Consider the following 118486-nt stretch of genomic DNA (forward strand, 5'->3'; position numbering starts at 1 on the left):
AAAACCTAAAACCTTACAGTTAAGGAATAAGTGACACCATTCTGTGGGTAAAATTTACTTTTAAGCAGCTTTTCAAACAAACTTTACCAGGCTTCATTTTCATATGTGAGACTGAAACCTCCCCAAGGCAAAATAAACAACTCAGCAAACTCATTAGCTGTAATGATTATGAAGATAAGAGATATGATAAGCTTCAGGGTAGGAAAGCGACAGTCACCCAAACAGGAGTGCTGTATGCCAACAAACCTACAGAGAGCGCTGCTGCTCTATTGTGGAGTGTGCAGGGACAAACGCCACTGCTTTGGTAAAACAAATAAAATTTAATTGTTTACACTATGTGTGTATGCGTGCACGTGTGGAGGAAACCCAAAGCCTCAAAAACATGCATGCAAGTGTGCAAACATGTGCATCATTTCTTGCGCGTGTGTGTGTATGGTGGAGGGAAAGAGAGTAGGAGAGATCCAGATCAGTTTTCCCTTGCTAAAGTTAGCTGCAAATATGAGAGAATCCATAAACAGAAAGGTGATCAAGGTCGTCACGGCAACCTGAGCCCCGCACCAACCTCCCAAACCCCCAACCATGCACGTCTGGTACAGTAGAGTACATAATGTAAAGCGTCATCAAAACAAACGACAAGATGCAACTGACAGTAAATGGATACATCGGTGCACCACAAGCCTGCTGTTTAAGCGTGTCTGCACTCACGTGTGTGCAGCTGTGTGTGTTGTTGAGTGTACATACTGGTGTCTGAGCAAGCATTAATAGGGGGTCTGTGTATGTGTACACAGAGAACTTTCCAGTGTTAATAACTCCTGATGTTTGAGTGAAAACTACTCAGGCTTGACCAGTTTTGATTGGACAGTTGTGTGTGCGCTCACAGAGCTGATGCGGCTCTGGGACGGGTCTTCAAAACAATCAAAAATGTCAAAACAGGGTAACTCATAAGCCCCTGGCATTGTGGTGATTTTTACATTTTTTTTACAGAGTTAAATGAACACTGCTGATTTTGCTGTGTGTGTTTTTAGCTCTCAGTCAGCAGGCGATAGACTATGATTCATCAGACCGTTGGCGTGATAGGAGGCTAATGGACCCCGTACAAAGCCTGCATATATGACTCAAACGGCAGCCCTTTAACAGATGAGCCGTCTGTCACCGAGCTCCCTGCTCCAGATAGCACAACCAGTACAGGTCAGAGAGGCAGGAAAAGCAAGTGCGACTCTCAGGAAACCTGTCTGGTGAAATTGCAGGCATTATACTGTACCTCATCTGACCGTGAAATGTTCTGGAGACAACAAAACACACAAATACACACACCCATATAGTTTACCGATCTTCCAAGCATGGCTTCTGAGGTCAAACAGGTATCAACAGATACAGGAGCTATCTTGATCGGCAAGTTTTCGTTTTGTTTTTTTGTTTTTTGTTTTTTATCATGAGCACTAAACTACATAGGTGACAAAATATTATAAATGCGTGCCAATTCTTTGATGGATAACACCACCAGCCAGATTAAGATGTTTAAACAGTTCAGGTCAATCAGGTCAAATTTCTTTCTTTCTTGCTCCTTGCTTGCTTACTTGCTTGCTTACTTGCCCTCCCTCTTTCTTTAATGGGGATGATGCAATTTAACAGTTTCGGTTGCTAATTTCACACTTGTCTCTAGTTAGGCTTTCACATCTACAGTTTCATGAAATCACAAAATGTTGCAGCTATGAAACTGTAATAGATTAAAACATAACAACATATAAATACTAATACTAGTACACTAGTCCAGAAAAAAGAAAAAGCAAAGGAAGTCAACAATTATTGGATAAAGGTGAGTGCATTTGGTTTGCTTTCAGCCAGCATCTAAAATAATGAGGAGAAAAAAAAATAGAAAAAATATTTGAAATCTTGAAGCAACTTTAATTCAGTTGGTAACATGTTCCAAAGTTGACAGCCATTCATGGACAAATATGATTGTCCAACTTTACAGTAGTTCTTCAAAATCTATTTCTGCTCTATTCTATGTTATTCTGTCGTTCTATTTTAGTTTATCAGAGCATACTCGTGTCTATTGTTTTCCAAAATGTCACAGCAAAGGTAAAGCAGTGCTCCTTCAAAGTCAAGTGTACAAATATGTAAGACTGACTGAGCCTGTCCTTTTCCTTGTCGATAACAAACACCCAGTGAAACACTGCACAGCAACACACTTTTCTTCAGCTCCACAACTGTTGACACTAATTGTGAAGCGGCAGGGAGCTTTGCCCTGAGGTGTGTGTGTGTGGGGGGTTACACTTGGCTGTTTGTGCTGCAGACAGGAGCGGGGAGAAGAATACAGGTTTATCAGGTGTGACTCAGAACTATAAACACATTTTTGCCAGAAGCATCCAATTTTAGACAATCAGTGCACACGCAAGCTTGTCAAAAACGTACTGTATCATGTGTGGTCGCAACGTGACATGGGTTATTTACCTGGGAATCTGTCGAGGATGATTTGCTAGTTTTTAATCAGCACATAGACCTTTCTCTCGTCACCTTCAAAGTGACAACAAAGAGACAGGCATTTGCTCAAATACAGATAGATCCTAGTTTTCAGCCCAATCGTCAACTATTGCTACGAGTAAAGGTGAATGCTTTTCTTAATTTTTCTGCGAGCAGTGAAATGCCTTTAACTCCCAGCAGAGTGTGTGGTTCCAAGCCTGAAAAAGAGAAGGAAAGAAATAAGGGGAAAAAAGGATAAGGAATGTCATCTAAATTCCTTCTTCCTGTTTCTGGGCAATAGGACAGCCCCGTTGCCCCGGTATGGAAGCAAAAGAGTAAAGAAAATTTGTCTCAGGAGCAAACTTTACACCACAGAAAGAGAGAGAGTGAAAGAGAGAGAAATGTTTAGAGGTGGGAGGATAAAAGCAGGAAAGGGGAGGAGGGGGCGTTTAATTTTGTAAATCACAATCATGGGTACAACTAATCTCTGTGAGAGAAGAGGTGTGTAGGTGTGTGAGTGGGAGAGAGAAAGAGTACACTGTATATGGGTGAAAGATGCTGTGTTATGTGTGTGTGTGTGTGTGTGTGTGTGTGTGTGTGTGTGTGATGATGAGAGAGAGAGCATGGTAATAAGGCAAGCCAGCAGAAGAAAAAAGCAGGAGTAAAAGCACACACACTGACGTGCAGGGGGGAGGGACCTGTGAGTGTGTGGGTGTCACTGAAGGGGCGGGGCTTGCCCACTGCGATTGACAGATCACAGCGGTGGAGGCGGGGCTTAATAGTGCAGACAGAGAAGCACGTGGCCAGGCCCGTCTGCACGAGGGAGCAGCAACAAAGACCAGCCAGTCTGGGGAACAGAACAGAACACAGGACATCTGCTGCACACACGCGCGCACACACACACACACACACACACACACACACACACACACACTTTCTCTCTCTCTCTCTCTCTCTCTCTAGCACAAACACACACACATACTCACATGCAGGGGCTCACATTTGTCCACTGCATGCACAAATGCAGTCATATGTCGCCTGCATACACACAAAGACATACCTGTAATCATATTATTATATCATTGCTGTGTAAGTTATTTTATTTTACAAGCAACAGCGATACATTATTACATGCATTCCTTCCTGGTCTCCTCCTGACGTTCCACAGTCCAGAATCACACTCACACACACAAACACACCGTGTTTATCCAACAAACAGCCAGATAGCCATGTAGGGTGAGGTTTGTGTGTATATGAAGGAGGGAGGAGAAAGAAAGAGGAGAGGAGTAGACAGAGGGTGACTTGGTAAGTTAGGGGATTCCTCCCCGTGCAAGAAAAAAAAAAAAAAAAACAAGAAATACATTCATGGGAGGAAGCAGCAGAAGCAGCAGAAGCAGTCTTGGTGCAGTCGCTTGTGAACAGTAAGGGAATGAATGGTCAGTAGGTGCTGAATCAGCACATTGCATTAATTTGTTTCTGTTTCTCTTTTTTTCCCTTTATCATCTTTCTCGGTTTATCGATTTATCTCTCGAGTTTCTTAATGATTATCTCAGCTATGGTTCCTTCCTTCAGTCTCTTGTTGTGTCAAAAAATAGCAAACAATATTCAGCAGAAGTGGAACTGAAAATAACAAGGACTTGCAACAAATCTGTCTTTGATCACCCCATAATCATACACACATGGTCTGTTCAGGGAATGTCATTTCTCTCTACCTGTGTTAGTGCACAACCACGCAAACGCACACACACACACACACACACACACACACACACACACACACACACACACACACGCACACTACTGCCTGTTTTGTGTGGTGCTGCACATGAACTTGAGTGTGGCCAGTTTGAGAGCAGGGCGGGGATCAAGTTTAGAAGCAATGGTGTTAGTCAGGCTCAGAGCAGAGCTTATCAAGCCTGCACACAGCTTATGTAAATGGATAAGCTGCCATTTCCACCAGCCTCTTTATCAACAGTGTCTAACCACACCGACGCCAGACACAGGCAAGCTGTGCCTCTGTGTGTGTGTGTGTGTGTGTGTGTGTGTTTGTCTGTGTGTGCTGGCTGGCCAAAATCTGCCTAGTAACTACGAACAGGCTGTTCCAGATTCACACATAAGTTATTCTCACACCCCCTCGCATCCCCAAACACACACATACACAGGCAAACGACAAAACAGTGGCCGCAAATTATATGTTTCCGTTGTCATGGCAACACTGACAGTCCCGCACTAGCAGTCCCTCACGTGTAGCTGTCATGGCCGTGGAGAGGAATAACACCCCCTCCTGACAGAGCCACTACTACACACACTCACATACACACTCTCAATTTTACAAAAGCCTACAAACACACATACACACACACACACACACATACACACACACACACACACACACACACACACACACACAGTGCACACACACACACACACACACACACAGTGCACAAGCTGAACCATGACCAAGTGGAGAAGGAGGAGGGGGATGTGCAAGGATATGCGACACCTCCCACTCTGTCTCTCTCACTCTCCTTAGCTGCCCCCTCCCCACACTCAGCTGAAACCCATGAACCTTCACATACTGAAGACATACATTTCACACACAAACACACACACACATACACACACAGGCACACACACACACACACACACACACACACACACAGCCCTTATTTTCTCCCCTGTACTAACACAACAGTCACACACGTACCTAAAGCTTTCCCCTTGCTTTCTTTATTTGTGCATGAAAAGCTCTTGAGCTCCATGTTTGTGCAAAAGGGGAACGGATTACAACTGTTTATGAGAAAAATGGAGACAGATTTGCATAAACACACCACATGATCAGTTTTCACAATCACTACTCACATTTGACTAAATGTCCTGCGAGCCCCTGTGTATAAAAAAAAAAATCCAAGATGTGATTGTCACTCTGTCAGTGGGTGTCAATATTTCACCATGTAGTGTTCTTTACAGCATCATGCATTTATTTGATTACATTATTTGATTACATTGTTACTGTAATCAGAGGATTTTGTTCCTGGTCTTGAAAGCACCTCCCCTGATACACTGTATGTAAATTGTATGCAAATGAACTCTGTTATCAAGCAAGACTGTGTCAGACACCTAGGAAGAAAAAAGGAGGACAGGACATTATTGTCATGAGATACTGGCGCTGGGACTCGTGTCAAGAGGTTTTTTTAATGACTCGGCATGTAAAATATCAAACAGCTCGGTGGAAACGATCGACATGCACATGCTGCTCTGGCCCTTGTGACAATAATGACTGCTTCTGTTTATTCACGCCACATGATATCAGAGACATACAGCATGTAAATGACTCAGATAATCACAGACTGGCCTGCAGTAACTGTGACTAACACAGTTATCAGAGGTCAGCAAACTGACCAGAGCTGATCAAGATTCATCTTTATCAAGCAGACATTCACAGCCTCAGTGCAGATTAATAACTGCTTGCCAGGGCTCCTGGACTGCATGCATGTTAGTTAGGTTGTTTGTTTGTTAGTATGTTTCAACCTCTTTTCTTCTTTTCTTGTATTTTCTGAGCATTCATGACTGTCTAACTTTTTTTTTAACTTGTTGTTGTTCTCTTTGTAGCAGAGCAGCACTGAAGATTAATTTTGCTGTGGGATAATAAACTGCATCGTACCTCACAGTATCATACTGCATCATTTCGTCTTGTATTGTATCATAATGTATCGAATAACTCAGGAAGTTTCAGTCTTGTCTATATTTTGGATCCACTACGTTGACTGGCATTAAGCCACAGACCTCAGTTTGAAGTGATTTTTCCCTGGGGATCCTGCTATGAAAAGATATTTTAGTTTATATTAAGTATTAAATTGTTTAGATGTCATGCTTGACATTGACATTGACAACATTGACAAAAAAAAGGTTCAGAGTGACAACACTAAAGCATATTGTTAAAGTAATCCCCAGAAGTTTTTGGAACGTAACAATTTCTGTGAATTCACTTGCAGTAAAATTATGCTATTCCACATTTTGTAAAGGAGCCACTGGAAGCCCCTGAGAGACCCTTGGGAGTCCCTGGAGCCCATTTTGAAAACCACTCAGTATCACTCATTCTTGGTAACAAAAGAGACCTAATGTTTTCAATGGTCAGGTTCCCAACCTGGAAAGATCTGATAAATAGAGTGAGTCATTCTCATACTATAAAAGGAATTAGGGGTACACTGATTAATTGGCCTGAGATGTAACTGTAATGTAGTTTTTGGTTAAAAACTAGAATAAATACATGTGTCTGAAGGAGAAATTTGTTGATGTTTCCACTGTATTTTAAAATAGAGATCAGGGAGGTAATTATGTCCTGTTTAACTTCCCAACACTTATTCTAAATAATAGCTTAGTACATAATTGACTCTACAAATGTCAAGATTTATTTTAAAATCAAAGCAAGTATTTAAATAAAAATAAGATAATTTATTTCCTAATCATTTGAATAGAGCATTTTGGGCCAATCACCACTACTGATGAAAATAACAAAGTTTAAATAAAAAAAAAAAAAAAAAAAAAAAAAAAAAAAACTTAAAACATTAGTCTGTAGCCCTGCCATCACCCCGGTGAGCATACTCACTTTTGAGGTACTTTTTGTGTAGACTGTTAATTATATTTTACTTGAGAAAATCTGAATTGGATGGGATCAGTTTTGGCAGGTCAGGCTTAAAGAAAAATCAGCAATCAGAATCAAGAAAAGAGGAAATCAGCACATCCATAAACAGACAGAAACCTGCACTTTGGACTTGGTTTTGGTTTGATATCAGACAAACTGGGTACAAACTCAGTGCAGGAAAACAAGCTGCACACCTTTGTTTTGGGCTGTACACAGCAGTGACTTGCCCTTTGTTGTCATCCCAGTCAAAGACATGTCGCCAATCCTGTTGATATGTAGCGAGGGAGGTGCTGAGGTGAGCCTCCTATATTGTGTTCATAGGCGTGTCCATGTGTTTCTTATATTGTGCACTATGTGTAGTATCTATAGCTCAAACACACACACTCTTTCTCTTGCTCTCACCTTTCTCTCCCACCCTCATCTATCTCTTTGTTTCATTGTTTGTGTGTTTACAGACAACACAACTTCTAAATTACAATGAAACCAATATTATCTGTCTGAATAAACATCCGTGTGTGTGTATGTGTGTGTGTGTGTTCATGTGACTTTATTCCCCTATGAAAGTTGGGGGAAGCCCATCGGTAAAACAGAAGCACCTACTCTTAGTTTCATTTATAATCTCGAGATTAACACTGGTTTGTACAGGAGGAAACAGACTGTCCCGTGCTAGCTTTTTCACCTTCCACGAAACCACTGATTGATGACATGTTCCCTCAAACACACACACACACACACACACACTACATACTAACCCGGTGTTTGTTTTCAGTTCAGCATGTGCTCCAGTGCTTGGGGATGTGTGTGACGTTATATTGACATGATGGAGGAATACGTTGGGGCTTGTTTGGCCCCGTAGGACAAACACAGCTAGGGCACACGCTGGCCTTACTACTGAATGGAAGAAACATGTTTTCACATTTCACACATGCCTGGATAGTCGAAAACGGCCGGCTCCAGGTGTCAAAACAAGTGGGCAAAGTTAATACTAAAGAATCAAATTCCATGTGATTTAATTTTAGGATTTCCAAATTTGGGCTTCCACCAGAAACACTATGTTTATCACATCTGTTTACATGTGAAAATGAGCGGTGGCAGCCATGAATTTCACAATCATATTTAATCTGCCTCTCAAGTGTACGTGGAAATATTCTACTGGAGTAGCTGGACGCGAGTACTAGAGTTGCTGTCACCACCCCTGAAACATGTTTACTCTCTCTCAGTGTCAACACGAGTGTGTGTGTGCGTGCGTGTGCGTGTATGTGTGTGTGTGTGTGTGTTTCTGTAAAGGGTGGTTGCAGTGGTGTCAGCCTCCGCACACCACTCAACAGATGGCCTGTATGACTTTCCAGGTATGAAATTAATATGCCTCTTGTTTTGTCCCCCCAACAGAAAAAAATAACAAGGTGTTGGCTGTCAAGTGAAGTGGTGTTACTTCTTTTATACAGTCTATAATTTCACTATACAGAATAAACCCCTCTCTTGGGTGGCTTTTTTCAAGTGTCAAGACGCATTTTCTCACATTACATACTTTTTTTTTTCCATTTTCAGTCATGTCAGCATTGTTGTCCACTACTCATTTAGGTGGATTACTCAATAAAATGTTGGTGTCCAGTGTAGGAGGATGACGACTGGATGTGTAATAACGCAAACCTAGACGACGCGCATGCGCAGAGGCGACTCCCCCCTCCCCTGCTCACAGTACTGTACATTGTAGGACAGGCGCTCGGGGGCTCCGCGGGCAGCCAATGGCGACACGTTGATTTCCCCGTGACATCATCCGCCACTCCTCTTACTAAAGAAGGAAACAAACATCAAGCCAAAGGAAAGAGAGACGGAGAGAGAGAGAAAGAGAGAGAGAGCGAGCGAGCGAGCGAGCGAGGGGCAGACAGGCGAGGAGGAGAAATATATCTACCTATCTATCCTTCCCAGCCTCAGACGGAGGACAACGCAATACAACACAGCGAGGAGGAAAAAGGACATTTACCTCGACCGTTTTCTGCTGTAAAAAACGTCCACTTTTTTGCTGTCATCTCGCGAGAATCTACATCGTTTTTAGCAGGTGAGGATCTTGGAAAAAACGGTTATTTTTTTCAAAATAATTCACGGATAGTTATGACTTGATGCCCCTTTGTCGACAAAGAAAACGGCTGTTTCCTTTTTGTTTTGTTGAACCGAGTTGACGGTCGGTGCTGGCGACCTTTAACGGTGGATTTTAAAGGTCATGTGGTGTGTGTGCGATTGTTTGTGTGATAAACAAGGCCGTTTTTTTGCTTGGTTGAAGTTGTTCGCACCAGCACCATCTCCTCCTCCTCCTGGCTGAAAATATCACAAGCCCTCGAACGTGACTGGTCTGTGTTGAGGGGAAAAACAAGGGAGGGAGCCAGCTAGTGGCTGCTATCTCTTGTTTTCCTTTTGCCCCAAGCTGGGGGGATGGGGATCCAAAGCTAGCTAATTCCTGTCTAGAAATAGAGAATTCATAAGCCGAATGAGCCAGTTGACCGAGGGAGTTGTATTGAAATGAATGTGGTGTTTAGATAAATGTTAAATTGAGTGTATTGGTCGTACCGTCGTCTGGTGTTTGCTAGTTTCTGCCTTGGGAGAAAGGAAGGCTTTGTCTTAGGGAAATGTAACACCCAACTAAGTCGGGTTTAAGTACCCAAGTGCGGTTAAATATGGTTGTTTTTCGTTGAAATCGTCTCGCAATGTGTGTGTGTTGTTTTTAAACATAAAAGGTGGCGAAAATGGGGGAGCCATGAAGCAGTGTCTAAACAGGAAGCAGAGAGATTGCAGACAAAGGAAGAAACAAAGGGAGCAGAAACCAGTGTCTACATATAGACTATCCATCTAGTAGCTAGATATTTTTTTCCCCAAAGAGAGCATCAGTCTTCCCATCTGTCTAGTTTGACGATTTGTTACATCGTGTCCTTTTTAGGGTGAGGAATTTACTGCTTGCAATCATGTTGCAGTGGGCTTACAATGCTGTGTCCTTAAGTGTGACTCAGTAGTTTTGAGCCCCCTGGTCTGAAATATGAGCCAAGATTGCGCCTACATGAACACTGTGTTTTCTTTTGTTGGCCAGAAATGAAGACTTACCACGTTCGCTTTTTTTTATATTATTATTTATTTATTGTATTAACAAAAATTACTTGTCGATCGTCTATAATTAAAACAGCATAATGTCGAACAAGACAAGTTTTGTGATACATTGGTCTCGACGATAATGACTATGATTATTCACATGTTATTGCCATGATTAAAAAATAATAATAATAATAATAATAATAATAATGAAAGGAACCTTGTGGTTAATGTTTATGTGATCATGAGTTTATCCACCCTGTGCTGGAAACCCCCCAACTTGCCCTGTTAGTTGTACTGAGACTACCGAAGAGGAGCAATGGTTTATGATATTAGCCTACTGCCAGTTTATAATGTGTTTTTATTCATATATGTACATCTGATAGGGAGGATGAACTCTTTTCAGCAGATGAATCTAGGTCTTAAACTGAGTGTGTTTACTCTCCACTCTACCTGGTCGTTGGTCATGAGGAGTCTTGATCAAGGTTAGGGACATGCAGTACATGCTGTGCTGTTTGATTGACAGGTGGCCTCAAACATGACAGCTGAGCCACTCTGTCCATTGTTCCATTGTGTCATGAAGACAAGCAGCAGCCACGGCTAATCTGTTAGCTGCCGTAGGCCTCACTGTGCTCTTTGTTATCACAAATATGTCTCTTGTTGGTCTTGTTGTTCACTGCGACGATCCAGGCTTTATTTGGCTGGTTAACGCTCCCCTCGGGAACTGTTTACTTCCCAGGATGAGCTTTTCCAGGAACAGAAAGAGGTGGCATGATGAGGTGTTAAGGTCTGTGGCTGTTATCTGGCAGGCTTGATCAAGTCATACGAACATGTGACTGTGCTACATTTGTAACGAGACTTTCATTTTGTTTGTGGGTTTGAAGACCGTATTGATGATCAGAAGAAAAGAAAATAACACATGAGCTGTGCTGCAGCATTACCAATCTCTAGCTCAATCCCCCTGTCTTGCATTTCTCAGCAGTCAGCAGTCAAACACGTGATACAATGGGAGCGACAGGCTTTGTGGGCTTTTCCAAGGAAACCCTTTGTTGACACGCCTGTGGTAGCATGCAGGGGTAGAGAAAGAGCGAGAGGGAGGAAAGAGGGGGTCTCGAGATTTAACAGCACTTGTTTGTCTGTTGGTGAGGTCAGGACACCTCGAGTGAGCTGACAGGACGTTCTCGAAAAAGTGCCAGCCTCTCCTGGAACATTAGGCTCGCCTGGTTTTTACTGCCCTGTTTTTGTCCGTGACCAGAATACAGACTAGTAGCTTCACACCGAGGCAGGCAAGCAGCTGCCTTGCTACAGCACAACAGGGTCAAGGGTTGTTTACAGAGGAAATATGATACTGGTGGCTTTGTGTGGTGGTTGTCGGTGGCTGTGTGGATTTACGATTGGTATATGTTGATCAAATGATTTGTGTATCAGACAAAAGAATAGGGGGGCTGGATTCTTCTTACCCAGCTAATCTTGGCCTTCCTGTCTGTCTCTCTGCCTGTTCGTTCATCCATTAGGGTGTTTTTGAACTATTGCCTCAAAGACAGTTTCTCCCATTACACAACTTCCTGCTCCTGCTGTATTGTATTGCAATACAGCAGGGCTATAACGTCATATCTGTGTCACGTTTACCCAACTGACGCCCAGATGCTCTCGTCTTCCGGGCATGTGTGTTAAGTGTGTGGGAGAAGTGACTCGGTAAGTTTTGAATTTCCTTGTGTGGTAAGACCAGAGAGGCAGGATTATTTCTGAAACCACTTTGCTCTGACAGCTCTGACTGAAACTTGTTGGCTCTCTGTTCATCTTCACCCGCTATCTTGCCTGTGTTCTGCCAAGAACAGAGTGTTTTTTTGTTTTTTTTTCTACAGTTTTGTTTTCTTTTGTGGTTGAGAAAGTCAGTGATTCAGTTTAGCTAAGCATTGCATGTGAACAGTTCCCTTGTGTGAGGAAACAACTAATTGATAAGGGAGTGTTGCTGCGAGGAGTCATTCATACTGATATTCATAACACAAAATGAGGATACATGAGTCATCATAAGGTTTGGAGTTGGGAAATGTTGAAGGTAGAGGTCTGTTGATCCTTAAATGGGCTTGGGATTTTTCTTCCTTCACACATGTAACATAATTTTCAGAAGTTATAATGAAATGGGAAAATGTGTTTGTTTCAAAATGAGATGATAAGACGAGCTATGCCAACTGCTCTGAGAGCGGTGAGAAGGGGGTAGGCGAGGGGGGCTCGGCAGTGAATAAAGTTGTGGGACAGAACATAGTCCAGCCTCTGCCAAGGTGCTGAACAGAACAGAGCAAGTGTTGTTTGTTCTCTGGATTTCCTGTGGAGAAGTGTCCTCATTCATTACTGTAGTCGGACTAAAGCAGACAGGCAGGCAGCTCTTCTCGCATTTTCATACCACCATGCTCCTGTTATCTGTCCATCAACCCTAGTGATACTGCAACAGGTTTTATGGCAATTTCCTGGTGGGTGAATGCTTCCTGTGATGGCAGATATGCGAGCTTTGTATCAGTTATCTTACACATGCAGGTCTCTGTGCATAAATGCATACACACACACACTGCCTCGTTCTCTGTCTAATAAGCATTCTCTCCCTGTCGCTCTCTCATTGTGTTAGCAATGGCCCAAGAGACGAACCAGAGCCCGGTGCCCATGCTTTGTGCCACAGGCTGCGGTTTCTATGGCAACCCAAGAACCAATGGCATGTGTTCTGTCTGCTACAAGGAACACCTGACACGGCAGCAGAGCAGCGACCGCATGAGCCCTCTGAGCCCTATGGGTAAGACAACACACACACACCCACAGAAATGAAGAGGTGATGAAGTATGTTTTGTTTTGTTTTGTTTTTTTTATCTTCCACACACATTCACAATTAAATTCTGTGCTTAAAACACTGATGGAATCTCAATTTTAGTAGAATATTTTCCCCTTTAATCACTATTTTCTTGACTCCTTTCTTTGTCTTTCTCACTCTAAAAACATAGCATATGTTAAGAAGGTAGAAGTCTCGAACCTTAGAGTACAATTTATAGCTGTCCAAATCGAGTTCAAAAGCCTTGAGGTTATCCTGTAAAGAAATAAATCCAGCACAACCCATATGTTTGGAGCTTGAGGTAAGGAGAGACAAGGAAATACAGACATTGTTTTGAAGTGAAGCCGATCCCAGTCCAGTCAGTGTATTTTCCCAGCTCTCGTTCCTCTGCCCTCCCTCTCTGTTTTTCCACTCCCTGTAATGAAAGACAGCTGTTTTCTTCATGACAGTGTACAAGGTTGAGGGGGGTGTTCACTCCTCAAGAAACTTCTGAGGTCAAACATCGAGTTTGTGCCAAAAACTGGCAACCTGTTCGAACTTGTTTTTCTAAGAAGACATGACAGTCCCAGTGCAGTCAAACAGATTACAAATGGAAGATAGATTGTGTTGTTGGTACAAAGATTTGAAATTGTTTTTGGAGATTTACAGATCCCCCCCAAAAAAGTTTTCAGATTTGGAGAAGGCATGGATCATGCAATTGAGTTTCTTTATACTGAATTATATCATCAGCATGTTCTCATTAATTAATTCACCTGTGATATATTATTAGCAGTTTGTTGTGTTTTAACAGCGGTTTCCAATGAGAGTCTTGTCTTGGCATTGTGTTATTCCTCATGTAATCATCTGCATTGTCTTCTTCACCCAGGCTCAGCTGCTAGTCCTACCTCAGAGGCATCGGCCATCCAGAGACTAGAAGCCAGTTTAGCCAAGGTTGATGCCTCCCCTGCCTCTTCGCCAGACATGTCTAGGTCAGTACTCAGTGAGGCAGCAAACTGTTCTTTTCTTTTATGTTCAAATATATGTGAATCGGTACATTTTTCTCCAACTTACCTGTGCCTCTCCCTCCTTTGTGAACCTGCAGAACTGTTCAAGGTGCTCTTCCTGTGACTCAACAAATGACAGAGATGAGCATTTCCAGAGAGGACAAACCAGAACCCCTAGAGCCTGGTATAACACCCTCCCTCTCTCTTACAATAACCAACAGGCACGCAGACATAAGCTTGGCAGGCATTTTACACTCACTCAAAGAGCAAACACACACACACACAGGTGACTGCTCACACAAAGCCTTTTTTTGCACACACTGTCTTATGTGACCCTCTTCAACCATAGTTTATTTCAGTCCACCGTTGCATGCCTCAGACCCAACTGTTGGTTTACTTACACCCTTCAAGTCACAGAGGCAGTCTAAAAATAAGCCCATTTAAAAATACCTCCGCACCAGAGGGCATTCTCAGATTTGATGCAGCTTGCCAAAGCTTTCTCAGGCGAGCACACTGTCTCCTGCCAAGTGCAGGGGGTTTATCTAAGAGGGGACCATTTAGAGATAAGGGATATATTTTCAGCCAAATACAGTAATGTAATTCTGGATGTTAACCTATTACTATATATGTTATGTGGGTAATTATGGGAAGAGTTTTACGTAATCTTGCATGCCAGCGTGTTTGCATCTCCTTACAGATCTATAAAAAAATCATATTATTTACTTGATGTGCAAATAAAAGAAACCAAATAACAGAAATTGAACATAACTAATTAGGGTAATTTTCTTCCTGTTCTCTTGTATTTGTAGTTGTAAGCCAGCCTACTGCTTCTAGCTCCAGCCCTGTAGCTTCTTCCAGCACTGAGGAGAACAAGGGGGATACCCCCAAACCTAAGAAGAACAGGTGCTTCATGTGCCGCAAGAGGGTGGGCCTTACAGGTGAGCATGGGGTCATGAAACGGGGTGCTGATGATTATCATGTTGTAAATTGTTTTTCTGTTTGCAAGAGATGGAAGAATAAAAGGTTTTGTTTTACCACCTGTTTCTTGAAGTTGTTCTTAGATTCAACATCTGACCCCTGACCGTTGTGCTTTCAGGGTTCGACTGTCGCTGTGGCAACCTGTTCTGTGGCCTCCACCGGTACTCTGACAAGCACAACTGTCCCTACGACTACAAGGCCGAGGCCGCCGCCAAGATCCGCAAAGAAAACCCTGTGGTGGTGGCTGACAAGATCCAGAGAATATAAAGCTAACGAAATAACAGTGGCAGGAGCAATGATGACAAGACCTTTGACAAAGACTGGAGAATGAGTGCGAAACTTTGAAATGAACACTGGCATGAGTGGTTTAAGTAAAGGATTGCAAGGACTCGATTTTCAAAATCACAACCTCGAGAAAATAATGGAGAAGAAGAAAAAAAATGATCCTGTCTGAGGAAGATGCATGAATGATCACTTTTCTCCTTTTTTGATTAATTCATTAGTTTGGTTTATTCTTTTTTTTCTGTGGTGTGACTTTGCCGCTGTTCAGTCCTTTTTTTCTTTTTCTTTTTCTTTTTTTTTTTTAAGAATTATGTATTGTCTTATTAAGAGCAGCCCAGGGTAACTGTCCAGGATATGCTGTGTTCCTCTCTCACCTAAACCAGGCGCCATTTTGTGCCAAACCATAGGCAGCCATCTTACTTAGACCGTGTCACATGTCAGACACTGGCAGGTCTGTCCATGCATTCAGATTACACAGTAACAGTCCACATGAGTTGTGGCCCCTCAGCCTATAAACCTGCTGTTCTGTGTTCTGTTAGTATTTGAGTCAGTCGACATTTGGAGAACCGTACAACTGTGCCCCACCGCGCACAAGGGGCTTTGTCAATTTGTCTCTGTCCTTCCTAGCTTTACCTACCTCACAGCTGCTGTGTCAAGCTTCGTCGTCTTCCTTCTTACTTTCTTCTCATCTTGTTGGAACTTTGCAGAACTTTGCAGCTAGTCTGCCTCAGAAACTATCTGAACAGCATGCATATGTTGACTTTGATCATTTTGGTTGCAATGAGGTCGTTTCCGTTAAAGATCGGAGGTATTGCAGAAAACAGGGACAAAGTATTTCTCCACTTTTCACTGAATATAAACACCTAGGATGGACATTTCTTGGTGAAGGAGGTCCCAAACTGGTCTGAGCTCAGATTGTAATCCCAGAGGCTCGGATGGGGTGGCTGTGTACGCTGATGCTGGAGCAGTTTCCAGGGTGAGGCCTGGGAGGAGGGTGGTACCCCTCCCCCCCACAGGCAGGTCCTTTATGTGGGTTTACAATACAGTATGGGGGCATGAATGAATGGGATAAATGCATGGGTTACTCTTCAACTGCAGTAGTTTGTAAGGAATAGCTAAATGAATTTGGCATCACTCGACTAGTGTTTTGGTCATTTTTCTGTTGAAATTAAGTTTTATTTTGTTTCTTTTCTCTCTTCCATTGCTATAGTACTGATGTTAGCACATGTATTCAGTGCATTTGTGGAGTTAGGGTATGTGAACCACGCTATGTATTACTTTTTTTGTATGCGCTAACAGGAAGTTTGTGTGAGCACAGAATGTGTGTGTGGGTATGTTGTTCCCCAACCCTTTTGTCTGTGGAGCTACCCGGTTTATCAGCACATGTTTACAGAACTACAGGAGCATGCCAGAGCTAGATTTATGAAAAATAATAGATACCAGGATTAGATGTAACTTCTCATCTCTCTAACAGCTATTGGTCTGTGTGTCTGCTATAGAGCACTGTAGAGAAGTGTGCGTGTATTTGTGTGTGCGTGCATGTGCACGTACCTGTGAGAAGTGTGTTTTCATGGCTGCCTGACACATTGAAACACATGTATGTTTGTGACTTGTGTTTAACCCGTTTTCTCCCCTGTAAGGATGTGAGTTTTTCATTTAAAAAAAAAAAGAAAAACAACTGTATGTATCCGTTTTGAGTTTTCCTTTCTGAATCTTAGTTATATGCAAATTTGTACAAAAAAAGAAAAAACGACAACAAACTGTGTTGATATTTATGTATTACATATAATCTTGCTATCCAGCATTACAACAGAATTGTATCATGTAAATAAAACTATGTACAGAGAGACATTACAAGGCCTGGTCATGTTTAGACTTTCACGGCTTCAAGGTGGGCTCATATCTCACTGTTTTTGTACGAGTTTATGCACTGTAAGTGTTTTTGACTGTATCTATCTGCTTTCATTATCCATTTTTATGTCATCGAAATATTACCTTGTCTAATTAAGTTGTCATAGGCTTCAATTTTACGTCAAAATATGCCTGAAATGCATAGGAAAGCATTGGTTGATAATGCCATGCTGACAGGTGAGGTCTCTTTTGAGTCACAGAGGTGGGCCATTGTACCTTAACAGTTCATGTGACAGAAAAAGAGGACTCTTTGTCACTGGATTAATTATATAAGCCCGTGTTAGCACATCAGCACAAGATGGTGTTGTAGACGTGAACTGTCTGTGGTATTAATTTCCGCCCAGACACATGTAGTCCAGGAGCCAGATTCAAAAGCCCCACCATTACCCTTTAAGTCTCTACCTAGGCTAACCTGGCCTCTTTTGCCTCGTCATGTTAATTCAGGCTGCTGGCAGCACATAAACCCCTGCTCATGAGACTTGTGTCCAAACTTTGTCTGGGACACAGAGGAAGTATTAGTCCCAGAACCCGGCAAGAGACGATGCCTAGCTCGCTTTCCTCTATATCTAGGCCAAGGCGAGGGGTGAAGATTTGTGTCGCACATACAGGACACACTGTGTGTGCTTTCAGAGACAGTGTGTTTTCTCACACTCCTGTTGGGAGCTCTGGGGGCAGAGTGTGTCGGCAGATGGCGTCACACCGACAGCTGCTCAGACAGCTGAGGTGTGTTGGTGCAGGGTTTCTGTGACAGAAAGCTGCAGAGGCACTGTCATCTGGACACAAGTCTACAGCTGAAGGCAGCACTTAGACAGATGCAATGTGATAAAATGGCCCTTTGTGGCACAGATCTACCTGTTGTAATGGGTTTGTGAACATGTACAAAACCCATCATTTTTCCCAGACACAGATAGATTCGAGAAACTCATCTCTTTATGAGTTTCAGTGAGAATTTATTAGAATATGACACATTTATTTCTGACCATAATGTGACCATAATGTGCTCTGAGCCAGACCCAGCAGAAGGAGGACAGAGGCGTGCACTTCCTCACTAATATGGTGACAGATGAGAGGAGGATAAACACATTCAAAATATGACCTGGAACAACAGCAGTGCAGAATGAGTGCATCCCACTCATTCTGTGTGTGTGTGTGTGTGCGCACATATATGCATGAATTTGGAGTTTAAGATTTGGGCTCATACACACACACCAATATCGCTTCCCACCCCTACCTATAATTTGTTCCTCTGATTGGGGTGTATATCCAATTTGTCTGTGTCACCTTCCCTTTGGGTCTCTCACTCACACACACACACAAACACACACACTGCTTAGTGGATGTAAGACATCAGAGTGACGGATAACGACAGATGTCGTAGCCAGATGTACAAATATCAGCTGAGGGGGTGAAAGTGAGCTGAGGCCGCAGACAGAAAACAGACCTGCACACACGCACATTCGCATCTCTCAAGGAATCCGTCACATCCACATCTCCCATACGTCCCTGCTCTGCTTGCTCTAATAACCTAATTTCTTAAGGTAAAAACATCCTTACTTCCTTTCTTCCCTCAGCACTTTATTTTCCTTATCCTTGCACCGACCTATCCTCATAGGGCATATGTGATCTACTCATTAACACTTATGATGTTGCAGTTATTGTATTTTATTCAAAAGGTTACCAGATAATAGAGCCGCTCTTTTTCATACATTTAAGTTGTCACTAAAATCTGGGATGCTTCAGTGCCTCATAAATAAAATGCCATCTGGCTCATAATAGAGGACAGTGCCCATACTTTTAAGTATCACGTGCTTCTGTTCCACCATCGAGCTTTTAGCCTCTATACTCTTCTGGACAGAATGACACAGATATTTTAGCTGTGTAGATCTGGGCATGAACAAGAGTGAATGTAATCTGGGCCAGGTTAAAATGACCCTATTCTATAATCACTTACAGATTCCCCTTTTTTTTTTTTTTTTTTTTAAAGAGAATCTTGAACTTTTTTCAGCCTAAGACACACATAAAGGTGAATAAGCATTGTCCTGGGAAACAGGCTCATTAAAAAAAAAAAAAAAAAACAGAGTGGGGCTGTGAGAATGTGGAGGACTTGAGGAAAATGTGGCTTGCACGAGGAACAGGACAGAACAGGCAGTGGGACTGCACTGTAGCCTAGATGAATGAACAAGTGGAGCTACGGAGGAAAGTTTATGTGTGTATGTGCATGTGAGAGAGAGAGAGAGAGAGAGAGAGAGAGAGAGAGAGAGAGAGACCCTCTACAATGAGGGAAAGGCTGACACAGCCGACAGAGGGGGAGAGAGAGTGAGAGAGAGAGTTTAGTTCAGTAGCCAGGAGGAGTGGTTGAGATTAGGGAGGGGTGACCTGGGGTGGCGTCACTAAGCTTTCCCAGAGTGTAACCAGATTAGACCAGTCTGAGCCCAGGCCCGACAATGACGACTCACAGCGGTCAACACACTGACTACTCACGCACACACACTCGGATACACAAATAAACACACGGACTGCTACAAAAGCAAAGCAGAGTTTTGACTGAGATCTGCCTCAAGGATGAGTGCTTATTGTGCTCTCAAATGTCCTCAGCACTGCTGGTAGGAGAGGGTAATGTGATCTTTGTGCAAGAACACAGCAAGGTCTGGAGGCAGGGTGATCGCCTCCGGGTTAGCAGGAAGTGTCAGGAGTCATCTAGAAAGCCGCCTCTGACTCATGGATTACAGGACTGGTGGCGTCATGGGCACTCAGAGGGAGAGAGAGAAACAAAGAGGGAGAGAGAGACAGAGAGAGAGAGAGGGAGAAAGAGGCAGAGAGAGACAAAGAAAGAGAGACAGAGAGAGATCAGGTGAATGAGTTCAGTATAGATGAGAGTGAATGACAATAAGCAATACAGCAAAACATCTCTGAATAAAGGATTATAAGGTCGGGCCGCGACACTCCTGTGGAATGAAGGTGCTTACAGGAATGAAATGAGATCACTAACCGCACTGGTGATAGATCACGCAGTGAGATACGGCATCAGTGAGAGAATGCTATGCATCATGACCTGGTTTGTGTTTCTAAATCTGGGCCCCGCCTATTGAGGGCAAGTACAAGCGCACACAGACACCAAGGATGAGATGTGACAAAGCATTTAAGGGAACTGGAGGATCAGGGCATCTGAGGATAACCGGACACCGTGCACAAACAATGTCACATTGCGGGGAAGTGTGAGGATTGTGCAGGCATATACACAGAAAGAAATGAACATAATAAACAGCAACAAGGACAACTAGAAAAGAGGAAATAGGCAAAAAGGAGAAAAAATCCTATACTTTATGAGAGGTTTCAGCAGTCATTTATACATTTCAGCAGTAAAACAGAGCCATTTCAGTGTGAACATGACCTACAACCACAAACCTGACTTCATTTCAAAGTGGTTTTATTAAAAAATATATTCCAGCTAACTTGAGGCATACAATAATGATGATGCCCCCCTCCAATAATGATAATAAAAAAAAGTCAGTAAGACACTGTTGCCAAGATTACTGATTGAAGGCACAATATTGCATGTTTTTAATCATATACTGTACATTGAACTTTTTTATATATAAGAACTTCAAAAGATGTCTTGCACAGTAAACAGGCAAGTAAACAGACTTGCTCACAGTGTGAAAAAGTGAGAAAGATCAATCTGTGTCAATAGGGCAGGTAAGGCTTTTACTTACACAAGAATCAAAATAAATACAACTGGAGTCATAACATTTTAGAATGATATAACTTAGACAATAAAAATATACATACTATTTTAATTCAGTGAATTAATGCAGTCTTTAAAGTGCACAATCTTTAAAGTGTATTTTCAAATTAATCATTCAAAGCACATATTTTGATATTAGGCACAGCCGGTTTAACACTGAATGATGAAAGGTAGAAAACATTTTCTTTGGGAATGTCTATCCCATGTGAAGAATGGGATTTTTCTCAATATGATGGGGCAGAAAGTGGTGTGTGACAATCAAAGTCATCTTGAAAACCACAGGTGATGTATTGTAAGAAAGAAGGGAAGACTGAAGGACACACTCTCGCATTCATATCCGGTCTGACATCAGAAACTTCATAGAGTTGTTGAGTCATCTTCCTGAGGCTGCTTAAAGTGATAACATGTCGCCTCCTGTTGGCCAAACTCATTAAAGTCCTCTCACAGAGGCTAAAACCACACTCACAAGTTCAATTGTCAAGATGTGCTGTGCTGTAAGTGCAGAGGTTGCTGTGAGTCTCTGTGCTCTTGTGCCTGTGTTTCTGCTCTACTGGACGTCCTCCCGTCCCCTCCTCACTACTGCCAGACAAGCTCGACTACTCTGAGCGCCTGGAAACGCGCAAAATCGCGTTGGGTGATTTCCCAACAGCCGGCCAAATCCACATGCTTGATTTGTTTGCAAGACTGCACCAAATGTTTAACCGTGTCCATGGTTACGTTGGTGCGGGACAGGACGAGGTGCTGTACGCGTCTGAGCGGCCGGGCGGGGACGTGTGAGGAATTCGCAGCGCGGTGTGGGTTCAGAGAAAGGTTCCAGGCCATTGTGTTTTTTAAAACCAAGTCCAGAGGGCAAGGCAGGGCGACCAGCGACACTTTCTCCAGTAAGAGAGAACCAGCCAGGAGACACCACAGCACCCTCGTCAGGGACACCCAGGACATGACGGGCTTCATCTGGCTGTGGTCGTAGGAGAAACTACAGACAGACAAGACAAAAGCAACACAGACAGAATGATGAATTACAAGAGACAAATTAATTTATTGGCCATTTAGCTCATGGTGTTGGAATCTATCCTCTGGCTGACCTCTCAGACAGGAGGATAAAAACCTGCATTTCACAGAGCAGGAGTGCAGACTTGGATGCAGTCTGATGCCCAAATAGAATGTCTTCAGCTATGAGAAATGATCACTCTTTCTTTCTTATACATTTCCAAGATATAAGATATCCAACGAACAGGAGAGATGCAACTAGGGCATGTGTTCATATGTTGTTGTTTTGTTGCAGCATTATTCAAACAAGCTGAGAGAAATTATATGGGTAGTGAGAAAAATCTCACATCTCTATTGCCTATTTGTTACAAGTGTAAAACAGTGAAAAATATGCCAAGAAACTGTCATATGCAACATATGATTTTTTTTTAAAATGCCGAGAGCAATGTTTGAAAAAAAAAAAAAAAAAAACTAAACAAAAAACAAAGAGAAGATGAATGCTAACGTTATTTTCAAAATGGAGCAGTAGGGCCTAATAGTTGTGCACAATAAAAACAGGAACTGTGAGTCTCTGTTGGGGATTCCCAACCAAAAGTGACCTGCTGAGTCACTGGGTTTTATGTTCATGTTCACCTACACTGCACAGTGTGAGGACAGGCCTCTTCTCCCTTAGTTTTCCCTTAGATGTTCATGTAGGGAGATTCTGTATTTAGGTGATCTTAATCCATTAAACATAACGGTTCCCTGCAACGTGAGTTATTAGGGATGGGAGAAATAAATTCAGTCACAAATCTCAATTTTGTTGTTTGACAATTTTTATATTGCCCCGCTGACTCTGAGTCAATTCTTAGTCCTTACATTAGGAATATTGCTGTTTTATTCAAGGTGGTAAAAACCTTGCAGCTTAGTGAGCAACTGATGGTGCTGTGACCTATCCAAACAAACATTCACTTCAGGCATCACCACAGGAATTAAAAGACTGGAAGAAAAAACACAGCACCTGGCTGACAGAAGAAAATCATGCTGCACCTTCACACTTGAAATCAAAACTCCAAAGGAACTCTGGACTTAACAATTTATAAGGATGAGTTAGATGTACAGTTGCATAGAGTTCTTCAGTTTGCAAACTATGCCATGGAAAAGTCAAGTACAGCTTGACTTTTCCATGGGTAAAAACTGAGTTTTTTGTTTTGCTGGCTTCCAATAAATATTAAAACCTCAAAGTACATTTGACTAATGTGTTCATGGTAATTGTATGGTATTAGCCAGTAAGATTAGTATGATTATAAGCCAGTTGTGGTGGTTAGGGCATCTAGTCAGGATGCCTCCTGGGTGCCTCTCTGTGGAGGCGTTCCACGCACATCCGACTGGGAGGAGACCCCAGGGCAGACCCAGAAAATACTGGGGGACTATGGTGACTATCTTGGGATCCCCCAGGAGGAGCTGGTGGATGTGGCCGGGGAAAGGGACGTCTGGGCTGCCCTCCTCAGCCTGCTAAAACCACAACCCAGTGCTGAACAAGTGGCAGAAAATGGCAGGGTGGATGAAGTAGATTCAGCTGTTTTCCACAGTCCAATGTTTTGTTTTGTTTTGTTTTTTCCAAAATTCTAAAATTACACAATATTGCAAAATTGGTTCACAATAACTACTTACTCATGGCAATACAGATCAAATTGGTAACCAAGGATCATGAATTTTATTATATTTGGGTGTCCCTGCAGATTCCCATTCTTACCAGTAATGCTACTAAAACACACCATGTGACCACGCTCTAATACTAAAGATATACCTCACTGATCCCTGTAGGGAAGCTGTCACCCACCATGTTGTTGTCCGAGGTCAGGCTTATGAGCAGAGCAGCACTCCTGGACATGCTAGGGATTCAGTGTCTTGCTCAAGGACACATCAGAAGGGTGAATGCTTGCTGGTACGGGGGTTGGATCACAGATCAATCTCCCTGTTCACTAAAACATAGTGCTGGCCAGGAACTGAGCACCTCAACTTCCTGTTCTTTCCATTTCCACTGCCTTGCTTGGTAAACAGTTTAGGAGATTTGTTATTAATGTGTTTACAAGGCACTGCCGAGCAACGGCAAAAACATAATACAGTCTGTAATGCTTTCACTGATAAAAAAGCTTATGAATCTTTGATGCTGGACTTACTTGAGTGTGAGAGAGCAGAGGTTAGGCAGAAATGGATAGTTCCTATCATCCTCTTCCTGAAGATCCTGAACATAAAGAGGAGTGGTGGGAGGATCTGCACAGATGAGCAGGTGCTTGAGTCTGGGACAGGCCCTGATGACCTCCAGTAGGGGACTGTCGGGACTGGTTTTCACCCCCTCCAGGGTGAGAGAGAGCAGGGAGGAGCCCACGAGTTGCAGGGCAGGGAGGAGATCCACCAGAGGTCTAGAGTAACGTATTGAGAGGCTCTGCAGCTGGCCTGACCAGCTCTGCAGGCCTTCAGCTAACAGGGACACCTGGCTTCTTCCTCCAGTGTCTTCATCTTCATCAAAGTCGAGAGACAGGGAATGGATATCTGGACACAACTGGACTACAGTCTCCAGGGAGGCAAAAGATAAGCCCTGGACATTCCTCAGACGCAGAATCGGGCTTTCGTCACCTGGCCCTGACGCCAACCTGTCTTTCTCTGCTATCCCTCTTCCCCAGTTCCTCCTTTCCTCTCCCGGTCTCAAAAGATAACCCGGCTCTTCATCTCTGCTTGCATCATCATCACTCTCGCTCTCATACTGCTCCCACAGTACCCCCTCCTCCTCATCTTCTTCTTCTTCATCTGCTGCTCCTGCCTCCATCTTCCTCCCACTCTCTGTCCCCTGCCTCAGCCTCCACACTTCCTCCAGCTTCGACACTGATTCTCTGACAGTGAACGCATCTGTTTGGCTGAATTCTCTGCGGTGGATGATGCAAAAGGCCTGAGCAAGTCCCGCCATTGCCACACTCTCCAGGCAGGGCAAGGAGAGCAGGAGGTAGGCTGCAGCTGCTGCAGGGTCTCCCTTTTCCTCCCCGAATCCAATATCCAGGGCCAAGAGACTTTTGAGGGGGAGTGGAGGGTGGTGTTTGGGGGAGGAGGAGGAGGAGGAGGAGGAGGAGGAGGAGGAGGAGGAGGACGGTTGAGAACAGGACAGAGAAACAGAGGAATGACATGCAGAACTGCTGAGAAAAGATAAACCAGATGGACCGTCAGAGCATGAGGAGAAAGCACCACCCGCAAGAGGAAGCAGTGCTGCAGGGGAAAGGAGGTGACAGTGAGACACGACCAGGTGGCGTAGAGAAGGGCAGTAGTAGGCAAGTGTCTTGATCACCCGTGTGTCACAGAGGGTGCCAGCCAGGGAGAGGGAGCGCAGGGTGGGCAGACAGCTGAACATGGAAGACTGGACCTGGGCTGACAGCTGCTGGGCTCCAGACAGGTCCAAACTATACAGACACTGGCATGAAAAGTTAGAAATAAAGATATTATTAAGGGTTATAGGCTGGTTAAAAAAAAAAAAAAATCCTCAATGCATTTGCAAATGGTATCTATTTTCACATCTAGTAAAGGTTAATTTACACCGACCTAAGTAATTTATGTTAGAAAATTATTTGGGGTGTTTTCTCATCTGTCATGTACCATTAAACTATACTCTAACAAAACAAAGATTTAACACCCTCAGTCACTGAAATGCCCCCCTCCAGAGACCTCATGACTTCAGCCATTTTCAAAACCCCTCCTGAATCTCAAAAAGTGATGTGTGATCAAAGATGGTTGATAAAAACAAAGACGGTGGCCTCTAGATGTAGTTCCTGACACGACTACATCATAAGAATCATCAGGCAGGAAAGCCATAATCTCACATGGAGGTCTGGCTTTGCAAAATTAGAAATCTCAGAGAGCAGACAAAGCATACTGGTGGAGATATTTTCTGTAAGAAATATCTACACACAATACAAGCCGGATTTTCCAAAAGCTGAAGGTCTTGTACTCAGCAAAAATCACTTACTCCAATGAACTCTTTCTGGAATAGTTTTGAAAGTCACTGAAGTCCCAATGTGTTTTATTACAAACAAATAAAACACAACCTTTATGCAGGATTTTTCCTGGGGAAAAGTCACACTCGAAGGAGTTTGGAATAGCAATCGTTAAAGCTTTCCTAACTGGATAAAAGTTTAATCTCCACAGTACAGTGTCAATTATTAGCAGAGAGTTTCAAAATGAGCATTTGTTTATGTAAAAGGGTTGTGGATTATTGATTTAATTTAAACTTCAACCCGATGATGAATTTGATTTTGAATTTCAACCTCATAAAACCTGGACTAGATCTAGAAAAGTCCAGGTAAAGTTAAATCTGCTAACTTGAACCTAATTTGAACCTTTACTTCAGGGCATTTTAGGCTTAATCTGTCCAGGAAACCAACCTTTAGAGTATGTACACACAGCCTTGAGTTCATCACTCTTTCAAGAAGCCAGATAGAAGAATAAAGGTTTTGCATTCTCCCCTGATGCAGTAACCTCCCAAACTGTGACCAACACTGACTTAGTTATACTAACTACATGCATGAACAAAATTAAGACCTGGATTTCTCTCTCTAAATGAGATACTGATCATATCAATCACCATAGCAAAAAGCAAAAAAACCCTGGTTGCAAGACACAACAAGCTGTTTCCCTCCTGTCTGACCTGGCACCGTGCGGCGATGAGGGTGCAGATTGCGGAGGTGGCCAGGCCAGGACAGCTTCCAAAAGAGAGGCTGCGGAGCTGGGGAACCAACAGGAGGTGCAGGGCCGCTCGGGACAACTGCTTTCTGGAGCACAGCAGACATGTCAGCTCCTCGACCAGCTCACCCGCTGGAGGGAGGGAGAGAAGAGACAGAGAGACAAACTGCTGCATGATAAATAGTCACAAGTCATGAATCACTGTCTAAAGCAAGCTGGGAGTGTGACTTGTGGGAAGTGAGGCTGTAAAGAGCAAGCAGTGGGTGTATCTGTTCAGTTTTGTATTCTAGCTGACATGCACTGGGCATAGCCACTATTCAGTTGTGAAAGCTTGTCAAATGTTGGGTTAATGTTACATTTTTCTACTGCATTTTTTAATAAAGAGCACAGGAAACAAATCATTTCACAGCAATTAAAAATGACATATTTTCAAGTCACCAAGCTTTACCTGTTGCAAGTTGCTAGCAGCCACTGAAAAATTCATAAATGCCAATATTACTTTGCGTTCACATCTCAGGCATTGTGGTTAAACTGGTTAGGAAACTACAAGTACCAATACTGGTGAAGGTATCAGTGCTGGTACGAGGCCAAAATGAAGGTTTCAGGCTTTTGACACAAGACTAATATCTAATGCGAAAAGTCATCGTGAGTAACCTGTCGGAAATAAAAGCAAACTGATTGCTTTTCTGCATTTTTGGCACACAGTTCAACATTTGTTATCAGTCAACAACATAAAATCTGCATTCAGTGCACCCCTGCTCAACAACACATTGTTGTGGGGATCAGATATGTGGCAGTCTCTCTAACCATGATGTCAAACGGGGGCAGACAAGGTGAATTTGTTTTTGTAATTATTTCTAGATGGTTCACCGTTTGAAGCCATGTATCGGTGCACATTAGTGTGAAAACCATGACTAGACACAACAGCCTCTCAGACTCACAAAGGACATTGAAAGGTCCCATGATGTGCCTGAAGTGGTACTGGTCCAAGTACTTCTCAGCGTAGTCCTTCACCCAGAATCCCTTCATGTTGTCAGCCAGGTTCAGGAGACACAGGCGGGTCAGGGAGAGAACAGAGCCATCTTCATCACGCTGGTTCCTCCTCCTCCCCGTCGTCATTTTCCTCTGCCTGGACCCAGACTTCATGCCGGGTGAGGCCCGAAACAAGGGCATTGCTGGTTGGCTGTTGGATCAATGTTGAATGGGGTTTAATGGTGTAAATGTCTCCGTGCGTGTGTGTTTCTTTTATTGCCCTGGTATTTGAATAACTATAGGCTAAAAGGGAAGTGCCAAGAGAGAGAGAGAGAGAGAGAGGGGGTATGCACTTACTATACATATATGACAAATATCTTTAAATACAGTCATTTAAAAAAGGTTGCAATGTTTATATGGTTCCCTCTTCACTTATATACGTTTTTAACTGTTATGCATATATCTATATAACAATATATAATATACTCGGTGTCCACTTTATCAGGTCCACCTGTACAGTCTAATGCAGTTCAATGCAATGGCTCTGTCATAAATTCTACCTTTTAAGATTGAAAGAAAGTTTATAATGTTTAGTTTGTGCTGACATTGTGGAGAATGTGTAAATGTAATTATGTGTTTGTTACCGAGGTTGTAGTTTGCAGAGGTCTTGTATTGGACTACATTATATTGAGACGTGTTTCTAATTTTTTTGTCCTCCCTATTTATAGACATGAGGAGGAACAAAATAGTGGAAAGACCTGTCAATAAAATGGAGTCCAGTACAACAGCAGCACTAACTATGAGCTCAATGCCAAACAGAGAACTGAATGAACATCTGTATTACTGTGAGAAAAAGAGAACCTGAGCATTATAGGCAGCAGAAAAGGAAAATCAGATAGATCAGATAGATAGACACTTCCTTGGGTGATGTAAATGAGAGAAAGGGAGAGAAAGAGTGAGTCAGAGTGTAAAAATGAGGTCCTCCCTGTTGGCTTTCTTTCCAGTCAAATAATCAGACATTATTTTGCACCTTGGGGTAAAAGAGTAAAACCAGTTAGCTGACATGTCCCTGTGGGACATGAGTCCATCAGTCCTGGGTTTGAGGTCAGGTCCCAGGTCCCAGGTTGGCATTACAGGTGACAGTGAACACAGCCTGCCTGTCCAGTCAGACAGAGCAAAACTGACAGCACTTCCTACGTCCAGTAATGAAAAACAGAAACAACTTACCTGTCTGTAACCTTCGCTCACAGTAATTCCCGTATTTAAAAATGCACCCAAAATGTGTGGGGTCTTTTAAAAAAAAAAAAAATCCCCTTGCTTTGATGGGGAAAAATGGCTTCCCTGTGACTCCCGACAACTCCAAGCAGCACTTCCTGAAGAGCGACTTGAGCACAGAACCTGACTAGATAGACGGGACACTGTACCTCCCCTGCTGCAGTGTACTGTGGCTTTATGAAAATGAAAGCTGTGTATTTTAATAATACTGGGTATGTAAAAGCCAAAATTAGCAATAGCTATCAAATGTGTGCAGCACATCAGTTTCATGCTCTGTACTGGGTTTATGTAGAACTGCATCTTCCCCATCAAATAAAATGAAATATCATTGCAATGTAATTCGGCACAGGTAACATGATTTCCACAGCCTTTTGTTTAATGCTCCAAAACCAACACTGATCTCCTTTACCATTATCAAGCATTGTATGGCAGCCACTGTCAGCGTCCAGGACACATGACTGGGGATTTCAACAGGAATGACCGATCTGTCTCTTCCAGTTCTATGATCTGGTCGCTGAGGGCGTGCCGGGAACAACATAGAGCTATATTCAAAGCGACTGTTTATTTTTAAACGTTATTACGTTCATTATTCTAATTCCCGATGTTTGCTTTAATCGGGGGTTGCTTTGTGCACACAAATGATGCCATCAAACAAATAATAATCTGTCAAGATGATTAAACTTTAGACATTCAGACTTGAGGACACAGTTCTGTTAATATAAAATACACTGTCGCCCTCTAGTGGCTATTGTTATCGTGCACTTGGCCCGCTGTTTGAGGTGGACCGGAGGATTTGAATTAGTGTTTCATCAAATACTGCTGTACCAGCTGTCGTGGAAATTCAACAAATGCTGAGACTCAGTTGTCTTTCTGTGGTTAGCTATTTGGAGCTCAGTAAGGAGCAGCATCCACATGCACACACTGGTTAGTAAGAAGGAAAGGCAGTTTTATACATGGTGAAACAGAGCTGGTTATTGTCTTTTGTCTTTTTGCACAGCATCTTGCACAGACAATAGGATGCAGTGACCATGGAGCAAACAGACACTTCTCAGTTTGTTGCTACTTTGCAGGTGAAAAGGCAGAGCACATGATGTGTTTCACTCAGTTCATGAGACATTATAGAGGTTATAACAGGTTATTAGTACATTTCCACCACACCAACTACAAACATAGTAGTTGTGTGCTGTCATAACTTGATGGAAGTCCATCTGTTACTAATGGACACATTTTATGTTGTACAGCTACTTCTGACTTCCCAAAACCCCACAACATCAACCTGAGGGTCCTTAATGTGTGTGTGGAGCAGCTGGCAGGAGTGCTCCAGCATCTTTTTGACCACTCCCTGAAGCTGAAGCAGGTGTCTAAGACCTGGAAGACATCCTGCATGGTCTCCATGTCCATAAAGTGACATCCCGGCACTCTCAGCGACCTAAGGCCCATGGTGTGCCTCTGCCTGGATCCACTGCAGTTTGCATACCAGGCTGACATCAGTGTGGAGGATGCCATCATTTACCTGCTTCACAGAGCTTACACACATTTGGAAAAGCTACAAAGCACTGTAAGGAAAAATGGCAAGCTGGTGAGGAAGGCAAGATCTGTGGATGGTATGGAACTGGCCAGTGTGGAGGAAGTGACAGAGAGGAGGATGAGAAGAAAGCTGAAAGCTATCATGGATGACCCCTCTCCTCCCAATGCAGCTCAGGAGCGTTCAGCCAAAGCACTAAAGTGCCTCAAAGCACTCAGTGGACTCTCTTGTGCCCTCAGCCATCATATTCCTCAAAGGACTCAGTGCCTCCCACTCCCACAGACATTGAACATGTATAAGATACTGTATGTGTGTGTGTATAACAGCATCAGAGTCCCGATCTGCTTCACCATGTAAACGACAAAGGTGAGGATGTGTTTCCCTGAGCAGCCAACTCTGAGTCTTTTCCACCCAGTGCTGGGCATCAGGGGCCACCGCATGGACTCCAACTCTGCTACTAAGTCATAAGATGCTGTGCCTCAGAAGCAGGACTTACAAATAAGTCAACATAAACCTGTCAAGAGGATAGAGCCGTCTGTATATGCACACAGATCTATTGTATTGTATTTATTATTCCTATTTTATCTTGTATAGGTATTTATGGATTCATTCTTTGATGTTACATGCTCTTGTGCTGATGTGTCAGTCTGAATTCCCCTAAAGGTATATCTTATCTTACTGGCAGTTATAAGGCCATTATTAGATTGGACTGTGTATGTGTACGTGTGTGTGTGCGTGTGTGTGTGTGTGTGTGTGTATAAATGAATGGGTGAAAGCAGTTTATATCAAATACAATTCTGTAGGAAGGTTGAGTGAGCAATAATTGATAAGTGAAAAGATAATTTTGTCATAAATAAGACATGTTGGTTGTATCTCGCACAGACACACCTTAGATTAATTCACCTTAGAAAGAACTGTAGCACATTACACTGAAAACCTCATGCAGTACAGTGAGATTTCTTTATTAAATGACATTATGGGGAACACACTAAATATCTTAGTAACGTGAGGAGCCTAACAGTCGTGTCATGTGTTGGTATGGGTGAATGAAGGAGATCTTGCATACTGTTACACTGAATACTGTCACCCTCTAGTGGACATTGTCACACTCCGATTATTTGGAGAGAGGCAGCTGTTTTTGACAGCCGGACACGACAAAAGCTGTCCTCATGTCTGTCCTGTGCCACCTCAGCCCCTCAGCTGTCAGAGACACATGGAGCAGAGGATCTTTTCAGAGCTGCAGGAGCAGGTCTGTGTGCAGGAGAGTGGATGTGATGGATCAACAGCAGCTGGTGCTATCTGAGTTTTTGGAAGGAATGAGGACAGCAGGGCAGTGTATTTGGGTGGGGAAAACACATTACTCAACTGCAGGTGGTGTGATGCAACCTTCTTATCTTTCACCTACACTCATTTACCTGCAGTTGCACCATAAAAGAACAGAACAGCTGAGCGCTGAGCAGTAAACAAACACACACACACACACACAGACAAGGACATAAATGTTGCATGAATTCTTTATTGTAATCTCCCTTAACACATGCACCAGTTACTGTAGCGTCCTTAGCACAGGTTAAAGACTACTTAAGGCTAGTTTTTAAAGTGAACTCCCATGCATACACCCTAATTTACTGGATTGCCTTATAGTGGGCAATCAGTTTGTTGTCCCTTACTTTTTAATCAAACAAAGACATTAAACATTATTCTCTTTGTCACAACCATAACACATAAGGCTTTAACATATAAGGCTTGCAATAGTATAGTACATATGTCTAAAATAAGCACATTCAACAGATAATATATATAGTTACGGTGTAGCTTTTTAAAATATGAGGATGTGAAAGAGGAGACATTTCAGTCAAAGTTATGAACCTGAGAGACATCAGTGATTGTAAGTTTGTGAATACTGTGAGTTAAATTGTAAGATATTGAGCGATGGGCCATCTAACGTTCAACTGAATCACCTCAATTTTTTTCCCCACCAAAGGTGATTTAAATATTAGAGAAATGCCCAAAGACATGCTCATTTTTGCTGATACAACATGCACAGTTGCAACTGGAGCTGGAAGATTTTTCTCCAGGATGATGGATACACAGCATTTGTTAAGAGCCACAGCTGCTTGTTTTGTGTGTTTACTATTACCACTGTTATAATGCTCAGCATGTGCTAGTTAGTACTACTTCAAATAGAAGTAGGCCTACAGACTCACACATCCTTGCAAATCTCACTCACACATCTGCCTTAAGCATTGACATTCAGTGAGTAAGTCAATTATGTTATATTATCATTTTTTTTTTTTTTACCATACTGAGAATGTTTGCAATTTTTAAGTAGCCTATGCTTACAAATGTATTGACTTAATGTTATGACAGAAGTAAGTACTCACATGCTTTTGTAATTTCAAACAATTCCACAAAGGCTCCCCTGCCATTTTAAGGGAGTGCACAGTGTAAACAAATGGAATGAGCTACGAGTACGTTTGAACTCCACTGATTTTAATGCATTTTATTAGTACTTGAGCATGAAAGATGCATCATTAAGCCCCTTTAGATTTAATCAGGTCGGGAGCTGTGACCACACTGAGCGTTTCTCTTTTTATTCAAAAGCATCCAGCAGCACTTGGCTCCCTCTGTTCCTGTACCCTCCTTTTAGTACCGAGCTCTTTAAGCTTATCAAAGTGCTGCTCTGAGCTCCGCCAGCCTCTTGCTGTGAGCTTCAAGTCCTGAGTGGACACTTAACTATAAGGAGAATTGCCCATCTTGAGTGGGTTTACTTAATCAAGTACTGAATGTGATGAAAGTATAATGAAAGCCAATGGAATCGCTTGACTACAACATATCTTAAAATATATCACTTCTCAACCTGGGGTCTGGGGACCCCCAGGGGTCTTTAAGAGGGTTCCAGGGGGTCCCCAGAAAAATGAAGAATATTTTAATTTTACTATTATTTTATTGACTGGAAGTCAGAGAATTTATAAGAATAACTATTCTGTTCACACGTGTCAGGCTCTTCACTGTTAATGTGCTAATTTACAGTACAGACAGTTATGGAATAACTAAATCTTATTAGATGGGGATCCCTGAGACTGTCGTACCAAATACAAGTCTATAGCCTCATGTGCATCAATTTGGGGGTTCTTGATACTAAAATAGTTGAAAACCAAAAGAGGCTGTACCTTGTATTTTGAAATGAGCTTGAAATGAGTCTCTAGACTGTTTAAGAGCATCTAAACTGGCTGAGTAAATAGTACAAAATTATAAAAGTTTAACACGAGTTCAAGAACTAAAGTAAAATGAGAATCAGAAACTTAGAAAAAAATAACAGGCAGTAAGTTACTCTAAAAGTTTTATCGCATGAATGTGTTTTTTAGCACAAAAAGGATAAGCATGTAGCCTGGTGGTAGCGGTTTGTCTGGAATAACTAATAGTTGCTGTTTGAGAGTGCTCACTAAATCCCACTTCACAAGCACTTTAATTGCACATTTAGACTTTTGACCCTTGTCTTGTGTGAGCCTCGTGAAAGTCATAAATAGCATATCACCTCCCACAGTAGAACACATGACCTCTCTACTTTTGTAGATTAGACATCTAAACATTCATGGTGCTAATTAATTTCCTACTTATTCATCTGAGCTTCAAAAGAGAATAGTGCATTTCTGACAGCAATAGAGCATTCCGCCAGTAGGCCTACTCTTATATTAAACAGATGTTTAAGATATGTAGCTCTAAAATCTCTCCTTGCTGAATCATACAAAAGGTCAGCATTTTGGCTGGGCAAACGTTGTTTCGTGGAGGAGAGGCCGACAAGGCAACAGGATTTACTCAAATGGTACCACCTTCCTCCCGGCCACATACACCTCCACAATGTTTCGGTCATCACCTGCATTAGAAGAAGGAGCAGTGGGATAAAGAGTTAATGAAAATTAAAACCTGTTATGGTCAGTGGTTCATGATAATGTGATAATGTGAGTTTAAGTGAGCAGCTGAGAAAGAGACACTCACCCAAATTCAAAAACTTCTCCAAAAGAATCTGAAATTAAGATGATGGCAAATGAGACAGTCACAATGTTATTTAAGTCAGTGTTAGATGTTGTGCATATCTGTTCTTGTAAATGTGTGTGCTGTGGATTCAGACAATGCCCCATCACACACCTTTGGCTCGTCAACCTGGACGAGGTCGATGGGTCCCTCAGGCGCAGCAACATTCACCCTCAGGGCATCAAAGTCTTTGCCCACTTCAAAGTTCCCAGTGTGGTCATCCATGGAAAGTGCTAAAGACAGAAGAGACAGCCCAAGAGAAATGTTGCTTTTTGCTGCATTCTTGTAAAATAACATCAGTCGTTATTAGACTCGTGCATCGCCTCGGGAAATTCATCACATTTTATACTTAATGCATTTAGCTCACAAGCTTGTCATGAATGACTTAGAGGGAGTGGGAAATGACTCAGTGTCAGGCTCAAGAACATTTAAACAGGATGCTTGCCTGCTAATGAACACTCGAACTTGTGAAACAGTGACAGTTATTGTAAGGACAATAACAGGAAAAGTTACATAAAAAAACTGCCTCAATTTGCAGCAGAATTTGCAGCAACTTTTATGCTGTAGAGTGACGAGCTGGTCTTGTGTCCCACCTTGGCTGCCTCCCAGTGTGGCCAGCCTGAAAACCTCCTCGAAGCTGAGCGTGCAGTAGTCCGGCTCCTGGATGGTCAAGACCTTTGATGTGTCCAGGGTTCTCCTCACAGCGTCCAGCATGGAGGCAGAGTAGCCCCCTGCCACGTCTGACACAGGACCACACACAGGGACCACAGGGGAGACATTAACATGCACTCTTGCATGCAGTTGAGCATACACACAGGTAGGGCTGGACAATATGGACATTATCACATATCATGATATTTTTGACCAAATACCTCATTATCAATACCATGACAATAAAAAAGGAACTGTGAGATTTTTCATAAAGTCATTATTAATATGGATATGTTGACCAAACAGGTAGAGGCAAACAGCAGAACAGCTAGCACAGTCTAATAAGTTCAGAAAACTGGCTCTTTTTATTGTAATGCAGCTTTTTAAACCAGGAAAAGACAGCCTCTATGCCATTATGTCAGATCTTGAAATTAGTATATCCAAAACCCTATAAAAAAATCTGGTCTTGTATCACAATATCAATATAAAATCCATATATTGCCCAGCCCTATACACAGGTGCAGGATTATGCAGGCATTTGCAGCATTTGTACACAGCTACAATTTTCAAAATTTTGCTCAATATCAAATATCAAATATGTGTACATGTGAATAAAACATGAATTAATTCACGTGAATTAACATGTTGCTCTGTCTGTTCCCACCTGTTCCCAGGCCCAGCTTCACTTTATGGTTCAGAACATTACGGACGTTCAACATCCCACTGCACAGCCTGGAGGGAGAGAGAGAGAGAGAGAGAGAGAGAGAGAGAGAGAGAGAGAGAGAGAGAAAGAAAGACAGAGAGAGAAACAACATAGGGGTGTAAAGATGGCCCAACACACAGTGGCAGATATATTTTTCCATAGATTATAGATCTTTGTATTTAGGGCTTTAAAATTATATACTACATTAAAGAATTGTACTATTATTCAAATGTTTGGCATGACAGAAATAAAGAATGATCTATCTATCTATCTATCTATCTATCTATCTATCTAGCATATAAGCAACAATCATTTACATAGCAGAATTGATGAAACCCAACAACAGGAAAAAAAGGAAAAGGCACACAGTAGCAGGCCATGGCAGGTCTACATACTTCATAAAGCCGTGCCTGATTGGTAATACCAGCTTTAGATTGTCAGGACATGAAAAGAAAGACTCACAAGAAAGGGGAAAAAAACAGAAAATACGGCTCTGTCCAGCAGGTGAGGGGACAAAATTGTCAAACAGGTAACTTGGACAAGAAGACGTAAAACACCGATGATGCATGAAAACATGATTCAGCAAAGTAACGAAGTCAAGTCTAAAAAAAAAGGACAATTACATAGGCAGCACATCTTGGCACAAACTATTGTTGGTGTTTTTCATTAAGATGAGTCATGTGTCTAGTTTTACCTGTTATTTGATTGGGGGTGGTGACATAATTGATATAAGTTATATAATTACTCAGTTTTTCTTTTATTGCCAAGCGTACAAACTAAAACCGAAAGTCCAACTGTTCATTCAGTTCAGTCAAACTGCACTGAAGTGCGGAGGTAACTTGTTTTTCTTAATGTTTTGTGAAGGATAATTGCCCGTGACTTTAAGGCATTCCTTTACATTTTATTTTTAAATATTTTATTATTTACAGTGATTTACTGAAAACGAACAATAATTCAACAAAACTGATGTTTGATAACTGAAGTCCACAAATCCTGAGTGAGTCAATATTCAGAGTAATTCATAGGTCATATTGTGATTAATCTATCAGCATTTCAGAGTGAAATCTGTGTGATCTGTGAATAAGCTTTGTGTCGTGTTAGAAACTAAATCCAGACGGGTACAGACCCCTGAGCCCAAAACTCCTTACACTGTTTATTTCTCTGTACTATAAAACAGATTACACCTACGGGCAGCATCTGTCCGCTGGCAAAACTGCTCCAGACAGACAAACTAATAGCCACACACACACACACACACACACACACACACACACACACACACACACAGCAAACTGTTGAGCGATCTATACGTTCAAACAGGCAGCAGATGAAGAGCGAGTCTGCCCTTTTCTTAGGTTCTTGAGACTTACGAGATGTTGGAGTTGGGACAGTGAGACAGTGAGGCTCCTGTCTCTCTGAACAGAGCCAGCTCTTCATCAGTGAGGTGGCAGCCATGGGCCATCACTGTCTGTGAATCATCATCATCATCATCATCATCATCATCATCATCATCATCATTGTCATCATCATGAACAACATTATCAACCATGCTCACCTTGCAGGCATGGGTGTGCAGGTGCGTGCATGGAAGTGTGGATGCTTTCATTCAAGCACAACAAGTGTGTGTAAGTGTGATCTAACCTTGTCGGTCAGCAGGTTGTGTTTGAGGTAGACGTCTGTGTAGGACTCCGAGTCGGGAAACAGCTTCTTGACTACGTTCACCTCCTCAATGGTCTCACTGATGTGGCTCTGCGGAAAACAAACACCGGCTCACTTCATGGCTCTGAGATTCCCACAGGGGATCCCTCAGTGCATAAATCAGAAAAAGGCATTTAATGTTTGTGATCAGATAGAGATTTCTGGGAACAGTGCAGTAGGAATAAATACAGCATTGAAGTGTGGCAGGGTATTCGGTGTGTTTTAAAGATTTCCATATATAGCTTTCCTTGTAAACATATTTACATTTTTTTTAAACATCTTGACAAAACACAGTGTGGCCTAATAAACATGATGAATGTTTTGTCTACCTTGGAAAGCCTTATTTTGGAATATTTTGAAAGTTTCATTGTTTTCATTGTAATATGTCACTCTGGTGCCCATGGCGTGCCAGAGGAACATGTTACATAAACAAAAACAGGAACCCAGTGTTCCCAGCATGCACTGAAGCACCATCAGGAACCTTTTAGTTGATAAATGCCATCGAAACGCCGTGCTGCCAAACTCCTCTTTACTTTTCCGTGGCTAAGCTTTCTAAAAACGGTGGGTTTGTGGGCGTATACATATTTCATTGTTCCAAAACCCCATGGGTGCAACGCTATACGATCTCCATGGCAACAGTCCCCTGTGTACACTACCAGGTTTGGTTTCTACAGTGAACTAACCTGAATGTGCAAGTTGTTGTTCTTGGCGATTGCTCCCAGTTGTTCCAGCAAGTCTGCTGAGCAGGACAGAGCGAAGCGAGGCGTCACCACTGGCTTCACAAGCGGGTACTGCCGGGAGCCAATCAGGGGACAGAAGGGAAACGAGAAACTTTGTAAAATAAAGCAAAACACGGCAGACCTGCCTTGGACTGCCACAACTTTTGAACTGTCCTAATTGACCGTTATGATCGTATTTCTGTGTTCATTGCACAAAATTAAAAAAAAAAAAAAAAAAAAACAGCTTTCAAAAAGCAACATTTTTGATAATAAGTTTGTACAGCTTTGACATTTCAAATCAAAAGAACATTTTGTCTGCTTGTCACTGTGTGGCAAATTGGTACAGGCTTAAAACCAAAAATCTTACCTTCTTCTTCAAGAGCTCTGCAATGAACCTGTGAGGGTACAAAATTAAAAGAACAATTATAAACCAGTCCCACACATCAAACACTGTAGGAAAAATACAGACAGCAATCAAAGCTTCTGCTAAAACTGACAACAATTTGCTTATCAAGAGTCTGCCTGCAGGCATTTAGGCTGGAAAGACACCGAGTCCACTGAAGGGTCTCGATGCAGAAAAAGGACATGCACCATTCTCTTTTATGAGAGGCAAAGATGTGTCCTCTGCAATGTGCATATTTCAAGAGGAAATTTGTACAGGCAGAGTTAGAAGTGAAGCTAGACTAACAGTAAAGTAAAAAAAAAATGTCTTTCTTCGCTGTCTAGGCCATTTTAAAAGGGGAAGGAGCTCTACAGTCAAGTAAGCTTTTTGGGGCTTTCTGAAAATTAATAGACCTTTAATTACAGGGCTAGATCAATTTTATAAAACCACAGCAACCACAGCATGTTTCAGCATGCACCTTCTTCATGGAAGAAAGGAAACGCCAAGGACTGTGGGGATAATAAGATGAGCACAAGTGCACACAAGTGTGTTCATACCTGTGTGTTTACACCTTTTTTTGAGTTACCACTGATTTCAGTGCCATTTCACTACATCAGCCACAAACACACAATATAGAGACCACAAAGACCACAAAGCCACACAGAGTTGCTCCAGTGCGCTGACACCCATGGATATGTCATGGATATTATAGAGAACAGGTTACCCACCGACAGGTTTCCTCCTGAGACTCCTCACTGGTCTCTTTGTAATGCTTCACAGCATTGTTGATGTCCATGCACACCTTCCCCACCAAGGCACGCTGTCCAAAGTCATCTGCACCAGGACGACAGAGGAAAACGTGACTCAGGACGTCTGAAAGAGCTTAACTGGTGAAGTGATTATTTGGTGCTGTTTCAAGTATGGAGGTGCTTTCCAGGCAAGTGTGTGCTCCTCACAAATGTAACATGGTGTGTGTGCGTGTGTGTGTGTGTGTGCCTAACCCACATTTGGTGGTGGAGTCAAAGTTTATGCACAGCTACATAACATCTGTCACGCCATAAAGTATTGAGATACATAATTTTGCTGCCTCATGAAATACAAACCCACACAGAGCACATGTGCACACACAGATGTGCACATGTGCACACACAGATGTGCACATGTGCACACACAGATGTGCACATGCCCGAACACACACATGCATTAGTAAGCAACACATTTTTCTACTAAATGGACAAATCACTGCTCAGAAAAGGGCAAAGGTGAAGGTTCAAAGACACCGATTGCACAAAATGTCTGCCTGTGACTACTGCACTGCACATTTGTGTGTGTGTGTGTGTGTGTGTGTGTGTGTGTGGTGGCGAAGGGGGAGGGAGAGGCGTCTGTGTGTTCAGTTTTACATAACAACACCAAGATGACAAGGACAAGGTCTATTAGAGAACAAAAAGTGTGTGCTGGGAAACAGGAGCATTCAGTCGCCTCAGTTAGACTCTTAGAAAATGGAACAACTGATCAGACTGCAGCAAGTTTAACCTTTAGAGATTAATCTTACCATCTGACTGTCAGATGAATTAATATCTGTCTTCACCAAAGTCACAAACAAGTGACTGGACCCATGTGTCACAGTCTGAGCTACTTGTAGCAGCCAATTTATAGCTCCAAACACTTTTCTGCCACATCATACCTATTCAAACTCAACAACAAAAAATCACTCTCAAAAATCACATTTTACATATTGCAGATTACTGATATTTCCCTTATCTTTAATGCATTTGAGACACACTTTCTCTTTTTCTGCAACGCTTGACCAGGTAACTCCTGGGCCACAGGTTTACCTCCACCTCTACCTCTCCAAATCCTCTGAGGTGTTGATTTTTAACTCTATGGACTATGACTTTTATCATGGCCTATAACAAGGCTCTCTTAATATGTGACAGGACAAACAAATGGCTAATGGTTTCTCACAAAATGGGCATAGCAAATTACTCTGTTTTTTTTGTAAGGCAAAAACTGGGCCAATTTTTTCAAAAGTTCATATTTAGTGAAAGACAGATGCTGTGGTTAAACACTGAGAGGTCCATGCATACAAATGCAATGATTAAGTCAATAAGTGTGTGTGTGTGTGTGTGTGTGTGTGTGTGTAATGATTTCTTACTTGTGATCTTGCCCAGGAGCAGAGAGGCATCTGTGTGTATGGTGGCAAAGTAACATGCAGTGGTTGTTCCATTTCTCAGGGTCCTTTTCTGAAACACCCACAGAGTTCACGTTACAGGATTACAGCCTCATTCACATGCTCTGTTTTTGTCCACACCTTGTCACACCCCTTTATAGCTCACACCCATTTCTAACTGCAAGCTGTGTAACAAAGAAGAGGAACTTGAATTTCACAGTCCACCAAAAAAAACAAACAAAAAAAAAAAAACAAAACAAAACAATGCAAGAGCTGCATATTCCTGTGAAGAAGTGGTGAAGAGTTCATAACTGTCTTTTGGTGCTCTGCCTTTTTATATTTTGAGGATCAGATTATTCCTGTGAGAAATTACCATCTTTTGTGTAAATGGTAAATATTTCCTGTAAGACAAATGAATCATGTTTGCTAACAGGTGCATTATTCAAAATTGTCAGCTGAATTGAGGACCCTTTAGACTCAACTGACAAAAAAAAGTGGAATAAGCACATGATTTATCAGTAAGTTGGACCAACAACAAGAACCATGTGGAGTCAACCATCAAAATAACATTCTTCTTGTGTGAGCTAATTGGAGCTCACAGGAATTTGTTCACAAAATCAAAGGTTTAACTTGACACCAAATAACTGAATATGAGCATGTCTTGTCAAAAGGTCACACTGTAATTGTCAACCAAACACAGGATTTAAAGAAAGAAAGAAAGAAAGAAAGAAAGAAAGACAAAATGGGTAGGAATACTTAACCCTGCAGTTTTCAGTGTGTACCAGCTAAAGTTAATAAATCTTTACAACACCAAGCCCTATATCACATGGAGTTATTTTCCTCTATTTCTAACAAAAACACTGTGGTTCCACATGATTTCTGAACTTCCACAGAACTGAAATGACACCTCATTTGACAGTGTCAAAAATGTTCAGCACAGATTGATCACCTTTCATTAAAGTGATGGATAATACTCAAGAACTATTTGCAAGGCTCTATGAAATTAATTAATCAATGTGCACATGGACAAATTGTGAGCCACAGACTTGCACCGAGCTGTACTGAATGTCAAAAAATGGCAAGTAAATTTTATGTTGTGCCTATGTTTCGTCTGCTCCCTCGTTGCACGTGAACCCTACAACCACCGTTTCAAAAGAAATTATCCTGCTGAATATGATACATATACAGTTACAGTCTAATTGTGATAAACTAGTTTGAAATCACTGGCCAAAATCCTGTGCTGCCATATTTCAGAGCTTTAGTCAAAGAGACAGCATGCCTGTAATGGGCTGCAGAGTGCCAAAGCTGTATTCGATGATGCTTAACTACCCTGTAACTCACCACTACTTGTGTGTAGACGCTGCGGGCAAATTCCAAGTCCTTGAAACGTGACTCCACAGGAAAGGTGTAGGTGTTGAGCCACTGGAGTAAGGGCAGGTCCAGGGCTGTGCCTGCGTAGCTGTACTGAGGTGCATGGATGTGGGTGTCCACCATTCCTGGCATGAAGAACTCACTGAAGTGCAGAAAGTTGTGAAATTTGATGACATATAGCGTTTTTCAGAAACGATCAATACACAGTTGATGACACAGATGATAATACCAATGTTGATTGGGAAAAAAAAAACAAAAATACAACAGAAGAGTGCAATCAAGAACACTACATCACAGTTTTATTCATTAACTAAACCAAGTCATTAAGCATCAAACACTGTTAACACAAATTATAAAATGCCCTGCAGCAGGTATTTAAATTTTTATGTACAACTTACTGCTGTGCTAGTTGAATGACTTCAGATGGGCTGAATCCACAGCTTTGAGACAGCTTGTTCAGCTCCTCACCTTTCCCAATAAAAGCAATCTAATGAAAGTGAAGAAGAGCTTAGTGGAGGAAATGTGGCTGTGGAAAAGCATTTAATGTACGGGAATCATAGCTGCCAGGACTAGAGCTCTCTGCTGATTTTGAAAAAGGTCCTGTAGAGAGCTGAGGACGCTGTGAGCAGGTTTATTGAAGCCTGAAGCTGGAAAATTTGCATTTCTACTAAACAAAGCTGTCTATTTGTCAAACAGTCTGTATGCAGAGAGAGGTCTACACGAGATGTATTGCTGCAAGCAACCGTGTAGTTTCACTTGTGGCTTATCAGAAATCTTCAAGAAATACATCTCTTGCAACATTTTACATTCATATGAAAACCACTTACAGTGTTTTCTGCAGGCAATTCACACATACCCTGTTGGTAATTGAATTTTTTTCTGCAGCTGAGAGAATAAACTGGAAATATAAAGTCAAGGCCACTTAAGAGGCTTCCTCTGGTTACTGCTTCGGCCTGTATTTCACCCACTCTTCGACTAAATAAAAGCCACAAATCATATTTGATAACAAAACTTATACTATACAAAATCTACAAGTTGTTGCATTTACTACATCATAGAATGACAATAGAGAAAACTGTTGACATTTCTTTACTATTTTTTATCTGTTATAACAAATGAAAACACCAAACTCTTATGAAGAGGAGAAAAAATACACTGGCAGGTGTTCTGCTTTGAAATACTTTAAACACTCAACTATGCAGGCCTATCTGAGTCCTCCCCATAGGCCTACCTGTGGAAATTTAATAAAATAAAAGCAGCACACTTTGATATAAATAAAACATGTAGCTGCAGCCCGATAGCTTAAAAAGAGAATATTTGGACTTTATGTAGCTGATGCTTGAGAAAACCTGCTTGCACGAGACGGTCAGGACTCCAAATGCATAGCCTAGCCTACTTGTTAATGTTCGTGTAAGTATCTGGAACAAACACAAGTTTTTCGGTTTGGGAGGTTTTCAGCGTCGATAATGCTCTTGTGACGGGTGACATCCTCGAGATCAGCTGTCAGGCTTTTGAACTTGCGCACCCATAAGCCTTTAAAAGCTGTGTCGGCCAGTTCAGTTTCAAGATCGGGTTGACTTACATCTCTGAATGCGCACATCCTCGGCAGGTCAATGTCCAAGGGTGTGACAGTCAGAGAAGGATAATGTGTGCTTTTCTTTCTGAGCTCGCTGAATCTTTCCCCAAATCAGTTTGCATCACGATGATCTCACGCTGTCACTCATAATTCATGTGATCATGTTCTTCTTTGAACTGTCTCACGGGGGAGACGTGAGGGAGCGCACTGTCTTTACATCTCTGATAAACACTGTCATGTTACGCTCAAACGCCAAAACATCCTCCAGCATCTGCAGGGCGGTGCTTCTCACTCTCTGAAGGCTCTGTTCATCTGTTTAAGTGACTTATATTCATCACAAACTGCAACATCTCCGCCACTCTGGATCTTCCAGGTGAGGATGGGTCGCCGAGGATGTTTTTAGCCTGTTTCAGACAGCAGCAGACCGTTTCAGCACCTCTGGTCTGGACAGCCAGCGGACTTTATTACGCAGCAAGACACCCCAAGGTGCGAATGTTGGAGTGCACAGCGCCTCTTGGTGCAAGATGCGGTGAAACGCCAGCACCTCTCCATCCAGCGACTTCAGGAGTAAAGTCACAAACCCCTCCTCTGCTCTCATTCTTGGTGCCACCGATCTCTTTGACTTTCAAACAATTCACAAAGGCCTAACATGTGTCCTCCCGTCGTGTTTGGCCTTTTCGCGGGTTAGGCTAATCAAGAGTTGAAACTTGTTCATCAACAGGTGGGCTGGCAGACGGCGAGTGGTGGGGTATTATGGCAAAAAATATATATAACTGCTATACCTCGTTTTTAGGTACATCACAGTCTTACCAGCAAAACAAAAGCATTACTCATACAATATTAACAACTAACAATAATAATAACAACAACAACAACAACAACAGCAATAATAATAATAATAATAATAGTAATAATAATAATAAGTTAATGTTGCATTATGACTCACTTTTCCCTCCGTATCCACTCCAAGGAGCGCATCCTCTAGGATTTGCAGAGCGGTGTGCGGGGTGGAGTGGACAAATGTTCCCCTGTAGACGTGCGCAATGGCTGGGCTGGATCCCTGGGAGCTTGCCATCTTTTCGCAAAGTCACTTCGAGTTAACTCGTGTGATATCTGCTGCACCAACTGCGTTCCAGCTGCACTTTATACTCTGGCACAGCGGCGGTCAAGCGCACAGATCAGCACCGAGGACGCACGACTCCACCTGGAGGACCAGCCTGCAGCCAATGAGCGCACCGGGAACAGTGGGGAGGGAGGGTTTGGATACATGGACGTGAAGTACTTACTATTGGGGGGGGGGGGTCATCGCAACGGAGAGGAAGGAGAAGGAAGAAATAAATAAATAAATAAATAAATGGGTAGGTTAAGTAGAATAAATAAGCTGAATCTTCAGTGTGAGTTTTCCTTTCAAGCTGTGTGAATCTGTGCAGTAATTAATAACCAAATACGTCATTCGCATTCAAGTATTTTTGCTCCACCTCTAAACAGGTTTGGAAGGTTTGGTGGTAAATGATATCAAACTTGGCACAGGAAATTACCTGTGAGCTTTGGATGTGGAAAATGTTTGGTGATGTGTGAGGTTTGAGTCCTTAATTAGTCATAATGCACAATTTACCCATTTTAATTTAATAATTTAATTACCTCTGCCTGCCCCAGGCAAATTACTGCACAGGGTCCATTAGCACACCTTATGTTGACTGTGTAGGCTACTTTATCTTAACTGTTAATGAATTTTAGGACTGAAATGGTCTTGAAATGATTAGGCACCTCAGCATTTTGTTCATTCCGAAGAAAGGCAGGGCTTACTTCTTGTGCAAGTACTTGTATTTGTTTCTCTTTCTCTTTCTCCTCTCTCAACTGACTTTCCCCTTCTCTCCTTCTTCACCTGTAGTTTATGTAGGTTCTGTCCATGGTAATGTTTGGCTACTGCTGGACACTCATCAATAACAGATACCTGATGTTAGACATAGCTGACTGCTGATCGGTTTGATCAGATTTAGAAAATGTTATGTTTAGTGCTTTAAGACTGGAATGAATTTCCAGAGAACCATTGTAACCATTACAACAGGACAGCTATGAACCATATATGGCATGTCATAAATTAAACTGTGGCGGCAGGTAGCACACACCACAAGCAGCGGGCCAGGACCAACACACCTTTCCCTGTGTCACCCCAGGGATTCCCTCACCAGGTCGAACGCAGCCCGAGGTCATTGCACTTTCAATCACGAGTATGATAAATAAGAGGAAACACAGCCATGTGAGGAAGACAATGCTTTAAATAAAAAATGCATCCTAAGAGCTCACTGAGTAATCCATATGTGGCGTCATCACATATCCTGACGAGGAAGAAGGAGCTGACACATTTCAACATTCCCTGAAGTTGCCAACCCCACATGATCACTGTCGACATCCACACACTGAGCTGAGAGGACATAAACACTCCTGCGTGTGACGCTTCCCCCTGAAGTGATCCACTAATGAGGAGTGTGAAGGTCAGCTGCAAAATGAGATATAGGTAAACATTAACAATCAACTTGAAACTCTGTGGCTCACAACTATGTGTAGTAGGACCAGGACGTGCAACCAAAGGTGCTTTACTGTCATCATTTAACATAAACTTCTACAAATCTTCCATCAAATAGACCTTCTTAAACAATATTACATGTAAATGAAAAACAATTGTTAGTAGTTGCTTAAACTCAAAATTTCTCGGTATTTGCTATGTCTGCCCTAATCACAGCCGATACTTTTTGCAGTATTTAGGAATCCACATTATTCAGCTGTCTTTTAACAATCCCAGAGGACGCCTTGTGACATGACTGTATGATTCATCCATTTCAAATGTTCCCAAAGATGATCGCCGTGGTTTAGGTCTGGTGGCAATGGAGGGGAAGCCATGCAAGCCAGTCTGCACTCGTCATCCCTCAAAAAGGCCTGGCATGTCAGCGACACATGGTTATACTCAGTGTCCTGCTAGAATCTTCTTCCGTACAACTGGAAACCAGATGAGCTGGCATACCTCTGCAGTCCCCAACTCCAGAATAGGTGAAACATCCCCATACTTGAATATTCACACTGACATGTTTGATTGTAGCTTTTACTCACTTTTGTACTGAACTCTCATGAGGCCGTCTTCTTGCATAAACTCTCAGATTGGAATTTTGGTCTTGTTTGGTCCACGATAAATGTTTAGAAATGTTTTGCCATCAAGGAAGGGGTGTTGGAAACTTCTACCCAGCTCTTGAGTCAGCAGTTTGTCAATTGTCTTGTGGCTGTACTTTTAAGAACGTGGAACATGGTGTTCTTTGTTGAGTTGGATTATCATCTTGGATGCAGATGCTGTTTGGTTTTAAGATAATGTTCATTTTTCTGTAGTTGGTGAGGTTAAAACCTACACTGTAAAAAATTACCAGCATTTCACAATAATTAACAGTATTATTTTACAGTAACTTGTTGTAATTAAGTTCCCCTGTAATATCCCAATGAATACCTGTAAAAACTACAGTATCCTTGGATTTTATAATAATAATAATAATAATAATAATAATAACTTTGATTTATATAGCGCCTTTCAAAACACCCAAGGACGCTTTACAGCATTTAACTGTTATTTTACAATAAAATCCTGCAAATCAAAACACCCGTTACATCACAACAAGGTCTGTAATATCACAGCAACACAGTAAAATAAAAATGCAAGGATTTCACAGCATTCAACAGTATTATTACAGTGAAATTTTGTTTTCAAATATTCCCTGGTAAGTCGCATGACATAACCAAACTCAGCACTGAACCTGAAGAGGCAATTTCCCTCTTCTCTTCTGGGCTGAATGGAGAAGGTGAGCTGCATGCATAACGTCTGTTTGCAGTACACCCATGGTATTTTAAATGATATTAGCATTATTAGCTAACTAGCTAACGTTAGCTAGCTGTAGCATTTGCCCGTGTGGTCTGATATAGGCTAGTTAACGCTAGCTAGCTAACGTTAACGTTTGCTATTTACCACAGCCGATCTTATTATTTAAACTTGAATACCTAAATACTGTACATTATGCTTTTACTGAACTGTTGAGTGTGCATATGATAAGATTATGAAGGATGATGACTCAACTTGATGCAATACATAAGTCTATTTAAAACTGAAACTATCTTTGCTTATTAACAGGCACTTCTTGGGCATCAATCCTGAAAGAGGCTCAAAGACCAGGAAGCGGACAACAATGAACCCTTTTGAGGCAACTAATTGACTTTGAGTGGGCATCATAGTTTTTTTTTTTTTTTTTTTTGCTGCAGCAGTTGTCAGGCTCAGCTTTGAGTAGTTCTTTTTGTACATTTTTTGAAGACAACTTTGCACTACAAGATTTTTATACAATGCTGTTGCGTGTGGATTATAGAATGTTTGAGACTGAGAGGAGCACCTGACCCCTTCACGACATCCCTTCATCGCTCTCTCCCTTCCTCTCTTACCTTGCCATGTAGGCCTCATTCCCATCCTCTTACTGTTATTGTGACACAGCTGGGTAGTTGAATGGCAAGTTTCTGCACAGTTTCTCTGCATTTTAAGATGGCTTTGAAAAGTCTGACTAGGACTTGGAAGTTGAATTTCTTGAATTCTTGAATTTCTTGGCATTTATGTTGAATAACCCTTTATTTGTAAATAAATATGCCATTGGGCTAACATTGACTTTACCTCAGAGTTGTGTGTTGTGTGTTAACTGTACAATGATTGTAAATTCACAGTAAATGGAAACTTAATCTGCATTACTTTCACAGTAAATTACTGGCCAATTTTTGCATGATTTCCACACTATACATAGTAAATTCACAGTATTACTGTCAACTTGTGCATTACTTTCACAGTACACACTGTAAAAGTACAGGGCATTGTAATGATGTACAGCAAAAGGTCGTAATTCCCCAGTAATGTACTGTAATATCACAGTAATTGCTTTGTCACTGAAGCTGTGAAGTTACAGTACACAGTTGTGCTTTTACAACAAAGCATTGTAATATCACAGATGTGAAATTACAGTAAATTGCTGTGAGTACATTTCACAGTATATTGCTGTAATCCTTACTGTGAAAGTCATGCAAAACCTATCCAATAATTTACTGTGAATTCACAGCAAAAAATTTTGCAGTGTAAATTCCCCTTGGGGATATATAAAGAATTTCTGATTGTAATTCTGAATTACCTCAGAGTTAGATGAGGGTCATGTTGTCGCCCCATGCTGTTTGTTTCTTAGCAGGATATCCTCAAAAGGTATGAACAGATTTGCATGAAACTCTATGGAAAGGTTGGTCACCAGCCAAGAAAGAACCGATTAATGTTTAACTCTGGCTGACTGAAGTAGGGCATAGCAGTGGGCATGGCTTTTCATTGGCTAAAAGGCAATGTGACAGTGGCTGCTATTCACTTTCGATGAATATCCGACATGTGGAACTGGTATATCTTGATGACTGCATATTGCTGGTTTGGACGTATGCAATCTTCTGTGTGCTTTCTATTTTTGCTTCTGGGAATCAGATGGGTTACCTTATGTATGGAAATACAAGATAATCCAAGCTTTCACTTCTTCATTTCCAATAATTTCAGGGATGTTGTAAAACTCACTCAATTCCTTGAAACCATATTTGTTCTCATCCATGTGCCCATAACATAGAGAAGTCACTCTTAGATCATCAGGTTAACATTAACCACAGTACAGATTTTCGTAAACGTAATCATTTTTAATAGCAAAACTTCATTTCTGACCTTCCACTTCTGGAATAAAGTGGGGAAGAAGCTGTTCTTTGTTCAGTTTAATTATTATTATTATTGTTGTTGTTGTTGTTGTTGTTGTTATTATTATTTTGGCTCAATGCAGTTTGGTCTTATGAAGAGTTTGGCTTGATATACTGCTTTATCAAGTCAAGTACTCAAGTTTGAGGATATAATTGTTGCGGAATTATTTGCAAAATGTGTGTGTAGAGTGTATAACTGTATTGTAAACACGGCTTCACTTTGCAAGGCTGGGTCAACCACACACTGCAGGTGGTGCCGTTTGCCATGCATCACACCTGCACTTGATGACCTTGTCAGATTATACTGTGCACTTGGTGTCAGGGTGTTGTTTTCTTCTGAGTGGACCCAAATCAAGTCTCTTCAAAGTCCAGATGCTTACAGTATTATTGTGAATCTGGACTACAATCACCAGTACCTGTTACTAAATCCAATAGTATAAGAAAAACTATATTTCTGTTTTGTTTTGGTTTTTTTTTTTTATTTTTATTTTTTTGGGGGGGCGGGGTAAATATGTGACATTACAATCTCAGCATTTTCATAGTTTTTCCTCATTGTGATGTGTGTGTAATTTGTTTTCTCATAAATTTATTACTTAAATATCACAACTTCTGAGTTTTGTCTCGCAAATTTGTGAGTTTATAAGATCAGAATTTTTTAGATTTTTCTCATAAATTTGTCAGTTTTCTCTTAGAAATTTACCACTTTGATCTCAGAGAATATCTGAGTTTTTTCTTGTAAATTTAAAACTTTAATCTAATAAATTCTGAGTTTTTTTCTTGGAATATTACCACCATCTCCCAGCTCTGTAATTTTTTTCTCCCTGCCGTGACCATAGTGCACATGGTACACGCCTTCTTAAGCATACTAGCAGATAAAAGAAAACTGAACCATCTCTAACCTCATGCCTAATCTGAGCCATCTCTAACCTACTGCCTAATCTGAACCATCTCTAACCTCATTCCTAATCTGAACCATCTCTAACCTCATTCCTAATCTGAACCATCTCTAACCTACTGTCTAATCTGAACCATCTCTAACCTCATTCCTAATCTGAACCATCTCTAATCTGCTGCCTCCTAAACTAAACCATCTCTAACCTCATATCTAATCTGAATCACCTCTAACCTCATACCTAATCTGAACCACCTCTAACCTCATGCCTAATCTGAACCATCTCTAAACCCATGTCTAAACAGAGCCATCTCTAACCTCATGCCTAATCTGAACCATCTCTAACCTCATGCCTAATCTGAACCATCTCTAACCTCATGCCTCCTAATCTGAACCATCTCTAACCTCATGCCTAATCGGAACCATCTCTAACCTCATGCCTCCTAATCTGAACCATCTCTAACCTCATGCCTCCTAATCTGAACCATCTCTAACCTACAGGCTCCTAAACTAAACCATCTCTAACCTCACGTCTAATCTGAGCCATCTCTAACCTCATGCCTAATCTGAACCATCTCTAACCTCATGTCTAATCTGAACCACTGGGTTTGGAAGGCCAATCACAGCACTTCTGCCAGGAATACCGTGAGGACAAAGCTGCCCAAAGGCAGAGCAGCAGACTCCAGGGGTTGCTACATTCTTGTCAAGTATATCCTTATTGGTATAGACATTACTATTTTGAACAGTATGTACTTAATCTGGTTGATCCAAATTTATGACATGACATCACATTACTAGTTGCTAAGGCTGTGCAGGGTCCATGCTATTTTGCGTTGGGATTTGAACTACGTCCCTGATCCTGCGCTAGACAGACCATCTTCCAAGAACTGAAAATGTTAAAAGTTAATATTGCTATTGACAAGACCCGTTCTAAACACACTCCTTTTAAATGGCCACCTTGACGTTTTCTATATTTAGGTATTTCTGTGACATCCATTTATGTTGGCCTGACCTCTGATTTTGCTTCAATTTTGAATAATCCTGACTTCCCTTGGAGTTCATTACATGCAGGCTTTCAGCAATGGGTTCCAACAGGGAGAAGAAGCCTGAGTTGTTATGGTTTTGATTGTATTTCCTGGTGTTTATTTTCTCCCCTTCCCTTACTCCCTGACTGCTGCTCAACCTACTCAGCTGCCATCCATCATCATCCAGCATCTCCTCAGCCAACCGATACATCAACCTGGATCTTCCACCACTCTTTCTCAGATTGTTGTTTCAACCCCAGTGGTAGCAACTCTGTTTTTTTATTGATTCTATGCTAAATTTACCTCTCTTGTGCCTCAAGATCATTCTGCCAGCCATCTCCATCCTCCAAACCACACCAGTCAGCCACACGCCTTCATTCCTCTCTCTCTTCCAGCTCCACCACCATTCAAACTTTGCACAGAGCTACAATAAACCTTGTTTATTCTACCAGGAAATCGTTGTCTGTGTCCTGTTTGGGCTCCACCTGTGTTTGAAATATGAGTGAGCTATTTTCAAAGAGAAAAAGAACTAATGTCATTTAAACAAGTAGTTCAAACATGCCAATTGTCAAAGCAGAAGGTTTTTTTTTTTTTTTTAATATAAATAACACATTATATTATGCACAATACTGCCCTGGATGATAACCCAGAAAAGTCCCCTACTGAGGGAATATTAATTTATCTAATAGAGTAAATGTCTGTAAGCTTTTTCTATTGTGTCCTCAGTACGGGTCAAGCTCTGTCACAATAAGGGATGAAGAAATTGTAGATATTTGGAAACATATAAAAACTGTTTCCAAATATCTGTTTAGAGGTTTTCGGAAGTCAACCCACATAAGGATCCAGCGTGCTTTTAGCCCTGCCCAGTTAGTAAACATGTGACCTCTACAGCAAAGAGAAAACTGTATGAAAAATGTTCTGTTACACTGGATTAGTGCTAAAGTCCCATACATTCACTGGTTAGCAGCTACACTATATTACCAAAAGTATTCGCTCACCCATTCAAATGATCAGAATCAGGTGTCCTAATCACTTGGCCTGGCCACAGGTGTATAAAATCAAGCACTCAGGCATGCAGACTGTGAAACAAGACATTTGTGAAAGAATGGGCCGCTCTCAGGAGCTCAGTGAATTCCAGCGTGGAACTGTCATAGGACGCCACCTGTGCAACAAATCCAGTCGTGAAATTTCCTCGCTCCTAAATATTCCACAGTCAACTGTCAGCTCTATTATAACAAAATGGAAGCGTTTGGGAACAACAGCAACTCAGCCACGAAGTGGTAGGCCACGTAAAGTGACGGAGAGGGGTCAGCGGATGCTGAAGCGCATAGTGCAAAGAGGTCGCCGACTTTCTGCACAGTCAATTGCTACAGAGCTACAAACTTCATGTGACCTTCAGATTAGCCCAAGTACAGTACGCAGAGAGCTTCATGGAATGGGTTTCCATGGCCGAGCAGCTGCAGCTAAGCCACACATCACCAAGTGCAATGCAAAGCGTCGGATGCAATGGTGTAAAGCACGCCGCCACTGGCCTCTAGAGCAGTGGAGACGCGTTCTCTGGAGTGATGAATCACGCTTTTCCATCTGGCAATCTGATGGACGAGTCTGGGTTTGGAGGTTGCCAGGAGAACGGTACATTTCAGACTGCATTGTGCCGACTGTGAAATTTGGTGGAGGAGGAATTATGGTGTGGGGTTGTTTTTCAGGAGCTGGGCTTGGCCCCTTAGTTCCAGTGAAAGGAACTTTGAATGCTTCAGGATATCAAAACATTTTGGACAATTCCATGCTCCCAACCTTGTGGGAACAGTTTGGAGCGGGCCCCTTCCTCTTCCAACATGACTGTGCACCAGTGCACAAAGCAAGGTCCATAAAGACATGGATGACAGAGTCTGGTGTGGATGAACTTGACTGGCCTGCACAGAGTCCTGACCTGAACCCGATAGAACACCTTTGGGATGAATTAGAGCGGAGACTGAGAGCCAGGCCTTCTCGACCAACATCAGTGTGTGTGACCTCACCAATGCGCTTTTGGAAGAATGGTCAAAAATTCCTATAAACACTCTCCTCAACCTTGTGGACAGTCTTCCCAGAAGAGTTGAAGCTGTAATAGCTGCAAAAGGTGGACCGACATCATATTGAACTCTATGGGTTAGGAATGGGATGGCACTTCAGTTCATAGTATGAGTAAAGGCAGGTGAGCGAATACTTTTGGTAATATAGTGTATTTTGCAGCAGGGGTGCTTGTGCTCCCTCTGTGGCTTGTGTCATTCATCAGCCCCTCTAACTGAGCTGTCGGCATGTTTATGGTTGTGGTTGTAGTTTTTATTTTATGATGTTAAAATTCGATAAACATGTTATAAAAAGACAATGCCATTAACCTTGGTATCTACAAGCAATATGGAATTTGCATCGGAACATAGTTTTTATGCAATCAATGTCTTTTCTTTTTTAAATCTGTTACTTTTTGAGTAAATCAGTTATTAGATTGTAAATATTTTCTAAGAATTAAGTCTGAGCATTCACCCTTGATTTTATCAGCTGTTTGGAAACATATGCACCAATCCCTAAATCTTGGAAACTGAATGTATGCCTCCATAAAGTGAGAACATCACCGATTGTAAAGGTGCATGTATGTTCACATATTGAATAATTCCAAATAAGAGGCCTGCTCACTTATTGCCTGAAATCAAAACTGATCTCTATATCTTTTACACAATTACTAAAGATATTTCAGCAAGAGGAAGAGCTTAAAGAGGAAGGCAAAATAAAACGGCTCAAACGGCAAAATATTATGTCAGGAAAAGGGAAGCTTTTGAGAAGTTAAATTTGTTGAGCTTAAAAAAGAACAAAGTTAACGGTCATGCTATTGAAATTGCGTTATTGAAGAGAACTTGTTGTACTGGGTGAAAATACAGAGAATTTGGGGGCTTGGCAAATTTGAAGGAAGGAAAAAGAGTCGGGTTCTTAAGGTCACGGAAAGGACTGGAAATATTTCTGGGTACACATTTAATGACAAAGACCTTTTGGTCGTATATGAACAGCTCATATATAAATTCTTCTTTAAATCACTATTTGGGAAACTTTGTTTATTTATAAGTTGGATAAGTTCTGAATTTCGTCTTACCAGCTTTTTTTTTTTTTTTGCCTTACTCATGCCCTTGTTGGTAAAAGGTCCTTTTGAAGGAAAGAAAGGACAGAAAGAAATAAATTAGAAAAGAAAAGAATTTCAGGTTCATATGAGCATTTCTTTAAAAAATGAATAAGGAAATAACAAAAGGAATAAATGAATGAATGAAAATAATGAAAACAAACTGTTCCTGCCACTGCACTCAAACTTTCAGACCCCACTTTATCTCATAGCCTCAGTGGAGAGTGGAAAAGTCAACTCCTGCCAGTATGCATCATGTATAAATCCTATTAACGCTTATACAGCTACACCACGAATCCTTACATCTGAGTGAACCTGAGGCAGCAACGGGCGAAACACACGGTCCACTCCCAATAAAGTCACACTGAAGTTATTTCAGTGTGCGGTGGTTTATTTTTGTCTTTCCTTATACATCTACACCTTTCTGTGTTGTCTTCACAGACCTGGACAGCTTGGGGCTGCATGGGAGCAAAATAAAACCCACTGGTAACGACGGTGTCAGTTCTTGGTTTATGACCTGAGGAGAGACGCGTTGAAGCAAAATCTCCACTTCTGCTTCCAGAGCTGCTATGACGACATCTGACCGGAGCAAGCTGCTACTAGTTCCTCGTTTCTGTGGTAGGACCGAGGAATTCAGATAAATGACATGATGGAAGTATCTGAAATCATTTGTTACCCATGGTCCTTAAAATCAGGTGATAATTACAAGAAAGTTACAAAGGAAATTTTAACTGTACTTTAGATATCAAGTTATGGCAGAAATTTCTGCAGCTTAAACAAAATAAAGAATAGGCCCTACACAAAATATGCATTTAGCCTAATAGCATTTCTATTAAATCAAAATTGTAATCATAATTATAATGCCAATCACACTAGGCCTACATGATAATGATATATTTAATATACAACAGTTGTATACACACACTTATAAAAAGACAGCTGTATTCGGGAGAGAAGGAAGATAAAATGGAAGAGTGGAATTAGAAATGTGACAGTTATGGTTAAGGCATCCTGCAGCAACGTCCTTCGAGAGGTGCACATAGGTGTTTGTGTGTGTGTGTCAGTGTGTGTTGGATAGTGGTGTAGGAGCTGGATGGTGCTACCATTGGGTCACCCGCCCTGTTAAAGAATAACAAATAACCCACTGCTGTTACCAATACATAAAAATTATTATTTGGCATTTGTATTTGTCATGATGGCCAGAACAAACTGATGTTCAAAATATCTGCAATGTAAATGTTCTGATGTGTCATTGAAACATTTACATTCAACATTTACATCATCGGGATAAATGGCGGCCGTCCGCTGTCTTTAGTCTTTCATGCCAACATGGGGCATGTCAGGGAGCATAGCAGCCTCACTCTGTGTCTTCCTACGTCCTCAGTCACTGTCAAATGTTAATGGTGTTAATCGTCGCCATCATCACCATCATCATCATCATCATCATCATCTCCAAAATCAAAGTCATCACCATCACTGTCACTGTCCAAGTCATCCAAATCCTTCTTCCTTAGTTTACATCCTTTCTTCTTCTGATTGTCGTCTTCTTCTTCCTCTTTATTGTCATCTTTTTGAGAGTTTATCCTACACAGTGAGATAAAAATGAAATTAAATGCTGGCTTATCTGTTAACACTGTTATAATACCAATTAAAAATAAAAGGCATTCCCCAGCAAGTTCGTCTATGAGAATGTGCTTTAATCTGCCTTGGTTAATGAGTTGTAATTTATCTCATGTCCACAAGATGTCACACTTGTAAAAGGATATGACTATTTATACACAAACATGCAAAGCTATCCCGCTTCATGGGGTGAAAAATGATTATTTTTCACCCTCCAGATACAGAGCACATGTACCACATTTTTACAAACCATTTAACTGTCATCCAGTGAGAATACACACTGTGATACAAAGCACCTCTTTTCAAATCACAGATCCTAATGTGGTGAGTAACAACATTATGCTGTTGTCACATTTAACATTAAACAGACAGAACTATCAGTCTGAAACAGAAATGGCTAATATACACGAGTTAAGCACACAGACTGACTTAATCCTGTGTGTTTGAGAATGAATCACAATCCCCTGTTCCCCAGTAACACCTGTCAGCTTAGCCCACTATGACATATCTCTTTCTCACACACACACACACACAAATGCAGAACCACTCACGGAATGACGATGTCCTCTTTCTTCCCACACTTGGCACAAAGCTCCAGCTGAAGGGAGCATGGCTTACAAATGACGTGATATGCATCCTTTACAGTCTTTTGAGAACACTTCACACTGAAATGAGAAAACACACCAGGAGAGTCAAACCAGCCCACAACCTTGATTATCCACAGACACCCCCCGCCCCCCGTTCCCCAAACAAAAAGCACCACCACCTTACCAAAACATCTGAATTTTACACAACTGTTTGCATATTAACAGAACATATCATTTTAGGTGTGGGAGGACTCTTTTTTTTTTTCGGGTAGCAGAGCAGAGAGGATGCTGTCCACAGGTGAACTCACCATTTTCGGGGTTGTGTTAATGGCTTGTATTTGTTGTACTTGACTTTCCACTCCAGAACATCCTTACAGTGTTGGCAGAGCCCATCATGGATCTTTGATTTTGCTTTCTACAATGATCACATGAGCACAGATGTAAATAGGTAATATACACGACATATATTCATGATAATCATTTCAAGAATATATATGTAAATATACAATCTAACTGCATTGTGGCCTTACTAAACCTTTAATCACAATGGTTAACAATGGCAACTGACAGTGCCAACCTTGGTAAGACTTTCATGTTATGCTTTTGCAATTACATATCCTCACAAAATATTTTTATTTGTTTTAACTTAAACCCTTGCAAATAACTGATTATTAGTTGTGACTTGCTGCTGACAGATGCATGACAACTTGTCTCAAACGTGTGGGCAGTATTGTCTCCTCTCCTTTCAGCTCCCTTTTGAATGACATAAACTGCCTGGAAATATACAATAATTAGCACATCTTGCCTGATTTTGTGGTAATAACAACACTTGAAGGCATAGTGTTGATTAACATTATGAATTGTATGATATTTGTTTGCTCAACACTGTAAACATCAGTAAATATACCTGTGTGTAGCCATAAAACAATAAAATCAGGTTAACAGCCAAAAAGAAATCTAAAGTCCTGATTTTCAGATCATGTTGAAAATTTAAGACAAACTCAGACAAGTGATCTCAAAAAGCTGAAGGACCCAGAACTCAGTAGTGAGTCCATCTCTCCCCGTTCTGACTCTGTAACCTGGCAACAGCCAATGATAAGACGCGCACACACATGTGATGGGAGCAGGCATCCCGTGGAGAATAGAGCTGCTGCTGCTGACCTGCTCTGATACATTTTTATTATTATTTCATCAAATGTAGCCTCTGTTCAGCTATAATGACACTACTGTAGCCACAGACATCCAAACATCAGTCCTGCGGGCTGCGGGAGGAAATGGGCCACCATGTCTGTCCTGTCCATGAGCCAATACACTCTCACCAGGTAGGAAAACAACACTTAAAGTAGCCTTGCTGTGTTTTAAATGCCTGCTAAATGTTGAACTGGCGTCAGTGCTGATTTGCTTGGGAAGCATGATAGCAGGAAAGCAAGGCTCAATCCCGAAGGACAGCCAAAACTCATTAACTTGACTCCAACCGTGGAAATATTAAACGACGGCTTTAACTGTATCGTGTTTTCGTTATCTCATTTTTTTTTTTTTTTTTTTTTATTTAGTAGCTTAAGAAGTTCCCCACTTGGCTGGCTAACCAGGCGGCTAACATTTCAGGTTTATCCCCGTACCTTCACTTGCACAGTCGCTCCGTACTTGTCGTTTTTGAAGGCAGTGACGTTTTGGTGCTTCTGTCCGCGCGACCGACATACGTTACCTTTCTGAGAGCTCATCGTGTTTAATAGTTATATACACAAGTTTTACACGTGTATAAGTTTTGAAATGTCATCAAATTAGGCATGCCGATTCACCATTGTATTTCTTCCGGTCGTGCAGGTGCCGGAGCACTAACCCGGAAATGATTATAGACCAGCTTAGTGAACTGTGGAATCCTCTTTTTTTTTTTAAGAACATGAAACTGGCCGTTAATTAAACATAAAATTCTTTTACACACTCCTCTACGTTTTAAAAATATTTTACGTTCACTAAGATATGTATGTGTCAATTACGTCATTGAAACGCCTTGGATGTTGCTGATTAGACGGTTGCCTGTCGATAGTAAACCCGGATAGGCTGTCGAACGAGTCAATCAAAATATTACGCCATCACTGCGGTTTCCACAAAGACCGCCCATACAGATGAATCCGCCATTCTATTGGTGAGCATCTTTGGCAAACCTCTTGGCTATTGGTTCAAAGCAGCTGCCAATCACCACCTCCTAGCCTGAACGCCGAGGACAACAAGTGAAGTGACAATCGCAGCGAAAGCGATGTTACAGAGGCGAGCGGCACTGTTTCTGTGTTGTTGAACCTATTAGACAGTAGTTGTGTTAATACTAGAACTCTAGTAGCATTACTCATGTCGGCGTTTTGTTGTATACATCCCTACGTTTTGAATGAATCAACGGCGCTGTCGTCCAGGATCGTATGTTGATGAAAACCCAGCGAGCGGAAGAGAAAGAAACGGTAGTATTTTTGGGGTTGTCTGGACCGGAGGACCTAGCGGGTAACATTGGCTGCTTGTAACTCACAGCTGCGGTGCAGAGCAGGATACACAGCCCAGAGTGACACCGCTAAGGTTAGCCTGCCAGCAGACCACACGAACAGAGGATAATCTCACCAAGGATAACCCCGTCAGCCTCTTGGTGTCGAGAAGAAGATAAGCTAGTTGTCTTGGTGAGAAGAGAAACCAAAACATCGGTTGCGTTAGCCAAAATTGTCGCCTCAGGAAAAGAAAACAAAACAAGTTCCCAGCCACTGTTCCCAGGTAATGCCAATGTGATGCATCACGCTACGTGGTTCCTGTTTTCATCATGAAAACGGGCTCACATGCTCTTTTAATGTTGCTGACATCTGCCAGAGCGCCGTTCATCCGGCGGCACTGCCTCTGCATTGACGGTTAAATTCCCACAGTTGTAAACTAGCCTACATTCATTCTGATCTCTTGCTCCCTCTCCCAGCATATTACAGGGAATCTTTGTTATGCTTCATTCTAATCTCTTTGAGATTATGGGATATATTAGTACATATGTGGAATAAGCAGCCGCTACTATTAATTTGCCTGCGTTCTCGATTTGGGGCTTTACGGCTAAACCTTGCAGCAGCGGCATTCCTACATTTGCTAAATCTGAACACACTCGCTCACCCACTCTCCTCAGTTTATCATTTCAAGAGCCCTCTTTGAGAGTCACGGGAAATACAGCCCAAAGCGCATTGCCAAAAACTCGACACAGTGATCTTTTTCTCCCCTTGCTGACAGAAGGCATGTGTAGCTCACAGAATATAGGGTCAAATTCCTATGGTGTTCCCACAGAGAAATTTGAAAATGACATAATGGGGTTTGTAAGATGATCACGACATTATGTCATCTTGACTGACCAGCTGTGTTCTCACCAAAAACAAGCTTAGCAGACATCTCTGTGTTTGGCACGATGAAAAACAAAAGCATAGTCAACATCTAAAACATCTCAAAGCTGGCCTTGAGTGGGGGCACATACTGTTTGAGTGGTTGCAGACCCTTGAGGCAGACAAAGAATAAATACCCATCAGGACTATCTCTCTAGTGATCTTGGTTGAAGAGAGGTAATGCATTCAGGGAAGGCCAATCGATTGTGACTGTATATAAAAAACAAACAAAAACAAGAACACTGGTCAGACTGGTTGCAGGCCCCAGGCCTGGGAAGTTCCTACTCCACTTAACAAAGACCACTCTTTATGTGCAGAGAGAACATCATTCAAGAGTGCTGCTGCACTCATCCACTCTAGCTTGTGGCTTCTCCTTGTGATCAATCAGCAGGCGATGCAGGGACAAATTTTTGTTTCAGCTGATTGAGATGGTCCAAATTTGTTATTTTAGAAGGGAATCCACTAAGGCAGGGGTGCCAAAGTAGAGAAATATTGGCACCAGCTGCCATCACACCCATCAGTATCTCATTCTGCATTTCTGCCGGATTGGTCACCTTGATTCCCTTCCTCTTGGATGTTCCTGTCCTCTTTCTCTCCCATACTTACCTTCTCCTTTGTATCTCTCTCTACCCCACTCTCAGGTCCAAAAGGCAGTAGTCATATTTAATGCACTGATATATAATCAGTGCCCCAGATCCAAATGTTTCTGTTGCTAACGCCATTCCCTCTCTCGGTCCACAGTGTTTTGAGGATGAACCACTTATCCCTCAGCGAGCTATGTTGCCTGTTCTGCTGTCCACCGTGCCCCAGCAAGATTGCCTCCAAGCTGGCCTTCCTGCCCCCCGAGCCCACCTACAGCCTCATGTGCGATGAAAGTGGCAGCCGCTGGACTCTGCACCTCTCCGAACGTGCCGACTGGCAGTACTCAACGCGTGAGAAGGATGCCATTGAGTGTTTCATGACACGAACCTCTAGAGGGAACCGCATTGCCTGCATGTTCGTTCGCTGCTCGCCCAGTGCACGCTACACGTTGCTGTTCTCCCATGGCAACGCAGTGGATCTGGGCCAGATGAGCAGCTTCTACATTGGCCTGGGCTCACGGATCAACTGCAATGTGTTTTCCTATGACTACTCTGGTTATGGAGCCAGCTCTGGGAAACCCTCGGAAAAGAACCTCTACGCTGATGTAGATGCTGCCTGGCAGGCACTCAGGACACGGTAAGGAGAGAGGGTGGGATGAAGGGACCTATGCGATGGATGGATGAATCGATTGATTGATTGTGATGAATTCATGGGTGTTAGAGTAATAGAGTGGTCTATATTATGGATAAATATGCAGATGGAAGGGTTAGAGGAAAGCCACAAATGTGCTTTTCCTTGTTAGGTAAGACCTAAATGTTGATGATGATGATGTAGATGATGCTTGACAACCACTCAGAAAATGCCTCATGATTTATACTTAATGTGCGCTTCCAAGAGGTGAACCAAGGATCTGCTTTTGGGCACAGCTGGAAAAGCATTGCTCATTTTTAACTTGAAAACAAGGGCCAGTTATTGAGATGCTATTCTCTTATTGGCACAAGTTGTAGTCTTGTACACATAGAGTGACAGTAATTTCTATGTGTCTGTACTCTGGCAGCTTTAGTTAAAAGTTCCTCATTAAGATTTTCCCTGCATCTTGGGGAAAGAGGAGTGAAGCTTTCAGTTTTGTAACCAGTGTTGTATATAGTGATATTGTCTGCCTGGCTGACAGCTTTGTACCGGTGGTCAAGTTGCGAGCATCCTGTCTTTCGCATTTTGTGAATGTTTACATTCATGGGGAAGTTGCGCAGAAGCACAAAGCTAAATCTTTCCAAAGCCTCAGTTAGCATTGCCACTTGTGTGTTTTGCAAAGAAATGACGGTATGAGGACTCCAAGAACATTGCATTACTTAGAAACCCGAAGTGAGGACACACTGAAATTTCAGTTAAAGGAAATGTACTGAAATACATTGGATATGACACAGTGGCCACAGAAGCTAAAGTGAAACTGAGATTGGCTGTGGAAGAGAGTTATAGGCCCAAGACAGCTCGTTCAAAACTAAGCAAGTGATGAAGGGACAGCTGGTGGTAGAGTCACAGGAACCTGGGCTGTTATAGATCGATGGAATGGAGTAGTGATAGCAGAATAGATAAAGGGCAAACCACAGAGACATGGAGGGATAAGACTCAAAGATGTGAAGGATCCAGAGAGGAGCTGGGTGGAGGGATGATTGGATTGGACTTGATAACATCTGGGTGGAGATGAGGAGGAATGCTGTTTCAATAGGGATGACTTGATGTTCTTGTGGGCAGAAGAAATGAGTGTGGTCACTATGCTGATTGTTGGCTAGTTGTGTCCAGAAAACTGTTGGCTTTTCCACTTTATCTTTTGCCTCTACAGGCGTAGACACCCCCTCCCCCATTCCACCCCCCCCCCCCCCCCCCCCCCCCACACACACACACACACACACACACACACACACACACACTTACCCACCAAACACACTTACACACTTACACACAAAATACAAGTGAGGTCTTTGTGCATATAAATAGTGCTCAACCCCACTGTATGTCCCTTCATCTTTTCTTTTTGCTGTCCCTGTGTCAGAAGCTGTGTTACTCAGCCTTTCTCATCCTCCCTTTCCTCCTCTCTCTTGCTTTTGTCCTCTCTGACCTCATCCCATCCCCCTCTCTCCTCTCAGTCCATATCTTTATAGCTGGCTTACCAGCAGAACCTCTCTGAGTCCCAGGTGACATCCCACAAACATACAGCACCATAGGCACAGCCACAACATGCACATATTTTCTCTTTTCTCTATCTTTCTTTCTGCGTACAAAAAAGGCTCACATCTAGAGTCTTTCGTGATACAGGATGAGATGGAGGGCGGGAGGGTGAGATGGTCTGTGTGTAAGAATGACGTGGCCACTATGTTTGTGCCCTTTTTGTTTATGCGGAGTTGTGCGGATTAGAGGGAAATAAAAGTTCATGCAGTAGGCCTCATCGTTGTTGTTATATACTTCCTGCTGGAAGACAAACAAATGACTCTGAAAGGCAAAGAAGGGGGGAACATTCAGGAAAACAAAAGGCGCAGGAGGAAGAGGGGCAGCATGACTCAGAAGGAGGAGAAGTGGACACTGAGTGTTGAATGTTGACGCAAATCTGTGCTCTTCCCTTGGCAAATTAATGTGTCAACGCTGCGAAGATTAAAAAGAAGCTGATAAATGTCATGGGAGAGGGCAATGCTAACGAAATGTTGCTGTTGCTTTGTGTTAAACAGCTGCTGGATGACCTTCGGCCTGGTTGTCAGTTCGAGCTTCTTCAGAAGTACCACTGGCGTCCAGTGCATACAATACAATGAGTGGTCTGCTACAGCAGATGCCTTCCCCCCATTCTTGTCCCCCAGGCCTTTAAATAAGGAAGTTGGCGACCTAAACAGGAAACTCATTATCATAAAGATTCGAAATACAGGAAATAGGCCACTGCTGTGAAGAAGAACCTGCTTTTCTGGTGGCCACACACTCACTTGGCATGTGTGTGTGCGCGTGTGCGCGCGCTATCAGTGACAACTCACTTCTTTACTGTGAAACCTCTCTGCCTCTAATTGTCTGTCAGTCTCGTCTGAAACCATTCCCCCCCTGTGTACATGATCGTGCTGTGTGCTGCTGTGTTTTCCTGCGCTTCGTGTTTGCCTTAATTTTCCAACTTGTTTCTTTTGCAGTTACACTGTGGCACCTATCGCTCCCCCACACAATCGTGACTGGCACATAAAGTTACCCATGAAATTTCATTGAATCATAGCAGGACAGAGCGAAGCTTGGAGTTGTTTTTAATTGAAATGTTATAGAAAACCTGTTACATAAATGCAGCAAAATTTTCTTGGTCGTGTAAAACAGATGAAAGGTCTTATTGTGTGTGTGTGTGTGTGTGTGTGTGTGTGTGTGTGTGTGTGTTTCAGACACACCACTCCAGTTGCTGCCTCTTCTTTCCTGCCTCTTCTTTATTACATTTCTGCACATTGTGTGGTCTGTCTGGCCTCTGTGTTCATTGGCTCATCCCCTGCTTCATAAAATTTGATTGGAGAGGAGTTGTTGTAGTACTGCAGAATCTCTCTGGTGTTGACTCAATTTAAATTCAACTCTTTGCTGTCAGCTTTGTTATCAATCTAGTATATTGACAGAAAAGCGTCTGTCATATTGTGAGTTTCCTTTTGGCCTGCACTGATTGATGTTTTAGCCTTGAGGACTTTGTTTGTTGCTTCTGTCAGCCTGTATTTAGCTGTGAAAAGCAGCCATGTGACACTTGACAAACTTGATAATCAGGCATTGGTTTCCTTTCATCTGTAACCTAAGGCTTAATAAAAAGTACAGCCTGTCTCTATTACTTTGACTCTGAGTTGATAAGCAAGTCTGCCTGCTGCACCTTATAATAATAGACAAACACATAAACTCAGACATCACTCAGTCTGTTTTTGTGCCTGAGGGCTACAGTGGTCATTAGTTGACTGATTCTTTTTTTACACAGTTACTGCCTACCTAGTTTTATGAGAAAGTAGACAAATGTAATTATGCACCAATATAAAGGCAGTTAGATTATTTATCAGTATATCTTACATCTGACTCCTGTTGGTCAGAGTGGTCATAGTCAACCAGCGGGTAGAAAGAACAGCATTAGTAGTGTTTGGTGTCCATTACATAGACTAATATTACTACACATATGCAAAAGTATTTGGTGTGTTTTTGCATCATGCAGTGATGGTTGAAGTTTGTCAGATCCAGAGGCTTCCATGGTGCCTTGCTGCGTAGAAAAGTGCCGTGTTGGCCAGCATATTGGGTGGCACTCAGTGAGAACCAGTTTTACCTCCGCCTACGGTTTCCACACAGCTACCCACTCAGTACATCTCGAGGCACGGTAAATGAATTTTTGTCATCTCTGTGTTGTCTTGGTGCTCTCTGATGGAGGTGTTGCACAGCTCAGGAAATTCTGAAACACACTGTCAGCTTTTCCTTCATTTTAGAAATCTCGAGGTTGTGGCTGCACTTTTGCGCGCACCATTTGCTCGGTGCTGAAATGTCAGAACCTGGGGGATTCAAAGTTCAATGTATCTGAACTTGGAGTGCACCTTGATGCTCATCTCAGGGGAAAAAAACTGTCTCCATAGGAGGATGAGTGACATGACTGAAATCAGTATCATGGTAATATTAAAGATTCAAACACGCTACATTACACATTAAATAATCCAATCAATATTCCTCTGACCTGAAACACGCAATTTTCAAAAAAATATTCTCACCAGCACCATACCTCATTTTGTCTGTTTTTTCAGTGAAATTAGCTTGTTGTTACCATTTATGTGGCAAAATTGTGTGTTATGGTATGCTAGAATAACCCTGTCATCACAATACCATTCCACTGAAAGAGGAAAAACAATAACATTGATTTATCAACCAGGCCTGAAGTTGAAAACATGAATATTATTTTGCTTTATTAGGATCATATGCTGGCATTCATTAGTATACTGTCATGTATTGGCAGAGATATTGATATTGAGTCATGCAGTCCTAAGCTGATGACTGAGTACGTTGGCCTCACCCTCTTATAACAGCACTAAGACCATAGTCAAATCCACATCGGTGCTGAGTAATTTGCAAGGTCAGCTAAGCACTTCCACTCAGGTTGGACAGGGTGATCATTTGCCTATTAGGGCCTCTGAGGGCTTTCATGCGGTTTCAGGGTTGCATCAGCTCTTCATATTCATGACCAGGCACAGGGCTACAACCAGCAGAGCTCCCAGTCCCAGGCACCGTGTCCAAACTCAGTGTAGGATAAAGTCTTGGGAGAAACTTTGCTTGAGATAGCTTGAGATTCACAAGATTTCAGCTTATGTGCATAACCGTATGTGCAGATGTCCCGTGCCTCTTAGTCCCGTGGTTGACGATCCCTCAGCAATATTAAGTTAGTCTATAATGTAGCCTCTGGCTGTCACTCTGATCAAAAGTGGATCTGGGTTAGATTACTGAACACTCTTTTCATGTTCTTCCTCAGCAGTGCCTTGTTACACATTCATACAGTTGGAATCATAATGTAGAATTGCATAGATTTACACAATGAGGTCAAATCATCCACACAGCTACGAGCAGTGTCTTAAATTCTGGTTATACTGAGAAGGTACCCTATGTGTCATATTACCATTTCCCTGCTAGGTATATGTGTACAGAGAGGAATTGTGAGCAGCTGTAGGCACTGCAGGATTTTTTTAGCATCTCTAAGAATAACAACTCAAAACTGAGTCAAACTGCACATATAAACATATAAAGTGGAAGTGAGTCGTCTTTCACCCAACCTGTGTTTATGTTGTTGCACGCAGAACTCTTTCTGGAATTGCAACCTACTTACCGTAGTTATAGAACAAAGTAGTTCCGCAATGTAATACGTAAAGCATATTGGTGAATAACCACTGACTTCCACTTAGTTTTTACTGTAAGTCAGTAGATTTGGGTATGAATTGGACTCACGCCCAAATTAGAAACGATATGCGATATTTCTTTTCAAAATGTTTCATGTACTGTATGCCCAAGTATATAATGTTAATATACAGGTATAATGGGTATGGCCTATGAGTGGGAAATGCTGATACATGCTGTTTGGAAATGGGTCAAGGAGATATGAAGCATTTTACTGTGTTTTATGTGTGTGATATCCCTTTAATGGAATTCATTTTCGTTGTGATGGCAAAAAAAAAAAAAAAAAGTGTGCATATCACAGCTGTAAGTATGCGTATGCTGAAGAACTAGGCCATACAGTCTGTTGGCTGTCTTGTGCCTTGTATGCTCTCAGATAAGAGGAGATACACAGGGAATGTAATTTGAATTCAGTCTTGGGCTTTGCATGTAGGGCACTGTTTAGTCTGTAGTAGAGGGAAAGGAGCGTTGTAATGTTATTAAACAGGTTTTAGACTTAAACTTGATTAGTAAGATTGAAATGCAAAAGTTGTTTTAAAAATTATATTGGCTCAGTATCGTAAATTGTGATATATGGCATTCTTTTTTCCAAATAGAAAATAAGCATGACATGCAATATGCTCTTTGGTGTACTTTGATCCTTTAGGGAAATTAAGAATTAAGAATGCTTGCAGTGTTTCCTTTGTACCTTTACGCAGCTGTGGTGCTTTGGGCAATAATTGTAGTTTTGTCTCATATCTGTTGCCATTCGAAGCAAAGTTATTTTTGAAGGTGGAAATTCTAGTGCTAAATCACAACAAAAGTGTTGGTCATATCTTTGCCATATTGGTGCACCACTGCTAAATGAATACTGAGGACACACTGCCAGAAAAAAGACATTTTAATCAATCTCATAGACTAGTTTATATCTATAGGATACAACAGACTACCGCAGATATTTTGCATTTTAAACAAATTATGTTGCAAATCTGAGTCCACAGTGTGTCATGGCACTTATTATTTTTGGGGAACTCCACCCCCATGCCACCGCTCATAGCAAAAGCTGCCTGAATAATGCCATGCAGAGTTCTGGCACTGAAACTGTCAACTGCATTTTTTCATTTCAGCCTGTATCAGTGCTCAGCTCCTAACTGTGTCTGCGTGACAGAAAGAGGTTGCAGCCCACACTTTTAACCCTGACACTGAACATGAATCAACTAGATGGTGTTTATCACATCAAAAGGTCACTCTGCATGGCCTTGCTTCACTTGACTGTCTGCATCCCTCGCGCGTGGCTCTCATGTTGGATCAGACGCGGTGCCTTAAGAAGAGAGGAGCCGTCATCTCTCTCCCTCTTCTCATGCTCTCTTTCTACCTGTGTCACTATCTCAGTGTCTTCCTCTTTGAAATTCTTCATTTTTTAAAAAATAATTTGTGACTTTGAAAATGCCTTCCCATTCATTATTTCTGCCTGTTTGTGGGTTTTGTGTCATCCTATCTGTCTTTCTCTGTCAGACTCTCTTGAGTGCAATCTAAACCACCTACCAACTCACAGGCATCTAGACATGTATGTGCTGTTGACTGTGGTCCTTGATCATGTAAAAGCATGCAGCCAGTTGGCATTTGACTAACTTTTTGCTGTTTACTGAAGCTTCTTGACAATTCTGTAGCCTAACCTAGCAACACACAGACACACAAACACACACTCTATTGTTCAGCCCTGAGAGGCGAGGAGTGACACTCCCTTTACCTGAGCAGAGATCTGATCAGATGATTCAGTTATTGTGTGAGTCAGCAGGCTTACACACACACACACACCTATACTAACGTGTGTATCATTTGTACCATTTGCTCAACCTACTAGCAGAGAGAGAGAGAATGAGGAAGAGAAAAAAGTAAATGTTGCTGACTGAGGAGAGACCAAGAGAGTAGAATCAGCTGACAAAAGACATCAACACATTTCCTCTCTTTTCACAGTACCGTGTGTGTGTGTGTGTGTTTTGTCACTACAGAATAGCACTGTATCATTTTCCTTTCACTCTGAATTTGAGGTGGGCCAGCAGTCAGTCTTTGCCAGACTAATATTGACTGGTAGCCTAGCAACCGATTTCCAATGAGTTTTCAGACAGAGGCCTTCCCATATTGTGTGCAATAAAAACAAACAAAGAAACTCGAATCCTGGTCAATTATTATATTGATCTGAATCAAAACGTTCTCTTTACCGTTCTCTTTACCGGCGTGCTGATTGGGCTTGTAGACAAAGGTTGCTGTGAGCGTGTGTGTGTGCGTGTGTGTGTGTGTAGTCATTTGGGTGGAGTGCAGTCACTCACCTGGCTGGCTTCCTTTAGCACAGAGAGGCATGAACAAGGCCTGGCTAGTGATGTAACTTGAGCAGCGAATACAAAAACCCTATTATTTTCCTGTCTCTTATTCTCACTATCTTAATCTTCAGTCCATCCTTACTGACTTGTGCGAAAGGTGCTAGCACACTGACCCATACACAGAGCTCTCTGCTCAGCTGTTCTCATTACAAATGTGAATAGAGCAAGGGCACGTCAGAGCAAGGAAACGAGCAGCGAGGTGCAAAGCACAATAAGAGATCGTTAGTAAAGCCTCAGCCAGAGTAACCCCCTGCTGTAGTACAGATGGTGCACTAATCTGTGAAAAAAAAAAAAATTATCATACATATGTTTAGGGTTTCTTAAAATATCCACGAGTCATAGTGACTGCTGTGTGATGACAATATTTTTGGTCTGTAGGGAGCGAGTGGTGGGCAGCCAAGAGGGAGAAGGAGAGAGGATGTGATGCATAATAGATTGGATTTGTGTCAGGAGACTAAATTGATGAAGGATTGGGGGAGGGGTGTAAAACCAGGGAGCATGGCTGGCTGTGGCTAGGTGAAGTCTTTTCAAGCCGAAATTCAGCAGAGCAAATTGTAGGCTAGTGTTCGTCTGTCCAGTCGGGCTGGTCGAGTCCTGTCGCAATAGCATCTAAGACAAGAGCAGTCACCCCAGAGGTCTTTTCCTCTCTGCATCAGCTTCCCTGTTCTAGTTTCAGTAAAGGCTGTAACAGACATGGCAGGGGAAGGTCACAGATTCAATCATCTCATCATCCAGTGTGTTCATAAAGGTACAGAATGTGGCCAAAAACAGCCCTGTCCACCCAATCACTTTGTATTGCAGTGGCCAAATCCCTAACATGTAAAGATTAGGACTGGGTATTTGCAAGACCTCATCGCAATGCATGACTCATACAGTATTTGATTTATATCACTATACATTGCAGTACTCTACAGAATTGACAAAGTGTTTAAATAGAACTTAAAATATATCCTACTGTAGACCACCTGGTTAAAATAATGAAAAAACACATTATATGAAAATCATGTGACAAAAGGATTCAAATCAAACTAATTTAAAAACAAAAAGCTTATTAAAACACCTTTTTTTGCACATCCACTGTGCAGACAGAGTTAGAACATGTACTCTTTGTTTTGTGGGCTGCTCTGCTGCACTTTATGGTATAGCCTGATGTGCCAGGAAGCCGCCCATGTGAGTAAGCTGTCAGAGGGTTTCAATTTACCGTCTCCATATCAACATTGCATAGGCTGCACATTGTTGTGATATCTTGTGCTGAGTGTGTGTTGTGTGTCTCAGGATTGGCCAGGCCGGAGTGGCCTGATATTGCTGGTATGGAGAAGATACATTATCGTTTTTTCAAGATAAAGGTCTACTTAAGGCTTTCACTGTTGGCGCTGTTCATAACAGATGACAATAAACATCAGACAAAGTACAATGACAAGATGAGTTCTAATCTTTGACTTTTGAAGTTAACAGGCCACAACTGGTGGTATCGCTGTCTCTTCCTCAGAATTAAAATGAAAAAGGCCCTAATTAGCTGCAGCATCACAAATAATTCATAGTGTTATAGGTCATAGATCTCTGCTTATAAGCTTTTGTGTGTGAGGGAGGAAAGTAAGCTACCAAACAGCCGCTTTCCACATAGTGATGTATTTTCAACTCTCCTGGGAGGTGTTAATATTGGCCATATGTCTGTGAGCTATGGTTAAACTGAAGAACAGCACAGTCATGTCTTTCTTTATATTCTGGGTTTTTATTCTGGTCTCTGAGAAAAGCTCTTCTTTGCTCTCTGTATGACCTCTCCTACTTCCTCTCTAACTGGCTCAATGACTTTTCACCTTCCCCTCAAGCTAGACTTTACAGCTCTGCACAGGAAAAACGGGGTGGCTTTTATTGCAGGGCCACTGTACTTTAGCTGAGTTATCGCCAACGTAAAAGCTGGATGCTGTTGCCTTTTCTTTTCTTTTTTTTATCACATTAATGCTGGCTGAGGCAAATAAATTGAGGAGCCTTAATTGTGCTGCTGTCATCACTTGGTTTTCTGCAAATTTCTTGTAAATTCTGTGTTCACCCCAGTTATGCACACAAAAGGTATATGTTCTATGAAAAAGAAATTTTAAAACTGTCTAGATAATATTTTTAGGAGCTGGCGGTCTTTGTAGAACAGATCACAAAGGACTTTACAAATCAACATCAGCCTCACTTTCATTCATCTCTAATAATCCTCCAAATTGTATACTGTTATTGAGTTAAGGCCTCCAGTCCATGACTTGTATGTACTATAAATATATATAGTTAACACTGCAGTGCCAAACAGTCAGCAGTAAGCCCGTCCCATGCCGAGCCAGTGTTTTCACCCCTATTTATACTTTTTGAAGGCCAGCTCATGCACCTCCCGTAAACAGTTGTTCCCACATTGCTGCTACATGACACATTAAACTGTGTGCGTGTATGTGTACACGTCCACATCCCATCTGAAGTGATCTGCCCTTACATTTGACTTTGGCCTGTAGTCCTTTACAACGGTGCAGTACTGCGTGCGTTCCTAGCAAAGGCTGTCTCAGGTTTGCAGTTGTGGACTGAAATAATATATCTCAGCGCTGTAGCAGTTGTATCACACTTTGGTGTCAGTTCATCATAGCGTGCTACAGTGCTGCAGCGATAGAGGCCATGTTAAGCCTGTGATGTTGGTTTTCGTAATTACAGTAACAGAGTGGTGCAGGGGTTGTGTCAGACCTGTTTTGGTTGTTTACTACGCGCTCCCCAGCCGTGCAGCGGCAGAGACAGCGATGCAATGTTCTCAGACTGGGTTTCAGGTCGTCAGCTGACTGCTCACTAGAGTGGGTCACGTTCTCCATAATCAGCTGTGGAATGTCTTCTCTTCCCTTTTTTCCCCCCACTCTCACTCTCTCACTTTCTCTTTTACCCCCATTTCAGTGTCAGTGCCTCTTTCTGTTTCTCCTGGTTCTGTGCTCCAGTTTCGCCTCCTCCCCTCGGAGTCATGGGACTCCAGTGGTGGTCTTCTGTTCTTTTGCCTTGGGAGGCAAGAGAATACCAGAATTACTAGATCTTGGCCGCATCATGTCTGTGTGTGCGTGTGTGTGTGTGTGTGTGTGTGTGTGTGTGTATATATGTGTTTTCAGACGCTTGCTTTAGCAGCCCCTTGAATCAGTGAGTCATGGTACCATGACATTTTATCTGATAATAGCATGTGAGTAAGGCTGAGTTAGCACACAAATATGTGTTTGCTTATGGCGCAGCAGGTGGAGGAAATAAGAGAAAGATGGCAGACTAATTGGGAGTTTGATTGTACTTGCTGTTTGCTGAACTACTTAACGTCATCTTTCCACAGTTAGTGACCAATTTCAAAACAAAATAGTCACTGTTACTGTTTACCATGCAAAATGTTTCCTGTAATAGAGAGGGACCTGACTGGCTGCCTGCCAGTGTCTGGTGTGGTAGACTACCTATTAGCTACAGTCAAATTGATCAGAATATGGCTGGTGGCAAGCAAAAATGTCCCGCCCTGTCCATGATCTGGAGTCTAACTGTGATTTATTCTGTGTCTTTCTCCCAGGTATGGCATACGTCCAGAGAACGTGATTGTGTATGGCCAGAGCATTGGCACCGTGCCCTCTGTGGACCTGGCCGCTCGCTATGAGAGCGCCGCAGTCATCCTGCACTCCCCGCTCACCTCTGGCATGAGAGTGGCCTTCCCTGACACCAAGAAGACCTACTGCTTTGATGCCTTCCCTAAGTGAGTGTACTGTACACACAGATGGCGAATGACGTGTGTGAAAGCATGGATAAATATAATACATCAACACACCCTCTTTGTGCAGTTATGTAAATACAAAGGTGAATGTTTGCATGTGAAAGCACAACATCATATACTTAAATTTGCATTAAGAGAAACTTACATACGCTAAACATACACTTCTAAATTAGCAGTTGTATCAGATGAAAGTGTTTTGTTATCACTGAGTCACAGCTGTTCGTAAACATGCTCAATAGCTCCCTCTGGTGGTCAGAAAGTCTCCTGTCTTGTTGGTGATGAATTTTCAGCATTAATTGTCAGTTTTTGTTAGTTTATCAGTATGCTTTTCCAGTTCACTTCTTCCTTTTCGTCCCTTTGTTCTTTGTATGTTTTTGCATGCATCTGTGTGTTCATCTTTCTCTAACTCTCTGTTTCCTTTTCCCCTACACCCCCCTACAGCATCGACAAGATCTCAAAGGTGACTTCGCCGGTGCTGGTGATCCACGGTACGGAGGATGAGGTCATTGACTTCTCCCATGGCCTAGCGCTGTATGAGCGCTGCCAGCGCCCGGTGGAGCCGCTCTGGGTGGAGGGGGCCGGACACAATGACGTGGAGCTGTATGGACAGTACCTGGAGAGACTAAAACAGTTCGTAGCACACGAGCTGGTCAATTTGTAGAGGAGTTGGACAAGGAGGAGATGGTGAAGGTGGTATAGAGGGAGGCAGAGGAGGGCAACCTTTCACAGCTACTGGAGTTTTAAATCAGCCCACAGTGTGCTTGATGTGTGAAGGTGAGGCGCGTCAACTCAAGGGTTGTTTTCCTATAAGAACAAAAGGAGGAGCATCAAGCACGGAAGAAGCAGTAGTACCGACTGTCCTCTCCCATTATCGAGCGCCTCTCCACCTTCAGCCCAAGTTCCCCCGGCCCAAGAGCCTGCCAATACCGTCCACTCCACCTGCTGCAACTGTGAACTCTGAAACACTCACCTTTTGGAAACCCATGTTTTTGTTCTGCTTTTAGATGTGTTTTGTTTTTGTTTTGTTTTTTTTTGGTGTTTTTGTTTTATTTTTTTGAAAATTGCACATTGTGGCAATGTGTAAATGAGAGCAGGAGTGGATATGTATGCAACAGAATAGAGACAACATCTTGCGTGCATATGTATGAAAGAATGTGTGCGTGTGTTTCACATTTTTGCTGCCTTCGAGGAGGACATGGTCCTTTGTCCTCTGTGGAGACATCTGACCAGCTCTTGAGAGGCTTTTGTGGTTTTGGAGAACAGCCTTGCTGTAAACTGGACTGGACCAAAATGGAACCGACTGTCTCCGCCAGGTTAGGTCACGTCAGGTCCGACCCACTGCAGTCATCACGGATTCTTTTTTCTTTTTTAATTATTATTGTTTATTATATTTTTTATACTCTACATAATATTTGCACGTATCATGTGACTGAGAACTGTACTAGACAAAACTGACATATGATCTAGCTGTGCCAGTGTTGCCAAATATTTAGTATGATATATTGCAGATGTAGAGCAGACACACAAAGAAGTGTACTTTGTAAGAATGACAACTAGAAACATCCCCCAGAGCTGTATTAGCTGTGTAAAGACTTTTTATTACGATTCTGTTTAGTCTTACAAAAGTACAATCGGCATTTCAATGCAACAAACCACACAAGTTTGATGCAAGATGGGGCTCCGGCTGTATATTATTAACAAATAAATTGTGGGTGTTATTTTGCCTCAAACTCTTTGACCCTGTTTACATCTGGTTTTAACGTGCATCTCTGACAATTGGATCACAAGTGGACAGCGCTACATACAAGTGGAAACTTCCACAAAAATGGTTTGTTTACACTTAACATTTTAATGATGCATTCAAGCCACTTGCCAAGGTAGTCTGGGATGCATTTGACCACATATTGTTGGAGCGGAAGCGCTGATGCATTCCCTACAAGGAAGTTGTCCGCTAAGACGCTTTCGAGCTGCATGATAGAGACAGGTGTGAACAGCGATGTGTCTCTGCTGTCCACTTGTGTTCGGATCACCTGAAACGCATGTTAAAACCAAGGTCTTTTGACAGTTTTTTTCCCAATGTTCCTTTCTTCTGATTTACTTTGAAATGTTGTTGCTGTAAGATCAGTATCACTATGTTGCTGTTTGTGTTTTCAAAAAAAGAAATGCTGGACAGTTCTGTGGACACATTATTTGACCCTGCTTTAACAATAACAGCAACACGTTTATTAAAAAGCCTCAATGTAGTAAAGCTACCACCAAGCCCAATTTTGACACACAATGTAATTTTCTGTCATGTGGTCATGTGGGTTTCAAGATATTAAGATATATATTATAGTTACAAGTTAAACTACTGTGACAGCAGGTAACTGTCAATGCTATGATCAAGACTCATACCACTAATGCCAATCAGGACTGAACAGTGAGCGCCAATTGACATGGTTGGCGCTGATTCACTCGTTGATCCAAAGGAATGTTCTGATTTCAATTATTGAAAAGCAGCTTCATTTCCTTTAATATGATGTGACTGGAAGCAAATGGGCACCATCCCTGTTTATTCTCTCACGATATGTGTACTGGGAGAAATATTACAGTGTCAGCTCAGCATTAGTGGCCACATCATGGACACAATTGGAGCCTTTTCTGATTTGCACATATATTTTGTTGTCTTAATTTTGGTAATCCTACAGTCTGCATGGTTTCTTGGGATCCGTTGCCGTCTGTTGAGTTGCCCTTTAATGCTGAGTGAGGCGACACACTGCATTAGCCAGTCACATTCATTGTACTGCAGACTCCATGAAGGCACTGTCAAAGCCCTGCAAAGCAAATGTCCAAGTGCTACTGCATGCCACGTACGGCTAGTTTCTCTTTCATTATTGGCCTATTTAACGAACACAGAATTACATACAAAATCAAGCTGAATAACTTTGTTTTAGGTATTTTTAATACCTGGGCTAGACTTGAGTCTGTGTTCACAAAAGGGGTCAAATCATGTTGATAAGTGACAATTAGCCAATAAGCCCACGGGTGCTACTGTAAAACCTTCAGGTCTGATTACTACAGGTTGAGAGGAGCTGAAGATGAGTGCTGATTTGTTGTTTGGATGTTTGCTAGATTGACCAAGATCCATCAGGATTGGTTACTGTTGTTATCAGGTGATGGTGTGCTGTTATGGAAGAAAAAAACACTTTATATGGGACTCAACACAACTTTTTTTTCTGTACTTAAAGAGCAAGGTTATGCTTTCTTTTCATTTTCACTTTGTAAATAATGTTTGTACTGGACATGTTTATTTTTATTTCCCTTCCACAAGCTTTTAGCATTATTTCTCATCTGTAGTTCTTATTATGACTCTAACTGTTGGTATGATAATTATTAGACCAAGGCAGACCATAGTTTTGGCTCCTCAGATGACCTTTGTACTTCAATCTGGTCACCTCGACTGATGTCATCTATGATTTGATTTGATTTGATTTTTTTGTATAGCATATTTCATTACAGAAGGAACTTATATGTAATAACAATATTGATTATCAGAGTACTAAAATGGGTATAGAAAATAAAAATGGTATTTGAGAAGAAATCTAGTTTGTGACTCTGTTGACATTTCGCAGATTCTGCAGATTTTAATTTAAAACTTTTGCCCTACACAATGTTCATTGGGAAATGTGAACAACTGAGTCTTCGGTGGTTTGAAAAGGCAGTCAGGCACAGGCAGCAGAGTCATATGATGAGACACTGCAATGACGTAGATAGAGCTATCTGTGCCTCTTCAGTTTAGCTCTGTAAGACAGCTACAGACCGGCCATGTTGTACCAGTGCAACTATTGTCATCCTGCTGCATTTGATTGTTTGGTGACAATAAAATGGTACAATACCCCCTCTGGTAATGATGAGGACTCACTGTAACAGTGATGAGAGAGATCAAGTAGTCAGAACAACAGAGCATTGTTTTTTTGGCACAGCTTGGATCAGACTAGATTTCTGTGTAATAAGTTGACATTTATTGTCAACAACAGTCTAATTGCGCCCTGCCTATCCCCTGAGACGCACTTTCAACTACCGAGTTCCTACAGATGACCGAGCTGCTGCTCCCACGTTTACAGGAAATCACTTCAAAATTGCAAAAGCTCTGTGCATGTAGATATTTTTAAATCTATAACTGCTGATTTTGTCTTTTTTTGTGTGTGTTTTTTGGACAGAGCCAACTTTTGCACAACAACAAGAGAGCTGTGTCACGGCTCTTTCAGTGGTTCCACAATTACATAACTTTATTTAGTGAGAGATAACATAGAGGACAGTGTCACTTTCTGAGTAGTGTGTCTTTTGTGTATCTGTGGAAAAAACAAAATGCTTTCCCAGATTAGCTTTCAGAGATGATATTGAAAAGACATAAACACCCTGCTCCTCTTGAGGAAAAAAAGGTATGCGAACTTGATACTACTTTAGGTCAGGAGGTCAACCCTGCCGCTGGGGGCCAGTGGCAGCATACAGGATGAGGAGAGGAGGTGGGAAGAGGTTTGGGTGATGGCAAAGAGTTCAAGGAATTAAACTGGGATGGAAGCTGTAAGACTAAGATGCAGCAAATGCAGCAAAATCTCTCTCTCTTTCTCTCTGCGTCTTTCACACACTTGCTCTCCGTCTTGCTTTCTCACTCTCCCTCCTTCTGCTTTTTTGTGGGGGTTCAAGAGTTCAACATTTAATCCTATGCATTTATTAAATTCACATTAGAGAAAAAAATTACTTCATCCATGATATGAACACAAACAACATCAATAATCTCATTCAGTTTACACCCCATCTGACTGCCAAACCTCAGGCTGGAGCGCGCCATATTTCTACCATGGAATCATTACATCATCTACACTTTTATTGTTGCTTTATTTGTTTATTTATTTATTTATTAAATTAAAGGAGGATGGTAAAGCCCTTCCTCCTCCCCTCTTGTAACAGCAGGCGGCAGTGTGGCTCAAGTCAAGCCCCACCCCTGAACCCCTGCACTCCTCATGCTGCATTCACCAACTCCTCGTAAACTCCGGTTCCGAAAGTCTAAATCCGACTCGTCCGCACATTCAGGTGTTGTTATTCGCGAGTTCGGTAAAAGAAAATAGACTCCACGAAATATTTTTTGAGGTGGTTATTTGATCTTTTTCTATTTTATTTGAGATAGTATGACACAGGAGGGTATTTTGTGGTGCAGCAGCAGAGTCAAAAGATAAACTGTGCCTCAAGAATATAATCAGTATCTTCAGTGATTTTTCTTCAGCCAAAAGTTGATTGTCATACTGTATTTTTTTTTTTTTATCGGAATATAAGTAAACTGCAATAATTAACCTATTGTATGCAGCTGTTATGCCTCAGTACTAAGGCGAGAAACTCATGAATAAGCACTACATTTTATGTCAACCAAATATGAAGCAATTAGTCAATATACACTGACATACGGTAAAACATCAACTGTAATCAGTTTATAGCATGCTCCCACCGTATTGAGACTATTTCCGACAGCACTTGAACGCAGCATCACTTCCTCTCTCCCAAGCCGCGCCTGCTGCCCCACTCTCGGTGGGACGGGGGGCTAGCCGATAGACGACAGCCCCTTAGCAGAAAAAAAACAAACCATGTGAAGAAAAAGTATATAAAAGGGACGCAGAAAGCAAACAGCCGGGGTCAGGAATCATTCATCCGTCTCGGCAGCGGGTCGACCTTCTCACGGCTCGGCACGGAGCGGATGGACAGTGGCGGAGAGGAGCTGGACACCCTCACCGAAGGTACGACCTCACCGTCCGGCTACATTGTTCCTGTGCTCCGCCGATCGTCTGTCAAATACAGGGGGGATAGAGGAGTCACTGCCTGGACTTCAGAGCTGTTTGTTCTCGTAATGTATAAAGTGTGCGAGTTAAGAGGGAGAAAATGGTGAACTTAAGCGCCCTTTTTTGTGTCCAAGGTGGTCATGCTGCCCTAAAGTTCTAGTAAAGGTTAAAACGTCGCTACGTGTCTCACACACACCTTGTGAACTGTCACCTAAATTGTGTCCGTGGTGCTCAATGGTGACATTAATGCGTACAGTGTTTTATCTCCTATCAGTGTATTTTCTGACCCAGTTCCTGCTTGATGTTTTGTGGTGCCTCTGAAATGTATGGGAATTTAAAGGAAGGGAAGTGAGAATGGAGCCTCTGTGGCCAAAACAACCCCATAACTCATCATTAGTCATGAATTCATCTGTAAAAACGTGTGTTTCACTTTGGTTCTGCTTATGTTTGCTTGTGCCACACACCCAGTAGCAGTAAGAGGAGTAGCAGCCAAGTTGCAGGACTGGTGGTAATGTTGTGAAGTGCCACTCTGGCTTATTGCACTCATCTGATAAGACATGGCTGGCTATAAAGCTGACCTCTACTTGTGATTTTCCAAGTAAGGGATGATTCTTCATCTGAGGAATGTGTGATGTGGTGGCCTGTCTCATCTGATTTAACTGATTTTCTACATCTGATAGATATATATCAGTAGTTCTGAAGTCATGGCAACTTGTAAATGGTGACTCGTATATGGGAATAGTGAATAGTCACCGTCTCCAAGGAGATGCATGTTCCTGAGGGCCTCAGTCTTGGGGTAATTGCTGTCTCTAAAAGCGATGAATAGCCTGAGGTGAGTAAGTCCACAGCCCTCCAGACTCTGACAGGACAGTGGTGCAGAACCAGTAGCTGCATGGCCCTTTTATGGTGTGGAATGTGAATCAAAACACTGGTCCTGTGTAGCATCGGACATGGTTATAAGGGTGGGGGGGTCTCATTCAGATTCAGTTCTGCACAGTTTTGCAACACTTTAAAAATCTCGGGCATTATGTGTTTTATCGATGATTTTATTCAAGATGCTAATTGCTGATTGTTTGCATTAATTAGATGGAGAATCAGCAGGTAAAAATCTGAAATATCACACATGGTGGATTTACTTAAAGGAAATTGTTATTATGGGGAAATGCCAGTATGTCATGGATTTGGTAAAGTGCTGCTGTGTAAGTAGCCTGCATGACTGACTGAGCCCTTTGTGGTATGCGTGAGTGTATATCGCTTTGTTTATGAGATCAAGAGGTTTGTTGTGCTCTGGGGCAAAATGATGAGATGTGACTAATTGGCTTGACAAGACAATGGTCTGCTATGTGTATCTGTGAGTGTGTGTGTGTATATGTATATGTGTATATGGAGCACTGAAACCTACAGGTCAATGCTGATTTTAGACCGATGATTTAGGGACAGAAATTAGTTACTTACAGGGTGTCTGTGGTTTGAAAGAGCCTGTTTTGGGTCATTGTCATGGTTATATAGTTTTAAAAGCCTCTTAAAAATACTAGGTCATTCTACTAATCATACTCACTGAACCCAGAGAATCAAGCTTGAGCCTGTTCATGTTTTCATTGTTCAGGAGTGAAGAGTGGTGATGCCATTACAGTGACACGGGGTGTTTGCTTTAAGGAAAAATGCCATGGAGGCCCTTTTTCTGCAGTGTCATTTCCTCTCCTGCTGTGTGCCCCTGTTCGTATGACCTATGTGTGTGTGTGTGCCCTTGGTCTGCATTGTGCTACTTTCTTCATTTGGGTGAAATGAAAGAGGGCCTTGGGGTGGGGGGGGTGCAGACTAAGGCCAGAGCACTCTCTTCTTTCCTTATACTGTAATTGGCGCCATCTGTTTTGCCTGTTAACACAGTCTCGGGAATGTTGTGATCCATTATTCACGACCCCCTCCGTTGCTGTGTGGACAAGAGCAGACAAGGTCACTGTGGCCAGGCCAAACCAGCATAGGGACCTGTTGAGTTGTTTGGGGGAACTGATATATATATATGATAATAGTCAATTTCAGGGTGACTCGTCCAATGTTTACCTGCTGGAGGGTGCGATGAGCAAGATACTTGGTGGCTTATTGCCTGTTTCCCCAGATTCAGGGCTTTCCTGTTCTTTTTTTATTTATTTTTTTTGTAACTCTCATTTTATGTCCCTTCTCAGTGTCGTCCTGCTCCTCTTTGACCTCCTTTGTTTGATTCACCCACTACCAACTCCTTTCCTCTCTTAACTCTTTCCTTTTCTGCTTCGTCCACATAAATCTTGTGGTGCCATAAGGGCTTGACAAGAAAATGTGAGTGTTTTAACCCTGTCTGGAACCCCTGAATAGTTACATTTAAGGTTTATTTGTTAAGACTTGTTCCACAGACTGCCATCTAAGAAACATTTTGTTTGTTGGATATGATTCAGTGTAAAATTGGTTATTCTTTACGCTGTAGGTGTGGTGAAAATAAAACTCAGATTGCAAAAGTTATAGACTGATGTATCATCTGGCTGATATTTGACCAATATTAGGTCATCACCACTATATCAATATTGGTGTACACTATATGGACAAAAGTACTGAGCCACACCTATTAATCACTGAACCCAGGAGTTTCATTCAGTCCCATTGCCACAGATGTATAAAATAAAGCACCTTGCCATGCAGTCTGCCTTTACAAACATTGGTGAAAGTATGGCTTTTTCTAAAGTCGAGCTCACTGAATTCGAGCGTGGTCCTGTAATAGTGATGTAATAGGATGCCACCGCTGCAACAAGTCAGTTTGTGAAATTTCTTCCCCTCTAGGTATTGCATACTGTAAGTGTGGTATTATTGCAAAGAGGAAGCATTTAACAAACCACTGAAACTCAGCCACCAAGCGGCAGACCACGTAAAGTTACAGAGCGGGGTCGCCAAGTGCTGAGGTGCAAAGTGCATAAAAGTGGCCGACGCTCTGCTGACTCAGTACCTGCAGAGCTCCAAACCTCCTCTGGCATTAACATCAGCACAAAAGCTGTGCCGAGCATAGCTGTGCTATGGCTGAGCAGCCACATGCAATCCTTACAACATCAAGCACACTGTCAAGCGTCAGATGGAACGGTGTAAAGCACGCCACCAGTGAATGCCAGGAGAAAGTTCCCTGTCTGACTGCATTGTGCCGACTGTAAAGTTTGGTGGAGGAGGGATAATGCTTTGGACTTGTTTTTCTGGGGTTGGGCTTGGCCCCTTAGTTCCAGTGAAGGGAAATTTTAATCCTTCAGCTCACCAAACAATTTTGGACAATTCTCTGCTTCCAACTTTGTGGAAACAGTTTGGGGAAGGCCCTTTTCTGTTCCAGCATGACTGTGCCCCAGTGCACACAGCAAGGTCCATAAAGGCATGGCTGGCTGAGTTTGGTGTGGAAGAACTTGACTGGCCCGCACAGAGCCCTGACCTCAACCCTGTCCAAGACCTTTGGGATGAACTAGACCAGAGATTGTGAGCCAGGCCCTCTTGTACAACATCAGTGTCTGACCTCACAAATGCTCTTCTGGATGGATGGCCAAAATTCCCACAGACACACTCCAAAATCTTGTAGAAAGCCTTCCTAGAAGAGTGGAAGCTGTTAGAGCGGCAAAGGAGGGACCAATACCAAATTAATGCCAATGGATTTAGAATGGGATGTCATAAAAGCTCCTATAGGTGTAATGTGCAGATGGCCTAATACTTTTGTCCATTCATTGTATATGTTTGCCAATATGCAACAAAGGCAGTACACAATGCAGTTAAAAGGACTTGAGACCATTTAAAAACAGTTCTACCATTAAAAAAAATGTCCAGCAGATTCCACTGTTTACAATACTCTGTACAGTGTATGAGCTGACAAAGTAGCAAACCACAGCAGAGCACATGGTGTTGCAGATTATGTTAAGAAGTTAGGTTTATTGTAAGTTTATTGTGAAATATTAACCCTGCAGTGCTTTAATCCAATCTTTAATACTATATGATTACCAGATTTGAGGAATCTTTGCCACAAGCATGTGTTTTTACCCATCAAAAAATCCATTATCAGGTCAGGCTCTAATTCTTAACATAGCAATTCATAGCAATATTAAAGTATTCCTCCATTATCTTTGGGACCACCGCCTCACGGGTCCTTGTAGGACCTTTTGTCCCACTTTTGTAACCACATTCTGAAATGATTTACCCCTCTCCCTGCCTCTCACTGCCTTATGCTCTTCCTCTCTCCTTTGCCTCAGGTAGCAGACAGATATACCATGCCGACGAATGATGGCCCTAGTCGCTTCCCAGTCTTTGTGGCTCCGCCCAATGGCAACCTCCAGCGCTCCCCAGGATATGTCCCTGGGCGTGTGGCTCCAGTCCGCTCACCTCCACCTGCCAAAGCCCCACCACCACCTCCAATATTAAAGCCACACGGCCCACCTCCGGAGAGACGAGCCACCTTCAGCGTGTCAGAGGAGAACCAGCGCAGAGAACGCGCTCAGAGCCTCCGGAGGAGAAGGAACACGTTCATCTGTTTTGGAGTGTCTCTCGGGGCTTTCTTCCTCTCCCTCATCCTCATCCTCAGTCTCACAGATGGTGACGTCTTAGACGGTCAGTGTTTGGGAATATTTTCAGAGATCTGTGATTTATTAATATACTTGAAAATGGTTTATTTAAAGATGCTCGATGTAAATTGTGGCTACTAGGGCACACAGGCACATAACATTGTTTACATAACATGGTCTTATCACACACAAGCATGTGGGGTGACATATTATACACACGGACATAAACAATGCAGCTTTGAAAATATTCCAAAATAAAGCACTGCAAAATTCTTTTGTGGTAGGAAATGCATTCAGCATGTTTCTTAGGCTTAGGTTTCTTAGGACACACACACACACACACACACACACACACACACACACACACACACACAGTGTGTTTTAGTGAGAAATTTTGAATGTAAAAAAATGCCAAGTGTGTTCACAAGGACAGCTTCATTGGGCATGTCCAGCCTGTGTTGCAACACTGTACTGTATGAGTTTAGTAGTTTCTTGCTCAATCCCATTGGCAGGAATGTGATTTATCTCCATTGTATTGCCTCTCTGTAAACTTGTGGTTTGTTGAAACCATTCAGTAGAACTCAAGTCCTTAACTCCTTTTCAGCTCAGCTTCATTTGCACAGTGCCCTGTTGTCATGGCTGCAGCTCATGAGTGAATATAGAAGCACGGTATAAAACTGTGGTTTTCAGCCTTTCAGGTGTCAAGGACACCCAAACTACACATCAGGCTGTGGACTTGTGTTTGATAAGACGCAGTGTCAGGGATCCCCATCTAAGAAGTTCTTATTCCTTAACTGTCTGTACTGTAGATTGGCAGATTAACAGTGAAGAGTACGAAACCTATGAACAGAATAGTCATTCTTATACATTCTTTCACTGGGCTAACTTCTACTCAGTGATATGATAGTAAAATTAAAACGTTACGCATTATTTCTGGGGATCTCCTGGACACCTCTCTAGGACCCCTGGGGTTCCCCAGAACCCAGGTTGAGAATTGCTGGTATAAAATACCTTAATACCTTAACCTTAAATTTTATACTCTGAATTGTCCATATAAATGTCAATTTCCATATCAATTACTCTACCCATCATTTGTTATTTTTATCAGTCCCTGTTCCTGATTCATTCTCTGTGTAGTGACTACTGTGCAGACTAAAGCTGGTCGTTTGTATCGTTTCACACCAGCCCTACAAGTACTTGTACAGTTGGTTGCCAACAGTGCCAACAGTTCTCTCAGTTGCCAAGGGTATTCATTTTTCCAATTTTACAGTGTGTTGAAAACAGTAAGGCTTTCAACCATACAATAAAGAACCATATGTTTAGATTTGGCTCACCAGTGATCTGAAAATATATACTTTACACAGGACTTTATAAGCTGTGTAACCTGCATGTGTGTTTTTCTCACTTAAACCCACCTCTCATTTCCATTTTCTAATTTGGGCATGAAGTTGACACCCTTATCCAAAGTGCCAACACTTTATTTTCTAAAGGCTGCATGACTGTTGATGAACACACACTGGCTGTTGCAAGGATTTAATTTGTGCTCTTTGGTTACAAGACACTATATGTCCAACCTTGGGCTGCACTTTTGTTCCACACTGCAGAAACCTTCATGTATATGTTCAGGCATCCCTGTCTGTCTGATTGTATAGATGTCTCTGATAAGCTGCCGATTGTTTTTTGCTCACAGAAAATTGTCCCGACCACAACCCGACCCTTAGCAGCTGGAACCCAGGACACCAACCAGAGAGGGCCATGGTGGTCCACAGGGGAAGCTATTTACGATTAGATGGTTCAGCCACCTTCCGATCCCTGACCATCCAGTCAGGAGGTGAGCACATCAGCATGCATGATTTGTTAAGCATGTTGAGCATATTTACTTCTTTAACTCTAATATTAATGGCTTTATATTGGCAATATACTTGTTCAGAATGCAGCCAGGTGTTTTCTTATGACTGTTCAGTAGTTACCTACACCCAATTTCCCCTTGGGGATAAATGAAGTATTTCTGATTCTGATTCTGATACAGAACATAGCTGATTGATTGACTGATTGACTGATTGATGGATTGATGAATTGCTAGATGTCTATTCTCATGCACCATAGGATGTCATATCTACCATAGATTAACTAATATTAATTAGAGATTCTATGTCTACTTGCTATACAGTTTAATGAAACCCTACATAACAAGATAACATAAAATTTGTTTTCACTAACTGAAGTCGTGCTATGTACTGCTTTTGGGAATCTCCTTGCAAAGAAAATACATCAAGTCACCAAGTGTATTGAACATGGATTATCATAGTTCAGCAGTTAAAGATTAAATTCAGTTCTAGGTTGTTTGTACATGTATGTATCAGTTGTTTGAGCCCCTCTTCCTTTCTTTCTCCTTCCAATTTTTCTCAGGTCGAGTGGTTTTTGCAGACAACATTGATGGCTCCAACAACATCACTTTGAAAACTCATTATATCCTGATAGAAGATGGTGGAGCCCTGCACATCGGCGCACCCAAGTGCCGCTACCGTTCTCGTGCCACCATTGTCCTTGTGGGCCGCTCTGATGACGAGACGGTCGCTGACGTCCCTGGTTTGGGCCGTAAGTTTATCGGCGTTCTTGGTGGTGGGACTCTGGAGCTCCATGGAACAGAGAGAATTTCCTGGTCTGTGCTGACCCGAACCGTCCAGGCGTCCGGTCTGGCCACAGGAGGTTATGCCTTCCAACGAAACTTCAGCCGTGGCATCAATCTACGCGTGGTGGACCAGGACACGGCTGCTGTACTGTTCTCCGAGCGCTATGACACACACGACTCACGCAATGACAGTCGACGACTCACCCAGCTGCTTCGGTCACTGCCAGCGGGCCGCATCGTCACTCTGGCTGTTGGAGATTCAGCCGTCAAAAGTCTTCTGGAGGAAACCAAGAAGACAATTGAAGAAAGGCTTGGTAGCAGCTATGTCTACGATCTCAAATACAGGTAAATAAAGTCATGAATTAGTCTTGGATGTAATGATATATCTTTATAAATGTTTGTGCAATTTGATATTACAATTTTTTGCGATTTTTATTTTTTGAGTTATCATCTGTTCTGGAAATCGCTCAGAAACTCCCCCTTATTGTCAGTATACCTAGGAAAACCATACATCCTCTGAATGCCCTTGGTCTCTTGTTTGTAGTTGTGAAGTTCAGTGAAGCTGTGATTATCCTAAAGGTCACAGTAGGTCATTTTATATAGTGACATTTAGTTTTGAAAAATGGTCTCACTACAGTGAAATGGATTCTGTGGGGGCTAACATCATCACACATGAATAAAATGTGGCTCACTGAATCCACAAGAGCCTCGGCTTTACAGTCAAACCCAATTTATGCAACTCCAAGACTCTTTAGGCCCCAGTCTGCACAAATACACCATTTAAGAATTGGCAAAAATAACACATTTGTGCTGCATGCAAACAACTGCATGGTTTTTGCCCCAAACTGCTGCCCAAACAGTTGTATGGCCTCTCTTTTTATCTATTGGAATCTTATGAGAGAGATACCACCTTTTTTCGGTTGCTCCTAGTGGCAGAAAAAAGCATAAAACAAAAAAATGACTCAATTGACTTTAAAAATGCCTTTGCAGTTGTGGTTTGAACAGATCACCTACTTGTCATAACACTTTAAATTGTCACTGTAAAATGTGCAGGTATCACTCTATGTAAATAATGACTACTGATGTAGGGTGAAACAAAATATAAAAAAAATAATATTGCAATTATGCTGACAGATATTGCTGTCATGATATGCACAGTCTTGGTAGGAATGATCATTTTTGTATAATAATTTACATTTTCACTGAAAGATTTGGTAAAAATAAGGATGATGGGATTTATGCAGGGATCTCTTATCAATCTGTTATTGGGATCTAATTTTTGCCAAAACTGCAATAAGGCCAAGAATAATATCCAAAAGATGCAGTTTAATGTATTTATTTTATTTTATTCTTTAAAATAAATTGTTCAGCCCTATGCTGATTGGGACACAAATTATAGTGACAGGCTTTTGGATCTCGAAAAGGGTGTGTCAGATCAAAGGCTTCCATGGAAAAAATGCATATTCATGTGTCTTGATTGTTTAATATCTGTGTGCGTCACTGTCTTGGCATAAGTCTGTGTGTATGTTGTCAAGCTGTTTGGAAATTTTGGAAATTTGGAAGCTGTTTGTGTGTTTTTTGTGTGAGTGTTTGTGGTTCAAATGTCTCGCAGCTCTCTGGGAGTTTGTGTTCAGTCTTTAAGGCATGGTTTCTGTTGTCTGAAAGTCTCTGGGAGTGTTTTGTTTATTCTTGGTCTCCCTGGGAGTGATAAAGGCGGTTTATGGGTCTTTTGTTTATCCAATCAAGTCTTTTGCTTTGTTTGAAGTCTTGTTACTTGGACTAACAGGAAAGCTGATACACCCTGTCCCTCGATGTCATTACCAGCATCTCATTCCAGCTCTGTCTTCCCTGGAAAAAAATAAAACACCTCTGACGTGATCATCTTTTTGTCATCCTGGATATCGCCCTGAATCGTTCCGAGTCACTCCATTTCCCCTGTGTTTCCGCTACGCCATGTTCTGCCAGGAGAGGAAGCATGTGGAGGATAATGGGGTTAGGGTCCGAGAGTTTCCAGGATTTGCGCGAAATCTGCCGACTCAGGAGGTTTAGTGCCCTTCATGCTTGTGTTCCCTGAAAGGACAAAAACTGGAACTTTGTCAGAGGGTGCAGCCTCATCAGTGTGGAGTTAAGCTTTCTTCTCAGTCGTAAAGTTTATGAGCAAATCGGATTATTTTGCAGTTCTACAGGACATTATATCCTCTGTCTGTCGCTGTCACTCAAACACACCAAAACATGCATGCATTTCCTCCGATGAAAAGTCTTAAAACACCATTTCACCCTTGAGTTATTTGTAGCCTGGCCTTATTTGGTCCCTGGCTGATTGAAAAGCCAAGTGCTATGCCAGATTCTCCAGTGTCGCATTTCATCCCTCGCCTCCGGGGGTGGGTGCCAAGGCAACACAGAGGTCCGGAGCCCACATCCCATGAAATCCAGAGCACAGTGGCTGAAATGGGTCACAGGAGCCCTGTCTATACTCAAAAATGTTTGTGTGTGTACTCTTCTCTTATCCCTTCATTACTGATTTGCGTGGCTGTTCACACGTCAGCTATTGATGGCTTTTTGTGAGCTAGGTGGACGTAAATAGCACAGAGTTATGAGAGATCATGCAGTTTAATATCTTGTTAATGTCACACTGAGTTAGACTGAGTGACTTCAGGCTTAAAAGATTGGATGGTAAAGGCACATGACATTTAGCATTTGGTGTAATGTCTTTTGTCCAATTTCATAGAAATTTGTTTGGCATGCTTTGCTCAAACAGTCACATCAAGGGATAGCATTTGAAATACAGTTTAAAAAAAAAAAAAAAAAAAAAAAAAAGCATAAAAAAACAATGAAAACAGAGCAAAGCCGAAAACACTTGGCCTGTTGCCAATCCCTCAGTCAGAACACCATAATTTCACATGTCGATTCCTAATCTTTGTGCGTAGTTGTGCACGCATACATATGTTGTAGGCTATATAATATAGCATGTATCACATAAAGCTACAAAATGCTTTATAGGAAAAAAAGTCATTGTAAGTGAAGTGAAGTGAGGTCAGACCAGGAAATCTAGCTGGAACAAACTAGGAAACAAATAAAGGAGCTTATTTTTCCAGCGTTTTGCACCAATGCTGCGTCAGCTGGCACAAATTCATATTCCAGACTGATCGCAGTAGCGTCACCCGTTCCTTCCTGTGGCAGACGCTTCAAAGAGTGTGTTGGCTTGTGCCTCGTGCCTGTTGACCCTCCTGTCTTTCTTCTTTTATCAGTCAACACACACGCACAGTTACACAGTCATGCAGGCCTTTAGTGAATTCACCTCTGACCTCCACATGCTGCCATTACCAGTTAAACAATGAGGTTGTTAAATCGTCAGTGCACATCAACTTCAAGCTGTAGTGAAAGGAGAGAATGGGAACAACTGTTTTTGCTCTTAGCTACTCTGTGTACCTGTAATGTTTGTGCTTGTCACTATCCATTTTACATTTCAATAGTTTAATAGTTTGTGTTGTATATACAGAATACACACATTACAGGCTGTTTATCAGCAGCCCCAGGATAGAGGATGGCATCTTGATTTCACCCAGTGGGGGAAACCCTCAGAGAGCCACTCACTGGGACTGTAATGACAGGGCAGAGTGGATCCCAGATGGATCCTGTTTGTGTGTCGATGGGGTGCACAGTAGCACGGCACAGGAGCTCTTTCATCTGCATGATGAACTTGGGCTGCGACTGTGCCCAATGGACCATTTTGTTACAAAAAAACACCAGTATAAACAAATGGACCTTTCTTTTGGAAGTGAATGGCATCACAAATAATTTCTACTATGATCACAGGGGGTCTGTATTGTTAAAGACTCTGAATTTTAAGTCATTCTGGTGGTCATGGAAGATTATTCTTTGTCCTTGTTGACCCATGAAAGCAAATGTGGAAATGATTTTCACAGATTGCTTCTTCAGGGGGGGGGCAGAGCTAGTATTTTAGCACTGCTTTACTGTCAACCGCAGTGTCTTGAGTTGCTGGCTGTACTACAGATCCATCATCGTACCTGCTGAAAGCTGGAGAGGCTTGTGTGAAGGTGAGTCTGGGAAATCTGGCTCTGGTTAAGTAGAGCGGGCCAAACTCTGCCACAGAAGGGAAGTGAGACTTACACTGAAATACTTTCCTTCTACACTTTCCTCAAGGCTGTGAGAGTGCAAAAATGCCTGCTCAGATTTGAAGCCAGATGTTTAACAAAAGAAAAGGACCATCCGTGTAGCCAGTAGCTAGTATTTTTCTGACTGGACTCTCCCATTGTCATTCTCATCTAGAAATTGAAGACATGGACATGGTATTCAGAAGGCAGCATAATGGGCCTTGCCAGATGTTGCCTGAAGTGCTATATGAGGCTGACGTGTGTCCTGTAACACAAAGTGAAGTCTCTTCAAAGGTTAAACTGTGTGAGAAGGTCATATTGGTCGGGGAGGGTTAGTGTTGACAAGATGTTTAAAGGTCATACCATACTTTCTGAACAATGGCCTCAAATTGCTGTGATGTCCGGGAATGGCGAAAAGGCGCTGGTGGTGGAGAAAGATGCGAAAAAGTCAGGCTTACGAAACGACAAGATTGACGCCCGAGAAAGTGGTAAAACATTAAGCCAGTGAGTTGCGGGACAATGCCTTGTTGCAGTCATACGCCCACAAACTCACGCCCAGTCCCTTTTGCCATCCACACCCACACCAGTTATGATTTCAGTCTCACCCTCTCATTTTGTCATTCTCATCTCGTTTAAACAAAATTCCTGCTTTATAAGACAATGTGCAATCGAGACAGAAGGGAAGACACGCTATAAAAGTAAAAAGTGGGATTTGGATGACGTTTTATACGTGGTACGCCAAATATCCCGCTGAGCCATTAAATAAATCCCTCTGCGATATCTTCACTTCAGTTTTCCACCTCTTTTAACTCTTTCCCATTCACTGTTATCTGATTCGTCACACCTCTCCCAACACCCATCCTCCTTCTGCCCTCATTTACTTCCATTCTCTCCCGTCAGACCATTACACTTGTGAATTACAGTGTGTTTAATTTCCTTTTTGTACACTTCACAACCCCAGTACGTGTGTGTGTGCATGCGTGTTATGGCCTGTAGCTTCTGTGGGTTGTGATAGACTTGCCCCGTATCTCTCCCTCACCAATCTTCAAACTGTTTCCTATGCCAGATTTTACTGGGAGGATCTGACACATACATGTACGTGCAGACATACACTATTACACACTCTCTCGCTCTCTCTCTCTGACACTCTGTCTCTCTCTCTCTCTCTCTCTCTCTCTGGCTCTCGGACACATACTCAAATTTAATTATCCAATGTAGGTCACACCCTTTGTCTGACTCCCTGTCCCATCTGTAAGATATTACATAAGAATGGCATGAATGTCCTGTTGATATTTTCACTTCCTACACACCAGCTCTGTCTCAGCTAATGCAGCTACTGTCATTTTCAGTGGATTTTAGGTGTGGGCCACATTTGTCAATAATGGCAGATAGTTAAATGATAATTCATTGAGCAGTAACAGATGTAGCATGCTGCTATACTGGCATGAAGCTGTTAGTCCTCCCAACCCTAGAGGTTTGTTAGTAATACCAAAACTGACTAACCAGTGAGAAGTGTTAACAGTGAGCTGGCAGTGTGAGCAGCTCAGCCATGTGTCGATGTTGATTCAGGTTTTAATGATTAAGTCCAGGGTCATTTCAGTCCTTAAAGGAAAGATTTGGAAATCCTAAAGCTTGGAGCTCAGCACTTTGCAGTTCTCTTATACAGATGTGTGAAAAGAATGTATGTAAAAGTACAAAAATCGCTCTCACACTTTTCCCCGTCTCTCCAGACAGGCGTGGGCTCTGGTGTCAGTGGTGGGCGGCGGTAATGCGTCGTGTTCGGAGGACGTCAGGGAACACGAGAACCACGACACAGGGGGGAAAGCTCTGGCCCGACGGAACTTCACCACCGTGGACGGCGTGGGTTTCTCCGTCACCGCGTACAGTGAATGGAGAAACGGTGAGAGAAGCAGCTCATGGTGGAATCGATTAAAAAACACTTTAACAGTCAAATAATGCACAGATTACTGTTGACAGCAAATGCCACTGATGTACAGTGAGTAAATAGTCTGGTTTTTGTCATGGTGCACTTTTTCTATTCCACAGGTTGTCTACTCTTGATTGTGTTGGCATGTTGTTGTTCCCAGTAAGAAGCTATTAATAGCATAGAGGCTGGTGTCCAGGTTTCTCTAGCAGGTGGAGGGGCGAAGGGTTTGGAGGGAGAGGCCAGTGGTGGCAGGGTGAGAAATGAGGTCTGCTGTTTGCCAACTGGTTTACACATCAATCATCTGAGCATGAAAGGCATTCCTGAGAATGTGTGGGCAACACTGTTTTTGTCCCCATGACTTTCTGACAAATACCAGATTTTAAGGCAGGTGTTTGTATGCGAGTGTGTGTGTATGCGTGTATGTACTTGTACATGCTTCATAGTGAGGACCAGAATGTCTAACCAGCCACAATGAAGGTGGTGATATTTTTTAGAAGTGAGTGCATTTTGGCCGGTCTTTGCAACCATAAAGGCAAATTCTGAGGTTTGGGTTAAGGTTAGACTTAGGTTTAGTTTAAGGTTAAGGTTAAGGGTTTGGGTTGGGCATGTTTTGGTTATTGTTATGATTTGGGAAAGGCTGCAGAACGCTTTAGGCAAGGCAAGGCAAGGCAAGTTTATTTGTATAGCACATTTCAGCGACAAGGCAATTCAAAGTGCTTTACATAGAGAAACAGTATAAAAGCAACACAAGATAACATACATAAAAACAATTAATAAAGAAGCTAAAAGGAGAATAAGATAGAACAGGAAGTTAAAAGTTACAGTGCATTATAAAATATATATAAAAAAAAATGTAAATGTAGAAGGCTGTTAAAAAATGAATGAAAGTCAATACAATGTCCTCACAATGTTAGAAGTACAAGATTTTGTGTGTGTGTGTGTGTGTTTGTGTGAGGTACTAGCACATCCTAGTTTTTTTTTTTTTTTTTATCTCGTAATAGTTATTTAATGCAGTCACGCATGCCAACACTGTGTGAAACATATTTTGACAGTAACTTCATTTTGTTAGTCATAAAATGTAAATTGCAAAGCTCACCAGAGAATAGATTAGTCAAAGAAATGGATTTCTGTCCTTTCCCCACATAAGCCAAGTTTGCGGTTGACAGGTAGATAGGGTTGAGGTTTCGACAGCTCAGCAGTGTAATTGCTGTAGAAATAAAGATTTCCTTCCTGGTATTCCATCTGAATTAGCATTTGTTTGCTTCTAAATGTGCCTGTGGTTAATGGGCCATTCAGGGGTCTGGATCCAAATTACTATTCTCTGTTAACAAATTGCTATTCAGTGGAAATAAATTACTATTCATTTCACCCCCTCTCTACACAGCTGTAGAAATACATACAAATTACAAGTCAGATCTGTTCCTCTTTTGTGCACTAGCGTCTAATTGTCTCATCTCTCCATCTGAGGGTTGTGCAGATTAGATGGGGGCTGAGCCCTGAGCAGACTATGATCCCTATTGTTCCTCTAATAAGCTTCTTAATCGTGGCTTAATAACATTTTACAACTGTTGGTGTGGAAAAACTTGTAAGTTAATTTCAGGGGATTTCCTTGTTTTTACTTATTTGCAGATTTGCAACATCCGCCGTGGCTCAGGAGATCTATTAAAAACATCTTGCGCAATTTAAAAAAAAAAAAATGAGAGAGAAATGGCAAGGTTGAAAATAAATATTTTCCTCAATTCCTGAAAAGCTCCCCTATTGTAAATGATAAACAAGCAAGTTGCTCTGTTTTTTTCTGTTTGCTTTTGTGTTTTTGTTAAATATTGCCTTTGTTGTTGTACATTCCTACAGGTTTTCCCATCTCAGGCTTCCAGGTGGACGCTGTGGATCAGGTGGTGCTGAACCTGCAGGATGAGGTGCAGCAGACCTGGCACCCCGGGGATCAGATTGTGGTTGCCAGTACAGACTACTCCATGCACCAGGCAGAGGAGTTTACCCTGCTGCCCTGCTCTCAGTGCACCAGCAGGCAGGTCAGGATACAAGGTGAGGGAGGATAGCACAGTGTAAATGAGTTGGACTTCCAGGGCTTTCTCTGTGTGTGTGTGTGTGTGTGTGTGTGTGTGTGTGTGTGTGTGTGTGTGTGTGTGTGTCCTCCACTGTTGCCAATGCAGGTGCCATGTATAAGCAGACCTTCATTCATCAAAAAATAAAGTGTAAAAACGACAAAGACAATGGGAGATGGAGAGTGATGAGTAACAACATGGGATGATGAGACTTTTAACTTAATTGCTGTCTTCCATAAGACAGGCAAAACGTTTTTTATTAGGTACATTTTCTATCTTGAGCATTGCATATTAATTTTTTTTCCCTGTAGATCTTGTTCAGTTGAGTTGTTCACTGCTCTCATAATGGCAGGGAAAACAGTTTTTTCTGCGTGTGTATCTGTCCACAGTTAATCTTGGATACTACTGGGCCTATCAGTCTAATATGTTTGATTTCTACCACAATTGAGTGGTAACTCCTCAGCTGGTTTTTTCTTTTTAATCCTGTGTTTTTAATGGCAGCTTCAGCTCATGTAAGCCAAAACACAGATTTCTACCCTTTTTCCACAAAATATAGACAATAAAGTTGTTTGAATTTGAATTTGACTTGAGACTAATGTTGTCCCTGTGGCATCAGCATGCTATCAAGCTCATATAGACAAGTTATCGCTATTCCTGATATTCAGAGAGATTTTTATTTTCAGCTGTTGTGGTGATATAAGATAAACAACAGCTAAAAATAGATTGTCAGCTGATGTTTTGATAGTAACAGCAGTCTGTAATAAAAACCTTAGTTGTACACATTTGAAAACACTGTCCCCTTACTGTCCTCTATTCCTCAGACCAGCTGTCCATCAGCAGTGCCTCCTCAGCTCCTTCCTCTGTTGTCAACAACTGTTAACTCCCTTCCTGGAGAGAAGGGTGTGTGTGTGTGTGTGTGTGTGTGTGTGTGTGTGTGTGTGTGTGTGTGTGTGTGTGTGTGTGTGTGTGTGTGTGTGTGTGTGTGTGCGTGCATACCTGTTTTTGTCTGCTGGGGGGAAGGGCTGAATAACTGGAAAAATGCTTTGCAATATCATTGGCATCTGCACCCCATGGGCAAGGGCTTGCTTTTCACATTGTCAAGGAGCTGATTATTTTGTTTATCATGTGTGTTTGATTATTTTGTGTTTCTACTGGCCTATTACTTTGTTTGGTTTGTTTTTGGGTGGGGGGAGTTTGCGATTTGTGTTTGTGTGTGTGCTGCTAAGCATGCTTCCTGTGGCTGGCAGGAGGCATGTCATTCTCAGAAATATAATACCTCAGTTTGGTTAAAGTGTCACTTCCCATTTCTACCAGCGTTTTGACTTTTGTTTGAATGGAAAAGTTTTAGTCATATGTCTTGTACCACCCGAGGAAAGTCCCATAATAAATTAAAACCAAATTGTGCTTAATTTTGTTGAATTTCCAATCTCCTCTGCTGCGTTATTCAATGTTTATTTTTGTTCTGCTTTCTCTTGAAGAGATGGCGTGTGGGAGATTGGCATTCGCATTCATGCTCAGTAACAACTTGGGTCTTTTCCAAGTTGTATCCAAAGCTGTACCAGTTTTTTTTTTTTTTCAATGTTATTCCCCCCTTGGTGTGTTTGTAAACTGTCTTGTGTAAGTCTCACAGATCTGTCTGTTTTGTCCAGGGAGGCCTCAGTATTCCCACGTCGGAGAAATTGTAGATGGGGTAGACATGCGAGCTGAAGTGGCTCTGCTCTCCAGAAACATTCTCGTCTACGGAGAAATGGAAAACTCCTGCTATGGAAACAACGCCTGCCAGTTCTACAACCACGACACCTTTGGAGGCCACATCAAGGTGTGTGTTTCCAGCATAGGCTCTGTGTTTGCACGTCTGTATTTGCTGATATATGAGTCTGCACGTTTCAGTATGACTTAATACTTTTATTTAAGGTCACCATCTCTGCTATAATTGAGGTGATGACGTGCATATTGCTGAGCTAAAGGGTGCATACATTACATATTTATATGCCATCTTTAATGAGAGAGGATATTCATCTTCCCATTCATTACATTATATAAAGAAATCTCTTCCTTTCCTCTCTCTTGACCTAGTTCTCCCACTTCCAACCCCGCCTTTCCTCTCTGTTCTCTCTCTCTCTCTCTCTCTTATCATGCCAAGCTATCATCTGGTGCATGCCAGTTATTCTTCAAAAGATACACAGTCTGCAAAACTCCTTTATGAACGCTGAAGAACTGCAAACACTTACTCTCAAACACAGTAACAGCAGCCACCTCACACACTCCCTTTATCTAATTTAATCTGCGTATACGTTCTATATTAGTTGGTTAGCAATAGATACAGTTTCCATCGCTTGGGTGATAAATGCACAGTAACATTCCTCAGGGTTTATGTAACTGAGATTGCCTTCAATGAAATGAACCCTCTTGGTGCTCATCATCCACCGCTGTGGTGTCCAAATGTGTGTGTGTGTGTGGGTGTGGGTGTGTGTGTGTGAAGTTGGTGAGTTACAACTAGCTTGAAGGATTGGGCAATACCTCTAACCTCTAACAGGAACCAGATAGAGCGGATTATGCCATACCCGCAAAGGACCTCCTTGAGAGTGATGTACAGTAAATGTGTGTGTGTGTGTGTGTGTGTGTGTATATATATTTTAATATGTCGAGACTCATATTTGTATTTTTGTTTAAGTTCCTCAGTCCATTTGTGTGTTGTGCATGTGTGCAACCCTATGTGCGAGTAGCATTTTAGTGTGTGCCTCCGTTACCTCAGATCCGCTGTTCATCAAAGGGAACATCAGTGGGTTTGGCTCAGTTTGACACAGCCGAGTGCGTCGCCAGTGGTGCCGTAGTTCACATCCCACTGGGACTACAGACAAATACTGTAGGCCTAAACCTTTCAAGGATAGGTTTGACAACCAAGGCCATATTAAAATGTCATTACCCATCATTTACAACATAGCACAGCCTTGCTGCTGGCTTTAGTGACAAGAAACTGGCTTCTCTGCTGCAGTGTCTTCCTGTTCGCCCTCAACACCGTCCAGCAGGGTGCTCACTTCCAGCCTCAAAAGCCATTTTCAGTGTTGTTTTTCAAAAACTGACACACACAGCCCAGTCAAATGATCAAATCTTGAAACTGTCCACCCAAAAATGGATGCAAGCAGTTTTATTTAGAAGTTTTATTTTTGATAATATGTTGCCATGCATAAGTCCACATCATTCTGCTGCTAACTCGGCTAATGTTGTGTTTGAATGAAATAGAAACTCAGGTTTTCTGTTTGTAAATTTCTGACCTGTGACAACATGGCGTTGTCGGGGTAAATGACTCCGCACAAGAAAACCAACCTCAAGACAAGAGCATGCATCCATGTTTATACCCTCCATAAATGATGGGTATCAGGATATGATACAAACGATGGGTATTACTTTCAAAGACTTTATTCAATATAAATATTTCACTTTCAAACAATGGGTATAAAAATACAGCCTAGCTTGAAAACTGTCACACCTTTCCCTTGATGGGACATTTGTGGATAGATAATAGTTTTTAGGTGAGACGTTGCATGGACTTTGTGGCCAGCTTTATTTACTTAGTGGTATATCTCACTTCTCTCATTGGACTGATTTTAAATTCTCTTTCTACTTGGTGTGCCCTCTGGCAGATCCTTGGGAACTTCTCCTCGGTGCATCTGTCTCATGTAGAGCTGAAGAACATGGGCCAGCAGGGAGTGAAAGGCCGCTACCCCCTCCACTTCCACCTGTGTGGGGACGTCGACCAGAAAGGAGGCTACTGGGAGCCCACCTACGTGGATGGACTGTCCATACACCACTCCTTCTCTCGCTGCCTCACCGTCCACGCCACCAATGGACTACTGGTTAGTAGAGAGAGCAAGAGAGAGACAGAGAAAGAGAGAGAGGGAGAGGGAGTGTTCATTATACAATATGATAAGATAATGTTTTATTGCCTGCAGAAATTCATCTTGCGTCATTTGAGTCCCCGAGTGTCACAAAAACACATGTCCGTAATGTCTGAGGATGAAGAAATGGGAGCTGAGGACACATCTGTATGTTTGTAGGATGTGTGTCACAGCTCTTGCTAATGAGTACCATGTGATGCTGGCTGTTAAACACACATCAATTATAGCTTCCATCACTAGATTACTGTAATGGCCTCTTTTCCTCCTCCCCTTTCTTCATCTCCCTCTTTTCCTTAATCTCTCTCTTCAGTCCATGACGGCTTCCCTTTGCTGTTATCTCTCTCTCTCCATCGTTACATCCTGTGTCTTACAGTCGCTTTGGATGGGAGCAGAACGATAGTTGCCCTTTCACCTTCGGCAAATGTAGATGCTTTTGTTGACTTTGTTAGATAACTGAAATCACATGAGGAAACTATCTTTCATGTTCACCCAAGCATGTCTGGTAAACAGCTAAATCACAATGCCTTTCTGTTTTTGTGTGTTTCTGTTTTTGTGTGTCATGTACAAGATTGCTTGCATGTGTGTGTGTGTGTGTGTGTGTGTGTGTGTGTGTGCCCCCTCTTGACGTCAAATGGTGATGGGTTAACTTTTGTCCTTGAGGCTAAAGGATAGAAAGCATTCATCCTAGCTGCGTCGAGGAAATGGAATATACTAACTACTGAATAACACAGCTTTAGCTATTATTCCTGCTGTCACAAGGCCAGGGTCAGTTATCTTTTCAGGCTGTTATTCACCACAAAGTTCTAGTTTAGCTTTATAAAATAGAGAGGAGTATTTCTTTTTTCTTTTCTTTTTTTTATTTAACATATTTCCAAGGAGTATACATTTAAATGCAGGTTTAAAAATATATCTTTCACTCACTGTGGGTCCTCACTGTTCTTTAAACTCTCTGGTTCAGGTGGAGGAACCATGACATGTTTTTTTTTTCTTCTGCTTCTCTTGCTAACCTTCTGTTAATTTTGTTTTGTTTTGCATGCTCTGCCGTCTTCTCTAATCTGATCCAGGTGAAGGACACCGTGGGTTATGACACCTTGGGTCACTGTTTCTTCCTCGAGGACGGGATTGAGCAGAGAAACACTTTCTACCACAACCTGGGCCTGCTCACCCGACCCGGGACCCTGCTGCCGACCGACCGCAACGACACTGTCTGCACCAGCATCAAGGACAAAGTCTACAAGGGCTACACTCCCTCACCCAGCACAGAGTGCAAGTAAGAGATCAGGATAATGAGCTGCGATATCTTCGGCTAGAGATATTGGTAAAGAGCAAGTAGGAAAAGGGTAACATGACTCACTGACTCCACTCTGTCATGCAGCACTCACTCTAAGTAAGAGATTAGGAGAAAGACTGAATATCTGCATGTTTGCACAGAACATAAGTATTTAGGACAAGGAGTGCCAGTGTTTATGTACTTCCACACCCGTCAGATTTAATTTAACACTTTTGACAGTTTTGAACAGAGAGCCATATCAGCTCTGTAAGTGGACAAACATCTCTCCAGTCAACACTGAAACATCAACACTTAACCCTGGAAACATTTTCTCTGTGGGTGTTGTTATGTCACAAGTTTTACTGTAGTTGTTGCAGTGCTCAAACGATGCATTGATTAGTCGATGGACAAAAAACTTATTATAATTTTGGTGACTAATTATTGTCTTAGTCATTGATTGGCTTTTATTTTAGACATAAATCTTGCCTTACTTTCAATACCAAGAAAAACAACTTGTGGAAGCTACTTTTCTGCCTGTGATTGATCTTACTGAGCCTTGATTCAGTGTGCCATGCATTTCTACATTTCATTTTCAGTGCACCATGCATCTCCACCTTGGTCTTGGAATAATTTGCCAAAGATCAAGATGAATGCGGTCATAGCGACCTGTAGTTGTTTTTCTTAAAAGACCACTGAGTTTGAATAGCTGTCTCTCTGTTTGATTGCCAATTTTTATAAATCATTTTGTATATGTTGCACTTGATTTTTTTGTTATTTTTTTATGTCTTCTACCTTGGCCATATCTCTCATAAAAAAGAGATTTTTAATATCAATGGGACTTCATAGTAAGGGTAACATAAATATATCAACTAAAAATAAATGCTGTTCACGGCATCTGCTATAACAAGCTGCTCAGATTAAGCAATTTTAAGACATCACTCCGAGTTCTTATGACTTGTTAGGGGCATTTATTTTTTGACGTTTGATAGATAAAGTGATTGGTCAAAAAATGAAAACAGTTGTTATTTTCAGCCCTAGCATACAGAGAAATCCACAATCATGTAGTACTCAATCACTTTAAGAGACAATTTATGATCATCAACTGCAGATATCAAATCGAACCATCAATCCACGGTTGCAGTTTGGAAACTGTGAGGCTCTGTGTTTGTTAATGCAAATCTAAGGCCAAAAGTAATGCAATAATTGTCGGGAGATGGAAGTGCTTGCCTGCCAAACACCATGAACAGGCCATTGTCTTTAAAGTAGCTTGACAGTCCTGAGGGAAAGATAAAGACATTGAGCAACTATCTCCTTGAAAGCGGCAGGGCCAGATGAACACACTTGATTCGTGGCACGTATTTGAGTGAAGTGTGTGGCTCTGAAGACAGTGTGGGAAGCTTTGTGAGACAGTGCAGAACATACTTTGAGAGAAGACAGAGGGTTCACGTCCGCTGTGATTGAGAAACTGTAACTCACTGACAGCGTGTGAGGGAGGTAGCGGCTCAGTGGTCTTATCCGTGCAATAACAACCTCGCCTCTCTATGGGATGTTTTTGTGTTGTAGCAGGAGCAAGAAAAGGGCCTCTGTAAGGGAAGCAGTGAGGTCTGTTTTTGGAAGTGTGTGTGTGTGTGTGTGCGTGTGTGCGTGTGTGTGTGTGTGTGTGTGTGTGTGTGTGTGTGTGTGTGTGTGTGTATGTGTGTGTGTGTGTGTGTTGGCAGAGCTGTCCCCGTCCAGGGTTTATGTTGGACAGGCGGATTATTGAAGGAATTTTTAAGGATGACAAGCTTCTTTGATTTTCTCTCTGCTCATTAGTCAATATTCTCTGATATGCCAGGGTACAACTCTTTTTAATATCATCTGCTTTTGTGTGTGTGTGTGTGTGTGCGTACTTGTGTGTTTGGGTGTGTTGCTTTCCAGGGCAGTCTCAACATTCTGGATCGCCAACCCCAATAACAACCTCATCAGCAATGCTGCCGCTGGTTCTCAGGTAACAATAACAGCTTCAAAATAACTTTTAATAAGTGACTGTAATGAAGAAATGAATCAGCCGGCAAGAGACAACCTTTAGTGATGCACACAGTAGACTACACAAAGCTCTACCGGCTTAGGTTTTTCCTCAGGTTAAATTAAGGATTTTCATGCTCATAAAAAACATGATCCATCTATAAAATGGGATTTAGCCGGCTTTAGTGTGTGAGAGGGAGAAGCAATAAACATAGTGAGGTCTTGCCTGATATGTGGAAACAGATGACAAGGATCCTGCACAAACACTGCACAGGTATGCTGGCGGGTGTTGTGTAACGTACTCCGTGTTGGCAGGGGGCATTCACATCATCAGGTCCTCTATCTACATCTGATGAACTTAAAGCTGTCATGACCTCCTGAACGCAGATAAAATTGTATGCCCGGTTCATATTTTCTGTGTGAGCACGGGATGAACGCTGTCTGGATCTCAGCTGGTGCATGACCTTGCGACTCCCAGAAGCAGCGAAGACTGGCAGTGGTTTTCAAAAGCAGTTCAGATCATTTAGACCTTGAACCTCGCGCCACGTTTGTGCCCTCATGAAACATAAACTAGGCCTCATGCTCTCGAATGGATAGTTGGAAAGGAGCTTTTGACTGATTTTAGAGTATGCAGAACTTGCACCCTTGTTCTCACATAGTACATTTTATTGAAGGATAGGTGTTTAATCCCAGGTCACACTGAAATGTTGATACCCATCATTTATAATCATACATAGCACAACTTCTTCGCTAGCTTTAGTGACAAGAAACTCACCACTGTACTGCAGCTTCTTGCTAGAAATCAACACCGTCCGGCGATACCTTGGTGGCTCATGTAGAGTGTGTACCATGTAATGCTAAAGCTAAGCCGCAGCGGCCTGGGTTTGGCCTGGCACAGAGCCTTTGCTGCATGTCATCCCCTATTTCTGCCGTGTCTTTTCTTGTCTCTCTCCAGTGTCTAATAAAGCAGAAATGCCTAAAAAAATAATGTTAAAAAAAGAATTCAGAAGTGACAAAGGCACAATTGTGTAAAAAAGTTTTAAGTGAAATGAATAAAGGTACCAAGTGAGCACCAAGTTTAGGTTCTGCACAGTATTATTGGATTTTTTTCCGCCGGGCATCTACAGATGATGTGCGTATGACTAAAACATCACCGCTGCACAGATTCTGAGCCCACAAAATCAGATTCCTTCTGTTGACCAACTGCATTGCAAACTTGATTTATTGATTTGGCTGACTTTGTTACATTTCTCCTCTCCCTTCTGCCACAGGACGCCGGCATATGGTATGTGTTCCACAGCTCTTCCACAGGAGACACTCATGGGCTGGTACCAGAGACCAAGGCAGAGCTCACACCTCTGGGAATTTTCTACAATAACCGTGTGCACTCCAACTTTAAGGTAGTAGGACTGCTGCTCATCCAGAAGCAGCCTCAAAGCCCCTAACTTAGCAGAATGAGCAACTGTCATTGCACCATAAAAACAGTAATTGATTTCACATCATTGTACAGCAGCATAATGTGAGGGTTTTTTCTCTTTAGGTTCAAAGCAGTGCCCACTTGCATCTAAACAGTGTACCACACACTGCCAGGCCTCTGGGCGCTGTCCTCTTTCTGTCTGACAGATATTTCAGACTTTCAAATAGTACTGAGCATATTAAAACACATGGGCATGTACATATGTGCACACACACACACTTGCACAGAGGAAACCTCTACAATCTTGGAGGTTTCAAGATGGCGCCTGCCCTGTCGGCGACTTGGTGCCTGGTGTTGTTATTTTTATTTCTTTTCCCCGGGCATTTGACTATTGTTGTATCGATCCACTGCCGTCCTAGATAACGACATTGTAAACATTGTCTATGTCTTATGTTGTATTGTATGTGGCCATGGTGGCAATCTAGTTTCCCCTTTGGGGATTATTAAAGTTGAATCCAATCCAATCCAATAGTGCTCTGTTGGTGTGTGTGTGTGTAAGGACAGAAGCCGGGCAGGTGAACTGTAAGTTCTTTGTCCAGCCCGGCTACAGCAGCCTCTCTTATAGAGGAAGGAGCCCTGAGGCCTCAGACTATACCTCACTTATACCACAGGACCAACTCAGAGCACAGGTTTCCATATACATGACACGCACACACACTCACACACACAAATATTGTCCCCTTAATTCAGTTGTAGAGTTCGGTTTTAGCCATATATGTTTATGCGCATGATTATAAAAAGATAAGGTCTTTATATGCATTCTATTTTAATAACTTTCCCTACTTTTTGCAGAACTCTATACAGCATTCTGTAACTCCGGCAGCCCAGTATTTAAATTTAGTACATTTACTATTACCCTGGGAGGCACATTCATGAAAACATACATATACTCCTGTGTGTGTAGGTCCAGCAGAAACAGATGTGTGGCCCATCCTGGATCTGTACTCACAGTTTTAAAGAAAACCTGCCATTCATTTCACTGTGACCATATTCCATCCTGTTTCTCTCCTATCCCTGTTACTTCCCAGGCAGGGCTGTTTATTGATAAGGGAGTAAAGACGACCAATGCAAGTGCTGCAGACCCCCGGGAATACCTGTGTCTAGATAACAGTGCCAGGTCTGTATATATGTGTGTGTGTGTGTGTGTGTGTGTGTGTGTGTGTGAGTGAACATAAACATTTCTTGTGTGCATGCTTGCAGCACAGCTAAATTAATATATGGAGTGGAAAACAATCATAATTGCACTTAAAATGTGTTGTTTGTTGTGGGAATTAAGACACCATGAGCATTTGTGTAGCTCAGTGTGTGAGTGATTTATAAGTTAATAGTGTGTTTTTAGATATAATCTTACAACTGTGTACTGTCAGAGACTCGTATGTGCATGGCCATATGTATTTGGCTACAGTTAAAAAAACATTAAGGTTTGTGGCTCACTAATGTATTTGTATTACACTGCGGTCTGCGACTGTATAAGAATGAAGTTATTTAAGGCTCGCTACTGTAAATGTATCAGGATATGGCCTGTGACTGCAGGGGTAGTCAGATGGCCTCGTGACTACTGTGCTACTACATTTTAGTGGAGGGTCTGTCAGGTTTGTGTTGACAGAGAAAACAAGGCTTCACAGATAGAGTTTCCACTCTGCCGCGCTCTACCCAAATACAGCCCTTGACCAGACGGAAAAAATCTGACGTCTCCGCTGAGACTGCTGCCCGCACTGTGTGTGTGTGTGTGTGTGTGTGTGCGTGTGTTTTGCATGCGTAGTGGGTTTGTGTAGGAGATCCCTGTGTGTGTGCGTGCATGTGAGAGAGGGGCTTAGAATGTTAAAATGTGTGTTTAGTGTTAATTTGCGGTTCCACGTTAGCAGAGTGAGTGCACTGTTTGTGATTGTAAGAAACAGTAGGAAGAGGGATCATGTGGTTTTGGTGATTGGGATAGTTTAGGATTAGGATTTGGGTTTAGAGTTGCAGTGAGGTTGAAAGTTGAAGATTGTTGTCATTTAAAGGTCCTCACAAGTAAAGTAATATAAATGTGCGTGGTTGTTCTTCTCTTTTCGTTCAGATTCCGACCGCACCAGAACGCTGATCCGAGCCGTCCTCGGGTGGCAGCGGTCATCGACACCCTGATCTCCTTCAAGAACAACGACTTGGGAGCGTGGATTCGGGGCGGTGACATCATCATCCAGAACTCCGGGTGAGACAGGAGACAGGCTCACAGGCTGTGAGACAGACAGCTCATAGCTTCTTTAACTGTGGAGGGGTGGGGGGTGGGGTCTCTGACGGTAAACACAAAGCATCACAGTTCACTCAGGTTATGTAGTGTCATCCCTCAGATTACTGCAGTCAGAACATCCTCATTTGCAGATGTAATTAATACACTTATCATCATTTGGCCCTGTTCCCTGCCAGGGCTCAATTTAAGCATATTAATATTATTATTATCAGCCTGGGCTTTATTCTCCTAGTTTTTGCTGTCTTGACAGTTGATTGTGTTTGACTGTTCGTTGCTGACTCTTGACACACTTGAGCAATTTATGATGTCAGATGTGAGAAAACATATTCTATATATAAATACTCTACATACTATTTGTAACTACCTTTCTGAAACTGGCATGAATGTTGTTCCCATATTTATAGAAAATGCGATATGACATGAATGTGTCATCAGAGTACCTGGTCCGTCAACTTGACAACAAGGTCGCATTGGTTAAAACAACATCTAATATCACAATACACACACATTTCAGGCGGTGAATAATCAGAAACGTGATGTAAGCCTGTCCCACTGCAATGTGGGTGTTATTGCGCTGAAAGGTCGTGTTTTAATCACTTTTCTGCTTTAGCTGTAGGGAGAGTGTGTTGGAGAGCAGCGCTCCCTGTGAAGTGGAACTACGTGAAGTTTGAAAACAAGAAAATGTTATAATGTCACACACAAGGAAAATGACCCCGGTTGAAAATAACAAGAATTATCCTTTAATCTTATTGAATAATTGCCAATTACCGGATCATCATTATGATGATGAACAGTTAACTTATAAGCCACTGTCAATACTGGCATTGATTACTTCATTACATGATGGCTCTGCTTTATATGATGCTTTATATGATACTATGATACTATATGGTTCTTTCTTCATTTTAACTCTTTAGTCTGGACTCCTCTCACCCCTGTAGTGTCCAGACAGGCTTCAGGTTTTTCATTTACAAACATTTTCTGAACCTAACATGTTATATTTTTCATTTTCTCTGGACAGCTTTGCAGACAATGGTGTGGGATTGTCCTTTGCCAGGTGTGTATTCATCTAAATCACGGTTCATGGTACCCTCATGATTTTACTCAGCCACACTTGCCTTCCCCCTCTTCTCTGCCAGAAGAACCTACCTGAGTGTGTGTGCACCTGACTGATACTTGCTTCGTACAGTCATGTCCAATTTTTTATTTTGCTGGCTTCCCTAAATTAATAAGGATGAGATATCATATCCATGGCTGTGTTTTGTACTGTTCCACTCTGCTAGCTTGGCTTGTTATGTGGTATTTATGCGTTTATTCAATAGATGTAGCCACCTCTTTTTCTCCCCTAAACTCATCTTATTTTCCTCCAGTGATGGGAGCTACCCTAAAGATGAAGGCTCCAGCCAGGAGGTGACCCAGTCTCTTTTTGTGGGTGAGAGTCGAAACAGAGGGACCAATGGAGGACAGAATAAATACTGGGGCCTGGGTGGAGCTGATGGGAAGATGAGGACGCTGCCTAGAAACAGGTGAGAGAGAGCAAAGGGAGGGATGAGGTGATGGAGAGAGTGAATATGAGCATAGAGATGATTTGAAGGAAAGGAGGGGACAAGTCAAAGTAGATAATTCAGCAGGAGAGAAGAAGCGAGGCTGACCGGTCATGCAACAGATGGACAGAGAGGATCGCTAAGAGAAGTGACGGAGTGACTTTTATGGTGTTTTGGGCGTTCTGTGAAAAAAACATGGTGGCAACACTTACGTGGCTTCTTGTGTGAGATTGCTCAAGAAGAAGTTGATGACACACCTTTCATTTTGTTTTCCTGCTCTGTTATTTCCAGCTACTTTTGTTTTGAATGTCTTGTTAAGGGTAAATGACAGCCCCACTCTCATTGCTTTCACTGATAAATACACATAAAGAAGTGCAGGGGGGCGAAAGCATGTTGAATGGGCTGAACATGAGCCAGGAGCTCACATTTACTGTGCGTCAGTCTCTTTCTGCTAGGGCTGCACCAAGTTCTTGAAATTGTACTTCCCTTACCACACAGTTGATATTTATTTATATCCTCCTTGCTGCAATGATGTGCAGAACTAAGTGGACTTTTCTGATCAGAGGGACATAAAGCTCTAAGTTGTGAGCTTTATGTCCCCTGAGGGCCTCCTTACTCTCCTGCTTCTCTCTCTCTCTTTCTCTTTTCTCTCTGTAAAACAAGAGTAGAACAACATAAACATGGGCCTGCCAAATTGCTGCTTGTTCCACTTTCAGCAACAAAGGCCCCTGCCAGTGTGTGACCACTGTCACCGCTGTGTACAGCTTTACAACCGCTTTACAGCTTCCTGACCGCACCGTGACTCCTGGCTCTGTTTGTCTCTCTGTCATCACCGTGGTGACCACTAGAGTGACTTTGTTCGCTGGCCCAGAGAGAAAATTATAAAACAAAAGCGTATGGGTAACTTAATTTAATTTTAATTATTATTATTTTTGTTTTTTAAGTGTCAAGTCAAATTTTTTTGTGTAGCTCTTAAACAGGTCACAGCAGCCATTTTATGCAAGAAATAAATGAAAATGACAGCCACCAACCTTAGATTCTGAACTGAGAACAAGATAAGCAAACACTCCCTTATTGTTATTATTATTATTATTATTTTAAATAAAAATAAGGATTTTGAGATACTGGACCAAATCAGTATGAGCTCCTTCAGCAATGGGTGCAGATATAAAAAGAATATCCATGAGGATCAACCCTATTAAGGTTAAGGATCATGGTTGTGACAAAACTGGGTGATCACTCATGAGTCAGTTTACTGTGAGTCAGTCTCTTTCTGCTAGGGCTGCACCAAGTTCTTGAAATTGTACTTCAGAATTTATTTGCAACTAGAGCAAGCTCCGAGCAAATGAATAATGATGACGTTTGTCAGCGGGAGCAGTGGTGTCAGGGGTGCCTAGATGTGTGAGATGTTTGGTGTGAGGGTGCTGAAGTGCGTAAAATGAGGTTTACTAAACAAAAGAAAAGGAGGACCTTAAGTGGAGGCCAGCGTGGATGAGATGAGAGAGAGACAGAGAATTTGTGATTTCTGTGATAAATACACCAATGTGGTATCAATCTTTACAATCTTTCTTGGTTTTCCTGAATCGTGGATTTCATCATTATTGTCATTTTGTACAACATTATTGATAAAAGAATAGTCATCAAAACACTACACCGATATTATTAAACTGATATTATAGATATGATCGATGTTTGAATATTTTAATGTTCGGATTGTGTGGTGTGGTTTTCCGATGAAATCCATATAAATATGGATTTTAGTGATGAATAGGTAGATGGAAAATGTTTCCCTTGTTTGCCACATTATATGTAGTAGTGTTTCTTTCTTCCAATCACAGTCATTTGGGGCAGTCCTTGATGTGACCAAGAATTAGGGAACATATATTGTCCTGTGCAGTTTTTCTATGAATACTCTTTGGACAAGTGGAGTTTTAATGTGTTTCTTTGAAATAACCATGAAATGAAACATTTGTAGATTTCTATGAAATTGCTTTAAGAGTGCTTTAGGATCTCTTGTTTTTCATGTCACGTCTGACATTTCTATCAGAGAGCTCCTACATCATGTTACATTCAAACTCACCTTGCTGGCAGACTACTCTCAGCGTGGAAATAAAACATCTCAGGGGCATTTGAAACAAATAGTCATTGTCCTGGATTTTATTTTCACATTTACATTTCAAGCACTTTGTTGTCACTTTAAGTGGCTCACAGTGAGTACACAGTCAGTGGCTGAGTGCTTTTTCTCAAGGGCTCTGGCAGGCTACACACAGCAGCTGTCTCTGGACGCCTCAGCTCTAGCACAGGGCTCACGACAGGGTGGTCTTGTTTCCTAGGAGGCCACCCTGCTGCCAAGTCTGGATTTATCCTTCTCCCTCTCCCCTGCAGGACATTCCCAATCCGTGGTTTCCAGATCTATGACGGTCCGGTGCGGCTAACTCGGAGTACGTTTCGTGGCTTCGTCCCCACGGCAGAACGCTTCACCAGCGCGGTGGGATTTAACCTGAGGAACACCTGGCAGCTCACCCCCCGCAACAACCTGTCTCAGCTCAGCTTTCACTCCTCTGTTAGTACACACCTGCAGCTCTGATAAGGCTTTACTTTAAGTGCACTGTGAGGGATCAAAAGCACAGTATGTGTTGTAAATGGAGATGCAGTATCCTCACGCTGTCTTATGAGATTATGGCAAGCATTACACTCTCAGGGCTCTGGGCAGTTTGTATACTACATCAGAATATATCACATGTTTTGGTTACAGTATGCTCATAAATTGTATGCCCTATTTATGCTGTATTTCCTACTCTAATTTTCCAGCCTCATCCCTATCTTGATTTATCTCCCCCAAGTTGAATTCATGAGATATTTATGATAAATAACCCCATGTGGCTCATGTGGTCTGGTTTTCAAACTTGTATTTTAGTCAGCTCTTTTTTCTGTCTTTTCTCCTGTTTTTCCCTCTCATTATTTTCTTGCTTGTGCTTCCTCTTTTTTACCAAGTCTTTCTTTGCCATCTCTCTCTCCCTGTCTATCATTGTTGCCTCTCTTTCTGTCCACGCTGTTGGTGCACTGGGTCTGTTTCCTCTTTGGCGGTTTGCTCCTGTTTTTTCCTCATTCCCCCTCCCCGTGGCCTGGATCACAACTTGCATCAGAGTTACTGAGTTGGCACTTATTTAGAGTGGTTAAGCGTAGGAGGGAGGAGAGCAGGAGAAAAAAAAGAGACCCCCATGCAGTAAGGCTTCAATGGAATTCACCATAAACAACTAGTGCCCTCTAGTGATGGTAAAAGTTACAACATGATTCCCTCCATTTACCTGAGTTTCACTACACTCAGCAATCTTGTGTCTGCGAAAGAAAATTGAATAAAACTACAGACTGAATTTCATCAATCATTCTCCCAGACGGACATGGTTGGCTTATGATGGTTGGAAATAGGGATGCTCTTCCCTCTCATAACAGGCCATACTGATATGGATTTTTATGAGAATGGCAGTATAAAAGCAGCTGCAAAACTATCTCAGCTTTTCAGACAGGCATGCTTTAAGATAATTAGGTGTTTTGTTTTGTTTTTTTTTTTTTTACAAAAGAGCATCTTAGGTCTTTTCTATTACTAATTTTACAGTTGTATTAAGTGATACACTCCTAATACAAAAGGTCGCACAAGTGCCAGTTTCACAATCAACCTATCAACAGTAAAAATACCAATCAGTTTTGTTTCCGAAGCTAATGCCAATTGTCTGCCAGTATACTGGTGCATTGCTGTTAGGAACTCGTGTAACAAGAGCAAAGTTATCTTGTCAAATGTTGTGGGCAGGGTTGAGGAGGCAGACCAGATGTGGTACTTTCTTGCTGAGCCGAGAAATAACATCCTAGACTGATAGAAAATGTCACCCTCAGGTGGGTCTGCGGGCATTCTTCGGTCGCCCAGGGCAGTGGTTTGAGGAGAACGACCTGGACGGTGATAAGAACTCCATCTTCCACGATGTGGACGGCTCGGTGACAGGCTACAGAGACACTTATGTTGGCAGAGCAGACAACTTCCTGATCCAGCATCCCAGCTGTGTCAACATTTCCCAGTGGAATGGAGTGATCTGCAGTGGTCGCTACTCCCAGGTATGGCGGGGGGAGCTTAAGATGTACTCAACTATATGAATAAAATGTTTGAAAAACTCTTGGATACAATTACACACAATTTAAGTTTTAAATTGCACTTAGAAATCTGTTTTGTGGGTTTCTTGGTGTACTACTGTTTTACTGCCAGCTGCCATAGCAAATCAAATCTAACCTAAAATCAATTGCATTTTGCTTTTTCAATTGTGAAATCTTTTCTGATTTTTTTCCCCTTATTTTTTCTGAAAACATGAAAACGTTTGAAAATTAAATTGAGCTTTGTGAAGCATAATGAAACTTTTCCTTCTTTTGTGCCATCTGCTATTATACATAATTTATTATTTGACCTCTATTCTTTCATGTTTTTTTCTTGTCATGCTCTGTTTCTCATGCCCCCTCCACACATTCCTCTTTCCTCACCCTCTCCCATCCCATCCTCCTCCCATCACCTCTTCCTCATTATCCTGTTTTTTCTCATGTTGCCTGTCTCACACACCTCTCCTCTTCCACCCAATCTTGCCACACTCACCTTCTCTCACCCTCCTCTTCTTCAGGTGTACATCCAGACGCAGGGAGCTTCCAGCCTCAGTCTGTCCATCAGCAGAGATGAGTATCCTGACGCTCCTCTGGTGCTGAGGGGCATCAACAGCCAGGGGGCGCTGTCGCAGCAGTACCAGCCCATCCTGATGATGAGCAAGAGCTACACACTGCACTGGAATGGACCAGCACCCAGAGAAGTCGTCCTCTCCCTCATCAACTTTGACAAGTGAGTAGATTGAAATGGTGATATGCGAATTTCTGGAATATTATGGAACAGTACAGGGAAAATCTGGGAATTTTGTCAAGTCAGGCCATTTTACATATCAGTCTCACTCAGTGTTGGGCAAGTCACTTTCGGAATGTAATATATTACATATTACATATTACTAACATAAAAAGTTACTTTTTGTTTGAAGAAACACTTTACCTATTTCAGTACTTTGTGTTACTTTCACCAACATAAGCACTGAAGTCGTAAGACCCTCTATCAGTAGCCTGTGAAGTTATTGCAGCTCCAAATTACACCAGAATGGGCGGCAATGTGCAAGCTAATGGAGGCATCAGCCTCACACAATGGACTAAACGAGACCACACTAACACTTTACAACATGTTACCCCAGCACTGGCATCCTTACAGGAGTATACCAGGATGTGTTTTACAGTTTGCTTCTCACCATCATTGCATTTTCAGCTGTCTTTACATGCTGCATGGCCACTTCTACATGGCAAGCCCTTAAAAGTGAAAATCAAACTGTTTATCCAATTTAACTTGTTCTGAGCTGGGTTTGTTAAAACAATTAATAAACCCAGATGAAATAAAAATTTTAGGTCATGAAAAATGCGCCTTCTTGTTATGGAAAGCCATTGAGGAAACAGTGTGTGATGCATTCATCTTTTCCTCTGTTTATTTCTCTCTCCCTCTCTCTCTCTCTCTCTCTGTATGTATGTACTATATGTGTGGATTTGCTTTCAGCCTCCATTTCAATCTCTGAGGTAATTTCACAGCAGAAGTAAATTAAAGTAAAAGTAAATGAGATTTGAGTAGTTGCTAGTCAGATGAAAATGTCTATACATTAGTGGCTTACCACTGTCTTTTCCTCTCCCTCTCTCTCTCTCTGTCTCAGAGGTGACTGGGTGCTGGTCGGACTCTGTTACCCATCAGACACCACGTTCCAGATCATGGCCGACATCAACGATCGGCAGAGCAACAGCTTCGACGACATCACAGACTACGGCACTGTGGCATCGCTGGCAGAGCTGCAGAAGCGGCCGATGGAGAGGAAATACTTCTTCGACCGCACCGTTGGGTAAGAGAAGAGAACAAGAGGAGCTGGAATCCACCTGTTTGACTTGCCTCCTGCCTGGTTTCCCTCTACTCCCCTCCTGTGTCCCATCCTCTTTAACTTTCTTCTCATCTTTTGCTTTGAAATTGATTAAACACTGGTCTGTCACACCTCTTGACCCTGATCTTGATCCTTCTGTTGTTAAAGGCAGATTGAGTTGGATTTTCCTAAAAAACAGTGTAAAGACTCATCATCACTTATCCATTGGAAGTGTGTGGTGGTGTGTGCATCTGCAGAGAGCGTGCGAGAGAGTGTGCAATGCCAGATTGAAAGCACAACATGTGGAAGCTATGAAAAAAGGAAATATAGCAGCAACACGCCAAGCAGACAAAGCTCGTTCCATAATGAGCTCTGAAAGAGAGGATGAGGATGAAGAGTGACGTGGGGTTGGCTTGTTTTCTGTCGGACAGGAAGGTGCTGGAGGGCCAAACAGAAAACATTCCTTCGCCAGCCTAGGAAATGAAAACTCGCTGCCGGTTAGCTTAGCCAGGTTGGAGGGGGCAGCTTTTAATGTTGTGTTTACAAACCACAGCCAACAAATCCTAGTCATTCTGCCTTTAAGGCATTCACAAGTCACACACTTCCAGTGAAGTCAGTGTTGCAACATCTCTCAGCTTTGCAACTACCCAAAACACTTCAGTAATTTGAGTTTGTGAACTTTGTCACCTCTGTTTTCAAGTTTTCCAATCACTGCCTGTCAGCAACTGGTTCATATTTTGGTTGCAAATTCCTTGTAAAAAATGAGTCATTCATTCATAGTGAAAAAAGTTCTTCAGTTCAGTGCGATGATATATTTTACTGACCAAAATAAAACTGGGACCACTGACCACCAGTGTTTGAATACTATACTTTACTGTTTGCAGGACAAAAAATGTAGGTTTTGTTTACAAAAAATGAAAAAAATTGTGTTTAGTTGAGCCCGACTTCATGTGGAGAAAATAAAGTGTATCATCGAGGGGTATATTGTTGGGGCCATGTTCTCCACATGTCGCACCAATGACTTTGAGATGACAGTGGCCAACTTTAAGTGCTCTGCTGTGTTTCTCCCCCCTTCCTGACCTTTCTGTGTTCCTCCCATCATGTCCAGGCTGTTGTGGCTCTACCTGCGGGCCAGACACGGTCGGGACAGCCACAGCTACTGTTCAGTGAAAGGCTGCGAGAGAGTGAAGGTCACAGCCACCACGTCCTCCAGACAGACGTGTAACTGTACAGCCAAAGCCTACCCCAAGTACACCAAGACCCCCTCGGCGGCCGTCCCCATGCCACGTCTCAACACGCAGCCCTGCAAAGGCTGCGGCGCCAAACAGGTTTGTGTGTTGCAAAAAGAATACCCTTACATTATTGTACATGTTTATATAATGAACAGAAATCAAATTGTTTATCACTCTAAAACAGAGACCTTGATGGAAAACTTGACAGAAAGCACGACTTAAGCTCAGGATCTTGTTAAGTCTAAGAGTCTAAGAGAGTCTAACCACTAGTGAAGCTGATATCGCAGCATGAGGGACCTTGCTCGGCTATTTCCGACATGGTGTTTAGGTCTTTTTATCTACCTGTGTTTTTGTGTCCCAGCTGGTGTTCTCCAGCGAGCCGTGGACCTCCTACTTGCAGACACAAATCAAGTCCCTCAGCACAAAGGAGCAGCAGAGTGGAGACGACAGCTCTTTCATCACTGTGAGTGCAACAGCACATTCTGATCTGCAGAGTTATTGGGTTTGCATTAAAGTGATAGTTCAGATTCTTGCCCATATTTTGGTATTTGTTCGTCCATGCGAGTGTAATTCATCCACCAAGTTTGGTCCATTAACTCCTTCCCTGTTGCGAGAACAAGAGCTTCACCAGGAGTATATTGCAGAAAAATCAATGAAGTAGATAGAGACCTGAGAGCAACATGATCCTGAGCGGCGACACAAAGCTGTTCTGATGGATGCACAACAACGCGTTTGTTTTGGTTTTCCTTTGTTCGCCCTTTTAAGCCAGCTGGTTTTCAAACCGCACGGTGGCATCCGGTCCCATATTCAACTTTCGTGTGCCAGTGCTATGGCAGAAAATAGTTTTGCCACTTTTGAAATCAGCTGGCTGAAAAGAGCGTTCAAAGTGTGGCCAAAAAAAAACTTGTGTTGTTGTGCATCCCTGAAAACTATTTTCAACTTTGTGTCACTGCTCAAAATTGTGTTTTTTTTTTCCTGTCTGTATCTACTTTGTTCATTCTGGAGCTGCACACTCTTGGTGAAGCTCTTGTTCTTGCGACAGGGAAGGATGTAATGGAACAGACCTGGTGGACACAATACACTCACAGCTAATAATATATGGGTAGGAATCTGAACTTCCAACCTCAAGCCTGACATCCTTAGGACACATTTATTACATGCATTCACCTGTGTGCCTCCGTGTGTTTCCATCTCATCTGCCAGGTCAATGAGGTGACCTTGCCCTTCTTCCAGCCTGGGTATTTCCTGGTCTCTGTGGACGCCTGCACTGGGAAAGTCACCAAGAAAACCTCCTTTGCCAAAATGGATGCCAAGATGGAACAGTATCTAAAAAGTGGAATACCAAAGAGGTGAGTCAGGGAAATCAGCCAGATACTGCTCACACCAAACCTTCGCTCGTCTGACATCTCATACCATTAAGTGAACCAAACTTCTCATTATTTATTGAATCTTTCCCCGAACAGGTCAATAGTGCTCATGGCAACACGAGGGCAGCCAGAAGGTCTGGTTGGTGTAGCGCCATATCTGGTCTCCTTTGGTTTAGCCAAGGCCGCTGACCTGCACAAAAAAGGTGAGTGTCTTTCTGCGGTTTAGATACTGTAGCTCTGTGCAAATTCTCTCTTTCTGCCTTTTTCTCACACCCTCTTATTGCTCCTTCCTCACTGTAGAAAGTCTGGCGCTCTGGGGGTTCCTGGGTGGGTCTTTACCCCCTCCGTGGGTCTTGGTCCAGGCTGGGCAGGGGGAGGAGGTCCTGGGGCTGCAGGAGCGCTACTTGCCCCTGTGTCTGGAGGCTTACGGCTGCCCGACACCTGGAACTAAAACACGGAGGGACCTGGAGCTGCTGAAAACAGCCACAGGACAACACTGACCAATGTGAACTACACAACTTAACTACCCAAAAACACACTTGCACACAGATACACATACACACACAGCCAGCTGATGAATGTGAACTGCTGAACTTTTAATTTATTAACAATGGCAAAGATGTTTACCGATTTGAAGTGGAGAGGGGGTATTTTATTTTGAGCAGGGTGAGTATTTTTGTGATATTTGATTGCGTTTGTGTGTGGGTGTGTATGTGTATGTACACCTTGGGGAGGACCATTGAGTCAGTGCACTTTCCTTTTTAAACACACAACTTGCCTTATTAGCCAAAGTGATCGAATGGAGCATTGCAATAACTTTATCACATTTGTCACAGTCAACAAAGAAACAAATGGAAAAAGAAAACCAAGCAGCCTTTACATCCACCCTACTGAGCTTAATATTAATTGTGGCAATAATGAAAACTAAGAGTGAATAGGACTGAATCTGAAAACTGAACAGAATGCTTTAGACACGCCCAGGCCAGAGGGAAATTATGAAAATAAAGGGCAGTGTACCTGAAAATGAGAACATGTTCAGGTCTAGCCGAAAATGAAAAGAGATGGATTAGATATGCTCAGGTCAAAAGGAAATTATGAAAATAAATGTCAGTGCCTCTGAAAATTAAACAATGATATTTAGCGCCAAAAAGTAATATGTAGAGACTGGAGCCAGACAGGGCCATTGGATTAATTGTGTTAGGTGCCAAGAATATTTATTCTAAAACACCAACGTTTTCATAAATAGCTAACTCATAACAAGCCATATTTATGTTAAGCTTTAAATATACGGCGGTTTTTCAGTGACTTGAATTTCAAAGATAGCTGGATGTCTTGGTTGACCTGCTTTGTCTCACTTTCCAACACCCAGACACTTTGTCGCTCATTACTATACGGTAACTGTCCTCCATTCCTCACACATCCCCTGTCATTTTTATTTGGTGTGTGTCGCACCTGAATCTTAAACTGGAGAACCTCTGATCATCGTGCAGCTGTGCAACAAAAGACTTAAGCACCTTTTATGGATTCCTACAAGGAGTTACTGGATCTTTTGTCACATGTTTGTATTTATCTCTGCAATGATGGTATCCCCAGTGCTGGCCATACGTGCAGCACAGATATTTCTTCTTCTTTTTCTTCTTTTTCTTCCTTTTCTTTTGTCTTCTTCTTCTTCGTCTTCTTCTTCTTCCTCCTCCTCCTCTTCTTCTTCTTGCTTTTCTCTTTCTTCCTCACAAAGAATTGAATGTTCGTTTTACCTTTCATCTGCCTCATTTATGATCTTTTGGTGTGCATCATTGCCAAAACTAAGTGTTAAGATATAATATACGGTGCTTTTTGTAGAAGTGGCACCTAGACTTTACAGTACTGAGCAGGAAACACATACAGATCATATACCAGCTGTAGGGCATAAGGCTTTATATTGAGACTTATATAAACTCTTTAAAAGGTGATTGGTTGTGAGCAGGGCTCCCCCACTGAGCAGTGATAAGTACCTATCTGTGATTGTGTGCATGTGCGAGTGTGTGTATGTTTGTGAGAGAGAGTGTATTCTGTTCACGTGTGTGTGAGTGCATGACTGACTGTGTGAGATAGACAGAGATCCTCTGGAGGACAAATACCTTGTTGCCTTTTAACCACTCTACTGTTGTAAAAAGAGCAAAATAAAAGATAGAAAACTGTTCCCATACTTTGCCTTTCATCCCCTTGAGGCTTCGAAGATGCACAACCAGAGAGCTCTAATCTTTCCAGTTAAAGTGAGCTTTGTAAGTACGGTGTTGTTTGATGTTATAATGCTATATGTAAATGTATTGGAAATGTAAAACAGGTTGTTTGTCGACACTGTGTGTATTTACTGTGTTTGTAAGAGTCTCTTTTTGTCATTTGCTGAGTCATTTGAGAGGAATTTCTTAGGTCCCTTCTTTCATTGAATAGGCTCAGCATTGTTTCCAATGAAACTGCCAAGTCAATAAACATTTATGCTTTGTGATAAAACCATTTTTCATTATTTGCTTCTCTTTACTACATCAGATTGCTGGTATTACAGCGCTTTATGGTATTACAGCGCAAGTTTTATGGATTAGCACGTGTAAGTGGTTGTCAGGGGCTATTACATAATGGCCCCGCTTCTATCGGTTTGATTAATGGATGAAATTATCCACACATATATTTGCCTTTTGCTTCAGTTATACAACCCTATCACTTGGGGGCAGCCTGGTATTTTTTAGCCCTTCAACTGAAACTCATCTTCATACAAATCTCAACATTTTCACATCTCCGATGCTGAATGAAAATGGTTCAGTAAAAATCTATGAACCAATTAGAGGCAAAAAAGGTTTGGGTTTGCAACTGGAAAGAGTTTGTGTAAAACTGTTGGCTGTGTAATGTGTAATCTCTTAAGAGAAATTAAATATACATTATCCTCCAGCTTTTAAGACACTGACAAAGCACCCACCAAACTGTAGCCCTGAATAATTAACATTTTATTTCTCTGTATCATCTTGTAAGTGGACAGATACATTTTTGCAAGGCTACTAAGCTGCTACATTTCATTTAATGAGCCTCTGGGGATGATGATAACATCTTCAGTCAAAAATATGAAAATGGCGATTACAAAAGGACAGAGTGCAGGGGAGGCATTCACTACGAGTTAATTATGGATGAGGGACATTGCCTAAGTTGCAACACTAAACGAAAAACCTCCAGTAAGAATTTAAGTGTGAGGGGGCTTAATTATCCACGAGGGGCTGTTTGTCTCAAAGGCAGCAGTCAACATGTAAAGACAAGCACACAGGGACATGTGCACACTGCAGGTAAAGGATCTCATAAAGGTTTGATGATATTCTGGTGCAAAACTCATCTTTGTATGTGTGAGAGAAAAGAGATGTGTGGCCTCAGGGCCCTTCATGAAAAAAAGAATATGAGAAACGTAACGGTCCACAAAATAAGGTGCAGTCATAACAGACCTCAGCCTACCTTATGGCTCAGTTTGTGAATTTGCTTGTCGGTAAATGGCTCTGTCCCACTGCAAAGAGAGCGCTCCCTCCCACCTCCCACCATTCTGGAAATGGGAGCTGATCTATTGATGTGGCACCATTTACCAGCAAAACACTGCAGATGAGGCCAGTGGCTTCCTCCGTCACCTAGACATCTGCCAGCAGAGAAAGCCAGCGCTGCCATTAC

The 118486-nt window shown here is 42.1% G+C and overlaps 6 protein-coding genes across 7 annotated transcripts; 3 read left to right on the top strand and 3 right to left on the bottom strand.

Annotated features, from left to right (window-relative positions):
• The first annotated feature begins 8931 nt into the window (after positions 1-8931).
• On the top strand, positions 8932-17101 carry zfand5a (zinc finger, AN1-type domain 5a). Its single transcript, XM_030060281.1, has 6 exons — positions 8932-9167; positions 12810-12971; positions 13870-13972; positions 14086-14171; positions 14797-14925; positions 15084-17101. Exons 2-6 carry the CDS (start codon positions 12812-12814, stop codon positions 15230-15232), a joined length of 627 nt encoding a protein of 208 aa, XP_029916141.1. The 5' UTR covers positions 8932-9167; positions 12810-12811; the 3' UTR covers positions 15233-17101.
• A 3492-nt stretch (positions 17102-20593) lies between these two features.
• Positions 20594-28909, bottom strand: LOC115364693 (uncharacterized). The gene is made up of 5 exons (XM_030059238.1): positions 28797-28909; positions 27539-27780; positions 26563-26729; positions 24053-25332; positions 20594-21876 (listed from the first exon to the last, which is right to left on the bottom strand). The coding sequence occupies exons 2-5, from the start codon at positions 27768-27770 to the stop codon at positions 21480-21482; spliced, it is 2076 nt and encodes a 691-aa protein (XP_029915098.1). The 5' UTR covers positions 27771-27780; positions 28797-28909; the 3' UTR covers positions 20594-21479.
• A 3745-nt stretch (positions 28910-32654) lies between these two features.
• gda (guanine deaminase) lies at positions 32655-44775 on the bottom strand. The gene is made up of 14 exons (XM_030059129.1): positions 44621-44775; positions 42497-42585; positions 42069-42240; positions 40713-40800; positions 39286-39391; positions 38543-38570; positions 38140-38247; positions 37400-37507; positions 37129-37226; positions 35720-35787; positions 34998-35144; positions 34519-34637; positions 34369-34396; positions 32655-34246 (listed from the first exon to the last, which is right to left on the bottom strand). The coding sequence occupies exons 1-14, from the start codon at positions 44747-44749 to the stop codon at positions 34185-34187; spliced, it is 1350 nt and encodes a 449-aa protein (XP_029914989.1). The 5' UTR covers positions 44750-44775; the 3' UTR covers positions 32655-34184.
• Positions 44776-55676: 10901 nt separating this feature from the next.
• c9h9orf85 (chromosome 9 C9orf85 homolog) lies at positions 55677-58574 on the bottom strand. The gene is made up of 4 exons (XM_030059936.1): positions 58353-58574; positions 57042-57148; positions 56698-56811; positions 55677-56110 (listed from the first exon to the last, which is right to left on the bottom strand). The coding sequence occupies exons 1-4, from the start codon at positions 58452-58454 to the stop codon at positions 55933-55935; spliced, it is 501 nt and encodes a 166-aa protein (XP_029915796.1). The 5' UTR covers positions 58455-58574; the 3' UTR covers positions 55677-55932.
• On the top strand, positions 58035-76297 carry abhd17b (abhydrolase domain containing 17B, depalmitoylase). 2 transcript variants are annotated; one of them, XM_030059934.1, is made up of 4 exons: positions 58035-58055; positions 60867-61343; positions 72525-72704; positions 73164-76297. In XM_030059934.1, the coding sequence occupies exons 2-4, from the start codon at positions 60877-60879 to the stop codon at positions 73381-73383; spliced, it is 867 nt and encodes a 288-aa protein (XP_029915794.1). In that variant the 5' UTR covers positions 58035-58055; positions 60867-60876; the 3' UTR covers positions 73384-76297. The 2 variants fall into 2 exon arrangements, with proteins under 2 accessions (XP_029915794.1, XP_029915795.1); XM_030059935.1 differs by lacking the exon at positions 58035-58055 and adding an exon at positions 58949-59487.
• A 1939-nt stretch (positions 76298-78236) lies between these two features.
• cemip2 (cell migration inducing hyaluronidase 2) lies at positions 78237-116474 on the top strand. Its single transcript, XM_030060736.1, has 24 exons — positions 78237-78490; positions 82774-83128; positions 84773-84913; positions 85492-86059; positions 91560-91729; positions 93608-93799; positions 95469-95638; positions 97464-97676; positions 98783-98988; positions 100906-100975; positions 102264-102392; positions 103498-103586; positions 104529-104660; positions 105721-105756; positions 106070-106225; positions 108629-108806; positions 110135-110350; positions 110902-111113; positions 112012-112194; positions 113318-113537; positions 113803-113904; positions 114645-114790; positions 114905-115011; positions 115109-116474. The coding sequence occupies exons 2-24, from the start codon at positions 82792-82794 to the stop codon at positions 115306-115308; spliced, it is 4173 nt and encodes a 1390-aa protein (XP_029916596.1). The 5' UTR covers positions 78237-78490; positions 82774-82791; the 3' UTR covers positions 115309-116474.
• Positions 116475-118486: the final 2012 nt, after the last annotated feature.

Source organism: Myripristis murdjan, chromosome 9, assembly GCF_902150065.1.
Source record: "Myripristis murdjan chromosome 9, fMyrMur1.1, whole genome shotgun sequence".
NCBI classification, from domain to species: Eukaryota; Metazoa; Chordata; class Actinopteri; order Holocentriformes; family Holocentridae; genus Myripristis; species Myripristis murdjan.

Bases quoted from the DNA above. Each gene is read 5' to 3' on its own strand.
- abhd17b (XM_030059934.1), top strand. From the start codon at position 60,877: ATGAACCACTTATCCCTCAGCGAGCTATGTTGCCTGTTCTGCTGTCCA. The intron at 61,344-72,524 runs GTAAGGAGAGAG...TCTTTCTCCCAG, and splicing joins TGGCAGGCACTCAGGACACG to GTATGGCATACGTCCAGAGA. The intron at 72,705-73,163 runs GTGAGTGTACTG...ACCCCCCTACAG, and splicing joins TGCTTTGATGCCTTCCCTAA to CATCGACAAGATCTCAAAGG.
- gda (XM_030059129.1), bottom strand. From the start codon at position 44,749: ATGGCAAGCTCCCAGGGATCCAGCCCAGCCATTGCGCACGTCTACAGG. The intron at 38,571-39,285 runs GTGGGTAACCTG...GTACCCTCACAG, and splicing joins TCTCAGGAGGAAACCTGTCG to GTTCATTGCAGAGCTCTTGA. The intron at 34,247-34,368 runs GTGAGTGTCTCT...CTTCTAATGCAG, and splicing joins GGAGAAGTTTTTGAATTTGG to GTGATGACCGAAACATTGTG.
- c9h9orf85 (XM_030059936.1), bottom strand. From the start codon at position 58,454: ATGAGCTCTCAGAAAGGTAACGTATGTCGGTCGCGCGGACAGAAGCAC. The intron at 56,812-57,041 runs GTGAGTTCACCT...TTCTCATTTCAG, and splicing joins TTAACACAACCCCGAAAATG to TGTGAAGTGTTCTCAAAAGA. The intron at 56,111-56,697 runs GTGAGTGGTTCT...CTCACTGTGTAG, and splicing joins AAAGAGGACATCGTCATTCC to GATAAACTCTCAAAAAGATG.
- zfand5a (XM_030060281.1), top strand. From the start codon at position 12,812: ATGGCCCAAGAGACGAACCAGAGCCCGGTGCCCATGCTTTGTGCCACA. The intron at 12,972-13,869 runs GTAAGACAACAC...TTCTTCACCCAG, and splicing joins GAGCCCTCTGAGCCCTATGG to GCTCAGCTGCTAGTCCTACC. The intron at 13,973-14,085 runs GTCAGTACTCAG...GTGAACCTGCAG, and splicing joins TCTTCGCCAGACATGTCTAG to AACTGTTCAAGGTGCTCTTC.
- cemip2 (XM_030060736.1), top strand. From the start codon at position 82,792: ATGCCGACGAATGATGGCCCTAGTCGCTTCCCAGTCTTTGTGGCTCCG. The intron at 83,129-84,772 runs GTCAGTGTTTGG...TTTTGCTCACAG, and splicing joins AGATGGTGACGTCTTAGACG to AAAATTGTCCCGACCACAAC. The intron at 105,757-106,069 runs GTGTGTATTCAT...ATTTTCCTCCAG, and splicing joins GTGGGATTGTCCTTTGCCAG to TGATGGGAGCTACCCTAAAG.
- LOC115364693 (XM_030059238.1), bottom strand. From the start codon at position 27,770: ATGCCCTTGTTTCGGGCCTCACCCGGCATGAAGTCTGGGTCCAGGCAG. The intron at 26,730-27,538 runs GTGAGTCTGAGA...CCCTCCCTCCAG, and splicing joins GGGACCTTTCAATGTCCTTT to CGGGTGAGCTGGTCGAGGAG. The intron at 21,877-24,052 runs GTAAGTCCAGCA...GTCTGTCTGTAG, and splicing joins CTCTGCTCTCTCACACTCAA to TTTCTCCTACGACCACAGCC.